At 40.3% G+C, this 144,179-nt stretch overlaps 7 protein-coding genes across 7 annotated transcripts; 3 read left to right on the top strand and 4 right to left on the bottom strand.

Annotated features, from left to right (window-relative positions):
• Positions 1 to 23,028: 23,028 nt before the first annotated feature.
• Positions 23,029 to 29,338, top strand: LOC308140108 (keratin, type I cytoskeletal 18; the record flags this gene model as incomplete). Its single annotated transcript, XM_080509779.1, has 9 exons — positions 23,029 to 23,292; positions 23,414 to 23,539; positions 23,959 to 24,041; positions 24,629 to 24,785; positions 26,269 to 26,433; positions 26,507 to 26,632; positions 27,420 to 27,637; positions 28,621 to 28,649; positions 29,208 to 29,338. The coding sequence occupies 9 exons, from the start codon at positions 23,029 to 23,031 to the stop codon at positions 29,321 to 29,323; spliced, it is 1,284 nt and encodes a 427-aa protein (XP_080365905.1). The 3' UTR covers positions 29,324 to 29,338.
• An 8,264-nt stretch (positions 29,339 to 37,602) lies between these two features.
• rbp4l (retinol binding protein 4, like) lies at positions 37,603 to 38,755 on the bottom strand (the record flags this gene model as incomplete). Its single annotated transcript, XM_080510545.1, has 4 exons — positions 37,603 to 37,826; positions 37,912 to 38,024; positions 38,413 to 38,549; positions 38,639 to 38,755. The coding sequence occupies 4 exons, from the start codon at positions 38,753 to 38,755 to the stop codon at positions 37,603 to 37,605; spliced, it is 591 nt and encodes a 196-aa protein (XP_080366671.1).
• A 5,663-nt stretch (positions 38,756 to 44,418) lies between these two features.
• pde6b (phosphodiesterase 6B, cGMP-specific, rod, beta) lies at positions 44,419 to 54,281 on the top strand (the record flags this gene model as incomplete). Its single annotated transcript, XM_080509914.1, has 23 exons — positions 44,419 to 44,577; positions 44,698 to 45,009; positions 46,105 to 46,257; positions 47,061 to 47,150; positions 47,290 to 47,430; positions 47,523 to 47,597; positions 47,705 to 47,769; positions 47,982 to 48,048; positions 48,141 to 48,188; positions 48,295 to 48,444; positions 48,592 to 48,735; positions 48,989 to 49,054; positions 49,189 to 49,338; positions 49,420 to 49,527; positions 49,655 to 49,764; positions 50,794 to 50,881; positions 51,002 to 51,102; positions 51,238 to 51,345; positions 51,423 to 51,486; positions 51,641 to 51,715; positions 52,608 to 52,691; positions 53,387 to 53,540; positions 54,232 to 54,281. 23 exons carry the CDS (start codon positions 44,419 to 44,421, stop codon positions 54,279 to 54,281), a joined length of 2,562 nt encoding a protein of 853 aa, XP_080366040.1.
• Positions 54,282 to 57,831: 3,550 nt separating this feature from the next.
• atp5mea (ATP synthase membrane subunit ea) lies at positions 57,832 to 59,355 on the bottom strand. The gene is made up of 4 exons (XM_080510672.1): positions 59,299 to 59,355; positions 58,418 to 58,472; positions 58,052 to 58,150; positions 57,832 to 57,924 (listed from the first exon to the last, which is right to left on the bottom strand). The coding sequence occupies exons 1-4, from the start codon at positions 59,332 to 59,334 to the stop codon at positions 57,899 to 57,901; spliced, it is 216 nt and encodes a 71-aa protein (XP_080366798.1). The 5' UTR covers positions 59,335 to 59,355; the 3' UTR covers positions 57,832 to 57,898.
• Positions 59,356 to 60,674: 1,319 nt separating this feature from the next.
• On the bottom strand, positions 60,675 to 69,939 carry fyb1b (FYN binding protein 1 b; the record flags this gene model as incomplete). The annotated part of the gene is made up of 17 exons (XM_080509913.1): positions 60,675 to 61,314; positions 61,412 to 61,443; positions 61,525 to 61,558; positions 61,765 to 61,927; positions 62,035 to 62,134; positions 62,304 to 62,385; positions 62,656 to 62,696; positions 63,615 to 63,687; positions 63,768 to 63,784; positions 64,017 to 64,137; positions 64,336 to 64,495; positions 64,633 to 64,765; positions 65,306 to 65,367; positions 66,137 to 66,159; positions 66,349 to 66,422; positions 66,517 to 66,649; positions 68,949 to 69,939. 17 exons carry the CDS (start codon positions 69,937 to 69,939, stop codon positions 61,292 to 61,294), a joined length of 2,262 nt encoding a protein of 753 aa, XP_080366039.1. The 3' UTR covers positions 60,675 to 61,291.
• Positions 69,940 to 76,004: 6,065 nt separating this feature from the next.
• On the bottom strand, positions 76,005 to 80,972 carry ccdc80l2 (coiled-coil domain containing 80 like 2). The gene is made up of 11 exons (XM_080510703.1): positions 80,897 to 80,972; positions 80,617 to 80,790; positions 80,380 to 80,525; positions 79,880 to 80,194; positions 79,495 to 79,735; positions 79,186 to 79,342; positions 78,428 to 78,564; positions 77,781 to 77,932; positions 77,597 to 77,700; positions 77,146 to 77,226; positions 76,005 to 76,914 (listed from the first exon to the last, which is right to left on the bottom strand). The coding sequence occupies exons 1-11, from the start codon at positions 80,927 to 80,929 to the stop codon at positions 76,586 to 76,588; spliced, it is 1,869 nt and encodes a 622-aa protein (XP_080366829.1). The 5' UTR covers positions 80,930 to 80,972; the 3' UTR covers positions 76,005 to 76,585.
• A 4,337-nt stretch (positions 80,973 to 85,309) lies between these two features.
• Positions 85,310 to 120,173, top strand: nnt (nicotinamide nucleotide transhydrogenase). Its single transcript, XM_080510218.1, has 22 exons — positions 85,310 to 85,383; positions 87,826 to 88,051; positions 91,797 to 92,026; positions 92,882 to 93,099; positions 93,589 to 93,676; positions 93,810 to 93,898; positions 94,351 to 94,538; positions 94,974 to 95,107; positions 95,191 to 95,382; positions 95,824 to 95,977; positions 98,189 to 98,350; positions 102,656 to 102,766; positions 105,818 to 105,963; positions 106,167 to 106,362; positions 107,335 to 107,568; positions 109,080 to 109,240; positions 110,010 to 110,189; positions 111,473 to 111,632; positions 114,054 to 114,135; positions 115,207 to 115,325; positions 116,088 to 116,203; positions 117,727 to 120,173. Exons 2-22 carry the CDS (start codon positions 87,898 to 87,900, stop codon positions 117,874 to 117,876), a joined length of 3,264 nt encoding a protein of 1,087 aa, XP_080366344.1. The 5' UTR covers positions 85,310 to 85,383; positions 87,826 to 87,897; the 3' UTR covers positions 117,877 to 120,173.
• The last annotated feature ends 24,006 nt before the right edge of the window (positions 120,174 to 144,179 follow it).

Below are 144,179 nucleotides of genomic sequence, written 5' to 3'. Positions count from 1 at the left end.
TATAATAGGTTGTTTATAAAATGTAGTGTTGGACAAGTTACTAAAAATGTATGCTTATTTGAAAAAGGGATGGAGTTACTTAAACAGAATTTAAGTTAGCATTCATAACAAGTAACATCTACATTAATAGTAATTTTCCACATATTATTGTTTTTAATTGTAATTTGGAGTTATATTTTGCTGTTTGAGTTCTTTAAAGTTGAGAACTTTGAATTTGCCCTGATGCTGAAATATGCAATACAAATAAAGTTGCCTTGGTTTTTAATTGTTTCTCTTATTTAGGAAGTTTCGATAGTGTAGATGTCATTGGACACAATTGCTGAGCTGTCAGCACCGTGTGGCTGATTTACTCATTAAGTGCCGATGAGGTTAGTCGGAAGTGAGATTTTGACACACATGTTATTTTAATCTGTTCGTGTTAATGATTTTAGCAAATGGCTCCAATATAGTGAAAAATAGGAGTCTGAATGCTTCCTCTACCCACTGTATAGACAGCAGCAGGCAGCTGTTATTAAGGTAAACTGATGTTTATTTAGAGGCTGCAAATGTGAATCCTGCTAATGCCAACAGCTGCGAGACAGCAGCTCTAAACTGTAATCGACTATGACAAAAATATAGACTAGCGAGCGTGTTGATGTTGAAAGTAGTAGTGTTGCAGTATTGTTTGACTTTATAATATATTAAACTCCCAAGATGAAGTTATGTAACTGCGGTTTTATGGGAAAACCCTTGTGGATTTCTATATTATGGTATTTGTGTTAAAACTATATTGAATTAAAGAAACCCTTTGTATGATTTACTCCCATGATGATTTGTGTCAAACAAGTGTGTTATCTTGTTTTTCAAAGACAAAACATAGTTTCTTGTTCATCATCCTTTCAATGAGATGTTTTTGGACAAAAGAAGAGTTTCAAATCTAGATTTTATAGGTTGAAATTAAACATTTTATTGACCTAAATCCAATTAGTGCTATAGTTGTCAGCATTTAGTGGGACAGTATCTACAATATCACTTTAGATTTTTACAATATGCGATTCCCAGTTGACAATGTAGGAGGTATGATTGTTCGGGTCGCGTCTTTCATTGTTCCTCTCTTTCCATCTTATCAGAAAATAACTACTGCATTATGCCAAACCCATACTTTGCCAAAACCCCCCTCTGAGGAATCGTGTCAACCTGATATTGACTGCTGTCTCTCTCACGGTATCGAATTGATTTTTACTGATGGATATTGTTTGCACACGACAGTTGACATGCGTACACACACACACAGTGTAGCACACGCACACACACACACACACACACATGCACGCACACACATGCACGCACGCACGCATGCACGCACACATGCATGCACAGCAGTATATTATCCGGCAAGTAGCCGGAGTTGTCTTATTCTCATGGAATTCCCTTGAAAGTTGACGTGGCCCTAATTCTGTTGTGCTTGTGGTTTCTGCGAGGTATACTGCAGCATTCCTCCGCCGTGTGTTCATCTAAACACAGCTAGTTAAGAAGGACGCGCCGCGGCTCGGGCTACACAGTTATGGCAGGGCTCCTCTGGGTGGTTCCTATCTGACGGAGGGCTCCCAAAGTTTTGGGTTTCCTACGCATGTCAAGGTAAGTTAGCTGTTCCCGGCGTCGGCCTGCTCTGAGGCCCTGGTGGGCCATCAGTCACAGCGTGCCCAGACCCTCTCTCTCTCTCTCTCTCTCTCTCTCTCTCTCTCTCTCTCTCTCTCTCTCTCTTTCTCTCTCTCCTCTTTCCCTCTCTCCTCTTTCCTTCCCTACACACCCTCCTCCCACACACCACCTTGCCTCCACTGACGCAAAGGCCGTCTTCTGGCTGTCGTCCCTGGTTTACATGTCAAATTTCTCCCTTTTACCCATTTTTTGGTGTCTCTCAGTCTCAGCCCCACTGTCTCGTTCTTTCTGTTTTCCACTCAGATCACAGTGTGTCAAAACATAGTCCTCACTTGTCATCTTCCATTTCCATGAGCATCAAGGAAGATTGGCTGCTTTCTCATTGCCTGCCGTACTTAATGAGCTCCAGGGAAAGCTAGGTTTTCATATCCGGAGGTGTTGTTTCGTGTTTTCATTGTTTTTCCTGGATACTTCTTTCTTTCAAGTTTCGAGACATATAGTACTTTTTTTTTTCTTCTTCTTACTTTTAATGCATCTGATTCATCGGATTTAAAAATCTTGAAGCAGACAAAAGCAGCTAAAAGTGAAGAATTGTTTTTTTTTATCAGCGCCTCCTTTCCAGCGCTTGAGCATCTGTGTGGTTCTCCTATCTCCTCACGCCTCAACGCACAAATAATCACCGCACTTCCAGGTTTACCTAGCCCATTAGTATCCCGCGCTACACAATCAGGGCTCCAACACCGTGGCTTAATTGCGAAATGCAGGCAGTTTGTGAGTCAAAACTAAAATAACTTTATGCACTAGAAAAATAAACTGACAGGGATTTTTCCTGAGAGGAAACCTTTAGTTTACTATATGACATGTTTCTTAATAGTGCTAAAGTGTTCAGTGTTCTTTAAATAAACAATGTGGAGTTTTGCATAGTGGGGCATGAAAGAATGCAGGAGTCTCGCTGCCCCTCTCACACATGTCAGCAATTTGGCTGCCTTGTGTATTTTGGATGTTGAAAAAAAAAGAAAAAAAGGAGCATTTCAAAGTAAACGAAAGAAGGAAAGTCTTATCCGCCTGGCAGCTGCGCTCTGGACAAAATTGCTTTCAGCTGATGCGCTGCAGCTCAAACTTGCTTGGGTAATGTCAAGTGATGCATTGCAATACTGAGAAAACAACACAGACAAAAAATAAATAAGTAGGAAAAGAAATGCTGGAAAGTTCCAGTGCTTATTCAGGCAAAGCTCACAAACGCACAACAAGCCGACATGCTCGTGTTGTTTGTCGTTTGTTCAGTTGTTTTAGTCAATTGTTCACTTTTAAAATCGGGTCGCGACAACAATCAAACATTACAAATACTGCTATATATTGCATTTCTAGTTGAGATATAAAACACTTAAGTGGCTTCCAATGCCAACATTGCAAGAGTGAATTGATGAAAATTGTATATATATATATATATATATATATATATAGTAATTTTTAATGTAAACTTGGCTTTGCGCTCCTTAATTTATAATTGACAGTTTTTATCAACATGACTGAAGCCAAGCTTGTGTGACATAAAAATGCTGGAGGCTCATAACTATGGCAGAAAATTTTAATCATCATTATGCAGAACAGCTTATTTTATTTTGAACTGTTATAAATGCATCAGATTAACACACCTAAATCTCGTGCATTTTTAACTGTTCACCTGACTTGTTTCGTTCTTTAACATCCGCACACGCAAAATACAAATGGTAGGAAATGGAAGTGACGCTGAGTGAACAACAAACATGACGTCAGCGGAGCTTCTTGAGTAAAGAGGAGATACATTTTCATGTTGAATGAAAAGTCTCAAACTCTCATAAAAAAACATCATAAATATTTTTGTCCTCTAACACTGTTTCAACGGTTTTTTTTTACCGTATAATTTCAAAGCAAACGCAGGTATTTCCCTTTTATGTCCGAGTCCACCACACTGCACAAGCTTTTTCTTCAGAACTTTGTTGAGTCATGATTCATAATGTCCTCTGAGGGGCAATGTGAAATCCCCAGATTCCAGACATAACATTCTGGGCTGCACCAGCAGGGATTATTCACTATTTAAATAGAAATGATAGAACATGCATGACAATGGTATTCCCTTGATTAGTCTGAGTGTTCCAACTCAGATGGAATGCTTGAGATTATTTTGTTTTCATGACTTATTGTAAATGTTTATGGTGCAAAAAACTCTTTCCTACATATTGAAAAGATATATTGACAGACAGCTTCCATCTTTTTTGTGACTCATCACTTTACTCATACAGTATAGCTAAAATGACTTCACTTGGGAGGATTTCCCTTCTTTTACATGGACATAACGAAAAGGGCAACACAGTATAGTTTTACATGCAACAACTGACTTGAATCAGGGACAGTGAACTTATATGGTAAATATTGTATTCTCCTGAAGGGCCGCCAAAGCGCCCAGACAGGGCATTTATTTAGTTACACGTCTCGGAGGAAAACACAACCTTGCATTCTCACCAATCTTAATTTTAGACATGAAGAAATCACAGGCAAAATGTATGCATGTCTGCTTCATCTCAGAATTCCAGTTCTGACAAAATATTTCCCCATCAGGAGTCGCCACCTGCACACCCTTGACTCTTCTGTGTAAAGACAACATGTTTCCTTTTACAGGGGAGGGTTTTGTTTTTTTTGTTTTTTTTTTTAAAACCTTGGTCGTGGCCAGACAAACCAAACCAGGCTGAGCTGTTCGAGCTCTGGTGTGTGACAAGAACACAACAGGTTCCTCTCTCTCTCTCTCTCTCTCTCTCTCTCTCTCTCTCTCTCTCTCTCTCTCTCTCTTCTCTCTCTCTCTCTCTCTCTCTCTCTCTCTCTCTCTCTCTCTCTCTCTCTCTCTCTCTCTCTCTCCTCCCAGCCTCGGTTCTGTTTACATTGTGCTGGCAGGGGGATCTGGAAGTGTTTGGCTCAGCTCTGCACTCACTGGGAACTATCAGACAATTCTCATTTTAAACTATTTTGATATCAGCTCTGTGGAGAGTTGCCATTTCCCTGAGAACATGACTTGCCTCTGGGCTCTGGGGCCCGCTACACCAGTAGAAGAATAAACAGAAAGAGGGGAAGGCAGAGAGAGGGAGAGAGAGAGAGCATGTAAGTGTGGCACTGTGGAGAGCAACAGCTTCAAAAAAAAAAAAGGTTGAAGCACATTATTATTGACACTTCTCGAATTCAAACAACCGGGAAAATATGAATCCAATTCAAAATCAAGATCAAATCAGGGATGAGGATGAGAAAACCAAAATGCCTCATGCTGATCACTCAATGGAAAAACAGAAAAACACGACGACTTGGAAATCACAGAGATCACAGGCGAGTCGCTGCAGTGAGCTTGAGGTCAAGGTTTGCCGGTGAGTGGCTGCCTCTTATGTGGAGGTTAAAGGTGCTGGAATTAGAGAGGAAACCTTCAGCCTGTGTTAATTAGGTGAGTAGTTATGTTTCACCCAGCCCATTTATAGCCTGAAGCACTGTGTGTGTGCGTGCGTGTGTGTGTGTGTGTGTGTGTGTGTGTGTGTGTGTGTGTGTGTGTGTGTGTGTGTGTGTGTGTGTGTGTGTGTGCGTGTGCGTGTGCGTGTGTGCGTGTGTGCGTGTCTGTGTGTGTGCAAATTTGGTTAGAATATGGATAAACATACAGAATATGGATGTCATATCTTTGTTGTTCATTGGTTGGTGTTGAGTCACTTCAGTACCAGTCTGCACTTCACCTGGCTTCCAGACTTTTGGCTCCTGTTCACTTAACTTCTGTCTCTCTTTCTTTTCTCTTTTTGTTTTTGGTTTGATTGTTGCAGTGCTACGCATTATATCCCATATGTAGTCTGTGTAAATATGCCCAGGACGACCCCGCTTTTTAGCAGCCAAGACCTTCACCAATTGTCAAGTTAACCCTCTATCATGCTGATTCTTTAAGAAACTTCACTACATCATCTTGTGGTGCAAACCTGTACTGCTGTTCTAAACAGGGGCAGGTGTAAGTTAGTTAAATTGCTGGTTTTGGTGAGTGCAGCAGCAATTAAACTGTCTTTAAATTCTTGTTTGGTCTCATTCTGAAGTCTGAAGATACATAATAATTTGGAATTCAACAAACACATTACCTATTGCAAGTCCTAACGTAAAGTAAATTTTTTTTTTACAATAGTTAGTATAGAATAGTATCACATGACGCATTATGGTATAATACAACAGAGTCTAATAATGCGTAATACAGTATAGTATTTATTTCCATTTACTGAGAGAAGTGCTCATTACTATTGAGTAAGACTTTATGATTGAAGGCATCATAATATAAAATTAAATATGGCAGACTATGAGGCTTTTAATTAGGAAGAGGTACTGAACTGAACAAGCTCTAAAGATACTTAGTGACTTATTTTGCATATATCCTAAGCTTGCTTCTGTTGTGTTTTTCAAGGAGTCACTGTTTAATCAGCAGTTACACAAATACAGTAGGTATTGTGCACAAACGTTACCTGTGGGTATATTAAAAAGTAGCTTCTTTATAACACAGTTATAAGCTTTTTTTTTTTTCATGTATAATCGTGTCCTTTTTCAATCGTATGGCCTCATTGTCGTGCATCAATGAAACTAATGGCCATCCCAGTGCAGTTATACTGCCTTTCTCTATTTTCAACATACAAAATTAGATTAACAAAACCATGAACTCAGGCAGAAACTGCTATGGTTTGCCTTGAGAGCTATTGAAGCTGACACACAGGCTGCTAATTGGGAATCAGCTCTGTGAGGCATTTGTGCTGCTTGTTTCCCTTGAAATTGCAATTCACAGTTGCAATAATTCCTCAAGACAGTCTCAACCAAACAGAACTCTTCACAACAAACACAAAGTCTACAATCTTGTGTAGGACAGGGTTTTTTTCTTGTGTGTCTATTTGCGTCTGTTTCCATGAAGGTATTTGAGATCAGAATGAGCAACACGCCGCCATGCTGCTGGTTCGAGTACTTAAAACAACCTTCCGACCAATCAACAGCCCCACCTTCTCTGCTTCAGTTTTGAATGACCTATTAGCCAAATGTGTTTATTCAGTGTTTAGTCACTATTACCCTCGGTATGATCCCCATGCTAAACGGCTAATGGCCGAAAATGTCCCCCCCTAGTTCGACTTCCACATAAAATAATTGATTGCATGTGAGAGGGACTGGCACGCGTTCCTCCAGAGGTGATATCATGTGGTCAGGTCGCTTGTTCCTCACAAAGATAGTGTGATTGTTTCCGGTTCGGAGGAAACGAAAGCAGAGACGTATGAGAGAGGGCAAACTGCAAGCAGTAAATCACGGATCAAATCAATCGCCGTTATCCTACAAAAGGCCCGTGAGTCTGGAACAAAGCCAAAGTCGGAACATGATTTCGTTTTTAAAGCTGCATTTCAAATGCCCCGTCATTACATGGGCAGGAAATGATCCGCTATCAGAAACTAAACTTAGAGCCCTTGTTTAAAAGTTTATCCTCAGAAGATAAACTTTCAGCTGGTGATATAGTTCTATTAAAAAAAATTGTTGAAGAAGGTAGTGAGATTTAAATGGGTGTTTTGATACCTTTTACTGCGTTTTTTTATTTCCGTTGTTCTTGTTTTTCAGACACGTGTATCTTCAAGAGTTGACGGGAAAAAAATGCAGCATTAACTCCCCTTAAAAAAATACAACAATGTAAAGTATCATAGATGAGAACAAAAATCTCCTTTTCATGTATCTCTATGTGGTTAGTCAATGTAAATGCGTTCAGAAAGTTATGCATGTTTTTGTGGCAACCCTCCAGATATCCAGGAGAAGTTCATACATCCTTTTGATGTTGTGTTTATATTTGCAATTATTCATTGTGTGCATCCCGTGTAATACAACTCTAAGCTTGTCGTGGGTGTCCAGTAAGGATGAGAAGGGACTGTGTGTGTGTGTGTGTGTGTGTGTGTGTGTGTGTGTGTGTGTGTGTGTGTGTGTGTGTGTGTGTGTGTGTGTGTGTGTGTGTGTGTGTGTGTGTGTGTGTGTGTCCTATATGTTACATTTGCCTAAACTGCCGCTCTCTCTTTTTCCTGCTTCATTTTGACAAATTTGCGTTTCCAGGAAGTCTCTGAGGTCAGCACAGCATCTGTTGCTACTTATGTCCAAGATGCAGTTATGAGCACACACACACACACACACACACACACACACACACACACACACACACACACACACACACACACACACACACACACACACACACACACACACACACTGGTCGGTATAAGTTACTAAAGAACTGAGAACCAAACATGAAGGTGTATTTCAAATACCCAAAGTGATTTTCCACATTTTAAATGTGTTAGGGGGAAAAAAATATATAGCATTATGTTTTTCGTATTTACAATATCCACTGTGGTTTTAGCCAACTGCATAAGCACTGAAAAAAAATCTACTGTATATTAAAAAAAAATTATTTTCTCTTCCCGCTCAGATCAAACTTTGGACTGTCTAATCTTCCTCTTTGCATGAGTGCATGACCAGTCTGTATGTGTTTTCACTTTATATATTAAATTACTGACATGCAGACAGTAGTGCATTTTCAAGAGTTCACCAAAAGCAAACAGAGTTTCTCTGGCTACATTGGTCTGACCAGAACTGCCCACTGCATCAGCTCTTCACCTTCAAGTGTTTAACTCTGTCAGTTCTTATTCCCTCTCAGACATGTCTCCTTGCCCCAAACCACATTCATGACCAAACAAGGCCTGATCCCATCAAAGTGATGCTTCAGCACTGAAAACAATCCAGTATTTCAGCTGTACCACAGCGGTGGAAGCAGCGAAGAGGTAAAAAGTACATTTTGCTCTGATGATTTTCTGGATCACGACTGAGAAGACACTGAGTAGTGAGATGCGAGGAGTCAGAGAAAAGCCAGACATCTGGGAGAAGGACGAGGGTTTCTGTCCTTGGTTTGGTTTGAAGCCACAGGAACTGCGCTTCACGGCCAAGTCTCTGAGCAGAACCGATGTAAATACAACCCAGAACTGTGGCGCTCTGTCTCCACTTAAACCTCATATTTGTTTTCACATTCAAGCCATGATGAGAAGTAATGGTTGAAATATATCTTCTGAAAATCATTATGTACATTGATAATTCAACCATGGATGGATGGATGGAGGATGGATGGATGGATGGAGGATGGATGGATGGATGGATGTTCACTCTGTGGTGGATTGATAAAAACCTGTATTAGAAAAAAGCGGGATGAATGAATTCAATCAAAAAGTTCAACATGTAATCCATCACCTGTCGATAACCAAGCACTGCAAACCAATACAGTTCAAGTTGAAGATTATATTAAATATACTGCAGCTGAAAACACTTTTAGAATTGCTTTCCTGATTTGTTTGTGGCATATATTAGCCATATGCTAACTCTCTGAAGTTTCATACGGGATTAATAAAGTATTTTCTATTCTGTTTTAAACAACAATTATGTGATAGCGTTGCCACATGCACCTCGGTCAATGATTGAGTTGTATTGGTTTCCACTGCTCGTTGGATCAGTTCTGTTCAGCCATGAGCAGCACAATGGCTAGTGAGAGTTAGAGTGGGCACTGGGTACATCAAGCAAGGGACAATTGATTACGAGTTTACCATTCATATTCACCTGGAGTATGTATACTGTCCTAAATTGTAAATCGATTTCCTTTTTGCTGCCTTTGGAGAGTCAAAGCACTTTAAGTAATCAGTCACATTCAGCTTGCGGTGTGATGTCTCACCGACACAGACTTTTTTTTTTTACACAGCTTTAATATCTTCCTGCTCAAACAGACCCACTTGACCCATTTATTCATCCATTTTCTCTACTGCCTTAATCCACGTAGGGTCCTCGGGTCACTGGAGCTGATCCCAGCTGTGTGTTTGTAGCATGTAGGGTTAAACTGGTGTACCCAGAGGAAACCTCACGCAGAGTGAACATGAAAACTCCACATAGAATGCGACGTAATCCAAGCATATTGTCTGTGAAGCCAGAGTCTCACCACTATGTCTCCTTGTGGCCGACCTGATTCAAAAGAATCGCTTCATTGTTCTGCAGCGCTTGACAATGACTTTTTAATTGCACCAACTTGAGAAACACTGGTATCTTAAAAAAAAAAAAAAAAGAGTTTGCATTTTCTTTTCTTTCTTTTTTTTGCACTGTGCAGCTCAAACATTAGTCTTTCTCTTTTTTTTTTGAAAAACTTTAAGAAACTGCACGTCTCTGTCAGCCTCTGTTGTGCAGTTCAAATTTAAAAAAAAATTTTTTTTTTTTTTTTAGCTGTTTTGTATTGCAATGACTACTGCAGAAATGCTCAGGGATGAGATGTTGAGATGTTAAGATGTTAAGGCGCTGCCCTGCGGGGTGATGGACTCACTGTGGCCTGCCGTGTTAACAGGGCAGACGTGTTAGAGAAGCGAGGACCACCCAACTTCAGCTTCCCTGCACACAAAATTCAACCAGATGTGTAATGAAGGCCGGTGAGGATGCAGTGTGTGTGTGGGTGTATGTGTGTGTATGTGTGTGTGTGTGTAATCATTCTCACCTGCATTGCGTGTGCTGAACCCCCCCCCCCCCCCCCCCCCGTGGAGGCTAATGGATGCAACCCTGGGATACCGTGTTATAACTGAACAAGCTGTTTCAGCCTGTCTCCCTTCATTCACCCCCACCGTTCACCCTCAGCGTACCTTTTTACTCGTCACATTTCTGCAGAACTTACATCACGTCATTTTACATTCTCCTTTCTACCGTGTCCAAAATTTTCTTTTTCTATTTGCTATGTGTTTCAGGTTCCTCCGGGCTTACATACGGAATTAATTTTCATATTCCACTTCCCTTTTACGCCCCCCCCCCCCCCCCCCCCCACTCACTTCTAAATTTTACACAACCTCCCTGCTTCGCCTGCCCTCCACCCCTCCACCTCCTCCCTCATCCCTACCTTACAGCTGTTGTTTTGGATTAGTCAAATAGCTCCTGTCAGATCCAGTGATCCCTCTCCTTTGCCACCCACAGAGCTACACTGCACACTGTTGCTCACTCCCTTCGACTGGCCCTCGTGCACGGGCACACAAACCCGTACTGATGTTTCTGACAGGTGCGTGTCAAGGTGCATCTGTGGGCAGGGCCGGGAGGTTGTGGCGGTTTCAAGGGGGCTCGGCAGACTTCACTTCTTTTCAGTTCCACGGAGGCGAGACGGTGTTGGCATACCACTCACACCTCTCAACAACCATGAAAAAAAGGAGGGGGGGGGTTTGTTGTTCTAAACCGGACAAGGAGTCTCCCCTGGTAAATTCCCAGCTTTTGACTTCTCTGAAATCCACCTTATTTTTTCTTCTTTTTCTCCTTGTCTGCTTGTTCACAACCAACTTTATTATTTTTCCACTTTTTTTTTCTTTTTTTTTTTTGGGAGGGATTTTGACAGCTGCAGGTCTGGTTGTCCATGCTGGAGCAGACAGAGCGACACTGGAACGGTTTCTGACATGATGATGGCTGCAGTAATAGTGTTATTTCAGTCATTTGGAGAAAGGGAGTTGCTGTGTGCGCAGAGTCCAGTTGCAAAAGCATGACAAAGATATGCATCCAGGCAGAAATGGGAGAGGTGCTACATAATGATTTGACAGAGACATGTCAAATCAATTATGTTGTTGCAGCGAATACAGAAATAAGTTCGCTTTAGTTTTGGGTTTCAGGGGTGGGGTGCTAAGATAACAAGAAGACGAGTTGTGGCGGTGACAGAAATCTGTATCTTTGTTAAATGTTATAATTATGTATGGGGGATTTTTTTTTTTGTTTTGTCTGGAAACAAATATTAAACACCCTCAGCTGTTTTATTGTTGTCTTTTGTCATCGTAGTTCAGATAAATCTAAACCTATAGGTTCCAAGATTGATTTGGGGTGTGGAATAATAATCAACCGTGAGCTTTCGTAAGAAACACATCCTGTAAATGGGTTGTCAAAGAACATAACAGTCTTGAATGTGAATGACACACTCCTCATTCAGGCCTCATGCGTCACTGTTTAGGTGCATCTTACCAGACATTGTTAGCCAAACGAGAAATCTGCAACATCTGTAATTAAAATTCGAGGGTTTTTTTCCACTCTGTCCACCATATCAAATGTATCCGGAATTACAAACCACACGTAACTTTTAAAATTAATTAAACACAACTTATAAGCATGATATTGTTTTGCAACAGGTGATCACAGTTTGATATTCCAAGAAAAAAATACTCCTGCCACTTCCTTGTGATAGTCGGGATGATGCTTGAAGTTTACATCACATGCAACAAAGTATGCAAAGTGGAAAAAGCAAGTCATTTTAAATATACTGTATACTTTACAGTCCCCTGGGAAAACAATGAAAACAATATATTATTTTTGTTTGTTTTACTTTTTCATATAAATAATAAGACAGTCTTGTTTTGATTGTAAAGTACATAGCTGAATTATGTTCAATTTGATGATTTAACTTTATGATATTGTTTCGTAGTAAATGACAAATTAGTAATCAAACATCAGATGACAATCTGAGAAAGACTGCAGATGCAGTCAAAACATGTCGGTAAGGTAAAACATCTTTCATCACTAACTTGTCAGTTCAAAAGAAATGACAAGCAGATTGTAAAGTATATATTTAATATACGGTATATAAATTGACTGTACCAAATCAAAGTACAGGGCATTGAAAGACAACAATATAGTTACTTTATTTTCTATCTAATATTTTTTCAAAACAATGGTTTATGTTGCATTTTAGAAATCCATGAACTGGCTGTGTGCCTCGTTTAACATGAATTATTTTGTCATTTGCTGATTTATCTCCATACATCCTACATACAAGCACTGTTGCCAATATAAATAGATGAGTCTGTCCATGTTTCATTTAATTAATTTTGCTTTATTTATGTGTGTGTGTGTGTGTGTGTGTGTGTGTGTGTGTGTGTGTGTGTGTGTGTGTGTGTGTGTGTGTGTGTGTGTGTGTGTGTGTGTGTGTGTGTGTGTGTGTGTGTGTGTGTGTGTGTGTGTGTGTGTGTGCGTGCGTGCGTGTGTGTGTGTGTGTGTGTGTTGCACACGCCACAAGAATCTTCAGTGGTTGTCATTCTCTCATTTCTATTTATTTACATCAATAGTCTCCTCAAAAATTGACATTAAAGATTCTGCATTCACATTAATCACACCTCCTGCTGTTCTTCCCCTTCCTCTTCCTTCTTCCCCTTCTCCTGGGCGATGTTGTTTCTCCATATTATGAGGATAAGATCCCACCTCCTCCTTCACTTGCAGGCTTCCTCTGCTGGACAATAGCAGGGCAGAGGATCTGGATGTGCAGAGGCCTCTATATGTTTTCCTTACCTCACAAATGCATCATCTTATTATTTGTTTTTTTCTTTATTAGTTGCACATATATTTGCAGGTGTGTATGCATGTGGGGTGGAGGGTGGGGGGGGCGTTGATGTAAAACAATAGAAAGTTCAATGTGCTACTGTGAAACACACTTCATACATCTCTCGTGTCATAAGTCATCATAAAAATGTCAACGGTTGTACATCTTCTTGTCAACAGCGAGGGTTAATGAATACATGAATAAAGCACAGGACGACTGACCCCGGTGGAGCATTGGGTTAAGTCTTCACCTTGAGTGTGGGGGACCCATGTTTGAATCCCAGTTGCGACAGGAAGGGCGTCCGGTGTCAAAAGCAGCCAAGTGTACGGTGCAAGTTGCTGCGTGACCCCTGTAAACGGGGAGCAGCCGACACTCCCTGACTGATGACAGAGGATACGGGATATAAAAGTGAGAAGTACGTCCACACGCCAGCCGGCGAAATCATTTACGAGGAGATTGAAAGAGAGGAGAAAAGTGTCAGGTGTGTTTTGTGCACGCACATAAAATGACTCCCCCGTTTTACGACACGTCTCATGTGCAGCCATATTGCAATCACTGCATTATTGTTGCAAGGAAAATGATAGATTTGCAGCGCGGCTTGCGTTAGCCTATAGCCCACCAACTGCCTATAATCGCCATGAGACAATGGCCTTGAGTGCCAGTGTTCACTTAAAGAGGCATGATAAGCTTTCTTTCATGTTACCCCCCCCTCCCCCCCCACCTCCATTTGGATGAAAGCGCTGACAGCCCACTTCAGATGGGCAAAGATGCCGTGGACACTGTCCTCTTTTCTGTGTGAATCACCCGTTGATAAAAGGTGATATGAAATCTGAGAGATTACGTTTGCTTCATTGAGCTTTTCCTCGGGTTCTCTTTCACAATGCAATTACAGTCAATCACCTGCATAAAACAACCTAAATATAGGGTTTAAGACTTGTTACACCACTACCCACAGCCTTGGCTTATAATTGAAACTTTTCCATTCTGTTGTTGTTGTTTTTTTTGTTTTTTTGTTGTTTTTTTTCCACCTTCGAATGCTTTGGCTGCCGAGCAGAGATTGGCAGCTCTGAGTGGCCAGCAGATGAAGCGGCTGGCGCGGTAATGAATAGAACGCTGATTGCAAGATCCCCAAGATGCAAATTACCAGGCCTGCCACCCCTGACGACCGGCAATTACCGGGCCGCCATGGCGGACGCCTCGTGCATATTCATCACACCCGCTGGGCATATTGATCAACAACTTACTTCAAGCAAGAAGCACTGAAATATACCATGTCGCTCTGTCAGTGCTAAAGAAATACTCTTTTTCCTTTCCTGTTGTCAAAATTGACACGGTAATATCTGGTCGTACTAGCCCTTTGACGATGTAAGGAGTATTTATTTTAATCAGGCTCAAGTATAGGCTAATTGCTAATATGCTACATCCAAGGAAAAGTGACACAACATTTCAATCATGAGAAAATAGTCTTAATTCACATTTTAATTTCTGCTTGTATTTCAACTAATTAACTGCACTCAAAGGTCACTGCTCCCAGAGATTTCATCAAGGTTCAATTTTACACCTTCGTCCTGCAAAAAAAATAATAAATAAAATAAAAATACTTTTTTTAATAAATCTGAACATTGAGCTCTTTTTCTTATCTGAACTCCAGCAGAGTGAATCAGCAGGAGTTTGAGATGTGGTGTGTTTTTCTGACTTACACCACAACTTCTTGTTAAAAATTAGTCACATTTTATTCTGTCTTTTCAACAATATTGTAATCACTGTGGCATCTGTTTAGAAGGGAGTGTATCTAAGTAAAGTATTTATCCTGGTTTCAATGATCTTGTTATGATTTCAGCTCAATATTTTTATCTGGACGGGAAAGGACTTCCACAAAAAAAAATCAAGCTTGACACACACACACACACAGACACACACACACACACACACACACACACACACACACACACACACACACACACACACACACACACACACACACACACACACACACACACACACACACACACACACACACTCAAACGGAGTGCAGACTTCAGAACATGGCATATGAATATGAAAGGGCTTCTTTCAACAACAACGGAAAAACAAGAGCGCTGCCAGCAGTTAATGGGACCAAATGAAGGAAAGCTGAGCAACATTGGATTTTGAGCTCTCCCCCTCAAAACAAACATCCAATGATCACATTAGCGATGGATCACGGAGCTATATCATTATTGTCTTGTGTGTCTTGTCTGGTTTGTAGCCTTGGTTTTGGTCATTTTTAGTTTAAAAGAAAAAAAAAAAAAGGTTCAAATGTTGAAATGGCCTGTTTCGAGATTTAAATAAAAATTAAAGTGTTGTCCCAGTTTCCTTCAGCTGTTCACAGAGCATAGACATGGCCTTGTACTGTGCACACACATTTTCAGCACATTGCAGCTCACTGGTACTAATACCATAAATATTTGCTTCAAAAATGGCTCAACACTTCATGTATTAAAGATTCGCAATGAGCAAATGGTCAATTCAGAATTCATGATCGAAAAATGTTTGGGAAGAGTGTTTTTCAACTATTTAGTCAAAATGTCAAAATTCCAGTTCTCAGTTGTGTTGTTAGCATATTGTTTGAGTCTTTTGATACTATTGTCAAAAACCTAAACAACCTAATAACTGTTGCTGTTTGATTTCCCCAGTTCATGTCCTGCACATCAGTATTTCCAGTTTGCGCACTCTGTGAGCGTGCAAAAGATCAATGAGGTATGTCAAATCGAGATTTTCACACATCAACAACCAGAATGGGGCTCTATCTGGCTCTATCCAGAGTAGACTGTAGAAACTGTTCACTGCTGGTGTTTGGATTCACGGGAATGTTTTGGTAATCAGAGATCAGGAATGGGAGTCAGCAGGTTTTCCACAAAGCCCATAACCATCGTCGTGACATCACACATCCTCAAGAATAGATTTTGCCTCAAATCACGGGCACAAAATGACCTAATGTTTGTGTTCTCGTTCAGTCCTTTCCTCTATCGGGCCTCTTCCTTTTACCAGGCCATCATTGTAAACAAGATTTTATTTTTATGACTTACTGGGTTTGAGCAAATATTGATTAAGTAAATAATAAAGGAGGAAATACATTTGAGCACATATTAAAAGAGAGAAAACAAGACTAACTTTTTGGATGTACCCACTTTATCTAATAAAACCTACAATATACTACAGTTGATTTTAAACGTACATAACTAGCATTGTTTCAGTTCTCAACAAGGCTGTAGTAGTGATTTCAAGCAGCTCCCGGAGGTTCTGGCCGCTCTCCTTCTGCTGCTACTTCCACAGGTCATGTACAGGATAAGACTGTGTTTTTAGTAGCCAAGTTTCCATCTTGAGTGAGGGTTATCACACACACACACACACACACACACACACACACACACACACACACACACACACACACACACACACACACACACACACACACACACACACACACACACACACAGAAATCTCATTCTCTTTCAAGTTTTCATACAGTCACCAGCTATGCATATAGATCCATATCTAAAATATTACCAACCCCTCTGATGATAATCTGCACACGCACACACACACACACACACACACACACACACACACACACACACACACACACACACACACACACTGAGTAGTTTGACGTGTTTCCACCGCACAAAAGCAGGCAGCACTTAGAGAAAAGGGGGAGGAAAGCCTGAATGAAAGCAGGGGGGGAAAAAAAAAACCTCCTGATATTTAAAGTGAAAGAAAAGAAAGAGCGAGTGCAGGTGCTGACCTACAGAGTGGCTCACATATGTTGTTATCTGTGTGTAATTTCTCTGCGGCAGATCCTTATCTTCTTATCACAGGCTGAAGTCACCCATCAAACAGTGACTTGGGGCCCAGATTACATCAATCAGGTTCTTGGAGGGGGCGCCGCTCTTTGAGCTCTGTAAATTGATGGAATAACGAATCCGCTTCCACCCGTTACCTCAGATTTAAACTGTTGACAAGGAACTGTGAGAAACAAGAAAGAGGCACATTTTGGGGGAGAAGAAAGTGAGGTGTGTTTCCATTATACTTGGGGTAAAGTCACATGTTGTAAAACTTTGTGTGATCAGGTGGTGAACAATGACGCGAGGAGTTCTTAGACGTCAGCCTCATTTAAAAACTAATAACCGCGCTTATGTTGCTTTATGTAGGCTGATTGATCCAAACTGAAGAGTTGAAGAGGTCTACCCTGAAGTTTATTAAATAGCAAGTGGAACCTTTGTGAAACCGTAAAATGCATTTTTTTTGGGACTTTGTAACTTTCAAATGAGTCAATATTTCAACCATATGTCACAATGTTCTGACATTTTCTACACACATTTTCTGCATAACTGTGCCTTTGCTCTATGACCACACAAGAAGCTGAGTTTGGGTGAATGCCTCAATATGTAATTTTCATTCAAAACTGGCAAAGCAAAAAAACACGAATATACTGAAAACAATCTTTTTTTTACACATACCAGACTCCATCTGTTGGTTTGTAGCAGATGATAGTCATAGTGAGAAAGTCCCTTGTTTGGTTTTTGTGCTTTTCCATGTAGATCTTCTTTAGACACATTGGTTTTGATCCCACAGTCCCAAAACAAGTGTTTGAGTTTATATGGTGTCTCTTAAATTGCCTCTAGGTGTGTGTGTGTGTGTGTGTGTGCATCCAAATGTGTATGTGTGTGTGTTTAGGGAGTACCCTGTTCTGAACTGGACAAAGTGATATGGTTGAAGGATGAATATATATTTTTCACTCTGCACAGAAAATGCATGTGGAAAGCAAAGGAAAGCTCACCAATTTTTCATTAATCAGCCATCTGACCAAGTGATCTGGGCTTGGAATCTTGGCTGTGATGTCTCAACGTGTAAGGGAAACCTGTTCACGCTGCTTTGGCTCTTTACTCGAATGTGTCGGAGTGTGTGTTCGTGCTCACGGGCCAGCAGCAGAGTTGTAACAGGAAGCAATCACTTTAGGAGCAAAATGACCATCGAGAGGCATCAGTCATGCTCGGAGCCCAAAGCGCTGAGGCTTGAAGTTGAAATTATTTACTTAGTTTCTCCATGATGTCCTCAGTTTCTGACGTTGCTGAGTCAGTCCTCACTGTCATATTTGTGTATTTGTTAAGACTTATTAGTGTACACCCACATCATGTCATCTCATATGCACAGAATGTCCTCCAAAGCTACCCTCTGAAAAGAAGTATATATTATCTTTCAACTGTTTGTTTTGACTCCAACGTCATGCAGATTCGGTCAAACTGAGACGTATCATTTGAGCCCGCGTAGTTTATTGTATATTATTGCAGCGCTATATGACTGGGATGACCTAACCTGAATGTCGTGCGTATCTCCATGTGAGCGCTCTTTTAATGCTGCCGTGGTCACATGATCGCATGTGACAGGGGTCACCAGGGGTCAAGTGGGGTCACGAGTAGTATCCTGACATCCTGCCAGTCTAATCATTCGTTTATTTATTTAACGGCCAAACTCTGATCGACACGGACTGAGGGAGGGAGAAGGAGAGAGTGAGGAGGAGAAAGTGAAAGTAGGTGTTGGGGTTGATTGAGGTTCAGCTTGACCATGGCTGATTTCATACTGGGATGATTATCTCGTGTTTAATTATACGCTTACTATAAATGTTGTACTTTTCAACATTGTGCAACATTCAGTTTTGTTTTGAAAATGCGACAGGTTCCACCGAGGCCACACATTTTAGGAGCTATATTCATCTACATTTAGCATACATTTGTAAAACTATCTTTTACTGGTTAATTAAGTTCAAACGAAGAAGAAGAATGCTTGAAGAATTCATTTAAATTCACAAGTGACTGTACTTTTCATAAGTTTTCAAACTGCAGGTATATTTTACTATAAGACACTTTTTGTGTGAACAAAATTTGATAATTTGCATTCATTTTTATCTTTTGTTATTTAAAATGGTGTACCTAATATCAACATGTCTGCATTAATTATGGATATTTTCAATAAGAACACTTGTTTTTTTCTTTTCTTTTTAATTTTAGCCAAAGTTTGGCTTAGCTTCTTCGGACCAAATTATAAAAAAAGTGGCTGGACTTTTAGTGGTAACATAAGCAAAGTTCAGCGGGTGCTGAAGTACAGCGAAGTGCAGTTTTCTGCTGTCCTCTTCAGGAAAGTCCGAGTATTACTCCTGGTGGCACCTTAAGCACGTATTTACCATCTTTCACCACATGAGAGCAGTAGATGACAACTCTGAAGACGGATGGAGCAACAAGTTGGCATACAGTATGTATGTATGTATGTATGTATGTATGTATGTATGTATGTATGTATGTATGTGTTTTTTTTGTTTTTAATTAATGGATTTACTTAATTGTTGTTGAAAATGGTATTGAAATAGTCACGAGAAATAGACAATAGACAACGCAGTACATCACAGTACATCTGACTGTATTTGTATCACCCTAGAAAGCAGACCAGACCATCACAGGGCAAACATAAGAGTCACGCACAATTTAATTCACCACTAGCCTCATGGACATGTTTGAGGAAACCAGATCACCTGGAGGAATCTGGTGCACACACAGAGCGGACATGCAAAGTACACATAGAAAGACTTTTGCTATTTTACGGTTTTGCATATTTATAGAACTTTTGAAGGGAAAACTCAAATTGTGTATGTAGCAGTAGATACTATTCTTTTGATGATAGGGTTATTGAATTATTACTGTATAACATCTAATCATTTGCAAAATACAACTCATGGGGATAAAAAGCTAAATGAATGTGATGTAAATACAGACATTTGCAATGCTGACTGGAATTTTAATATGACAATCCGTTGAAAACACTTCCTGGACTGACAGGTTTTTACTATCACTGTGCTGCGATAGGACTCTGGATGATCACGTTTCACAGAAATTATAGTTTGAGTGGGCATGTGAAGAAGTGTCATGCCTCTGTACATTTATATATCGCTGCAGGAAAATCAATGTGATACATTGGAGTGAGCCTGGGACATATTAACATTGAACCCGTCTCCTCGAATGCAACACTTTAGAGACTTGTGTTAGTTTCCCTCTGAAGTGCACCTGTATCATGTTCATTTGAAAGTGCTCCAGCCGGCAGGTTGTTGAATATTTTATCTCCAGCAGGTCGGGTTACTGCAAGATGACTGACTGCAAGACAGTGGGTCTACAGAAAACTACAGGTGGGGCTTCACACACCTGCAGCTCAGCAGCAGTAAAGGGACGGTAAGAATAATGGGATAATAGCAGAGATACATGAGAGGCCATGTATTGTTGTGATCAGAGGGGTTCCTAAAAGCTGAATCCTAATAGGTAATTTTGGAATTACTGGCAGAATGTCAAACTGGATGGTGGAACTGAAGCATTTGGATAGTTAATAACAGAAAGAAATTTGATTCATAACATGAATGTCTTCACTTGAATCGTCACTCATCTCTATCAAGCATTTAAGCATTTTTTTGGCTTTGGGTTTTTCAGCTTTAAATATATCGACCCAAATGCCTATCTATCCATCTGTATCATCAATTCATCAGGTTGATAAGCAGTTTGTGAGGAGCTGCAGCTTCTTGGCTCAATATGAGTGAAGGCAGGGTACAAGGTAGGTTGACAGTCTGTCACAGGGCAAACACAGAGAGGCAGGCAATAAACACACCCTAACATTCATATCGAAGGGTAATTTATAGTTACTAAATAACTTCACGTGTACACTTTTAGACTGTGTGAGGAAACGGGAGCACTCAGAGAAAAGCTCCCATAAGAAATAGGCCCCAACCACTAAATGACCGCGAGGCCCCATCTCGCTTCAGTGACGCACAGAAATGTTTCTCTTGTTGTTACGTCACTTCACTTCACACAACGTGATCTTCAAAAACAAATCAGCCGTAGAATTTTCCTCAAAACGTATATAATAAATCAAGCGTGAAACCTGACAGCATTATTTGACTTTAAAAAAATCTTTACTTTAAGTTTAATTACTTTAAAAAAAAAACTGTAATCCAGATGCTTCAAGTACCACATATACATTTGTGAAAGAATAAAGAGTCTCCACCATTCACACTGCACATCACAGAAAATGAGTGTTTTGTTATGCTACGCACGATACGTTCCAGGTGTAGTGAACACCTCCGGAGAGTTATCTCCGCCCACTTCCCGCACACCTGTATTTAAGCTCACCTGCAGCATCAGCAGCACAGAACCTCAGGTTTTCCTCTGGATCCCAGCTTGACTCCATCTGAAGCCAATCCAGGTAAGAAATTTGTATTTTAAGCAATTTTTAAACCACCGGGCTTCATAAATAGTCAAATCTAACTATTATCGAACTATTCTCATGGAATATCTTTTCAGGTTTAATGAATGAAGTTACCTGCTACTATTATTCCAAAATTTGATTAGAGGAATTTCCAAACAAAGTCCAGTTGTTTTGTTATAGATTGTTTTGCCCTACGCTTGACATTCAGAGTTGTCACCAGAGCCAGTTGACAGCTGGTGACAAGATGATCTCAAAATATGAAATGAGAGTTCATTTCCTGCCAAACAAAGTGTCTCGTTGTGCCGCTGGAATTCACTCTGAAATTTTTCTAGATCATTTTCCCAAGCTCTATCTTTCATCTGAACAAGGACTGTCTGTCTCCTGCTGGTGTCCTTTGTAGTGTTGTGGGAACGGTGTTGCGAGGATCAAGTGACAGAGAGACAGAGAGGTTCCCTTGACCGCTAATCTGCCACTGAAACTCTCCCCGCACACACACACACACATACACACACACACACACACACACACACACACACACACACACACACACACACACACACACACACACACACACACACACACACACAGACCACAAAAAAAAAAAAAAGATCTTGTCTTCAAGTCTTGTTCTATGTTTGGCATCAAAACAACTCGTTTTTGCGGCCAAGTAATGTGAGCAGCTGGTAAATGATATGAAATGTACAACAGTATTTACATAAACAATATTACAGGATGTTGCTACTTGCATGAACACAGATTAAAGTCCATTATGTAATTGATTTTTCATTTCATCTTTCAAAATATGTTTCTTTGTTTCTTTAGTTTGTTTAATAATAGAATGAATACTTTATGATGAGGGACTGTTACACTGAACAATGTAGGATATTTAGGAAGCTTTTCAGATAAAAAGAGTTTAGCATTTTAAATTGTTATCTAACATGATTAACAACCTATACAGGTTAACAGTCACCATTTTACTTTTTATTTTTGATTCTTCATTAAAGGTGTAATTATCAAAAACCTTCATACATTGACATATGTTTTCTAATTCTGTTAACCTTCTCCTCTGATTATGTTTATAAAATTCTCTATTAATATCTTCTTGGGTTTAAAATTCATTTCATCATCATCATAAATGACTTTTCGAGAGCGTATTCTCTTCACATGAGAGCCTCTTCCTCGGCTTGGAGCTGAGCTCTGGTCATTTACATTTAGATTTTATGCTGACTTGAGTTGAAGTTGTGTTTGCACAGAGCTGAGAATGGCAGACTGGAGTGGCTTTGACCATAACGCCGCTGCTCTCGTCGACGCAGACGGTTAGTTTGAAAAGCCACTAGTCCACCGTCGATACGCCCATTGAAAGGCTCCTTTCATCATTTTCAGGCGGCGATCAGTGGTTTTGGATTTAAGACCCTACTTGTATTCCCATTAAAGTCGGACCCAACGCTATTATAAAGCACATTTGCTTAAGGGCCACAGAAGAGCGTTTCCAAAACCAGATCTCATGTAACACTATATCTTTAAATAACTGCCACAAGTCAAGCGGTCTTTTGTTATGACGTCTGTAATTTGAACGTTCATTCGTTTCCTCTTCAGTGAGATGGATCTTTTGAGAGATGTGCCATTTGTGACCGATCTGTTTCTGGGTATATGTTCATTAAAAGCCTGTCCATTACTATTTACCTCCGCAGCCATCCATCATGGCCTCCAGTATCTCAGTGAGAAGTTTCTCTATCAACCGCCAGCCCTCCTTCTCCAGCCGCTCCCTGATGGACACCGGCAGAGCTCGCTCCCGGGCTTCCGTCTCCTTCGCCGCAGCCAGCCCTCTGAGCCGCTCAGCCTCCATCAGCCAGGATCTCAACGGGCCGATCAGCCTCCCGCTCAATGGACTGCATGGCAACAGCGCCAACGAAAAAGAAGCCATGCAGAGCCTCAACTCTCGTCTGGCCAACTACCTGGACAAGGTCTGCTGCAGAGCACAGAACCACCGCTGTTGGGAAAGCAGCCAACGAAACGGTGCGCCGATCAAAGTGCTGAAACATTTGGTAATTGAGCTCCTTCCCTCCTTTTGGGTTTGTCCCCCAGGTGCACTCGCTGGAGCGCTCCAATGCCGACCTGGAGATGAAAATTAAGCAGCTGATGCTGGACCGCATTCCCAAAGGTCATGACCTCGATTCCATGATGGCCCAAGCTCATGCTGTTGAGCAGGAGGTTGGTATGAAGAGGGCACATGCCATGTAGGAATGAAGCAAACATTTGATGAGCAACACTCAAGGCGATGAGAACTTTGAATATAACTATTTTACATGAACAAAAGCGTGCAAATGCTATCATGCCTTTCACACACCTGAAGCTCAAGTTTGCAAGGAGAAGTTTGTCATTATTCTTTCTTCTTCAGACGGGAATAGTTACAGTTTAAAGGAGCTGGAATGTGCTGCTTAATTGTGCATGCAATTCAAATGCATGCATATTTGTCTAATCTTTAACAAGTCCACCGTCCACTATTAATACAACCCATGAGAGAATGTGTAAATAATCAAATGTAGACGAAAGATTTAATATAGAATTGAGTAGAAACATGAATGATTGCTGAATATCTGCTGCAATTCACTCTTGGTAATGTTTGTCAGGTGAGGAAGAAGACCTTGGAAAATGCTCGGCTCATGTTAGAGATTGATAATGCTAAACTGGCGGCCGATGACTTCAGAATCAAGTGAGTGTTTAATGATTACACAGTGGCCATGAGTGCATGTCATGCATGTAACGTAAAACAAAGAACTCATGCTTTCAGCTCATTGTACTTGCTTCCTGCAGTTAAAAAAAATTCTACATAACTGTTAATGTAAAATTCTTCAGTTATCTCTTAAAACACTTTACATCATAAATGTATTAGTTTAACATATCTGTTCACCTGGATGCAAAGACACTTCAAATATTTTGAATAATGAATATTATGTGAACAGAAGTCGTGTGCTGAACTTCGTGTATGTAAACGTTTCTTTGTACGTGTTAATCATCCATTATATCTTCAATCCTGACTGATCCAGTCTGGCATCGCAGGCTGTTGGAGCCGGTCCCAGCTTACTATGGTTAAAGTCAGGTTTTCTCTCTCGTCCGTCACAGCACAAACACAAAGAGACAATCACCCACATTCACACCCAGACATGCAGGTCATTTCAGAGTCACCGCTTAACTGTATGTATCGACTGTGACGAGGCAGACGAAAAACCCCACGTGCACAGCACGAACATACATAAGAATATTGAGATGTTTAATGCTACTTCATCTCCTCTTCCTGAGGTGGGAGACTGAAATGGTGATGTGTCAGTCTGTGGAGCGAGACTGCGTTGCCCTGAAAAAGGCCAAGACGGATCACGAGCAGATCATCTCTTCTCTGAGGGGAGACTTGGACAGTCTGAAAGAGGAGCTGTATTTCCTGAAGAGAAACCACGAAGAGGTACATTTGTTTTCACCACATCTCTCTCTCTCTCTCTCTCTCTCTCTCTCTCTCTCTCTCTCTCTCTCTCTCTCTCTCTCTCTCTCTCTCTCTCTCTCTCTCTCTCTCTCTCTCTTCCCTCTCTCTCTCTCTCTCTCTCAGCCACAAGGCCCTTGTTCCGGCACCTCATTTTTCTACCGGCAGGACTTGACATTTGTGTCGTCTCACTTTCATTTGGGCCCCCCTTGTTCATACTCACCAACTTCCCCCCACTAATAGCAACTTGTTTGAGACCAGCCTGACCCACTTTGGTCAACTCAGTAAGTGTTTATTTAGAGCCCGGGTCGACAGAAAAGGATGTGTGAAGAGAGGGAGGCTATAAAGAGCGGTGGTCATCTGGTTACTGGGGACAAAAGGAGCAGGTGGATCTGGTTGCTAAAACCTGCTCTTTGTGTGAAATCAGCTGATTCAAGGTGTCCTCTAAGGGAAAGATAAAGATACACTTACTGCCTCATACTGAAGTAAACACAGCTCCCTTTTACTCTTGTTGTAGTATAAAAGAGCAATTGTATGATTGGTATAACTGTGTGGGGCCTATAAGTATGAATCCTACATATTTTTATAAAAGATTTGTTACACAATTGATACTAAACATCAAACTGAATCGATACGATCAAGTTTCTTTTCATTGGCTCATTATACGTCTGTTCATGCCTTTATTCTCGTTTTTTTTTTTTAATCCATGTCGTCGACTGTACATTGGCCAGGGAAAACTAAAATCTCTTTATACATTTTGTCTCTATATTATTGCTGGGAAAACCAGAATAAACAGTCTAGTTTGTCTGGTTATATCACAGATACAACTTGACTTCATCAGCTCTGGTGAAGAACTGGTCAAATGTGGCGAAATACAAAACTCCAAGCATGTCCAGTTGTCCAGTTGAATGGATGGATTATAAAACAAGCATGAACATAAAATATATCCTTTTATATTAATGTGTTTAGAAAAGACAACCAATTACTTCTAATTACACCCTATATCCTTGCATCCTATGACACATTTCTTTTTTTATATACCTTTCTATAAATCCACCCCCTAGATCTATATGCTCCTGCTTTTCATTGTGTTTCAAACACTGAGTTTCAGCCTAATATAATTAAAATGTGAGAGGGTAAAGAGTGAAAGAGATCCAGTGAGGCTGCCTGAGTGGCCATGTGTGCCATGTGTGGACGAGAGCTGAAAGGCCAGGGGGTAAGGTGAGCTCCGTCCCTTCAAGTATTTATGAAGAACGTCTAAATAATGAAAATGCCGTCACATCCTCTCTGCCTTGCCGCGGTGTAGGATTCACCGGCTCGTCCGTGGTTCCACATGCTGCCTGTTTACACAGATGTTAAAACACACGACAACTTCCAATCCACTTTGATTAGATGTGACATTCGATACACAATGTAACTGGGACGGTTTCTTGAAGACATGAACTTGGCTTGACTCATATCCCTGCAGGAACTCGAGCAAATGAAGTCCCGCATCGCCAGAGATGAGGTGAACGTGGAAGTGGACTCCGCCACCGGGCCGGAGCTGGGCACCATTCTTTCTGATCTACGCTCCCAGTATGAGGGGATTGTGAAGAAGAACAAGGAGCAGGCTGAGCAGTGGTACCGAAAGAAGGTGAGACGACAAACATCTTCAATGTCTCATTTACGGTTTATGCCATGACTGAGAGTGTTTGCGTGCTGTCCAGCTGGAGACGGTGCAGAATGAGGTGAAAGAGAGCAACGAGGCTCTGAGGGGAGCCCAGGGAGAGCTGACTGAGAGGCAGCGCTTCCTGCAGACCCTGGAGGTGGAGCTGGAGAGTCTGCACAAACAGGTGAGTTGCTACGTCTCCGGGATGGAAGTCATTTGAGAAGACGTTATCAACATAAACTTTCTGGAGCTTGAGTTTCGGTATCAAAATCATCAATTTGGAGTCCAAACAAGGTGCAACGCATGATATGCTGTAGAAACATTGCGAACATGAAAAACATAGGATTAAAAATACATGTTTCATAAAACCACAAGGAATTCTAGATACTGTGACAAATCCCTTTCAAAAACAGTGATTATTTAGCAAACAACAGGGAAGATACTTACAGGGGTTCAGATTGCAACAGGATCACATCATTTGGGGGGGGGCGAATGAAATCTTATTTTTCTTTCATGTAATCTTGTGTTGACAGAAAATATGTCCTCCTGTGTCGACAAGTCAAGCAAGGACATCCAGGATTCAGTTGCTAAATAGCATGGGGATGGGTTTTGGTGGTGAGATGTGTAATCGTGTCTGAGCGGCGAATGTTTGCTTTGTGCTGACGAGGCCTCGTCAGTTGGCAGGTGTTTGTTGATAATGGTTCGGGAAGCAATTTTAGAAGCAGGGGACATTCTTGCGGTTTGATCTCTGCCGGCAAACGTCTTCTGAGGAAATGTGAAGAGGCTGAAAAGTTTTATCACCGGCCAACCTGGGAGATTATCTTACTTGAACAGTTATAGAGCAGTACGTCTGATGAAAGTATGTGTCAGATATCTGGCAGACTGTGATCATATCCATGGTGGATTTATGAGATCATATCATAGCTGTTGGTCATTTTTTTTTTTTTTTTTTTTCTCCCTTTTCTCATCAGATAGCAGCTCTGGAGCTGAACCTGGGTGAGGCTGGTCAGAAGTATTCGTCTGAGATGGAGCGACTGCAGGCCACCCTGAGCCACCTGGAGGACGACCTCTCGCAGCTCAGGCTGGACATGCAGCGCACCAAGACCGACTACGAGCAGCTCCTCCGCATCAAACAGAACCTGGAAATGGAGATCGCCACCTACAGGCGCCTGCTGGAGGGAGAGGAAACGTGAGCATTAATAATAACAATACAGAAGCAAAGTTGAATTCAATTATGTAGCTCAGGTAAAAACCAACATCAGAAAAATGATTAATGTTAATGCCTTTGATCAGCTTTCAACCACAATGTCTTTATCTGAAACAAGTGACAAAGGACAAGAAGCACAAGTTATTACGCAATTTTCTATATATATATTAAAGAAAAAATACCTCTACTTTGTTAGTAATGTTTTCTGTCGAATTTGGCAAAGCATATACTACAGTCTCTTTAATCCTAAAATGTGCATACTACATTGGTGAGGTTTTATGTGTGGACTTTTTGTTTTGCATCAGTCAAAGCTGCAAAACACATTACTGTATTGTTTGAGCAACCAAAGGTTTTTTTTTTTTTTTACGTCCCTACAGATAAGAAAGATAATATAAGACACATAATAAACTATGTACTACAGCTTTTAAACAGTTCATCCTCAGTATTTTAGTCAACCAGGTTCCAATTAGTTTATTAGTTAAACCGAATTGTTGCTTTACAGAGAGCATTTTGCAAAGAACGGAAACGTTCATAATGACTGTTGCCACTATCCGATACTACATGTTACAAGGAAATAGAATTTACAGCCCTAAATTATAGGGACAGGTTCTCAAAATGCGGGGCCAGACCTCCTCTTGGGGGCGCTAGAGAACTTAAGAGGGATAAAATAACAGGTCAAATCTGGGGGTCAGAGGGATGGGTTTTTCCAGCATTGTGCCTTAATTTATTAAAAAAAAACAAAAAAAACAGGCACGTACAACTTACATTTTATAACTGTGTGTATTTTAAGTGTAATGGAGATTAATTTAAATTCCTAAAAAAAATCTGTAGTGAAAAATCAAACGAGGAACATTGTGAGAGCAAAACATGTTCTCTTTAAAATAATTGAAATTGTTCCTGTCAATGTGTTGGTCTTGTTTTCAGATGATTTCAGGAAAACTCTGTTTTTTTTTTCTGTCCATCAGAGTCAAAGAAGTTCTCCCTCCACCAAAAAGTGAGTCTTTGACCAATCGAAGAAAAATCCATACTTCTCCTCCTTTCCCAGCATTACATAACACCATAAATACGTGTTCACTCATTACATTACACAGAGAAACGTCTGAGAGGTAAAGAATCACTAATGATGAATGAGAGGATTTATGATGATTGTTCGCAAATGTTTACCTAACTTCTGCTGCACAATAGCTGGATTCGGGTTTGAATCATTGATTTATCTTGAGTTTACTATACTGGTGAGACAGATAGACACATACATTGTTTGACACACTCAAGACGTCCAGGAATAATGACAGTTTTGCGAAAGAATGCAAACACCATTAACTGCTTGGCTCCTAAAGCGTCTCACGAAGGGGGAGACATTTATCTCTATAATTTAACTTGTTTACACTGTTGCAGCAATAAACTGAAAAGTGTTCTTTCATTGTCTCTTGACAACACGAAAGGAAAGGAGGAAGTTTTGGAATACTTTTAGTTGTTCTAAAAAAAACAAATGATACAGTGAGACTTCACTGGTTTATCATCTTTTACCACTCTCTCTATACTTTCTGTGCAGAGGAGCCTGACGTCCGCACCAGGAAGATCGTGAAGGTGGTGACTCAGACGATGGTCAACGGGAAGGTGGTGGATGAATCCAGCGAAGTGGAGCAGATCGAAGAGACAAAGAAATAAATAGAGGAAAGAGAGGAAGAAGAAAAGGCAAATCATTTAGGACATGAAGGGAAAGACATTTACAGGAGAGGAAGATTGGTGTCATTGCGTATGAGTTGTGGTGTTGCAGCGGAAAATGTTTTGAATGATGGGTTTTTAGTGGCATTACTTGATCCTGTTTCTGTATCATCAATGAAATGCCTCTCAACATCTGTTTATCAGTCACATCTAATTCTTTTTGTTCTTTTACAAGCATAACTCTTAACAAATACCTATTTACTGCAGTAACCATGCGTGAGTTAATGAAAATAGATATGTGTGTGCAAGGAACTGACTAACTTGTTTTTATCGATAAGAAATGTATAGTTAACAACTTATTTATTTCCTAGTGTGGTAAAGTCTTTAACTCAAGTCAAGTTTTTGTCTTTTTCTAAGAATACTCTTGGTATTTTCTTTTTGTTTGTACTCCAAATAAACATCATATATCTACCCATGACAACTTTACTAGTGTAGATTTTCTTTTTACTTAAATGTATACAATAGCTTTCTGCAGTGTCTCTCTGTAGTCCTGAGTTTGTTGGTACAGACGTGCTGTTTGTTGCATGAAGCCTCCCCACAGACATTATGTGGGTGGACACATCTGAGGTTATTGAGGTGTGAAGTAACGTCTCCTTCAGACAGAAAACATCAATTAAAGGCTTTTCTGAGTGAGAATATATATATATATATATATATATATATATATATATATATATATATATATATATATATATATATATATATATATATATATATATATATATATATATATTTTTTTTTTTCATTCAAATATAAACAAAAAAATAAAACATTTAAATAAAAATAAAAAATACAACTTTAAATCCATGGCGTTTTTAAATGCAGGTCCAATCTTTGTGCGACTGCAAAGATTGACAGTAAGCGTCTGACCAATCGGCGTCCAGAGCCGACACCAGGTCTTGGCTCCTGCAGGTGAAGAGATGACGTCACAAACTCGTTTAATCCAAAGAAATCAACATGAGGACAAAAAGATGAAACTCTTCAGTCGCAGGTGTGTTTAATGCTTTTGCTACACGAGTTCGTGCGGATTGTACTTAATGCAGTCGGTTTGTTTTTCTAAATAGTTAGTTACATCCATTAACGCAGCACATTGCTTTCAGAAGTACATGGCATGAGCGCTTCACATGATCTTATTGCGCTCGTGGATTTTGGTTTTTCTCCATAAAAGCACCAAACGTGTTCAATTGGAAGTGCCAACAAAATGCACCAAAACTAAGGGAATTTGTGTTTGTTAGGTTATTTCTTTGTAGTGACAATGTGACAAACGAAACTTTTATTATAGCCTGTGACAGCCACCGTCGGGCTCACCCACAGAGGCACGGAGTCAGGATTCCAGTTAACTCTTCTTTATGCCATTAAATTAAAACACACACCAAGCACTGCTGCCTCTTTCAGACTCGTTTACATGTCTGTTCACTCCAGCTCGTCTATGGGCAGAGAGGCGAGGCAGCACACCTGATTCCCATCAGGGGCTTAATCATCACCTCTCTGCCACACTGCCCTTTTAGATTTTATAGCGAAGAAAATACAAATACAGTTTTACCACACATACAAGGAAATTTAGTCACTAATCAACTTTAAATGCTGGACTCCCCTGATAAAAGTCACAGAAAAGGCTAACCTGGACTCAAATCCTCACCCTTCCTGCTGTGAGGGAACAATGCTACTGATTTCACTCCAATTGCTCTTAAAGAACACTATAATAATACAGCTGTGTAAACCCCAGAAAACCAGGTCCATCTGAGAGAAACTGAAAAATTACTGCAACTACAACTTTATGATTTATATATATAACTTGTTTCCCCCCCAACAGGTAATAAAGTAGGAACTTCATTAACTGTAATTAAATGGTGATTTTCAGGAACACTGGTAGCAGGTGTTGCAGTGTGTGGTCTGCTGGCCAAGAGGAGCTCATCATTTCGTCATGTTTATGGACTCCATTTGCCCAGCAGCAGTTCTGCTTGGCAAATGGCCCAAAAAACACAACAACAACAACAACAAAATCAGACAGTCTGATGATTCAGAGGAGCCCAACAGAGACACAGCTGCTCAATAAAATAAATGTAGACTTACATGTGAGCAAGACGATTGTAAAACAGAAACTCGGAGGACAGCGGTAGTCTTTATTGTTGTATATCCCTTCAATTGTAGTGTTACAACGCATTAAATTTGTAGATTCACAGAATGACAATTTGTGTATTTGTACATGAACACTAACATCCAAACCGGCGAACCCCTGACATAAAATCTGTGATTATTTTGTGTGATGAACAACTTTTTATCCCTTTTTATTTCAAGTAAGGAAAGACTAGATTTTCTTTTATGTGAATTATGTATTTATGATTGAAGCATCTGTTGAAGAAACATCAAACATTTTTATCTTTGTTCATAAAAAAAGAATAAAACTTGAACCCAACTATATACAAACACAATTTATTCGATCTGAATCTATGTTAAAGTTACAAACCTGAATAGATAGGCATACAAATTCACACGTATGTATCCTCTTGCCATATATCTCCCTGTTTTTGTTAATCATACTCCTAAATGTGAAGGGAAGCATATGGAGATGCAGGCAATGTTTTGTTATTTGTCGCCTGCCTCACTGTTCTCTTCTTTTTCTGTAGAAAAAAAAAACAACTTAAATGAAATATTGCTCGAATTTCTACCCTTGTGCAGCCACACACAATGCAAACAGGTTCAACTACAGCTTTTAGTTTAGATCAAGGCATTGTTTTCTTTTATGAGAACAACTGGTGTCTATCAACAACAGATGCTTGGGTCATTTCAGCTGAGCCAGGGAAGGAAATTACATTTAAAAAAAAAAAAAAAAATCTTGGATGAAGGTGGATTCCAATGAAAAAGACTCAAAACAGCAGCTGGCAGTCGAACAAGGCTGATTGTTTATTAGAACTGATTCATACTCAAATATCCACGTTAAGGAAAACTGAGCGCATATCTTATTTTCACTGCAGGTGAAGAAGGAAGCTTGTTCCCAGAAGGTGGCTGGATTGAAGCGCCTCTGTAGGCCCTTGTGGACCTTCACCCACAGTCACACATTTGATAATAGTGTTAAAGATGGAGGGGTGAATGAAGCCACCCTGAACTACACAAAATGCAAACTTACTGCTCTGTGATAGTTGTAGCGTGACTGCCACCTAGTGGATACAGATTGTTGCTATGTACAGTTTGACTACTACAGTTCATTGTGTGGGGCAGAGCTTGTTCTGCCCAATTCATCAGATTAAAGCAGAATTTCCTATAACGTTATTATTATAAGAGCACTTTATGTGCTTGCAAGAACAACATCATTCCAGAGAGACATATACCCAGATTAGGTTTGTTATTACATCGGTTTAAAGCCAATTAATGTGGAAATTACCTCCGAAATAAGAGTCAACGCTGCACAATGTTTATTATTTACAACCTTTCTGACCTTTGGAACTTATTGTAATCTCAGACGTGGTAGAGGTCGTAGGGCTGAAGCTTCTTGTCACATCTTGTCTCCCGTTAACAGCGGCGTACACACTGTCATGGTTTTATCTTTCTTATTTCTGGAGACTTACAAGTGATCTGTGATTTGTCCTCGTAAGGTCAAACGACTGATCCTCTCAGAGTTAAGCTAGTTTACAAACAGACTATCTGGAGTTCACATCTGTCCCGCCAACCAGTGTCATTAGTCACAGATGACGCCCACAGTCCGCTGCTGACCCTTTGCCACACATACTCTGGCTTTTCAGCCGTTTGGCTTCCCCATTGAACACTAAATAGACTTCACAGTACAAATATAGTACGTAAGTAACAGATACATCTTTAGAAATTAACTCAGCCTATTTCAGATTATATAATACCCTGGCAAAAACTCACACTCTGATATCAGTAGCAAAAAGGTTTGGAGGTTTCGCACCAGATTCTTAAAAAGTGCTGGAGAAATTATCAGAGTGCTGTGAAAGCTGAAAAAAACGAAATATTTCTCAGACTTGATTTTGAATAATGTCAGTAAGCCTCGAGTTCTTTTTAAAACTATTGGTTCTGTTTTTAATCCGTGTCCGTCCACTTCATTGGAGATGTCAAAGAAAACTTGTGAAAAATTCCTCTCCTTTTTTAATGAAAAGGTTGCTGCTATTAGGGCCAACATATCTCCCTCTTCATTGTGGTGTTCTGTATCCACTCAGTGCTCAGCTGTTTTTTGTCAGTTTGAGTCTGTGCCACTGTCTGTGCTCACAGGTATAGTTTCCAAACTAAAACCTTCCTCCTGTCTCACAAACCCAGTCCCTCCTCGCTTTTTTAAAGAGGTTTGGGGCACCGTTGGCTCTTCTGTTAGGGAGATCATCAACAGCAGCTTGGCTTCTGGCATAGTGCCCTCCTTTTGTAAGAAAGCTGTTGTAGAGCCTTTGATTAAAAAACCTGGCCTTGACCCTGCAGTTTTAGCAAATTATCGCCCAATCTCTAAATTACCTTTGGTGTCTAAAATTTTAGAGAAATGCGTTTTTGCACAGTTGCAACCTTTTTTAGATGCAAATGGCACCTGAGACCCGTTTCAGTCAGGTTACAAAGCTTTGCACAGTACTGAATCTGCACTTTTAAAGGTTTTTAATGACCTGTTTTTAATGACTGATTCTGGAGGCTCTGCCATTTTAGTGCTTCTAGACCTCACGGCTGCTTTTGACACAGTCGACCACACAACTCTTTTAAACCGCCTAAGAGATTGCGTGGGTGTCAGGGGGACCGCGTTGGAGTGGTTTAAGTCCTACCTGTCGGGGAGGTCCTTCTCCGTCAGGCTGGGGGACTCCACCTCTTCTTCTGCCCCGCTTCACTGTGGAGTCCCCCAGGGATCTATCCTAGGACCCATTCTTTTTGCTTTGTATCTCCTCCCACTTGGAGAGATTTTTAAGAAGCATGGCATGTCCTACCATTTTTATGCAGATGACTGCCAAATTTACATGCCCATTGCCAAGAATGACCACAGGCCCCTGACACCCCTGCTCGACTGTCTAGGTGACATTAAGGCTTGGTTAGCCCAGAATTTTTTTAAACTGAATGAGGGAAAAACCGAAATGATGGTATTTGGATCAGCCCTCACAGACTTGGGATCACTCGAAAATTATTTGCATCCCAAAGTCACCAGCCTTGGCGTCACCATAGACAGTGATTTTAGATTTGATAAACAGATCAATGGCGTTTTAAAATCGGGCTTTTATCATCTTCGACTTTTATCCAAGGTTAAGCCGTTTTTATCTTTTAATCTTTTTGAGCAAGTCATGCATGCTTTTATTTCTTCTCATCTGGACTACTGCAACGCACTTTATTCGGGCATTAGCCACAAAGCACTTTCCCGCTTGCAGTTAGTCCAGAACGCTGCGGCACGACTTTTAACAGGGGCCAAAAAACGAGAACACATTACCCCAATCCTTGCATCTTTGCACTGGCTCCCTGTTAATTTTAGAATTGATTTAAAAATGTTGTTGTTTGTTTTTAAAGCTTTGAATGGACTGGCCCCTCAGTACATCACACATCTCATCAAAATTTACCAACCCCCGCGCGCTCTGAGGTCTGAGAGCCAGCTCCAGCTCGTGGGTCCAAAGACCAAGTGTAAAACCAGAGGGGACAGAGCGTTCTCTGTTGTCGGCCCTAAGCTGTGGAACGCTCTGCCCCTCCACGTCCGAACAGCCCCCACTTTGGACTGTTTTAAATCGCGTCTTAAACCCCACTTTTATTCTCAGGCTTTTCACACCGCGTGAGTCGTGTGGTCCCCTGTGTCTTTTATTTATTTTATTGTTCTTATTTATTTTATTGCTTTTTAAGCGTTTTTATATTTCTATTTATTCTTTTAAATTGTTGTATTCTTATTTGTAGTTTTTTAATGTGTTTGTAGTTTTTAATCTGTTTTTATTTTTATTTTATGGTTTTATACTTATTTAGTGTTGGACTGTTTAGTTTAGTTTTTTATGTGCAGTCACGTGTGCAGCACTTTGGAAACACGTTGTTGTTAAAATGTGCTATACAAATAAAGTGGATTGGATTGGATTGAAAAGAGGTGTGTCAGTGCTATAGTAACCAAGTAATCATGACGTTTTTCAAAAACATCATGGGTGACATAGTGGGTGAGTTGTTAGTGCTGTCACCTCACAGCAAGAAAATTATTTGTTATAGTTGGAATTATTCTCCAAGTCCCCCAAAAAAAACATGCATTTAAGGTCAATTAGTGACTCTAAATATCAAGAAGGCGTCTTTGGGTTTTTCTTCGTATTTGTTCTCTGGTTGGCTGGTAACCGGTGGACATTAATTCCAAATTCGAGAGTAAAGATAATTTGCATTTGGCCCGTCCATCATCGTTTATAAGGGGTTGAATCAGGCCGGAGCCGATCTCAGCCAACACCAAGTGAAAAGTGAGGTACATCCTGGTCAGAACGTCACAGACGTTCATCCGTCTGAACGATTGCGTGCCAACATTTAACCGTATCTGCACGGCTTTCGATCATGAAAGAGAGCTGAAGTACTTGGAGAAAAAAAACCAAACACAGAGTTTGGCCTGCAAGTTTGAATCAGGAACGTTTTTACCTTGAAGTGTTTCCAGGTATTTGTTCCATCTGCTGATAATTTGTCTTGTTGAAAGAACCGACTAAAATTACATATTTAAAAAGTAAATGAAAAAAAAACATGTTGCTCAAGAAAGTGACTTGAGTATTACTTAAGATATATTCCTGTTATTGAGGACGTCCTAATAGAGTAAATTGTATTGCTGTCAGTCACACATTAGCTTAACAGCACTGGATGGTTAGTTATTGATTGAGCCATTAAGTTCAACTAAAGCAGCATCAATAAGCTGGAAAGTCAAAGGTTGGCTCACACATTTTACTGTGGTCTGTTAAAGTTAATCAGTCGTGAATAAAATCAGATATTTTATCCTTCTGGTGCTCCACTGCATGTGCTCCCTTAAAGAGAATACAATTTTTTTCAATTGCAATTATTCACAACTTGGCATAACATCTGTTCTTGAAAGAAACAGATTCATGGTCTACGAACATGTATACAGCAGTAGACGGCTTATCTAGAGGCTGCTGATACATGCATAGGATGAACACTATTGTCTGCTTGCACTAAAGCCAACAGCCAACTAAGCAAGCAAGATAAAGAGAGATGGCAACTCTCCAAATGTTTATTAGTGTGATAAAAATAATGAGTAATAGGTTCAGGATAGTCTCATGGATTGACTCAAGTTAATTTCATGTTATGTCATCATGTGGTGATGATATTCATCCGTTTTCTCCTAACATGGATGAGGAGTGGAAAAAAAGCTAAAGTTGTTGCATCTTTCCCAAAAAAGAAAATAGAAATGTAAAATGATGTATAGAAATGTTGAAAAGGGGGTAGACGTGGAAGTAAATTTGAGTAGAAATGGCTGAAAACTTTACCCTTTAACCCAAGTACATTAACAAAGCCTTCAGTTGTTGCTTTATCCCATTTCCGATTAACATAGCTGCCCATAGATTGCTGCCCAGCTTGTTGTGTAACATCAACAGGATTAGACAACCACAATGTTCCCGTCTGTTCCTCAGCTCGATAGCTGAACTGTGAGAACTGATTTTTATATCTGATGTAACGTCACAAAGACTCACAGAGAAGCTCCTGTGAGCAGTTCTGCCTTCCGATCCTAAACAAGCCGTGGCTTTCGGAAAGCTCCTGACTTGGATCGTTGACCCTCCAGTTCACCGAGTGGACGAACAGTGGAGTTAGACTAATAGGCCTAAGATCTCACTACATCAGACCACCAGTAATCACATTACTGCACCGAGCGTATTGTGTTGGGTTTGGCTGCATTTTCCTGGGCTCAGGAGGGATTAGCCACTTACGTGACCAAAGTGCAGCACGTTAGTGTTTTCAAACATGAGCACATGAGTAAACATCAGCTGTGTTCTCTTCATGTATTATGGCATTGTGTATTTACAAGAGTCAGCACAAAGCACCAATATTTGTTTAGAAAAATATTTTTTGGTTGTTTTATTTTCACATTCAATTAAAACACCATTGCAATCAGCAACATTTTCCTTTTGATTAAAAAAAAAAAATAAGGTGAACCTTTAGTTGCTAGTTGCTTTCATTCTTTTACATACACATGCACGCTCTCACATTCTCCCTCTTGGGGCTGTCAGACCACGCAGACTGCAGCTCACTGATTTCACACTGCTGCTGTCCTCTCTCTGCTTCCTTTCTCCTGCAGTTTAGCAGGCGCCCGACTGCAGGACGGGCTGGAACTGTCCCGCCATGCAGATGTCATCCTGTTTCTGGCGGACGGTGCGCTGGATGGCCGGAGGCAGGCCGCGGGGGTTCCTGGAGAAGATGATGGCGTAGCCGTCCTCGCAGCTGCCGTCCTCCTTGAGGGTGCGGCAGGCATATGTGATGGCGTAGTTGTCGTAGTCGGTGTCGATGACCCAGTAGTTGTCACCTGGTTAAAAAGAAAGCGAGAGTGTTAAGGAGGCATGAAGGTGCAGGATACGATGAGTGAGGCTGGTGGTGTGTTTAGGACTGACCTCCACTGGACAGATAGCTGGCCAGTCCCTGGTAGTTCATGAACATCTTGGCAGGTGTAGTAGGGTCGGGGATAGAGTACTGTGCAGCCATGTCGGCACACACCACCCAGAAACTGCAATGACAAACACAAACATGCTTTCAAATTGCATCACCTGTGATATATATATATATATATATATTTTGTATTGAAGTTCTTATTAGGCTAAAAGGGGCTGCTTTTGTTCATTGGAGCTGGAATCCACTGTAAAAGTGCCATATTTTCAACATGCATTACTTCTAAATCCTTCATAATCCTGGGATTGTACTCAAATCTGTCAAAAAGGTTCCCTGTTACACCATGGCTCAATACTTTTGATTGGATATCTAAGTTGCGCTCCCCTCATCAGGTCAAAGGGTGAAAGTATGACCTTTTGTCAAAAGAGAGGTGGATGAGCTCAGCATGTCTTGCATTAGCTTATCTGTCGTGTGTGCAAAGCATCCTCTCCTGTTCTCTAACTTACCCAAACAGAGTGACGCGTCCCTTGGACGCGGCAGTCATGGAGCCGTCATCATCGATGGTGTACTCAGCAGAGATGTTGTCCTGCAGGAACAAGCCCTCGGGGTCCTTCTTCTGCAGGGCATACCACTTCCCAGCGTACTGCGGAGAAAGGTAAAGAGGACATTAGGAATCGTTTTAGGCTCTTTCATTCAATGTACATTGTACAAGTGCGTTTTGAATAGACTCACCCTCTTGGGGTCAAAGTCCTCTTTCACTGTGAAGCTATCCACAACACAGGAGGCAGACAGGCAGTGCTCTATACAGGACACCAGGACCAGCAGCAGGGCCAGCTTACAAGATCCCATTCTGTAAAAAATCATCACAAGTTTCTTCATTCTTGTGGTATTTTTTACTCTTTACAAAAAGTTATTCTTAAAACACAACTTTGTAAGTTTGGGTCTCACACCACCCAAGTTGTATATTAGTTATTTTCAGGTCCTTGTGTTAAATGATAAGAAACCGGGCACAGTCTACTCATGTTGCTGAGGCAACACAGTTGTTGTCACTCAGTTCAGAAATAATCTCAATTGATTTTCGTTATCCTTAACATTACTTCAAATGACTAATTTCAAAAGTTCACATAGTTTCTGATCAACACCACTCATAAAACCTAAAGTCTTCAAGAAGCAGTTGCCTCATAATAAAAAAATATTTCATTGTCTTACCTGCTTTGTTTCTCAGTCGTGACAGTGCTGAAGCCTGGTGCTGTGTATGTGGTTATCCTCCAGATCGACTCTTGTGTCAAAGGCTGCCCTTATATACATGTACCACAGACAAGCTTATGGCTGATTTTCATTGCTGGGAACTAAATAAGGTGCTTAAATCTAGAGGTAATCCTGTTGGGTAGAAATCCGTACTGTAATCTGGCTTCTACGTTCAAACTTGCCCAAGACTTACCATAAAAACAATTAGACCTTTATGTAACTGACTGGAAGTCTAGCAAAACATGCTGACAATTAAAATGTTTTGGAATTTTCATTAAACTCCCGAAAAATTCTTGTGTTAACCATAAAATGTAAGAACATTACTTTTCTTGGAGATTAGATGCTGTAAAAAAAAAAAAAGGCTGCTCATGAGTTGAAGCTCAGGAAACATAAAAGGAACACAGAGCCAGACAGTTTTTGTTTGGCCACAGGATGCATGTCTCATCTATCGGATATTAGAACACCAAGCGCTTTGTTTTATAAGTGCTGCTTCACAAAAAATACAATCTTATAAAAAAAACTATTTTTTTTCCAGCTTAAAAGAAATTGCTTTTTAAATGCATGCAATCAAAGTATCAATATAGGTATGTGGTTCCAACTTCAAGTTATTACAAGCATTTTTCTTTCATTTTCTTTTTGATCGAGCAATTTGAAGCACCGTCATTTTTCGATGAATCTGAAAACTTATACAACATTTTCATTCATAACACAGCAAGTTCACATGATTTATTGCACAAATGTATCCAAGTACATTTAGGTTGTTGAAATAAATCACTTCGACTAATGTAAACAACTGAAAGCTCCTCTTAAGCATGTGTGCTGGTTCGCAGGTTTAATAGCAGAATCTGAAGTAAATCTGATGGTGGGCTTAGGCAGCCCTGTTCTTCTGACTTTGAATGTTCTCACTGTTCATGCGTGGGTTTTTTCCAGGTACCTCCTCCCAGCCATTCATTTGAGGTTAGTTGGCGACTCTGAATTATCCAGAGGTGTGGTTGAGGAGTGTCTGTGGCTGACAGTTTGTCCTGTGATGGACTGGTGGCCTTCTCACTGTATATCCCTCCTACATCTTGATGGAGCAGGTTAGACGACAGATGGATGATTTACTCTTGAGAAACCACCCCGATTTTCTAATGAGTTTCATTGAAAGCTAAATGCCATCATCAAAATTCTTCAATTTCTAAAAAGTCCTCCAGAAAACATCCTGCAATTTAATCAACAATGGTGCAAAAACTGAATCCAAAATTAGTGTGAGTTTTGTGTGAGGGCATAAGAACGTTGTGTTATCACTGTTATATTGAGATCACAGCAAAACCTAATTGATATAGACATCTGCTATATCAAAGCTAAATAATTTGATGACAATAAGTTGATGACACTGTTGTATATTGTTTAAAATCTGATGCAACAAGCATGAAGTGCAATAAACCTAACCATTTAAGTCATGATAGTATCACACAGCCTGATTAACTACCACCTATTGCATTTAGGAAAACAGTTACAGTGTGCACCCAGTATTTTAAACAGGATGGAATACATTAAAGATCTTTTGATTATGGACAAACCAGTTCTTCACACGCTATTATCAGAGTAATATATGTATGAAATCATCACGTCGCTATGTCGGATATATTCCTACAATCTTTTAAATGGTTAGTTGGGGGAGAACGGTGGAGGCATTGGGACACAACACACATCAGCTGAGTGTGTAAAGAGAGTTGGACTGCCAAATTGTGTTGTCGTCTTTTGGTTGAGCAATCAAGTTGTAATCCTTCCTATCCATAGTCTTTAATCACATCCAGGCAATACAGTTAGATAATTTGATAAACACATTTTAAAGTGGTTACAATTTAAGCCACCCAATAATGATCAAAAACAACAGTTCGGGAATAAAAAGATACATGATATAAATAAATATTTAGAAATGATAGGAAGTATTTTGTGTATTGATTTCTCACTCTTGCCAACATCAACATGCGTCACTTGGTGATAAATACATGGTGATACACTCTCATTTCCTGGATTTACCCTGTTCACTTGAAATTACTGCTGGCATGATATATTGTGTAGCAACATCTAAAGTTGTCCTTTACATTCGACGTGCACTTTTTTCTGTTCTTGTATCTGTTGAACTCGACATAACTTGACAACTCTACATATATATAATACAACATTGTGTTACTGTGAGGTAAAGTGTAATCACTGAGGAAAGACACAAGGTTGCTCCTCTTTTTGTCATGAGCAGTATTGCTTAGTAGTACGATCCTACTTCCACATCTTGGAATAGGTTATATATATGATAAAGATCGTCTTTTAATATCTTTAATTCTAAGTTAAACATTTAAAATAATATTTATTTAAACCCGTTGGTTATTTTGTTAACTATAACAAGACATCATTCTTCTATTTTTTCAGTAATTCTTTAACCATTGTAAATTTAGAGAAGTAGTTAAATGTTACATAAGTATAATCTGTTACTGATCACTCCTAACCATCCTTTCCGTCCTGCCTGTATTCTCTGCTTCACGTCTCTACAAATGTGAAGCGCAACATGTCTTAAATATCTATCAAGCACAATTTGAGCATTTGCTTAACTTTCCTTTGTTCACAGGTATGAGAACAAGAAACAACTGCTGACCAGTGGCGCTTAAACGCCTTTCTTGACTGCATTAACAAGGTATGTAGGTGCTGCCATCCAGTGGTGAGTGTCAGCAATGCAACTTCAAACTCAAACTAGTCGTGAGAGATTAAATACTTGATGATGAAAACACAAAAGCCTGTTATGCGTGCTGTGCTTGGAGAAAGTACATGAGCAGGAAATTAATTGCTTCCATGAAATCACAGATGGTGGGGTCAATATTTGTTATTCTTTGCCAACATAATCTCACAAGCAGGATAGTCTAAGAAGCTCCGTGCATGCCTGTTATCCGTCACCATCAACATGCATCTCAGCCTTAAACATATTATTAGTAGATCTGTATACAGCCCTGGAAAGTGCTATAGAACTAAACTCCATTCACAATGTACATGAACTTATCCTCATTTGGTATCAAAAGCATGACTAGTTTTGGAGCTTTTATGCTGGTTCTGATGCCGGTTGAGGTAGAGAACCAACACTCGTCCTCAGCAGTATGCCACGACCACAACACAGCCTTTTGAAAAGAGGGGAGAGGCTGAAATGAGGAGAGGATGGACTCAAGTCATGACCTTGGCTTAAGAATCACAGATGTCACAGCCTGTGGCAAACCCAGAAGCAGACTCACACAAACGGTCAAAGTTTTAAGGGGTTTATTGCAGTTCAGACCAGGGCAACAGTATTCAGAAGGAGTAATCCAAATGCGAAGTTGGGGACATGAGCAAAAGACCAGGAACACGAGTAATCCAAAACACGAGAAACATAGGGAAAGACATGTTGTCATGATACAAAAATACGATAATGATCTGGCACAGAAAACATGAGGGATGTGGGTTTATATACACCGGGGAAGGGAAGAAACTGGTGAAACACATTGATCACAATGAAAACCGGTAGGAGTTTACGAACACACAGAAGGGGACCTGACCAAAGACTCCTGACTCGTATCAGAAGTTTTAGCAAAGGAGCAGGAGGCACATATTGTGAAGAAGCTACAAGAAGCACTCCCTGTTTACATTTTCTCATATGTGGGTAACTTATTTCCAATATTTTTGTTTAGCTGGCCTTGGCGTATTGTGATGATGTGCCTGCAGTGGTTAGGAGGTGTTTCAATAGTTTGAGAACAAACAAGCCTGTCGGTTCTGATTTCAGAAGTGCAGCTTGAGTGAATCACAATCTAGATTTGACATGAATCTTGCAGATACCATTACCACAAGGGTCCGAATTATGTTTTTTTTTACTAATTCCTACAAACATGTTAAGTCACCTCAACCAAAGTAACTAATTCTTTGAAGCCTTTGAAAGATCTTGGTCCTCACAACAGGAATACGTACACACGCACACACCAGACCTGCTGTAATCTATTATAGTGGAAGCAGATTATCTATCTGACCTTTTGTTTAAGGTGTTTATGAAGCCTTATTATAGACGGGTCCTCCCTGCTCTTAATGAATGGATTAATTTTCTTACTGAACACCTGAACATTTCTTCACATCGCTGCTTTCACATCGACTGCATTAAGAATTCAATGTGAGGAGTGACAGTTGCTGAGATAAGCAACCAGTATTATAAATAAATGAGGCTTACACCAGAGGAGGGGTTGTTTGATATTGGCCTAACAAGTTTGAGCAGCCAGGAATGAGAGGTCCATACCAAATATAATAAGTAAGGAGGAGATATGTCAGCCATGTGCGTATGTAGACTGTCTCAATTGTTACATCCAACCATCCATCATCCAGGATACACCATGGACACGCCACCAGTCATTCACAGGGCAACAGCTTCATTGAATCTCTTCAGGGTTTCTTCAACAAGTCCATTGATTAATACAGTTTCAACTCCTGTTTGTCACTTATCTTACAATGGTAATATTCCGCATAAAACTATATTTCTTATTTTTTGTAAGGCTTTTAAACGTGTATCTCACAAATATAACAAAAGTTGCTTGTAGAGAAATTACACTCCTTTTTTTTTTACTAAAATATCACTAATATCTCAGTTAAAAAGAGACGTTTTTCACATGGAAACATTACAAGCCATACAGTTTTTTTGTTATGAGAGGTTGATCTTTTGTTGAAATTTTAAATTATTTTCTCTGCTCATTTTTACCTTTAATGCAAACGTGTGTGTGACTGAACTGAGTTAGACTTCAGTATGAGATTGAATGTGCTGAAGTGCAGTGGAGGCAGGAGCCTTTGGCCCACATATCCTTTACTACATGATCAGCTGATGAGTTTAGTATATGCAGATCCCTGCTAACCTTCACCTCTATCTGCTGATGACAGAAGGATTGTTTGGATTGAGCTCTCTGCCTTCTCTTGAGGGCTCTCTCCTGCTCAGTTCGCTCATCCCACTAACAGACAGGGATTATCTTTTTTTTTTTTTTTACATTCATTTGAATGTGTTCTCTGTCCGCCCCCTGCCTGTGTAACACCTGGGTAAGATTCCATTGTTTCTACAAGAGTTAATGATAGTTTTGAATCCATTTTGATAGTTTTGTGATTGTTGTTTCTCGCTGGAGTGGTTGGAGGGAGCTCCTTCTGAGCAGTGTTGGACTCAACAGGATCTCTGTCACTGAACTGAGGAGGGGAACGAACGAAACGTTTGGGGAGCAGAAGAGGAAGAGGGAACCATGGGCGTGCAAAAGGAAGACGTGGAGAAGTTCCTCAATGGAAACCCTGATTTTGCTAAAAAGTACTTTGCCAAGAAGATGAACCCTTCTTCCATATCGAAGATTTCAGGACTTCCAGAGAAACAGATTGACTTTGCCCAGCTTCAGGAGCTCAGCCAAGTAAAGTATTGATAATTGTCTCAACATTACTTATCATGTCGTACCAGTAGTGAGGAGCTAAATTCATCTGATCTAACCCTGAGAAATTCTGAAGAAAACGCTTATTTTCACTCTTTCAAGGTTGAAGAAAGCCGAATCATGTATGATCTGATCAAAGACATGCAGGAGAACATCAACGTGGAGAAGGTGGTTTTCAAGATCCTGAAGCGGATCAGTGCGCTCATCCAAGCTGACCGCTGCAGCTTGTTCATGTACCGGCAGAGGAATGGCATCGGTGAGCTGGCCACGAGGCTCTTCAACGTCAACACGGAGTCCGAGCTGGACGACTGTGTGGTCCCACCGGACTCTGAGATCGTCTATCCTCTGGACATGGGAATAGTCGGCCACGTGGCCCAGACCAAGAAGACTGTTAACGTGAAAGATGTCACACAGGTAAGGAGGGCAAGCTCCTGGTCATGATGAAAACATGGCACCAGTAAACATTATTGTCATTCCTGAATAGTTTATTTTTGCCAACTGTCAGTGTAATTCAGTATATGGCCACTGAGGGACACTAGAGACGTCCCCTTTCAAACTCTAAATTAGGTGGCTTCAACAAAGGGTTGAAAATACTTTTATTTCAAGCTGGGTAGCTGAGATACTTTTCCACCTGAACTGTGAGAGAACAGATATAGGTCAAGGTTTAAAATGCCATGTTACAGATAAAAATGTGCATGTAGCTCATCAATGATAACTGAGCCGTTTAATCAATGCAAGATGTGCTTATATAGAGTCATGTCGTATAAGATATTTAAGGTGTAACCCTCAAGTCATACTTTGCTAAGAGTATCTAGAAACAGTTCTGACAGGATATTGACAGTGATTAACCTTTCGGAGATACATTATGCAAAAAAAAAAAAAAACACCAATTATTAGAATACAGTTGATGCAATCTGACATCCTTCTGTTGATAAGATGTAAGAAAGTCTTCAGAGAAAGATTCCTCGTGTTGAATGGCCATAATCAAAGGCCTAAAATTGTTGAAGACTTAGTTACACATATCTATACTTGACCAAGTGAGGATGCAAATCCCTTTGTCAGACATAATCCATTTATTTTCAGATCCCATCAGCCTCTGCTCAAGCTGTGGATTAGACACCCGTGGCATTTAGTTAGCTGTCAGCAAGAATCTAAAACAGATCAAAACCGGGCTCCTTTGATGCTGGGGATCTATAACACACCTGCATCTGAACATTTTAATGGTATTTCACATGTGTATGGTGTCCTTTTTGAAGTCCTTAGCTTCAACTTGAAGTGACCCATCATAGCTGCGCAGCCACACCTATATGTCAATTCTTCTTTATACTGTATGCTGAACACTTTTCTTGAGATTTCCTTGATTCACATTTGAAAGCCCTCTAAAATAGTCGATTCCTTCTATCCTTCTGAAAATATGAAATAAATGTGAATATTGAGGACAAATAATTATTGTATGTATATGGTGTTGGTCATTTATGATGGTTTTTAATGATGTCCTCACCATTACAGAATGAGTACTTCAGTTCATTCGTCGATGACCTCACAGATTACCAGACCAAGAACATTTTGGCTACGCCCATCCTGAACGGCAAAGACATGGTGGCAGTGATCATGGCCCTGAATAAGAAAACAGGACCACATTTCACTCCTGAGGATGAAGACGTGAGTCTCTCTCACACACAATATAAACCCTGGAGGTGCAGAGAGCAGATACAGAGGGAATATGTGTTGATTATAAAGAGGAGAAACAGTGGATTTGGAAATAGAAAGGTCATCTGTGCAACAGGGAGTGAATTCCCCTGAGCAAACATGTTGGTTGTTTAAGCTTTAATAGGTGAGGTATATTATAGCACTTCTGCATTAGCTCATTAAGAGATCAGCTGTGAGCATGTCATCACATATGGTGATAAATGGAAAAGAGCCAGAGCTGGTTGATGACATCCCATGTAGAGTTGAATATCGAAGAGAATAATATTAACAGAACAATGCTTAGCATCATCCTATGTTAAGTATGTGTAGAATATTGTGTGACTACACAATTTACTGGGTTTTTAAAACATGAGATAGTGCCAGGACATCCCTTTCATTGCACATGTGCAGATATTTTTGGTTTATTGCCAGGCTTCTTAATGGTTTTCACATCTCGTGTCCAAAGGGTTGGAGTTTTGTGATTTATTTCTTCTTCATTAGGCCGTCGTGAGGCGGGTTTGTTTTACCCAACTGATGATGTGCTGTTGCAATAGTAACCCTAAAACTCACCTGTCTCATGACGACCTAACTGTACTACACGTTTTTATTTCTTTATAATGAATCTTCCCTATAATTTAAAAGAGACAGTTATTTTGGGAACAGACATCCCCTTAGATTTTTCTTGCTGCTGCCATCCAGATTCTGCATTTGGAAAACCGCCGTCTTTTACTGTGCATTTATAAGATGTCTTTTTTTTCTCCTCTTTGTTCATTCAGCTTTTCTTAAAATATCTAAAAATTGCTTCTTTGAACTTGAAGATCTACCACCTGAGTTACCTCCACAGCTGTGAGACACGTAAAGGACAGGTACAGGCCTTCTCAACGTGCACAACTTTTAATCAACATTTGCATTTTTATTCTGTGTGTCTCATGTTAATACACTAAACACTTGGTTTACATATGTTGTAAGATCTCCCATCCCCTGTGTGTCTCTGGTGTGCATTAGCTGCTTCTGTGGTCCGCCAACAAGGTGTTTGAAGAGCTGACAGATATTGAGCGACAGTTTCACAAAGCCTTGTACACAGTCCGAGCCTACCTCAACTGTGACCGCTACTCTGTTGGGTTACTAGACATGACAAAGGAAAAGGTAATGGTCATTGTTCCAGCTCTTGGCCACATTTAGTTCATTTATTCCTGTGAAGTTTTGCACTTTTTCTCAACATTTCTGTCTCTGTCCAGGAGTTCTTTGACATCTGGCCTGTGTTGATGGGAGAACAGGCTCCATACTCTGGCCCTGTGACTCCAGATGGAAGGGTGTGTTCTAATTTCTTTGTATAGCTGTCAGCAGGTAGCTTGATGGTACATTTTGATGTGTTCGTCTGGTCTTTTCTTGTAATATTAATTTTGCATTCCTCCTGTAGGAGGTAATTTTCTACAAAGTGATTGACTATATTTTACATGGAAAAGAAGACATCAAAGTCATACCGTATGTAAATCTTTTTTTTTTTATATTTAGTTGTTCAAAAGTTGGTGACCTGAGAAAATAATATTGGTTATTTAACCCTTGATGACACGTTTTCAGGAGTGGAAATTCTATTTTTTGTTTTTCCATATGACAATAAATGCATATTGAAACCACCTGATCAAGCAAACGACTTACCAACACATCTGATAACTTCATTATTGTCCTTCACACAGAAATCCAGCCGCTGATCATTGGGCCCTGAGCAGTGGCCTCCCTACGTATGTGGCTGAGAGTGGCTTTGTGAGTTTCATTTATCATTTGTCATTTATTTTATGACCAATGCATGTCAACATCTATCAAACTGATCAGTTTTTTTGCTTTCTGATCTCTAGATTTGTAACATCATGAATGCACCAGCCGATGAGACGTTCCAGTTTCAGGTAGGATGCCCAAAGGATCACCAATTAGACTGGAAAGTAAACTACTGTGCGACATTCCAAATACACAGCTTGAGGGGTATTTTTCTGTCATGATTTATCGATGCAGACCGAGCCACTGGACAGCAGTGGGTGGACCATAAAAAATGTTCTGTCCCTGCCAATCGTCAACAAAAAAGAAGAAATTGTGGGTGTGGCCACATTTTACAACAGAAAAGATGGAAAACCCTTCGACGATCAGGATGAACAGCTCATGGAGGTAATTTTGTCTTTCGGTGTCCGTATGAAAAAGGCGGCATACTCAGGACTCGAACCGTTTGTGATTGGCTTTAGAAATCAAAGTGTTCATTTTGGTGTGATTTGGTTCAAATGTCTCAAAAGGTTTATTGTTTCTGCTTTTTCTCAGGCTTTGACCCAGTTCCTGGGATGGTCGGTTTTGAACACAGACACCTACGACAAAATGAACAAGCTCGAGAATCGAAAAGACATCGCTCAGGACATGGTGCTCTATCACGTCAAATGCCGTGATGATGAGATTCAGAATGTCCTGGTCAGTCCTGTGACATCATTTTGTTTTAACATTAACCTCCGTCGGACTTAGACATGAATAAAACTTAAAGTTAGACTTGTGCTTAATAATACCAGAAACAGTCCTGCAGTCAATAATACCTAATGATAAATGTTCTATTTTCAGTATGACCACTTGACTTTGTGTGAGACTGAGCTTCTTGAAATGGTCTTTGTCTTGTTTGCACAGTTCATGCATGTAGAATTCACACATTTATTCACCACATTTCTTACAGAATACCCGCGAACTCTATGGCTGTGAACCGAGAGAGTGTGAAGAGGATGAGCTCTTAGATATCTTGGTAATTTAAAAAAGCACACTCTGATGTCTCATGATTTTATAAATGAATACCAAAGTGTTGTTGTCAAATTTCCCATCTGCCAGTTCCATAATTGGACAGATGCATTAAAAAAAAAACCTATATTCTCCTTTCAGAAAAAAGAACTACCTCCAATGATCAAGAAGTTTGAGATCTATCAGTTCCACTTTTCGGATTTGAACTGTACCGAGATGGAGCTGGTTAAATGTGGGATTCAGATGTACTATGAAGTTGGAGTAGTTAGGAAATTCCAAGTCCCTCAAGAGGTATTATTAGAAACACACGTAAAAACAGGTCGTTAGTTCTTGCTTGATTTTTGCTCAGGTATGATAAATCCCTCCTTTCAGGTGCTGGTTCGCTTCATGTACTCAGTCAGTAAAGGTTACAGAAAGATCACCTACCACAACTGGCGTCATGGCTTCAACGTTGGACAAACCATGTTTACACTACTAACAGTAAGATCTGCTGGCTCCATCCTTAGTCAAAATGATTTTTTTTTTTCAAACGTAAAGAGTTGTAGAAAAACTGAGAGGACAAAGCGAATGTGCTTTTTAACTGTTCTGTGTGTCTTTGTGTGTTCAGACGGGAATGTTGAAGCGGTATTACACAGATTTGGAGGTGATGGCCATGATCACTGCCGGATTCCTTCATGATATCGATCACAGGGGGACAAACAACTTGTATCAAGTCAAGTAAGTGCTGCTAATATGTTTTCCCTCCTCAGTGATTGATTTTATGGTGAATGCACATATTATCAAACAGAATTAAAATCACTGTTTGCTGTCTGTGCTACCAGAATGTATTTACACTCACGGCTTCACACTCAGTTAATATTTGCTGTGACAAAAAACGTGGCTCCTACTGGAGTAGGAATGAAAAATGGAAGCTGGTGTGTTTGTGTGTTGGTTGAATATGGTTCCATAAATCTATTGAATCTGGTAGGAATTAACAATAACACCATTATATGACAACAACAGTTATAACAACAGGCATTTTAAACAAACCTTAAACGAGGACTGTTGTTCATTTGTTTTGTTTCTTGTATTTAATCTGAGCGATTTTAACATATTGTGATAAGTAATAATGCAGTAAGCTTTTGTTGGTTTGAAGACTGCACACATAATATTTAATTTGATTCACACAATCTAATTGTGTTAAAATACTAATTTATTGATTTTGATGTTTCATCCAATTCTTCCTCTGCTGCTTAGTAGTACGGTGGCTACCACTCTCGCCTCATAGTGAGAAGGTTGTGGGTTTGAATTTGGGCTTCTCTATGTGGAGTTTGTTTTTTTCTCCTCGTTTATTCCCTGCATGTAAGGATACTGTGTGGCCCTAAACTGCTGTAGTTGTCTGTGTGCATGTGATGGACTGGAATAGCCTTTGGGTTCAGTTCGTTGGAATCCTGATCCTGAACTGGATAAAGCGATATTGAACATGGATGATACAAGTCTTCAGGCTGCCATGTGTTAGTCATGTTCTCAGGTTAAATATGCAATATGTAATATTTTGTAGTTGAAAACATTCCACAGTAACTGAAGATATTAAATTACATGATGTTGCTCCCCAGCATTCACTGCCTGCTCATGTGGGTTAATCTCTGTAAAATTACTCTGACATTACTAATAGTGTTTTTGGCCAAACTGAATTAAAAGAATTTGTCAGAAGCACACTGGCGTGATGACTGATGTCAATCTCTTGCTGATATTTTGCTTCACCAGATCTGGTAACCCTCTGGCCAAGTTACACGGCTCCTCCATCTTGGAACGACACCATCTCGAGTTTGGAAAGTTTCTCCTGGGTGATGAGGTGAGGAGAGAAAAAGAGGTTTCTGTCAGAAAGTAACTCCTGTTAGTGACTGAAATGATTGCCTGATGTAGCATTTTGATGACGTGCACCGCTTTTTGCCTCACCTTCTCTCATCTGCAGACACTGAATATCTACCAGAACCTCAACCGGCGGCAGGTAGACCACGTCATTCATCTCATGGACATCGCCATCATTGCCACCGACCTGGCTCTTTATTTTAAGTCAGTACAATCGATCACTCGCTAGCCATACTTAAATTCAATTCATTATGTTACTCTTCCTTTTCTGTCACAAACACAAATACAAATACAATGAAAGGAGGGAAGAAGGAATAACATGGTTGCTCTTCTTGCTAGGAAGCGAACAATGTTCCAGAAGATTGTGGACCTTTCACACACCTACGAAGATGAGAAGAAATGGGTTGATTTCATGTCCCTAGAAACAACCAGAAAAGAGATTGTCATGTGAGTGCAACAAATGCACACTTCCACCTTTGTTCCTCCACCGGAGTTTGACTCTCCACATGTTGTTTCCTTTTCAGGGCCATGATGATGACCGCATGTGACTTGTCTGCTATCACAAAGCCTTGGGAAGTACAGAGCAAGGTGAGGAGTGCAAAAATTAATAAACTGGGGGCCTAACGAGGCAAAATGATAATAATGTTGTAAAGTTAATTAATGAATAAATAAAGACCTGTGATATATACATTTTCTGGCACCATTGTTTAGGGACTGATCCAAAGAGTTGTGTGTCTTTCAGGTCGCCTTGTCTGTGGCGGCAGAATTTTGGGAGCAGGGTGACCTGGAGAGGACAGTACTGGAACAACAACCCATTGTGAGGTTTAGAAATATTGATTTAATATATATGTGTGTGTGTGTGTGTGTGTGTGTGTGTGTGTGTGTGCACTTCTTCCATCATAAATAACCTACAGCCAAACAGAAACTCACTGTCAAACTCTGGTGGTAGTTGTGTTTTGTAGCTTGTGTCTTTTGGATTTACTATCATCTGTTGTTCTGCATTTTTTATTATTGTACCTGTACACAGTTGCTAGGTTTTTTTTTTGCTGCAGAGACTTTTTTTTTTACTGTAAGGAACCCCAGCTCGAGAAGAGAATTGTAAATTTGCTGAAACTGTAATTGCTTCTAAATGTGTGGCATTGACTTATGCTAGAGACTTACTTACTAGAACTAGATTTATTCACATCAGCAGCAGGTGGCTTCCAGGTTTCTATAGCTCATAAAATGATGACGATGCCATATACAGGTGCATCTCAAACATTTTGACAATTTCATTTTATTCCGATGATGAAACTTCAATGCTTTACAGAATTCCACATGAAGTGAAAGTTTTCAAAGCTTTATGTCATTTTCATTAACATTTTTAGTTGTACGTTTGAAATATCAAAAGCATTGTATCTCATTGTATAGTTATCACAAAAAAAATCGAAAAATTGTATGAAACAATTTAGTTGAATGTTGAGATTACTGACTAAATAAATAAATAAATAGACCATGGATGTTCGACTTTCCCGGGCTGCACCTTTACATACAGTAGAAGGTATTTCACACTGTAATTAATGTTGCTACTGAAGTTATTATGCAAAACGTATTGATCAACAAGTTGACTGTTGCAGTGTGAGAAAGCAGAGACATTATTTCTTGATGCTGACCACTACTGACCTCTAATGTTTGTAAGTGCTTCTAACGTCTTGTTCTCCTCCCAACAGCCCATGATGGACAGGAAGAAAGCAGCTGAACTTCCTAAACTGCAGTGTGGTTTCATTGACTTCGTATGCACGTTTGTCTACAAGGTACAATACAGTTCCTTTCAATCACAGCGTAATGTTTGTTTTCAGCTGATAAATTTGAAATCAGTTCATGTGAGTTTCACGCTTCAGATGAGTATTTTTAAGTGTTTTTCTTTCAGATAGCAGCAACAGGAATGAATTGTGTGATTTTGGTTGACTGAACATATAATGCACGAGAAAGTATTTTTAAGTGAAACAGGTCATTCATGGTAACTTCTGGTACTCTCTGCTATATTCAGTAGTGACTGCATCTTGTTGATAGATGTCTTTTTTTTATCTTGGAGCTGCTATTGAAAAAAATAATCATAATAATCCTAGCAATAAACAAAGAGCAATGAATTTTAATCAAGCTGTGACTAAATCATCTGTGTTGAAATGATTATCAGGCAGATATGTGACAAATTATACATTTTAGATCTACAATAATATGAAATCTAATGCTAAATTATCTCAAACACAAGGCTGTCTGAATGAGAATGAATGAGACAGAAAAAGTCAGTGTATAGGTTAGGCTCAGGGAGAAAGTTTAACTTGTTCTGATTCAGAAACTCTGAGATATCTTGAACTCAGGCTTTCACTAAGCCCTCTTCCAGAATCAGGCCTGTTCTCTTTAACGCTCTCTTGTCTTTCCTGGTGCATCATCGAGAGCCATCCCACTGTCATCTCAACTTGTTTTCTGTTCGATTGCCTCTTTTCAGGAGTTCTCCCGCTTCCATCCGCAAATCCAACCGATGCTGGACGGTATCCTGAACAACAGGAAGGAGTGGAATGCTAAAAAAGAAGAGTACGAGGCCACACTCAAAGCCATTGAGGATGAGAAGGCTGCCAAACAGGCAGCAGCAGCCGCTAAAGGTAAAGCAATTCCGAAGAAAGAAGACAAAATGCAACAATAAATGTATCGCTGTTACGTACTACAAAGTTTAGTTTTTTTACCTGGTGTGACTGTGCAGTTTATTAATTGTATAATAAATGAAAATACAAGAACATTTGAATATTTCACTGCAGAATGGGTGTTGTTAACAGGTGTTATTATGGTGATTCAAGACCTTCCAACATTTGTGCTTCTTAAAAATACCAAGCTTTGTAGTAAAACTGCCTTACATATCTTCCAATATATCCCATTGTTCTTCACTGATAGTTTTGAATTATTTCTCGCTCGATTTTTGCAATGTTAGATAATCCTATTGACACCACATGTAGCCTATTGGATACCTGAATTGTGCCTTCAGAGAAACACTGTGTGTTAGGTTTGTATATACAATCATTTGTTCTACTTTTATAGGTATTTATGAGTATGATTCATATGGCAACACTATTTTCTTTTTTAAAATGTTTTCAAGTTTATATGACTCATCTACTGCCAAACAGAAACTGAATAGAAACACTGATGTAAATAACTGGCAAAGCCATAGAATTATGCATTCCTTGATCTTCATTTAATTATCAAAGAAATTAATATGAAGACATTAATAACTTCAATTCAGAAATTACTGCCACATGTTCCCGATCCACCGGTGTATTGAACTCTTTATCTGTTTGACAGCTGATGCCAGCTCCAGTGGCTCGGGCTCCAAGACCTGCTCCATGTGCTAAGAGACTGACGGGGAAACGCTCATGATGGAGGTGCACACAGAACTTCACAATGGACTCCAGAGTTCTCAGAGAAACTGCAGCCTCAACGCCAAAGGAATGAAGTCAGGAACGACGGACACACGAGTGCACGGCCCCGCGGTCCTCCATCAGGAAAACTGCGTCCAATCGGAAAAGAAAAATCTGAACAAGGAAATCTCCTCACCAAGAAGAATAGAGTTTGGTCCTTAGGGAAACTTTCCAGGTGAGCTAATAATTAAGTTGGGAACAAGGCAGGAGCTCATCAATAGGCTGATTGGAAAAACAGCAGTCATGACTTCCACATAATGACATGTCTGACACAATCGCAACCCTGTTTTTAAATTATTCTGAATGAAGCGTGAAGGGGGTTTTTGCATTTCAGGTTTCCCGCATCTTTTTAAACAGCTAATTATTTAAGGATTCACATTTGTAGCAGAGTGATTGAGTACCATATGTGTTTGTCTCATGTCTCAAATGTACAGAATACCATAACCTTTTTTTTATATGCATACTTCCTTAGGGTTTCTTAAGACGAGTTTTAATCCTGCATATATTTTAGGGCTTGTCTTGTATATACTGTACATCTGTGTAGAGAATGATACTCATGTACAGTTTGGATTATGTCAGAGTGAAGACAGCTTCCTGTTAATGTCTTTTTCTATCTAATCCTCTATCATGTCAAATGTTTGATCAGTGTTAATGGCTCGATCAGAAAATCATCTATGTTCTGGTTCACGAGTTAACTCCTTCCAGTCAATTGATCTTTACAAGTGAGAGTTTGTTTACCTTGACTGCAGTGAGCCAAAGGTAGACTAACAGTAACGCTCCAGTTGAGTAGAGTAGCAGTTCATGAGCATTAGTGCCGTTCAGCAGAGATGTACGTTTACGATCAGCAGAAATCTGTAGACGCTTGTTCATGATGCCTTTTACACGGTGTGTGTGAGAAATGAAGAAAGTGATCAGAGACAACAATGTTTAGCGTTACTTACATCTTATTAAATAAGAACAGGCCACATGCAGGAAATCACAAGGGTTTTTATTTTAATACTGGGTATTCTACTTTTTCAATCTGAAATTTGTTGTTTGTCTATATTGGTTATAATTTCAAAGTTTGAACTGGAGCAGAGGTCAGCCAGAGGTCAGCCAGAGCCCAGCCAGAGCCCAGCGGCGGTATTTCTAATAGGAGATCTACCCTGGCTTTGGTGCGAGAGGAAACTCAAAATACAGGAAGCGACACACCAAAGGAATCAGGTCCAAGACCTGAACTAAAGGACTGTTGTGCTGCGAGGTTAGCAGCACTGAACACTGAGCCTTCAGCTACTCTGACACCAACACGAGTACAGGCAACACAGCTGTTTGACACAGCGTGAAATCAGCAACTTTGCTTTGTGTGAGGACTTGTACATACTGCCCTCTCTTGTTGTAAATATATATACATATAAAATATTTTTCTAGGGAATATAGAGATGCTTATTTCTCATTAGCGATATCAACAAATACGGACAAGTGACATATTCATTTCTTATTCGCCTTGTTTATTGAAAGATGAGTTTATTAAGCTTGTGAAATATTTCACATGGGAGAAATGCACGGGTATATCGGGGAACGTAATATTAGGTATGACATGTGTTGTGAGTATACACATAACTTTCTTAAATAGATTTGACTTACCTTGTGGTCAGTATTTTAAAGCTTGCCTCACCACATGCGCCCTGTCTACAATGAGGAACCAAATAAAGCAAATGTATTTTTAACCAAAGTATTCGAGTGAATCAATGGTCAATAATAACAGTATTATTGTTGGGGGGGGGGGGGGTATACTTGGAGGCGCATTGAGTGCTCTCATCATGACCTGTCATGTACAAGACACACTTGCATCGTTGTAGCATGATCAACACAATGTTGTAATGTGAAGTAGAGTTCACAATGAAGGTTGCTATATTATACAACATGAGATTATTGAGGGAACACTTCTGTCCACACTGCACTTTCTACGACTGGTCCCTGACCTCAATCCTGGGATTGCTGCTAAACTAGGCAAGGATTACAACCCTGCTCTTTCTCCAGGCTCATCTCCCACTGAAGGACAGGTAAGTGGACACACACATATGCACTTATGCGCGCGCGCACACACACACACACACACACACACACACACACACACACACACACACACACACACACACACACACACACACACACACACACACACACACACACACACACACACACACACTACAGGTTCAGTTGAAATATGCTTCCGATTGTCAATCAAGTCTGGCTTTTCTTGAAGTCCGTTTTCTCCCTTGTCCTTCGGAGTCACGAAAATGAAAAATCTGAATTCGAAAAGTCAAAAATAGACTAACCTAAAATATTACATGTTGCATGTTTTTTTTTTCTCCAAAATGGAGACCACAATTATAAGAATTAAAAAATAAAAATGTGTGAAATAGATTTTTTTCATTAATTGTCTTGGTGTAAATTGGAGCATGTTGTCCACCATCTTGCCAAAAGTCCATAAAAGAAATGAAGAAGCGGGTCACCACATATGTCAACTCAGAGGGAGGCGAAGCTCATGAGGTAAAGTTTACTGTGAAACTACAGTTGTGAAGATTTGCTAGATTTTTTTTTTGCTGTGATTGTATCCCACCGTTGGTAATAGATCTTATACTGTTAATACTAACACATGTTATCTTATTGATCCACGTTTTTCTTTTTTCTCTTGCGGTGACTGGGGTGGTTTAAATAAATAAATCTCTTCTAAATAAATAATATTGTACTACAACAGTTGAAATTACTTGGCGGAAACAATAAGCATACCTCAACAGTCCCCATAGGTAGAATTAAATGTGAATTCAGCCAGCAACAGTAAAGTACACAAAGTATACAGACTGTTAAGGTTAGAATGTTAAATTGCATATGAAGTATTTCACTTTTATCTTAATGACACTGAGAATCTAAAAACAAATCTAAAGTATACAGGAACATTTGATAAGTTTTGTTTTTTTTCTTCCATACGGTGGGACAGTGTTTGGCTCTCTCACCTCACAGCGAGAAGGTTCAGGTACAAATACTGGCCAGGGTTCTCCCTGTGTGTGCGTGGGTTTCCTCCAGGTGCTCTGGTTTCCTCACACAGTCCAAAACCATGCATGAGGTGAATTGCTGATGCTAAATTTGTCCCTAGGTGTGAATGTGAGGATTTGGTTGTTTGCCTCTCCATTTGTCCTTTGGACAGATGATCCGTCCAGTAAATACTATAGAAAAAATGTCATTAACAATGCATAATTGAGTGACAAATGATGAATATTAAATTATTGTAAAATTTTATTCATACAGAATTTGTATGGTAAAAGCCAGTTTCTGTTAAGATCTTAACATTGTAGGAGTAGTTTTTGTATGTTACAGGAAAAGACTTGTGACTTGGTGGAAAACAACCCTGAGAAATCTGTTTAACCAAAAATCGTGTCACAGTGAACATTCACTGTAAATTTTATTTATTATGCCAAGATGCACAAAAAACAAAAACACGAGATGCATTACATTGAAAATGTTTTATTTTGATTGAGTAAGGAACACAACACAGATCTGAACCAGTCAGTTCATTTGAGGATGGTGTCAGAATTTGCTGCAGAGAGAAAAAGAACAACAAATACTTCATAAACAAATTGTCATAATGAAGGTCGGCACATTAGAATTAAGAGAAAGATCTGTGTGCGAGGTCCAGTTGCACAGGGTGTGTATTTTTGCATTACCTTCAGAAAGCTGTTTGTAGATGCGCTCCTGCTCCTCTCTGGCTTTCTTCTCTTCCTCCTCAATTCTCCTCTCTTCTGCGCCGATGGGCTTCAGGTACTCTGAACAAAAACAAAGCCAGTTAGAACTACTAAGTATCACAATGAATCTCAAAGTTCAGCTCTGTTCCTGGACACTATGTGGATGATGCTTGTGTGACATTATAGAGACATTTAGTGAATACTTCCATGTATGTTCAGCTACATATTTAGGCAGCTACAATTTGAAAATGGAAATATGCTGGCTAATATGTGATGTATTAAAAACAAAAAAGACAACTTCAATATTAACTATTTTAAATGTTATTTCACGTGCATAGATAAACTTACCAAATCGCTGGTGGCCATAGAAAATGCCGAACAGGAGCGCTGACCACCTGGCCGTCTGAAAGACAAGATAAATGTCTGTCATTCAAAGCTGAGATCTGAAGAGGTTTTGTGTTTTCTCATCAACCGTGTCCAAACTTTCCTCTGAATCATTACTTTTTTCCGTCATTCCGTCAGTGTTGTTTTGGATCTACATGACCCTGGCTGAGCTTCCTGCTTTATGTGACTTAATAGCCAGCACAGGTGCTCATCAGTTGCATCAAATTGGTGTTTCGGATTAACCGGTTTCCATGTTAACTAGTGACCAACTCCCTTTCGCGTCCCTTATTGCTCCGGAAAACAGAACGTTAAAAAAAAAAATAAGGGCGTAGCAGATCTGCCGAATGACTTTTAACAAGGCTTTCCATGTGTCGTACCCGTTTATGAGTCTTATTTTAACATCCGCTATTACAAGCAGCAACGTCGGACGCTAAAGGAAGTCGGTCACCAGTTAACCGTGAAACCAGTTAGTCCGAAACACCAATTGCAGCGGGGGCGAAGTCCACACTTTTCTGACCTTCTAGCTAAAACAAACCATAACTCCGCAGATCGAGATCACAAACTGGGTTAATGCAGCTCTAAAGTTATCTAATAGTGAAAGTGAGGGTGTTAGGTGAGAAAAATGTGCAATATGTTGAATGTTTACATCCGCATTAGAGAAGACGTGTGCTCGCCTCTCAATGTCACCGAGAGCAAACACCGGCTGTTCTGCTTCTACAACGACTATTAACCATCACTTCACAACGCTGTGCGTACTGAGAGGTAAGTATATTGTCTCAAAATGTTGTACACGTTTTAATTATGTATACATAATGCTGTCAAGGGGGAAAACATAGCTTTATTACCTTGATGAGCGGCGACACTGCGACTGGAGGAACCATGATGAAGCGAGGGGTAGGAGTTCCGGACAGACAGGAAGTGACGTCAGACAAGACGACAGAAAGCGCTTAAGAGGATTAGGGTCACCTTAAAGAAAAGTCTTAATTTATTCATTTGTTAAAATTCTGACATAATAATAATGAGAATAATAATAATGTAATTATTTACACCATTTGACCCACCTGACCACAAGTATGCAACATTTTTACCTTTAATGCAAGATGCATTGACTTCTTAATGGTTGTATTTAATAGCTTTAACAATCACTTTGTTTTCTCCTGTTTTTCCTTGGTCAATCAACCGAGTCTATGTTTTGACATTTTTTGCTGTTTTTGAAACCTACACTCACACCGGGAGAACTTGCAAACACCACACAGAAAGGCCCGGCCAGTATTTGAACCCATGACCTGTCAATGTGAGGCGAAAGTGAAAGCCTAAATATGGCAGCCGGGTAAAAAATGTTTCCTGTATTCATCTGTCATTTAAAAAACAATGCATACATATGTAGTTAGTTACAAAATGAACATAATTCAACTTGCATAGTAAAGGTTAATTCGTGACCCCAAATTGCCCCGAGGTGTGAATGTGATTGCACTGTGACAGAATGGCAACCTGTGCAAGTTGTATCCTGCTCCCACCCACAGTTAGCTGGGATCGGCTCCAGCACCACATAACCCAGGATGAATGGATGGATGGATGTATAGATGGATAGATGGATGGGTGGGTGGAATTTCCATACAATCTTTTCTAGTTCCAAGATGTATTGTCATTAGCTCAGCTAATATATTGTGCTTCAGTACAAAAGGAAAATCAATGTCCGATTCTTTCTTGCCCGAGTCAATATTTTGAAGACACAAATCTGTCAAATTGGCCATGTTTAACCCAGCTCAGTACTGATCTGAGCACTATTATTCACCATGTTATCACATTTCCTCTCTCTCCTGTGTCTCACATATTTAGCCGTTACTTTTACTGTTTCACTGTTCCAGCACACAACTCAATAAAAACCAAAGTTTGGGCTTTCCACAAACTGAAATTATATATCAAAGTACATCCCCAAGATATAAATAAATAAATAGATAAATAAATAAATAAAAGGTCCAAAAAAAAATTCTAATAGCTGCCAGTAGAAGCTCCCCATTTAGTTCTTACCAAAAAAGTAATCATTGACCAATAGGTTAAACACAATATAAGCCTTTAAAAGCCTGCAAACACATCAAATCTAAGTTTTCAGGTATCAAACAAGAGTTCAGATAAATGTGACACGTACATATGGTCTCACTCTGTTAAGAATTCCGTTTATTTTCGTAATATTAGGTGAGATTTCATTACAATGACAGGATAAAGCAAGATGTGGAGAAGATAATTAAAAACAGCCGAAGAAAAATATACATTATGTGATCATTTCTCAGGAACGGTTTCATCAAAATCTGCACTAAACTTTACTCATAGCAAAGACATGCAAGTACAAAGTCAGATTATCACTTTCAATAAAAAGACCAATGGTAATTGAAATAAGCTTGTATACTTCAGCTACGGACCTGAAATCTTAAATTCGCAAAATATATGTACATTGACAGTGTTGTTGGATACTTGAATGCAATCCAAAACAGGAAAAATGAAGACAAAAACTACAAAGTGAGACATTTAAATACGGTTGTTCTCGCAATTATTTCCTTGTTTTGTGAGAAGCTGTAAGACCCAAAACTGGATTAAATAGTCTTGTTTTGTTAGATTGTTTTGTTTGAATCCTCTCTGTTTTCAGACTTTTCATACAAACACATCACATGTACAGTTTTTCAGCCATTCAGTTAATAATAAATATTGAGAATTTTTCTAGTTTCAATATAATGTTTACGTACAGCTTTTCACAGTCAACATCGTTGAAGAAATTCAATAAATAGCAAATCATGAAAACATCAGCATAAATCAATGTGGACAATGCAGGTTTTCTTTCTCTCAGTCGTTGTCATAGATGCAGTCTGAAAAGAAAATCAAATTACATTACAAAATTAACAAGTAAAAAGTGGTTTTCTCCCATGTGACATCCATACAATAATAACACGGAGATTAACATACCATCCCCGATATCATCGTAGATATCTCCATCACTGTAAACAAAAACAAAACTATCAGCACAAACGGCACGTTGTTTAATCTGCGTTCGACAGTGTGAAGTTATTGATACTTACTCCGTAACAATGTGGGAGGTTGAAACATAGCCAACTGCAAAGTACAGATTTCGGAGTTAAAATGAGAAGATAGAGTTCTGTGTTGAGCTATCGTGTTTGGTCACGTTCACACTGACGCTGATGGCTGCCACGCAACAGCCAGTAATTTGGAATTTAATCTTGCTTCACCAACTGAACCACAAGCCCCCATCATCACTTCATCATGTTTGATCAGAATAAACAGAATAAACCGAGACTCACACTTCCCATCCTCATTGCGGCATATCAGTTTGTTATCCACGGCTTTAACGATGACGTCCAGCTTCTCTCCGGCTTTTACTGACAGCTCTTTATAGCTCCACTTCTTATTAGTAAGCGTGTGGACGATGGTTACCTCGTACAAGGCCTGTATCTCCCCCTCATACTGAAAAAAAGGAATGAAGGTGACACTCTCAGCTCATGTAAAAAAAAAAAAACACTATTTACAGAAGCAAAAGGTGGGAACAGTTAAAAGGCATTTGAAGAACTCACTTTAAACTTCTTTCTAAACTCCTTTTCCTCCTTCTCAAACTTTTTCTGCTTCTTTGGATCCATTTCTTCAGTTCTGCCTTTACTTTTCAAGCCTGGAAGGCTTCATGAGAGACACAAACACAAGTCAGAAGAAGATTACATTAGATCAAGATGTGTCACATGATGAGGAAAGCTTGGTATTGACATTTGTCTAATTATATATATATATATATATATATATATATATTTATATATTTCTTTTTTTTTCTTAAATATTGATGTTGCCGTACCTGCTGATGGGAGGGGGAGGGGGTGCACTTTGAGAGTCCCCATCATCATAAATCTCCTCATCAATCGCTCCTCCCAGCTGATCTGCGCATTTATAAATGGCTATTTTATTGAGACTGCGTGCAATCAAACTGTCATTGCATTGTGTGCAGATGAACTGTTTATTGATGTGTTATTACAAATGATCTTCAACATTGCTTCTCTTAAGTCATAAATAACGGTATCGGGGGCTCACACTTAAAGCCTGAGGTAAGGTGGGTGGAGTTTTGACTGGAAGCAATAATCTCACAAGCAGACACCATCGGTGAGAGTAGATTAATGAGGAAGGTCTATATGAAATAGAATGAGGAATACCTGAGCGCCTCTCTACAGTGAACTGGCTGGGTGGAGGTACTCTGGCAAAACAGACGAAAAACATCATTAAAATGGGACCGAGGTTCATGCGGTTGTGAAATTATATCACTTCTTATACGTTAGAACTATGAGTTTTCAAAGTGTAAGGCAGGCTTCCCCCAAGAGGCGCAAAGACCTTTTCCCAGCATAATTTAGTTAAATTCAATATGTATGTAATATTTATGAAATCCATGTGGTTGAGGCTCTCTGGAGGGGAAGAGTGAGTCCCCTGCACTTTGAAAACCCAGGTGGAAAAATTAAAGCCTTAATTTATTGCTTTGGTTTTCTGATTGAGTCACAAATCAAACACACGTGCAGATTTTTCTGTATTTTATAGTTAGTAAAGTAACCAATAATAATCAGACATGCACAAATGATCTTCTTAGACTGCAATAATCACAACAAAACTGGAGATGTTTCAGTGTTATTCGGACAGAGTGATTTATCTTGTGTTAATCCGGGGGGAAAAAAATTAGTATTTGAAGGAAACATTATCTCGTGAGCTGCTGAAAAAGAGGAGTGATGACTAAAAGCAGTTAAAATTGGTAACAGGGGACAGAAGATCTGTGATCAGTCTTACAACTGAGTGTATTTTACTCTTTAGCAGTTGAAAGACGTCTGCTTCGGTCAAGAATTCGCAGGAAGACATTGGGCTTCGCAGGAGAAAACGTAGCCTCGGTGGGACTGGAAAACCAATGAGTGAAAAACTTCTATTTCATTAAAGGTTTTTTTTTAATACCTTTATCTTACCAGACAGTACAATGATCAAATGATCTGTTTTACAATTAAAGCCTGGCGAAAAGGGTTTCTTCCTTGAGTGTCCTTCTCCGTTCATAGCATCCAGAGTGAGGCAGTTCATCAAACACTTCAAACTTGTTTTACTTGTAACAATCCTTTTTAAAACTTGAACCACATCCCACCTGACTTCCAGGTTTGGATCAAGACAATCATCATATATTTCTCCCCCATCTCCTGGCAGCGGCGGAAGGACAACTGCAATAAGAGGAAGTGTAGTATTTATAGACATTAATGATGAAAACATGTTGCAATATATTGTGAATTTGTAAGCGTACCTCCTGGTCCATTACCACTGAGGAGGAGAGAGAAAAAAAGCCATTGGAAAAAATTTAGATTTTTTTTTTTTTTAATTATAACAACAAATTCAAGACATTGTCCTTACAGTAGCCAGTGTAAACTGAGCTTTAGATCTGGCTGGTAAAATGAGCTCATTGAGCCTATTCAGAAATTTTAATCATAGTGTGCACTTAGTTGTTTACTAGTGAAAGTGAAGTGGAAGCTGATTATTTGACATGTGATGGTACCTGTTCCCAGAAGAGACCACGTCAACGTCATCGTAGATTTCAGGTTCATAGGACTGCTGAGCCGGACGATTTTTCAGTGTGTTAAAATCGATTTCCACTGCGGTGGTCTTCACATAACCAACTGTCAAAGCAAAATAAACTACTGGGTCAGTTCTCTAATTGAGTTACAGTATTTTTATTTTTAGCCAAAATGAGTAAGTTATAGTAAAATATTCAGTTTAGAATTAATAGATGAGACTGAAAAATATTGTGGAAAATTAGAGTTAAAGTTAAAAGTCACAAGGCAAAAGGTAGTGAGAAAGAGAGAAGTGAAACGCACTCGATCCATCCGTCGTCCGCCCCAACCACTTTCCCTCTGGGTTTCCTTGGACACGAATAATGTCCAGACTCTCCCCTTGTTTCAGAGCCACGTCCGTTTTATTGCCTTTACAGTCGGTACGAGCCTTTCCCTGGTGAATGACCTCCAGAGGTCCAACCAACTGACACACACACACGCACACACACGCACACACACGCACACACACGCACACACAGAGCCATGCACGAACGTCAGCACACAGGCATGGAACAGCTTTTGGTTTATTGCACAGAAACAGAAAAGCTTCAGTTCACTCACTTTGAATTTCTTTCTTGCGTCTTGTTCCTTCTTCTCTCGTTCTTTCTGCTCCTTTTTCTCAGCCTCCAGTCGCTTTTTCTCCTCCCTCTCTGCTTTCTCCTTCTCTACTTTCTCCTGCTTTTCAGCTGCTTCCCTTTTGAGCCCAGAAAACACAAAGGAGTTGATGATTGATGGCGAAGTTGTTGTTGTAATGTGATTCAAAGCTTTGGTGAATAGAATAGAATTAATTGTCATATACGTATTCAGAAATGATAAAACAATAATACAAATCACATTTGACAACTTGGGGTTTTTTTGCCCATAAAGGTTACATCTGGAGGGGGTTGATTATAAAAGTTGTTTTATTTGTCTCATTGCAGAGGTTTTCAGGAGTCTGTGTCTTATTCTAGAGGCTATTAGCTTTTACTAAAATAAAATTGCGTCTGGTTCTTTACTTCCACCTGATACAGTATTTTGTGTGATTCTTGTAGTACTGCATAATAACCACGAGAGTGTAGTATTGGTACAATAAGACTTAAACAACTGAACAGCACAATAAACACGAGCTTAATAAGTTAATTACAAACAAGTGTGAACAATTTAAATGAGTGAAGAATACATTTTGGACACAATATTTTAAAACCTAAACTAAAACTAAAAGAAAGGGCAAACAAATGATGTGACATTGTCTCACCATCGTTCATCAAGATCCTCATACATCTCTCCATCATTGTCATCATCATTGTCATTTTCGACCTGGACAAAGGAGGTTCACAGCAATAAAAACACAAAATGCTTTGTTTTGTGCTTTCCACATTTATATCATGTACAAATATACACATGTGCTGTCTTTCCAAATGATTTATTTATAGAATTTTCACGACACTGATATATATATTTCTACCTACATCAATTTATTCTTCTTCATATTTAGTTGTCTGGTGCAGAACTTTTGATGGTTGTAATTGTACACTGAATGCTGCTGCTACTTCCACTCATAGTTTTTCCGTGCTTTGATTTGAATATTTCTTCAACCTCATTCTGGCTTTAGTCCATGATATGGACATTTTTAAAATATACTTAAATGGGTTTGAAATTATGCACACAATGTAATAATTTGTATTATTATTTCATTTCACTCATGTATTTAGAAACTACTTTGTTTATATTGTCCTTTTACTATAAACCCACAACCACACTAGTACAACTAGTACTGCTACCACAACTCAAAAATGCCACAACTACCACAACAATCGCAATAACAAGCAGGTTTTGATACTGCTACAACTACTCAAATAATCACAACTACTATAACAACTCCTACAACCAATACAACAACATAGTGCATCTACGTCACAACTGCAACAGCTTCAACAACTAAAGAACAATTGCAACAAGAACACCGAGCTTCAACTCCCTCCAAGTTCTGCAACGACAACCACGGCTACAATAATGACATCTACTGCAACACAATCACTACAACTAGCCACAATTCTTACGACAACTACTTTGCAAAATAACTCACCTTTGCCCTCTGACTCGGGTGGTCTGCAATAGACAGACAAGTCAGCAAGATTAGGACACAGATTGCTATTTGATTGATATATTTGTTATGATCAAATTCTTTCTCAAGTAAAATTGATAATTTTACAATAGTTCCTTATTCGTGTGGTACTAAGACCATGGCAACATGGTGGCTGTAACACATATTTTACGAAGCAGCGATGATCACTGAACCTGCAGATGGTGGTAAAGGAGGAGGAGAGCTGGTCAGTTCTTCCACATCGTCATAAAAGTCCTCCTGCGGGTTCCTAAACATCAGGACACAGTCCCACGTTAGGACACAGCTGCTGAGTAGACCAGGTCATTTACAAGCAAGTTTGTCTCTGTTTGTGCATGACTGACATGGTTCCTGGGTGTCGTGGGGGCAGACTCGGTACAGCAGGGGATGCAGGTTGACTCGGGGTCACATGGTTGCCGTGGTTACTGGGGTTAGAGGTCACAGGAGTCAGGATAATGGGTTTCTTCAATCCGGGACCTGTAATACAGAAGTAACATTCAATAATAAGACAATGTGCACCTCAAAATGCCATCAAAACAAAATAAACTCATCAGCAAAATCCTTTTTTTTGGAGGGGGGGGGGGGGTATACTTTGTGTAATTCGTTTATATTTTATGTTAAATTCGAGGCAGAATTTTTGGTTCCGCTTTGCCTACAAATACATGCAGATGAAGAGCGTGAACCTCTTTTTCAGAGAGATTGCTTGTTGAGCTTACTTCCCCATGTGGTGAAACAAGTTCAGCGAGGGAGAGGGGGTGCGGGGGGGAGAGGGGGGAGGTGAGGGAGAGAGAAAGGAGAAACTAGACAGGGAACTTAGCCGGGTCAGATAGAGGAACTAAGTGTGTTCGTGGGACATTGCTCTAAAACAACTGCAGTTTTTGTGCAACTTGCACTTATTCTGGACAGATGGTTAAAACAAACACATTTCGATACACCCAAAATGGACTGAATAATGATCACACGTCTGAAGAAGACTTTTGCTCTCCGTCTGAGAATCTACTCGACAACTACAAGCTAACAACCAAAAACAATTGCGTCAGTCTGTGAGGAACGACACATTTCACACTTCTGAAATGTGTCATCGGCGTCCGTTGAAAGGCAACAAAAGCCTCGGGCAACAGGAACACGCTCTTTGTTAAACACTCACGAGACCTGCAAACTGTTTTCCTACCTCCACACACACATATATACATATTTATTTCATCCTCCAACCAGGAAGGGCCTCGGAACTGAGAGCACATCCGTAAAATCCTTCCATAACATCCTGTGGTCCGTTCAAAGAAATCACGCTGACAGCTTTTTTTTTTTGCCTTGTTTGACTTGTTGTGTTTGCTGTGCACTGATTGGGAGCAGAAGAGCAAAGACATATCACACTAATGGGAAACAACTGGTGTGAATGCAGCCAACTGGGTGAGGTACTATTGCCTGTGGGACTGCATGTGTGTTCCTGCTGTCCGTCAGAAGTTTCCCCTCCTGAAGCACCAATCCTCACTTTCTGTTGTCCAGCTTTCTGTATCAATATGATGCATTTGTTCACCACATGTCCTTCTTTTATTCGAAGGAAAACATTAAAAAAAAGAGACATGCTGTACCATTTAGAAATGGCGGAGTTTTGAAATTAAGTAAATTGGTTGTTGTGTAATAAGAGCTGCATCACAGAGAACTCTTGACTGATTGACTGTATCACTATTAATCAGAAGTTGGAATTCAGCCATCAAGTAAACAATGAGATGTATGTGGTCTGTGTAGTGTGTGTCTACTTTGTGCAGCTTCCCTTGCAGTTTATGTCAACATATAAATATATTTCTATTGCAAAGTAAACCAGGAAAAGTCATTATATCTCTAACCACATGATATTTAAAGTAAATAGTTGAATATAAAAGGAAGTTTGTTTTGACAGGAATATTTTGTAATATTTAGCTTTTTTTTATTTTCATGACGGGTGAAATCATGAAGAATAAACCAAAAATGTCTTGAAATATATCACTTTATGTGCAATAAATAAAGTTTCAATGAATGGTTTGTAATAATTGAACTGAACATTCCTCTTATTTGCTATTTCTTTTAGATTTCACAACCATTGCAGATTTAGCCTCTCAAACTACAAACCTGTGGATTATTTACGATACACTTGAGTTATGCGTGCAGATGAGCAAATACAACTCACACGAATATTAACCCCCCCCCCATAAATCTACATAGCAATCGTGTGACAACCGCCACAGTGTGTTTGATACCGTTAGTATGGGAAAAAGTATCCTCTGCAAGTGAAGTTTACTGACAATTATTCGAGCAAAAGTAATTTTCCACATAATCTAGTATTGAGTGTTGTTTGTCTCCACTGGTATGAAGTATGGTGGTGATGTTGGGTAAAACATACTGTTGACCATTCAGTCCTGATATCGTTAGAAGTTGTTAACCAGAGTAATTCCAGTAACTCTAATGACGGAACGGTCAAATGATGATCTTTTTGACTTTTGGAGGAATGGGTGGAATGAAGTCATTTAGTGAGTCAGGGCCATGGCATGCATGCTGTATGAAAGTAAGAAGTTTGTTCCAAATCTTGAAAGGGGAAGCTTGCTTGAATCTAATTTTGTCTCTCAAAAAGCAATGACACCATGATGTGGCTGAGATGAACGATAACGTCTTTCCGTATGTCTGCGACTTCATTCGAATGTAAAAAAAAACAAAACAAAACAAAACTTTTTTCATAATGGAATATTTTGGTCTTTTGTGATTACAACACAGCACAAGATTTTAGGAAAGACCTACTTACCATCATTGGAGGGGTCAGCCCCTCTCTTAAATCTTTCCAAGTTGACTTTGGGGGGTCGGTTTGGCTTAGCAGGAGCAGAACCCAAATTGAGCGTGTTGCAGAGGGGGTTACGTTTTGGCCCTGAAGCAGCATGACCGTTAACGCTGCTGATGTGAGGTAACACCGCTGGTGGCTTCTTTAAGCTGGGTTTTTTACTGGCAAGAGGTTTGGGGGGAGGAATCAATTTTGTAGCGACTGGCGTCTGTGTGTTCGACCCGCCGCTGTCTGTCTGCTCAGCTTTGTCCTTGTTGAACATATTCTGAGCCGTCCTGAAGTTGGAAGAGGGTTTGAAAGTGGAGTTTGTCGGAGGTGGTGGCTTGTTCACAGTGTCTATGCTGGATCCTGGTGCGTCCTCACTCTGTAGCTTTAATTTCCCAATGCCGCTGGTTGGCTTGTGCTGTGGACTTGGTAATTTAGGAGGAATGATGCTGGTATTTGGTGCTGCACCCCCACCACTGTCTTCTTTCACCCAGCTGGGTTTGGATCCAGTTGCCAGAGAAGGTTTAGGAAAGACTGGTTTGGATTCGGACACATTGGAGCTAAGTGATGGTTTGTTTAAAGGAGGCTTCTGTCCCAGTGGTTTTAGTTCAGGCTTTCGAGGTTTATTTCCAATGAAGGGTTGGTTGTTTGTATCATCTTGAGTGTTGCCAAACCTGCTTGCTATGGATTTGGTTTTGTTTAACTCTTGTGTGTCTGTGTCACTTTTAGAGGACACTGTGTTTTTTAGGAAATTTGGTTTCGGAGTAACACTCGTGGCACTGCTGGAGAGGCTCTCCAAGACGGGTTTCTTCTGTGCAGCTGAGCCAGAGGACAGGGTGGAGTGAAGTGGCTGTCTGGGACGTCCGCCTGGCGTAGACGAAGTCTCATCTGTGCTTCCCCCACTCGCTTGGAAGCGAGCCATGATGGCCTTTATATCAGCCTTGTTTTCAGCCTGAAAAGAGCAACGAGACATTAGTAGATCACGGGTTCACAAAACTTAGTAGATTAAAAACAAAAAGATATTGAGTGGAGGTTGATATACAGGATGAAATAAAGAATGTTTGAATTCGAAGATGACAATACACGCGCCGCCAGAGAAGGTTTATCGGAGTCCCTGATTTTAGAATAGAGAAGATAGAAAGGCTTGAGAGTCGTCCTGACCTGAAAGAAAAGCTGTTTAGTATTGGCACATTACTGATAGGCCCAATCCCCATTGTCATCACTGCTACTCAGCCTACAAACACATATTTCTTAAAACTGCAGCACCTTTGAAAATGAAATAAACCAGTAGTCCTACAAACCCAAATGTCCTTACTTTTTGCACATAGTTTATATACAGACGGACTTCAATGCATGGATACCGAAAGCAAAACTGACCACATTAGTAAAAGAAAAAAAAACACACTAGATGGACTCAGGCTGACTTTAAATTTAAAAACGTAACGGAAAGTTACTAAGCTCTCTTAAAAAAAAAAAAAAAAAAAACCCACATAATTTCCTCTTGAGACATTGTCTTCTCTTATTCTGAAGGGTTTGCTCAGTCATTTTAGTGTTTGCATTCTCTGTGGTTATTCATTGAACCAGGTAGTTGGTCTTGTTACCTTCGTTCATTTACACAACACTTTACTACACACTGGCGGCGCTTCTAAAACGCAGATAAAACCATTTCCCGCATGACTGTGGCTCAGCAGGTCCACATGGTCTCTTTATGGCAGGCTTTGTGAGGCGGTCATGCTCAGGCCAGATCTGCACCTTGTACGATCACTATCTAATCACTTGCAACGCTTTTCAACCACAAAGAGCTGATGTATGTATGCCCAGATACTCTTGATAGATAACATTACACAATGCAACTTTTATAGCAATTGTATAGACTCACACAAGATAATTGGTATCTTAACATGCAGAAGTAAAGGGAAATACTAAGAACACTTCAAAATGATCTATAAATGGTCTAAAAACACATTTGAGACTGAAAACACACAGCATGTAGTTAATAAAAGTTTTGGATTTATTTCACTTGTTAATTGTTGCAGTTATGTGAAGTCAAAGGCAGTTGATGGTTGTTCAGAGTCGTAAAATCTCACAGAACGTAGCTCTTGGACCTCCTTCGTGAGCGCAGCAGATTGAGCAGTGCGTTTGCAGGGACATTGGTGCTTTTATTCATAAAAACACAACTATTAGTTAAGTATATCCTCATGTTATTTTTTTTAATTTAATTTTAACAGAATGTTATCGCCATTTACTAAATGAGATCACGCCGTAGCTTCCTAACCGCCTGTAAAATTTTTAAGTAGTGTTTATAGCTCAATGAACTCACTTTCCTTCATGTTTCTAGTGTTATCATGCAAACACTCACTCACAAGTTGTTGATGCCATGTGTCCTTGTATCCTGGTGATAACTATTTATGAAAAAAAAAATTACACATCTGAAACCACAGCATGAACCAGTTTCCTGGCTTGTGTTTGTCATAAACATATCATCAGTTTGACATGTTGAGTGTATGTATCTCAGCAAAATATATATTCACTAGAGGGAAAGTGGATATTTACTAAATGATATAAACACGAACAAGATTGTATTCCACTTTTGTTAATTATATGAAAAGGTCTCCAGTGTTTGGGGTAAATATAAAGTATATATATGTTTCTTACGTTAATTTAAAGTATCTGACTTGTATATAGTGGTAGCTTAGCTTATACCTGTGTGGGTTTTAAAGCCTATTTTATCATTTCATTTGCTCTCTATTACATTTATGATTTCAGTCTTTAAAATATACATTATTTTTGATGGATAACTTATCTTATTACTTTTAATTAGAATTTCTCCTCAAAAGTTAAAAGAGGAAAACATTTGTTAGGAAAAAACACACAGTACATGTTGTATAAATCAAGATTAATAAATGTAATGATAGCTAATCCCAGTGGCAGTAACTCCTATTCTAATATGACCTGTTGGGAGTCACAAACACTGAACCAGGAAGTGGAGATAAGAGGGCATACAGCTGCTGCTGCTGCAGAGGAGTGAAAGTGAATGACGTAATAGACAGAAACTTAAAATGTCCTGTCAAGCCCAAGTTCTAACTTAAAACACATTAAAAGTCTCACGATATAACAATTGCAATGACAGATATGATATTACCGCTATGCATTATATGATAACATGGTGTTGTTTTAAATAATGGAAATCAGTAATAATAGACAATAATTCGATCTTACTGTCACTATTATTATCTTTTTAAATTAAAATAGGATAAAGGCAGGTTAAACTAATTTATATTATCTATTTCTCATGTTTCGGAATCCGTAATTAATGGATCGATATGAAGTGATTTGAGTTAAGGTTTGTTTTTTTTCTTTGAAGAAAAATGTTTTTGTTCTTAAAATTGATAAAAGTAAAAATGTAGCTAAAAAAATTTTTAAAAACCCAAAACAATAAAAAAAACTAATTCATACAACTATAAAAAAAAATGTGAGCAGATTTGAATTATTTCCATGATATCCAAGTGTTAACCTGGATGCTTTTCAAGTCCTTCTGTCCTTTTAGTCTAGTTTTGAATAATAGCGAGAAGCACTGATTCAGTAGAGCTCATGAGGCCCAAAAGAGGCTTATTATACTCATAGTGTATCTTAATATGATCACATACTTGCTGTGTGAATTAGCACAGATTGGAAGACTTATTAAAAGATGTTTAGTTAAATGTTAAATTTGCCACTATGTATGGTCATGAATTCACTGTACATCAACTGTTTTCTTTTTGTGAGGAGAAAAAACTGTGTTCTACTGTCGACCTCTAATATTTCAGTTCAATGTTCAAAATATAGTTTAGAGGCGGAGTGTCACTTCAGAGGTGCCAGGAAATCTTTCACCGTTTGCTTCTTAAAACAAAGTGCTGACTTTGGGCCCGAAATGTGACTGAATATGAAATGATAGGAAAAGAAAAAGAGGAAAGTTCCTCCATATCACTTCTGTTTCTCAGCCACAGTTAACTAAAAATTACCCAATCTGTGCTGTTACCGCTTCTCGAAATGCGTTTGCACCAAAATTGCATTTTAATGGAAAAACACCTACAGATGTTGTCACACACTCGAACCACTTCTCAAAATATCCGTGCAAAAATAGAAAGGAAGAGGAGGAAGGGGAGGACAGGCAGTAGGCTCAGTCAGGTGACCTCGAGAGTGCACAGGTTAGTTCGGTTCTCTCACAACAATGACAGTTGTGGTTCATACCAGCTCATTTCTCTGACGGACATGCAAAGTTTGGAGTTTGCATGTTCCTCCGATAGTCTAAGGAACTAGTCTAAACTGGTAGATGGATGGAACATCTGGATTAGATTGTGATACTTAGTGTCAGTATTAGAAAAACCCTGACAAACTATCAAGATCTACCACATAACAAATTTTAACATGAAGTCTATCTATCCAGCACAAAGCTATGCATTCAGCTGGGTTTGCTTTGTTGCTTGTTGACTATACAAATATACAGTAAAAAGCCCCTCGTACTGCTTTGAAATAATGAAGAACCGAAAGAAATCCATACAATACAACAAGGCACCCTGCTTTATGTTTCCAGTTTGATGAAAGAGGCAGCTCAGTGTTGAATACACGACACCGAGAAGCTCCAACCACCTGAGTTCACCTGACACAGTGTGCTTAGAAATGGGACTGAAGTGCTTCTAATACCAAACATATATTTCAAAACAGTGCTTCCATAGGACTAAAATTTGGCAAAATGGTCAAAGGACTTTGGTTGCACAAATAATGAAACTTGTGCAAGTCTCATAAAAAAATTGCTGTAAATGCAGAACAAGCAAGAAACTCTTCGCATTTGACGGGAAACTTGAAAGTAATCTGAATAGCAAGAAAGTGCATATCTAGAGAAATTTAAGTTGATCATTAAATGACTACTCACCATCTTGAGGACAACAACCCTGAATGCCGCTACAAGGTCTGGCTGGTTGCAGGTTGAAGTGTTTTTCTCAGTGTGAGTTTCAAATGGTTTCACTGCGAAATAGTGGATGACAAAGTGTGACCAAACACTCAGTGTGTGAGTCTGCCTGTTTGTCGGTGGGGGAAGTGTTCTCCAGTTCTGTCGGACGCATTATAACCATTTGTCAGTGACTACTTCCTCTCCCAGTCAGTGAGTGTGTGTCCTGAGTGAATGTGAGTGTTACAGCCTCTGTTATCAGTACTATTTGATCTTCATGGATTTGCGTGTCCCTGGCAAACTCCCAGTTATTTCCTCGTGTGCTGCTGTGTACACACACACACACACACACACACACACACACACACACACACACACACACACACACACACACACACACACACACACACACACACACACACACACACACACACACAGGAGGGAGGGAGTGAAAAATGCCAACCCTATGGAACTGTTTACATTTTTTTTAATAATGAAACACTATGAGGCAGTGAAAAGCTGTAACGGCTTTAATACACAATAGAGCGATCCCTGCTGTATCAGGAACCACATCAGCGTATTACAGGACATGTTAATAGCCATTTCAATGCTATTACGGAATGCAAACACCTAAGTGTGGGTTACTATGTCACAAACAACAACACCATCATCTTAATGTGTGCTAAGATAGAATAAGAAACCCCACTCATAAGTTGCAGTTATTGAGCAAATACTTATATTAGTTATAAACTGAAGTTCCTGAGAGCTAAATGTGTGGTTGTTTGTGATTATTTCTGACGTGCTACAATGGCTACACACTCGTGCATGTGTCGTTGACCTTTGCAAACCTTTGCAAACAACTGACTGAATGGAGGGAAAACTAGTTTGTCCAGTTGTGTTGGTGAAAACGTTTAAGTTGTGGGTAATTACATCCTTAAATTGACGCCACACACAAAAGCTCCCAGTTGCTGCTTGCAAATGCAGCGCATGCAAACTCCACGAGTGTCAGACTGTGAAATGTGTTTATTATCGTTCTACTCAGATGATGATGTTGTTAAAATATTTCAGCAGACACATTTCTTAAGTTATAGTTATAGTTATAGTGTTTAAAGACAAACATATAAACTAATGAGAAAGTTAAAGCGTGACATTGCGGTTCGGTAGTTAGCACTGTTTGCAGACGGATGAAGAATTATAATGAATGACTTTTCGGTGTGAAATGTACACGCTATACCTGTGCTTGTATGTTTGGATGAACATTACATGACGTGGTTCGACACTACTGTGTCAAATACGGGTTGGCGCAAAAAGCCAAGTAGCCATCTGGTGGATGTCTGTTGTGCAGTTCAGTACAACTTAAAGCTCATTCTGATGAGTCAGTGTAACACATCTTTTTTACCATTTCTTTTTTTCCCCCTGTTTGTTTGTTTTTCTCTTAGGGCCATATGCAGATGTGACTGTATTAAACCTTCTGCACTCACTTACTATCCTGCTTTGCCTTTATTCTGCCATTATTGATCAGCGGCAGCAACATTTTTGATTATCTTTGTTTGCTTAAGAAATTAACTCCTTGGTAGCAAGCACAGTATGTGGTACTGTCACACAGAGCGCTTGCTATTGCCATCAGGGCATGAACTGAAATAATGTTGCTCATTTAAAAACCCATGTTATTTAGGAAGTAGCCCATGAGACAATTCATTTCACCCTCTCAGCTGTCGTGTTCAAGTACTTCCTAGGGTTCAGGCTTAAAAATACAATACTTTTTTTTTTTTTTTACAGAAAATTAGTTTACAAGTATATCCTTGTATTATTTGTTGTCTGTTGTGTGTTTTTTTTTCTCTTTCATTCTGTCTTCTTTGCAACTTTGTTTTAAAACATCATCTTAATTTTGTGTTTTTACACCGCCGTACTTAAGTTTTTCTTTCTCACTAAACGTTGCTTTAAGATACTCTTTTGTGTGAGTTGCGTGCCATTTTACTCCTCCCTGGTTTGTGTGAGACGGATGAGTTCACTGAAACAAAGTCATTGTGGAACACTTGGTACGGCTGTCGTGTAGTAAGATTTTGTTTTCAGCAAACGAAAGACTTTTTTTTTTGAAGAAGTCAGTCATTGTTTTATGGAGAACTGCTGTTAAAGGTTTCCCACAGGAAGAGTCAAAAGAGTTCAACAACTCTTTGTTTCAGTGACCCGGAGGCCTCTGCAGGCCGCAGTTCTTTAAAGAAACAGATGTTCAAGTGACGTTAAAGAAAAAACGAACTTGTTTCAGCTAAATGAAGTTTCTCCTCCTGCGTCACAAGCAGGGGAATTCGCTTTTTGTATATTTCACACACTAAATGTGTTGGTGAAACCGTGGACAGATGTGCGGCCAAAAAGCTTGATTTGCTTTCATTTGAAGGCTACACATATGCTTTCATTAAGACTTGAATGAAACCATGCCAATATTCGGTCTTCGTATGTATTTTTATTGGTTTAAAAAGCATCCAGCCTTTTTGGTCTGGTAACCAACAAATAGCATCATGATTTTTTTATTAACACTTTACAAACTGAGTCCTAAAAATATGTTGTTGTTTTTTGTTTTTTGTTTAAAGGTCATTGTTTATTTGTTTGCTTGTTGTGTCAAATCCACATGTTGCTGCATTCCTGTCTCTTCTCAAGAATTTAGATACATCTTCCTCCGTTCTCCTTTCCTTCATTACTCCTCTGATCGGTGATACAAGTACGAATCCTCCGCTCTTTCATATCCACCATAGTGTTCCTCTTCGCTGCCTCCTCTTCCTCTCTCCTCGGGGCAGTGGATCCCCAGCCTCTTCTGCAGCTTCTCCTCCTGCAGACGGAGCTCCATTGAGTCCACCAGGTCGTAGACGTTATCCAGGGACCACATGGGCGACGGGAACCATGCCTTGACGTCACCGTCCTTCCCCACCACCAGCATGCTGAAGTAGTCTTTGCTGATCTTCAGCTGGTCGCGAAGATTGTTGACGATCTCACGCGAGAGTGTCTCAACCTCACTCTGACTACGACCTGGACAAATGACAAAAACTTAGTTGTACACTTTCTGCAGCATAGTGTGACCAAGTGAATGAAATAGAACATGCTAGTTGGGATGATTATACATTTTCACCCATTTTCTTCATCATGACGATAGATGGTGACATTTAGTCCTAAAGGCTGATAACATTACAGCAGCATGTTTTCAAGTGAATGTCCACAGCATTGCCAATGAGTCCCCTCGTATCTCCACCAAACACTTACCATTTAAGGGAAAAAGCTCAACAGTTCCTGTTGCTTTTTGTCCACTTCCTGTCAACTTTAACATGGCGAAGTGACGAATACCTACGGAAAGGTCCAAGAAACTGTCATTTAGCAGGAAGAACTAAATACAGTATTATTGTCAGAAAAGCTCATACAATCATAGGACAATATCATTACAATACATAGAATGCAATATTTGGGGTCGTGCATATGTTAAAGTCACCTAATAGGATCCATATGGGCGGGTTCAACAGCCACCTCTTTTTGCAGGAATAGAGAAAACATCTGCTTTTTCTTTCTGAATGTGATTGTATTTGCTATGTAATTCCTTCCAGTAATGCCAAATATAGTTGGTCCTACTGCACGTGTTTCCCTGTGTTTTGAGCAGGGAGAAACAACGGCAATACTCCTATGTCACACAAAAGCAGCATTCGTGTGTCGTGTTACTCACCCAGGTGACACCCCTGACCACTGAGAGCGGAGAGCTGTTGTTGGAGAGAGTAATCATCTTCAGAGGGAGCAGAGATGAGCAACAGTCTCCTCTTAGACATGAACCTGGACACAGATACAGACGAATGAGGAATGTTTAAAATTAGTTGCCTAATAAAGCTGCAGTCGTTCAGACATGACTCTACCTGAGCAGTGAGTTTTCAACCACCGGCTCTTGTGCATTTTTAGAGCAGACTGAAGGAATCCTCCTCTCTTTCTCTTTCTCTGAGTGCCTCGAGGGAAAGTTGTCAATGTACTCAAACAAAGCTGAGCTTGATGGAGGAGCCTCAAAAACTCTCTGGGGGTCAAAGACAAAACCTGATTAATCATAAAGAGAAATGCATGCTTTAAAATGTCTTTGCGAGCGACACCAATTGCAACAGTTCCTACAAAAACAAGAACAAAACGCAACGACAAAGCATAGGGATATGGCTCATGACCTTTATGTTGCCACTGTGATAACCCAGATAAAGACTTATCTTGACATGCTACCGGGCTGGCTGATGATTCCGGAACTCGCCTGAAAAATCCTGAACGAAAGTGATATTTGATGTTCTCACTCCAAGCAGGTAAACAAGACAACTCCACATGTGAAAAAGAGAACTAACTGGGTTTCACTGTGGAAAGGACGTTTTCTTTCCCAACTGCTGCAGTTGTGCTGAGTTAACTTAAGCAATGGTAAACTGAACTGAACAGAAATGGACTCAAGAGTAGCAGTGTTTAAAAAAAAAAAAAGTATTTCTACTTATCAAACTACACATCATGGGATTAGAATGAAATTAGAATAGCTTACATTTGATTTGATGTCATAATCAGTGACGGTCATTGAAAAGAGGTCAGAGGACGACAGGCTGAGCTCCGTCCTCAGCAGAGAGATCAGGTCTGGATTGGAGAACTGGTCGGATCGGTCACTGAGACGAGGCTCCGACTCTGAAACAAAGCATTGGGTATATGTCTCACTTAAGAAAATAAGAGGAATGCCAGGAACACTCTGCAGGGTGAAGCAATGCATTAATTACACCCCAAACACCCACAATCTCACAAATGTTAAATGTTGCAAATACTTATATTGACTTTCAGATGTTTGAATTTGTTATATTGGCCTCAGGTTTCTATTATTTGTACTTAGGTGTTAACATCATAGTTTCAGTCACTTCACAAACAAAAGAGATCAACAAGATAATTTTAAAATGGTGCTAATTGAGGCACTCTTGGTAAGTGTTGAAATTTGGTGAAATACACGCGTCTGAGGTACGTTCAGTTCAGACCTTCAGAGAATTATGAAGTGACTGCACTGCAAAAAAATTGTAGCCCATATATAAGATATCAACAATCAATTGAGGAAAATTATTTAAAAATAGTGAAATTATCTATCCACGCATTTCAGATCAATTTTTTTGTGGTGATTCTGTCTCCTCATTTACAATGTTTTACTTATCTGCAGCACCTGTCATATTGCGGATGCACTTTGGAGAAGTGCTAACTAAACGTTCCAGACAAAAATATTTAAATGCACATGACACATGACACAACTCTATGCGTGCCTCTTACCCAGCTGTTGGTGCTCCAGCGTGAGTGTGGCTTGGCTGCCTTCACCAACAAGAGTTACCAAAGTGATCTTTCTGATGGCGAGTTGACAGTGTTGCTTCTTGTTCTCCTCGTTCTGCTGGATGTATAGCGTTGCATCGCGGCTGGGTGTTGATATCACCTTATTGGAAGAGGGCACAGAAGGTATAGTGAGTGGGTCTCCTCACATCTTTTCATGTGTTTATAATGTAGATTTCAGGAAAGAAAAAAAAAAAGATTGGCACTAAAACAACTGAAAGAAAACAGTGCTAAAAGGTCTTGAAAATGCCTCACCATCAGCCTTCTTGTCCCTTTTATACCATCCAAAAACTCCTTTAGGGCGGTTTTATCTTTCTCACTTGCCTCTTTATTGGACTTTTTCCCTCTTCCTTTACCTTTCTTCCCCTTTTTCCCTTTGCCTTTTTTCTTAGAGCTCTGTTTCTCCTGTGTGTCCATCTTTTCATTTGGTTTGGTTTTATCTTCATTGTTTTGCCCGGCATGTTTGTTCTTTCCTTCTTCGACTGGTGAGTCGGGCCTAAAATAAAAACAAAAATGACAAAGGAGTTTTAATAAAACCTCAATCTGGTGTAAAGACACCGAAATAATCATGACACAGCAAATAGGCTACTGTAATCAAAACATAACTGGTGACATTTTCACATAATCACAACAATAGCACCTGGCTTTCTTTAGATGCTCATTTCTTGAAACAGATGGAGAACTGGACACTTTTTCCCTTGCATTAGATGTCACCCGATCCACAGTGCCATGGTCCTTCACCGTCTGAGATCCTGCAGAGGGCGTCTTACGGATGACAAACCTCGAACGCCCATTAAGTATATCCTGGATTTTACTCTTCAGAGCAGCTTTTTTATCCAAAGGAGGTTTCCGTTGCATTGCCATCACAGAAGTCACATTTCCTCGCCTCTGGGGGCTCAGCACCATCTTTTTCTTCATCTTTTTAACCACAAGCTTCTTTTTTGTGCTTTTACACCTAAAACCAGAAACACAATGAATACGCTCAGTGGAACATGGTCGTCAACACAACACACGCTAATGTCTCTTATGATGACCTGCATCATGATGATAAAATAAGTGAAATCCATAAGTAATGTTTATATAATCGAACAAACATTTTTAATAGAAATCTAATGGAAAGAAAACGTGATATAATGAAACCTCATATTGGGTCCTTTTCTGGTCATCTTCTCCAGCTTTCTCACTGGAAACTGATCAATAAGCTCCAAAATCGCTTCAGTGCGGACCGGATAAGGGAAGCGTTCACTGACCCGCAGGTTCTTCTTCATTACCAACATGTTGAACTCCTGAAATTGTGAGTACAAGCCCAAAACATGGCAATTGGTAAGTCACAGTAGTAGTCAATGAGCTAAGACAAATTGAAGTGTTGATGGTTACTTGGCTGTTGATCTCCAGGTGGTGCAGCAGTTTGGTGACAGTGTCAGGATCCAGACTTTCCACTATGGCTTCCCCTTGAAGAGTTGTCTTCTGGATCCGACCTTCCATCATGGCATTCTGCACGATGGTTATAATGAAGGTGTCTCTTTCCGCCAAGCGGCAGTTCAGACCTTTCTATGAGAAACAGTGAAAGCGACAAAGACATGTAAGTTATCAATCAATCAATCCCAACAAAACCTGGAAAAAGAAAAAAGACTAGCTGGTTTGAAACATGTAGTACCTGCTCTGTATCTTCGAGTTGTTTCTCCATCATGCGAAGATAGTGGTCATTGTGTGAAGGAGCTGTGATTACCCATAGCCGCTTTTTCCCTAGATGGTGAATGGAGAGGTTGTGGAAACAGTAAGTTTGTGAAAGTCAATCACACATGCTTTAATTGATCAGATGATTTATCCTTGCCTGCAAAGTCAGCCAAGAAGTCTTGCTCTGGAGCGAGGCTAGAAGATAACTCTTCAACTCTCCTGTTGTCTCCATGCTTGCTATTTTCTTCTTCCAGTCCTAATCCATGCTGGACACCTGGGGGGAGGTCTGAATAATCCCCCCAATCCCTTACATTGGGATCCAACTGGTCCTTGGACTTGCTTCCATGAATTCCCGACCAGGCGTTAAGCAAGCCTGGGTAGCTGAAGCTCCAAAAAGTAGAAAAGAAGAACAAATAGTGCGAGGTGTAAAAATGAAACATCTTTACTGCAACACAGCTGCAAAACTGGCGTGGTGGTCAGCTGGAACTGCTGAGCAGCTCATAAGTCCTCATCTGGAAAAATCCGACATTCGTGTAGTTTTGTTGTCACCCCTGGGAAACAAGGAGAGTATGATTTGAGAGTTTAAAAAGCTCAGAAAATATCCATTAAAGCAGTTTCCATGCTTTCAAACCAAAATCCAATGCTCACTGTGAGCTGCTGCACTGTGTATCCAGAGAAAAAGCAGGTGGATCAAATCTGGAATCTGAAAGGTGAATGGAAAACAAAGACTCTGGTGATGTTAACCCCTCGTAGCCTCAGAGAGACTGACTGCGAGAGACATTCGCTCTGCTTGGAGAGTCCTGGTTCACATTAAAGCCGGCGATCGTTAACAGGAAACCCCTGGAATTTTCTGCGACTTCAAAGGATTTTCTTGCAGCAAAAGGAAAATCTCCTTTTCTCACTCCCCCTCTCTTTCACACATATCATCCCTTTGTCTTTGCTTTGTCTCACAGTGATGTCCATTATCAATAAAACCCCTGATCTCACTGAAACAAGAAAGTTAAGTAAACAAAAACAAAAAAAATGCAGGGTTTTTTTTGTTTTTTTTGGGGGGGGGGGACTTTTTTCCCCTCCGAAGTTATGTGAATCTGTATATAAATACACGATCATACGGGCAATATTGTTCTTGCATTGGTATTCCAGTGCACTCACGTGTACATTCATACTTTATGGCACAAGCTGCATAAGTCAGTGCTGCTCCAGGCTCTATGTTCAGTCAGGAGGTGAAAGCAGCTGCTGTGGCCTTAGGAGCATTGCTGAGAAGATGCATCTGACCCCTTGACCTCACTTAGAGTGGGGTCAAAAACAGATAATATGCCTGCAAGGTGGAGACAAGGAGATTCCCCACATTAACACACTAGGTGAAAATTAACTCTCAATTTTGATTTAAATGCATGTCACTGTGCATTTGCAGCTTCAAATGAAGGACAACAGCAGTAACCAATTCCTGCAGCAGCCATAAATATCCCAGACTGCCTACAGATGCCGGGAATAGTCTGAACTAGACTCTTGAGGTGAAGCGTGGCCACAGGCAGTAAAAACCGAAAGAATTTGACCAGGAAAGTGTTCATCTTTTCCAAAAACCACTCCTAAAACATCTCTGCCAGCACATACAAGTATCTCACCTCCTTCAATGTAATAACAAAAGGATTTCCAGGTGTGCAGGACAAGTCTCTATTATAGAGTTTGACCCACATTGTCCGCCTCCAATGCTCATAGTGCACATGCTTTATCTCATATCATGAAGTAATTTGTTTTTTTGTATGATTTTTGTGTGATGTTTTTCACAATATAAGATAATATCATCAATGTCTGTATGGCGCAAGAATAATTAAAAAGCAAAAACACTTTTAATTCAAAGTCCCTGTTGGGTTTTTAATACATGCAACTGTTACACTGAAAGTTTTACACTAAAACGTATTCTATTATATATAACTAATTTAACCCCATGCTTCCTTTTTCTATATGCATTCCCTCTAACCCTCAGCAGAAATATATTTTTTCCCCTTGACTCACTCAAAAAGAAAAACTTTCTTATATTTCAGATTTATTAGTCATAGACTGAAATATTTGTAGTGATTTTGTCTAATTGTAAACCATAAAATATAGTTCTAAGTTCTAAGTAAAATTAAATGTCTCATTTTCCATGCAACATGTTGTATTTTCAATCAAATGTAGGACTTAAGTGGACTCCACATTCTTAAGATGGTATTTATTTGCATTGTACCAACCTTACTGGAATCCGCGTTTCCCTTAATTTAAAAAAAAAAAAAAAAAAAAAAGCATTTGAACCTAACAGGCCTCCAAGAGAATGCGAGGAAGTGTTTTTAATATGAAAATACACCCTGAAAATGACACATGCTGCACACTTCAAGGTTCAACAAAAGTTCACTCACTTCAGTGAGACATCATCCTCAAAGGTATCCTTGAACTTTCTTCTTGATCTGCAAGTCACCAGGTCAGTTGGTTGAATTAGCATTTTAAATGTTTGCGAAAGAGAAAACATCATCGAATAGGTCAAAAAGAAAGCTAAAGAATGTGAGTAAAGCTGTCCGTAGGGTAACGCCGTACAATGAAAACCAGGCATAACAACAATGCATTCCACTGCCTGAGCCTGATAAAGAGAACCAGATGATCAGTGTGAGGAGAAAATATAGTATTCATAATGTATGGAGCACATATACAAGCCTGGAGGTGGATGCATTTGATATTTTACATTGAATGAAGGCACAAATGAGGCAAATCGTCACATGAAGAAGCAACATTCTTGTAAAAGGGTCAATAGAGTTTATGTCCCTGATTTTGTACATTTTTGTTTTTCAGTAACAATCTCCACTCAAAAGTTAAATAGGAATGTTCCACATGTGTTTCGGGGCCGCATAACAAATAAAGTTTTTCCTAAACGAAATATACGTCACAATGCAACTCACATTTCACTGCATGTTTTAAAAACTGCTCCTATCATTGTGTCCATCCACAGTGGGAGGGAAAGGATCAGCCACCATGCAGCTGTGAGTGAAATAACATATATAATGACAATTTTTATATATTTATGATTTCTGATTTGAGACAAAATACAGATTGTTATTTAGATTTCAAATATGAAAGACTATAGCCAGAGCCAGAACGTACCTGCTTTCTGACATCTCACTTTAATCAGTGGCTTTTCAGCAGAGGGAAATCAATTTACTTCATGTGTGTTTGGAGCAGGACAATGTAACTCCATGATCAGGATTGGAAACCACTGGCACAAACTGAAACATGTCCAAATTCACTTGACTCTGGTATAGATAAAAAGGTGTGTGATTGGATAAAAAAAAAAAAAAAAAGTACTACAGCACTCGATCTACCTCTTTCCAAACCTATATTATCCACAACAGGGTCATAGCTGAACTTAACATCTGGATTGGAGGGCAACTATTATCCATGTTTTAGATGCCCCCCTGCTACAACAAAATTAATTGTATTGAGTGACTTGTAGTGAGTTTTATTTTTTAAGATGAACTAGGACAGTGTATCACTGGTTTATGCAAGGAGTGTATGGTGGATAGCATTCCTGCATCACAGTGAGATTATTCTTGGCTCTGTTCTGGGTTTGGGGGTCTTTCTGAGTAACATTTTAGGGCAGCTGGAGCCTATCTGTGGGGAGTTTGAATGTTCTCCCCTTGTGCGCGTGGATGTCCTCCAGGTATACCCAGATTTCACCCCCATGGTCCAAAAACGTGCTTCTGAAGTTATTTGGTTACATTCAATTAACTCCATCAGTGTGTAAATATGGGTGTATCTGGCTGTATGGTTGTCTGTCTCTGTGTGTTTGCCCTGTGATGATGACCTGGTGACCTCTCCAGGCGGTATCTTTCCCTCACCCAGCTGGGATTGACTCCAGTTACCCTGAACAGGATATCAGAAGTGTAGAAGATGAATGGATGTGCATTCAGTATGTTGAATGCATCCAGGACTGTTTGAGATTTAAATTGTACTGTTGCACCTCTTAGTGGAGATATAAAGAGTTGCATCTCTCTCACTCTATTTATGAATTTGGACGCCATTTCCATTTGAGTGAAGCCTATGAAAAGATACGTCCTATTAAATAATACGCCATTATTTAATCCCATAGTTTTGGGGGGCTTTTTTCTTTTTGCATCTTTACGTATATGCATGCTTGCAAACAGACACAATCGTGCACATAAGCTGAGCACCTATTAATAATCTGATCATATATAAATTGCAGATATCTTCTTGCCAGCAAATATAAACGTGTTTCTGTTTTTTTTTTTTTTTTTTAAGGGGATAACTGCGCACAGTTCGCTGTGTTGCCGATGTTTAATTCCTCTTCACGTGTGTCGGATGTCCTCTGATATGATCCCATGATAAATATATCCCTCCGCCGGACATCTTCCGGGTCGACGACGGAAAGTTCGCGTCGGCTCCCGCTGCACACAGACTGAGCCCGGACTGTCTGCAAAGGTCAGTGGCGTTATCCGTCCTAAAACCCCTCTCTGCTCTCACTTTCCACCGTGCACTTGTCTCGTCTACGCCTCGCCCTGCCGTGTGCAGTTCGGCTTTTCCACTCTCACGGCGGCCGCGTCCATTCAAACCAGCGGCACTTTTTTTTTGTTTTGTTTTGTTGTTTTTTTTGGTCGGCTGCTAGCTGCTAGCTGGTGTTAGCTTCTCCCCCCCAGCTCATCACCGCTGTGTGCAAACAAAAAGAGAAGCACAATGGATGGAAATCACACTGTTTCTGAATCACAGGGAAACATTGTGCAGAAATAAAAGCCCTGCGGGAAATGCATGTTATTTTCAGAAAATGATCTGGGCGACATGGCGCGTCGTTCGCGTAGATTCAGAAGATGATGTTTTATGGTGTTGTAAAGGTTAATGGAGCTTTATGAGAGCCCTGACCCGGTGGGAAGTGGCACATTCAGCAATAACCATTAAACCTTTGCAGGATTAAGGCTGTGTTATTGTCATTGTACTGAAACTTTCAAATTAATTCATATCAATGAAGGGCAGCACTTTGTGGTGACGTGGTAGTTTCTTCATATCAAACTGCCCTCCATTGTTTTATGTATCATCCAGTAATTCGCATTTGTTTCCTTTTATTAGTCACACTCATTTGTAGCAGATTGTTCAATCTATGCCCACTTTATATATACATAGTTTTGTAATCCTTTTTTTTTTAAATGTATTTTATTTTCACAATACAATAACACGATCAGAATCAACTGCAAGTGCCAGTCATTGTAATGTCCAATGTAATGGGTCATACTTTCATGGTTAATGGTATATTCATATTTAAATGGTGGGCTGACAGAAATAAAACAGCTTGCAACCATTTACATGTAACAGCCTTTTCCCTGGGTCCTAGGTGTAGGCCTTAAACAGGCATTCTAGTACTTTCATTCAAATTACTTCCCGAGGTGGTCTGGGACACATCTGACCTCATAGGGTTTGTAGTGTGAACGCCATGTGTCACAAATGTGCTCCAGGGACAATGGCATAGAAGGAAAATAGGTCATATGTAAACGTCATCAGTGTGCGCCGTGTTTTCATTGAAAACATCTGAAGCAGCTCTAAAAAAAATCATCTCTGTTGTTCTTGGTTAAAGTATAGATAAGACCAAACTTAGCCTTGTTCTTGGGACAGAATCACTGCCCGCTGGGCCCACTGACCTTGAAGTTGAAGTGTCATTGAGGTGGCGATACAATCCAAACTGAAATGGTTAGTATGAAACGTGATGAGTGTAAATAGTTTGAATCAGGGCTCGCCACATGTCATTATATCAATCGACATGCATGTTAATGCAGGTGTAAACAACCCCATTGTGAGATAGTGCGAACATGAGAAAGGATTATGGTATAAAAATAAGAAAGTGTCCTTTTATTATTGGATACATGTATGACTTTAATGCATTTGTGCGGAAAAGCCAGTGAAATAGATTGTATAATTACATAAACGGACAGAAATTCTGAGTTCTGATGATTTTAACAGCGGACTGCTGGGTAATCAGGCAAAACTCTTTGCCTTCTGAGTGAAATTGTAAATGTTGCTTAATATAGCGATAGGTCCCCCCAATACATCCACAAATGCTGTAACAAAGCTAATTCAGTGTATGACAGTTTGAATTGTTATATATGAGAATAACCCAATCTTAACTTGAAAGTTAAAAGAATAGAAACATGGTTTTTAACAAATCATACATACTGCACTTTTCAACCATATTTTTTAAACTGTCTTTAATTGACTCATTTCAGATGCAGTTTCAGCACTAAAGAGTGATGGTGTTCATTTATTGATTAATGTTTGATAATAATTTTGGTTAATGAACTTTGGCTCATGTTTTTGACCTGGAGCTATTTCATTGAGGACACTATCCTGTGTCATAGGGGAAGCTGTCGCCAGTCATTTCTAGTTCAAACCCTACTACACCAGCCCCGCAGGCCCAGTTTATCCCGGTTTGATTATCTCCTTTTAAAGTAAATACACTGCCACACATGCTGTTAACTGCCTCAATGTCACTCAGTGGGACTGTGGTTTTAAAGACGCGGCTGTTTTGGCATTTTGATATTGCACAGGTATGTAAAGTCAACATTAAGATGTAAACCTTTTTCCATGTGACCGTCTGTTAGCACAGTTGAAGGACAGTTGTGATATGTGGCTCTCGCAGATGGATCTGTATTGGATTTCAGCGCAAAACATGTCCAATCGTGTGAAAGGTCACACACTTCTGGACGCTTGTTCAACACGAGAGCGTAGTTGGGCATTTGAGACTGCTTTTGTGTGATTACTTTGTATTCTTCGGAAAGTAGTTTAGCATGCGTTCATCTTTTTGTTCTTCTCGCCCTCTAACTCTCCCCTCTCTCCCTCCCCTCTCTGTCTGTGGCTCCTGCCGTCACGTCTCCTCCCCAGGAGGGCTGCTGTCCGACTCGTTGAGCTCCTCCTGCAGTGCGATTGTCAGGTGTGTGTGTGTGTGTGTGCACCATGGCGAGCCTCCTACGCGTTGTGGCGGCCAGCTGCTCGGCCCCCATCTTCAGCGGGGTGTCCTGCGTGAAGCTGCAGAGCAGCAGCGCCGTCAAAACCTCATACGTGCGTTTTTTTAGGACCCATCAAGCTCTTGGCCGATGTGCTAGTCCAGGTAAGAGACAACACATATACATATTGGTGATTAATTTACAATGCACTCAGTTGTGGAACAATTCTATTTTCAGTCCATATCATCATTTCAGCACTGCTGCAATGAAGACAAGTCATGCGGTGGAATACCCTCACAACATGGGCTTTGCATAGACAACAAACATCAAAACCATACAGGCTGTGATGTGGACACACTGCTTAGTCTTTCCCAGTCATTTTGATATTCACCACATATTGAGGTCATTGGTTGCTGCGACTTCTTTCGTGAATGTTCGGCTATTTTTAAAATGTCTTTCCTGAAGGCAGTTCAAGTTGTGCAACGTGTTCAGGTCATTCATACTTCCTCTGTACTTGGCCTCTGCTAAATAACCAAATGATTTGCTGGTCAGTCAGAATGTTTTAATCATAAGTTAATTATCTATTAAGCAAATGCCGGCCTTTTTTTAACTTAAGAATTCAATAACAATTTCAACCACTTGCATTGCGATCTCCATTCATATAGTGTATGAATATTGTGAGTTTGCACCATATGTGCAGTTGCATGACCAGCTCTCCTGTTTCGGCGACCACAGCCAGTCCGTTCACTGCCAAGTAACAATATGATTATGCTATGGGAATACAACTCTGAACTGTACAGTTATGCGGGAAATACAACCTATTATTAAAGCAGAGCATACAGACGCTTGGGCTCCATAATATCAGGTTGGTGCACTTCAGTTGGAAACTGTACCAGGAACATGTGTGTTGAGGGGTTATGGCCAAATGGTTCACTGCTGATAATCACATGAGCGCCACCTGTAGCTCCTTCTTGCATTCTCATGATCTTGTGCATCAGGTGCATGGCAGGTGTCGGCCACACAGTGCCGGGAGCTAAGAAACAATCTTTGTTTCTGAGCTTGTCCCTCGTTGGTGCTGGCAGCAGGTTAAACCGAACTGTCATTGAGACCTGACTATGTCACGCTCCCCGTCCATTCCTTCAGGTCACGTGCTTATTTAGAAGGTCATGTCGTTAATATAAGTACATCATGAGAAGTTAGTCAAGTGTTTGGTGTTGTTCACGTGAAACGTAAACCAATCAGGTGACACTTTACCCTCGTACAGTAGCTCGTCGTCGAGCGCAGGTTTATTTTTATAGCTTTACAGTCAGTGTTGCTTTCAGTGTGAAGGTCACAGCAAGGGTAGCTCAACCCTCAGGCATTGTTTTAAGTGTTGTTTTTTTTTGTTCGCTCCCAACATCTAGTGTTGGGTATGTTCACAGGTATGTGTATGTGTGCACTGTGAATCCGGTACCAGCTGGCTGCAGGAGCTTCATGCACGAGTGTGCTGGCTTCACTCTCTCTTCACTCTCTCTCTCTCTCTCTCTGGGTCTGTCTGGTTCACGTTGACATGACTGAGGGGAATGCTCCTGCAGTTCAGCCCGTTCCAGTAACAGCTGGCTGCATCTATTCTGGACACACAAGTGTCAGTTTACAATCTGTCCTTCGAGGCACACACACTTTGCGCTGTGACCTTTAGGGAGCCCTTAGACGTACAGAATGAGACTATGTGACGATAAATCGGATATTATGGGCTTTTGAAGCTTTTTGTTCCTGGTGTTATGAGAGTGTTACAGCAATAGATTTCAAGTAGCTTACACATGATACCGTATTGTGCAATGTTTGAGTTAATGATTACATTTCGATAGGATTAGTGAGGTTTGTGTCATTATTGACAAATGAGTAGAGAGAGTAACATTTGTACTAACAAGACACATTTGTATTACTAAATGTAATAAGTGTAACATATTTCGCTCTACACTGGGACAATGGTAGAGCTAGATGGCTTCATTTGTACCTGTAAGTGAATTAGATTCACCTTGAGTCACAAAACTCAGGACAAGAACAAACTAGATGACGTGAAAACAGTGCTCAAGGCTAAAAGGCTGGGAGGACAATTCTCGGCAAGGACTAGAGAAAATATAGCGATTACTAAATAATCACATAAAGCCACGATTAAAACGGAAATGACCAGTCCATGTCAGGATCTTAGAAAAACCATGTCATCAGTAAAAGGAAAAAAAAGTACAAACTATGTAAAGATCCTGTTATAAACCAAACTGAAGGATTTTTTATTTTTTTTGCCTGTCAGTATCTCTTGATGTCCTCTGCACTCAACCAGAAACTACTATTTTGCAAACGCCAGGGTGTTTAAGTGGGCGTTTAATGATGTTTATGGAAGTTTTATGTTTATTGGCTTCAATTGGCAACACTGATTTTTTTTTTCCAGATTTAAAATGAGTTAGTTTTTCCTGTGTGCAATCCGTTCTGTGGGTGAAGTAGCATTTATCACTATGACACGATGGATATTATCAACGAAAACGTTTCAATAATATTTAGTGTGAGAAGCAAGTTGCAGCAAAAAGTTTGAGGAAGGCTGCGCAGCAGGAGCAGGACAGAGGAAGGACGGACGGCAGGCTCTTGTGTTTATGTATAGATGAGAGGAGGCAGCGGGGAAGAGCGGCAGTGGAATTTTCCATAGGAGCCGACTCAGCGTGTGACCTGCCCCCATCACCGGTGCTTCAGCACAACCTAAAAAAGACACTATGTCTTTGGCCACTATTATGCTACTTTCTTTAATCTATTTAATTTTTTTCCTGAACTTTTTTATGTCACAGTTTAATAATTAAAATAAAACGACACTATCTGTTTCCTTCCTAAATATGTTACCTGGCCTTTCTGTTTTGCCATCATATTCATCCAAGGAGTGATTCTATTACAGATTTGCAAAGGTTAGCCTGTTGATACATTACTTCATTGTTAGAGGACACAGAGCTTGTCATTCTGCCCACAAAGGTCACACAGGGCAATATTTATGGTGAACACAATTTTAAGCTTTCCAGCCATCATGCTCTAGTTACAGTGAGTATTGGAGTAAATGAAACTGTGGGAGGTTTTTTTACTCGCTGTGTTCTGTGTCGGGCTTGTCTATCTTTTGCAGCATAATCCAGAAATTTGAACAAACCCTCACAGTCACACCTCATGTCGTTCACCATAATCTGTGCTACTCTCCCATGTCAGTTCAAGCTGTTTGTGCAGGAGAGACGCAAAAAGCTGGATGTGGATTTCTACTCAATCCAGAACCTGTGAAAAGCCTTTAGAGTGCTGGATGAGCCATTGGATATTGAAACAACATAACAACGATGAAAGGAGGGAATTTGATGTCAAATTAAAAATGTTTTCTTTGACATTTGTTTTGCGGGGAATACAAAACAATATCTCGCCTACATACAAACTAGGAAAGTGTATTATTCAATTCATGCTGCATTTTTCCCCCTTTTATATATATTTTTTTTAAATAATGGGAATTATAAAGAAAAGGTGGAGGCTAAAACTATAAAAATTGTATTAATGGAGGCAAACAGAAATCCAATCCACTTTTATTTATATAGCACATTTTAACAACGTATTCCCAAAGTGCTGCACATGTGACTGCACATAAAAAAAAAAAAAAACTAAACAGTCCAACACTAAAAAACCATAAAATAAAAATAAAAACAGATTAAAAACTACAAACACATTAAAAAAACTACAAATAAGAATACAACAAATAGAAATGATAAACTGAGCTTTTTTTTTACATAATAAGTGTTGCATTAACAGTTACAGGCTATAAATGCAGACTTGCACAGCATCTAACGAGCACATAATAAGCAACAAAATCTTTGAACCAGCGACCTCGATAAATCCTGTCCCTCGTTTCTCCTCCAGGTATTCCATACAAGCAACTCACAGTCGGCATTGCCAAAGAAATCTTCCAGAATGAACGTCGTGTGGCGCTGTCTCCCGCCGGCGTCCAGGCTCTCATCAAACAGGGCTTCAATGTGGTCGTGGAGTCGGGGGCCGGAGAGTCTTCCAAGTTTCCCGATGAGCAGTACACTCAGGCCGGGGCCACGATTAAAGACGTAAAAGACGTCTTGGCATCTGACGTGTTGGTAAAGGTAAGTTCGAGGGAGGAGGAGGGACTTCAGACGTTTGGATGAAAACCTTGCAGCTGTTAAAATGTCAGAAATGTGTCATTATTGGAGGGACTGGTTAAGAAGAAATAATGAGGGATAATTGAAGGAAAGAATTAGTGCTTTCAAAGCTATGTCTGCTTTTAATTGGTATAGGAAGAAATCCTGAGCATGGGAAAACTGTTCCAAAAGCAAAATTATTGTCATGTACTCTTATTTTCTTTTGTATATACATTTTTGAACAGGTGTTGATTGATCAGAAACTTCATTGTGGGATGTCGTAACTGAAAAGCATTCATAGTGAAAGGTTTGCTTGTCATTTTAGATGTCAGGGATACCGGTAAGAAAAGTGAGATTAAAAACAACCACAGGATTTTAAACAACCACTAAAAGCATTAGGCATTAGCAAATGTTTCTGAAGCTTTGATACACTTTAACGTCAGACTTATTGACTTAAAAGAAATAAGCGCGCTGACCGTTTGACATTACATAGTTATAAAATATAGAAAGAAGTGGAATGATTACCAAAGCTTCAGGCGACGACATGTTGTCACGTCCAAAGTTTATAGTTTCTTTAGTCTGATCAGGAAATACTTATTGAAACATTTAGAGTTTGGTCTTCAAACAAATATTCAAATTTTTTTATTCCTGGATAGGTAAGAGATGAACAGACATTATTTAGAACTGTTAAGAAAGTGATGTTCATATCTTTTGATCACATTTGAACATGACTTTCGGAAAAGAAAAGAGTTTTCCAGATGTTTGAACAACATTTTAAAACCCAATTTCCGAGTCGAGCTGAACCTTTACATCACTGAAATGGATGGTCTCTTCTTCCAGGTCCGTGCGCCCACTTTCAACCCCGCGTTGGGCGTCCACGAGGCAGACATGATGAAGGACGCAGCAACTTTAATCAGCTTCATCTATCCAGCTCAGAACCCCGAGCTCATGGACATGCTGTCCCAGAAGAAAGCCACCGTCGTGGCTATGGACCAGGTGCCTCGAGTCACTATCGCTCAGGGCTATGATGCACTCAGCTCCATGGCAAACATTGCGGGGTACGTCCACGATGCGCTGAAGCCTTCATCATAACTTGCATTTAGAATTGCAGGTCAGGTTCATGTTTTTGGGCACCTTGCTTGGTGGCCCCATAGCCACTGCTGTGTGTGTGTGTGTGTATGTGTGTGTGCATATGTGCTTTTCAGGTGTTGAAAGGCACCATTCAAATAAATATAGTTTCTTTCCGTCACACGTGAAACACCTCTATCTGTTTTTAACTTTCCCTTAAATAGTTGAAGTTGATTAACACTTTCTTTAAACCTCTCCCTTCATGCTGGTTTTCAGCATTTTCAATCCAATCCAATCCACTTTATTTATATAGCACATTTAAACATGTCGTCTGTCCTTTCAAGACAAGATTTCTTTTTTTTTTCTCTAACAGAAAATGGTGAGGCCACAATATCTGAGACTTCAAAATGGAAGTCGGCATCAACCATCAATGGAGTTCCTTCACACAGTTGTATTTATATTTATTATTATCGTTGCAGGTATAAGGCAGTCGTGCTGGCCGCTAACAGTTTCGGACGGTTTTTCACTGGACAAATCACAGCAGCTGGAAAAGTGCCACCTGCAAAGGTGTGTATTTGTGGGTGTTCATGGTGTTGGCTTTTTTTAATTTTAGTTAGTCCTAGAGAGGGTAAATTTTTGTATATATCGTTGTTCATTTCAATTTGTATTGTTACCCATCTCTGAACTATTCTGTGAATAGGTGTTGATCATTGGAGGAGGAGTAGCTGGGTTGGCAGCAGCCGGCAGTGCTCGTTCCATGGGAGCCATCGTCAGAGGATTTGACACCAGGTTCGTCTCCAGTGTCATTTTAAAGAGTCGGCAATAACATTGTAACCTAATATTGGGTCGGTCCACCCTTGTCTGTCCACGAGACCCCCTGGAGATAGAGTAGCGGGAGGTCATTTGACTTGTGAAAGATGTGACATGGGGCCACATGCATTAATAGGTTTTGGCCTCCAGAAACGCATTACCCCATAGGTTCACTACAGACTGGGAAATCCCCATTTAAAAAAAAAAAAAAAAAGCTGCTGTTTTGGAAATGCTCGATTAAAAGTTCACTTGCTTTTAATATATTCGACATTTAAAAATAAAATGGAGAGAAATGTTGAAGAAGTGAATCTTTCCTTGCTTAGACAAACAGCTTGACTTTAGTGGAGGAGTTGATGTTAATTCTGCGATATCTTGAACCCGGAACCTGAAAGTCTGCTCTGACCTTTTTATTTATTTATCTCTTCCCCAAGAGCTGCAGCTCTGGAGCAGTTCAAGTCTCTGGGTGCGGAGCCGCTGGAGGTGAACATTAAAGAATCTGGTGAGGGCCAGGGAGGCTACGCCAAGGAAATGTCGAAGGAGTTCATCGAGGCAGAGATGAAGCTGTTTGCCAAACAGTGTCTGGATGTGGACATCATCGTCACCACTGCACTCATCCCCGGTATGCACGGTGACACTGTCGCATGCACTGCAGATACAGACTGGACAATGAGAACGTGACAATAGAGAATAGTGCCAACAAAAGTCAAAGTTTTGCAGAAAGTATGTAGTGTAGTGTGAGACTTGTCCTCTGGGAAGAAGGTCAGACAAGTGGTTATAAAAAAAAAAAAAACTTGATCAAAGTATATTTTTACATTATTTGCAGCAGCCTCACATCAATTATATTAAAGTTGGACTCCAGGAATGTGTGGATAGTTTTGTGAACATGAGCCTCCTATAACTCATGAAGACTCTCACCGCAAACATTTCTGCAATATTTCATTCTATTTAATTTGTTTTGTAGCCAGACTTAATTGCACATAAAAGAGATTTAGCTTTGTTTTTTCTAGTGTCTTAATAAGGCCTCTATGTGCGTCTTTCCATTTGAACCCTGCAGGTAGACGGGCACCGATCCTAATCACGAAGCCCATGGTGGAAAGCATGAAGGATGGGTCAGTGGTGGTGGACTTGGCTGCTGAGGCTGGAGGAAATATTGAAACCACAGTTCCCGGAGAGCTGTCGGTACACACGGTCGGTGTACACGCTATTCAAAACATACTCTCTGCCTCAAACTGCCGCTGGTTGATTTTGACGGATTTTCTTTACTTTTGTAGGGAGTGACCCATATTGGCTACACAGACCTGCCCAGTCGTTTACCAACACAGTCCAGCACTCTGTACTCCAACAACATCACTAAGCTGATGCGGGCAATCAGCCCAGACAAGGAGAACTTCTACCTGGACGTCAAGGATGTGTTCGACTATGGGACCATGGATCACGTCGTCAGAGGATCAGTTGTCATGCAGGTACGAGGACTTTGTCGCCAGGGGTTGATCAAACATGCTTGCACAGCTGGCGCAGAGGCGAGTTTTCGCACGGCTTCCATGGCTCATATAGTATCCACAGCAGGAGAGCTCCTTCTCAAAGTTGTAGATCCCTGCTCCAGTCACCAGATGTCACCCTAAAGACACCGTCTGCTCAAGTCGGGCTCTCGTGTATTGCTTGCCAAGATTTCGGAATACTAATCACACACACCTGCACCTTATATTTTGTATCCCCGGGGTGGTTTCTTCAGCTCTCTTTCCTGGAGGCAGTCAAGAGGGGAAAAAAAATAAAAAATGCAGCACACAAATGCAAGTTGCTTTCTTACTTAAGTGACTCCAACTTGTCATACATATGAAAAGACACTCATCTAAATTTGTCTTCATTTTTTTTTTTCTTTCTTTCTTGCCACTCGTCACTTTCAGGATGGAAAGAACCTGTTTCCCGCTCCTCAGCCCAACAACGTGCCCGTAGCCGCTCCACCCAAACCCAAGTCTGTCAAGGACGTGGAGGCAGAGAAGGCTGCACAAGTCTCCCCTTTCAGGGCCACGCTCACCACTGCTGGCGCGTACACTGGAGGTCAGTCGTCGGGCATTCAGTAAAAGAAAAGAGGCATTATGAATATGATTTATCCCGGAGACGCTAAATCGGTTGTCAAAACGGTAGCTGTCGTCGTTCGGTGTTAAAGGTGGCTGAAGTCTGCCATCGGGTGAAGGATGGCTCTCCAGGTCGTGACAGGAATGTGCACAAGAGGCAAGAAGTGACAGAGGGCATATTACAAGCACACACATACACAGGCACCCTGTTAGTGTCAGGAAGTGTGCATTGTAAAAACGGCGTCCTGCTGAGTGTTTGTTTGAAGTCGCACCAGAGTGAGGGGTTCTCATGGTGCCCTGTGTAAGTGCACCACATGTAGTTAATGCGGTTCACACATTGTTCGGGTGCTTTGGTAGTTTCCTACTTAACGCCACCACACTAAAGCTTCAAAAAGTGAGAACACACTGAGGGCTGGTTATTACCTTATTAGCCCAACAAAGTAACCCTATTTTTTATTTTTTATTTTATTTTTTAATAATTTCAGATTAGCTGTTATGCATGGACAGTTGATTTCACAACCAGTCACTTCAAAATCTTGGTGTGTTTCTCCCAAATGTAACGAGACAATTAGCTCTTCAGCTAATAAGTAGACCCGTTTGTTGAAGAAACAGGAAATTAGGACAACTTGGGTGGTCAAATGCCCACCATACCAGTGAAATTTGCTTCAAGTTGGAGAAACATGCAGAATTCGGAAGTCGTTTGTAGTACTCAAACTGCCTCTGGCAAAATATAAGAGTTCAGGAAGTCTCTCATTTGACCTTTTGATAGCTTTTTATACTTATGTGGTACACTCTATCATCTTTATGTGTCTGTTTTCTTACTAAAGATGTTTCGTACCTCGAGGGTTTCGGAACATCTTCAGTGGAGGTCTTTTCTTTTTTCTGCTGAGTTGCCTCTGAAAAGTGGTTTTAGCAGCATGTGACATATGACTCGTGCGGCTGATTTCATTATAATTTTGACACTACAAATTGTTAAAAATAATCTGTATTGAGTGAGTGCGTCAGCCCAGTTGAACTTTTCTAATTATTGAGGAGTTATGGTTATGAGAAGCATGTCTGTATGACGGGGAAGTAAGAAAACTCTTAACTTGTTTTCAACTAAAATACAATATTGTAGTCACTTCAAATATTCTTTTTAGATTATTATATCCTTGACCATTACCCTGAATACTGAGAAAATGCTGCTTGGATAGCAGTTGATCAGTCAAACTTAAGGAGAAAATATCATTTGCAGCTCTATTTCTTATTGGTGGAAAAAAATATTTTGAGGCTAAAATGTTACACTGTGCTTTTATTGGCAGTGATTTTTACCAGAAGGATACAAAGTCTGATTTAATGGTTCACAGCTGTTCTTGCAGGTATGAAAAGCAAAAAGAAAGTGTGAGGTTTTAGTAACTTGGCTCCTGTGCTGTGTGCAGGTTAGTCGTAGTGCTGGAATTAGTGCAGTATCCTGCAAAGGACAGAAAATGACAGTCCCAAGCGAAAGATGCTGGAAATGAAATGCTGCAGTGACTGAAGTCATGAAATCCATCCCTGTATGTTGCTTTCCAAGTGCTTCGAAGCAGAATTGGATTTAGCTCTGAAGCGAGCATAGGCTTCAGACCTGGCAGGGAGGATAAAGTGTCCCCTGTGTCTCCTGGCCTCGGTCCGGAGCTTTTCGAGAAGGGGGTCGTCTTCCTCTCTTGCCTCGAAGCTGATGCTACTTCGAAATACAGGACTTGGACATTCATAGAGGAACTGCAGCATTTATTTTTCCACTAGTTGTAGCTGAAACTGTACATATACTGACATTTCTGCATCCCTTTAGTCTGCGTTGATCCCTGGCGAGTCTGAACAGTATAGCAGCCAATTGCTCACTCTCTCAGACACACACTTAAGCAATGATGTCTGTGTAACTGTGTAGATCTCCGCCACGTAATGTTCAGCTGGAGAGCCGCTGCCTCACGTCATCGACTCCCAAATGTGCTCTAACGATGCTCTCCGGTGTTAAAAGTGAACTAAGCGCTAAGGATTTATTAAAAATGGAAATATTTTAGGTGTTTTTTTAGAATGTGTTTTAGTAGGTGAGAACATTTATCGCATATAAAAGCCACCATGTCAGTAAAAACTTGAGTTTCCTTGCAAAAGCCTTTCTTGCAGTCGTGGAAGCGCTTACAAAATATTTCAAATGTGTCTGTGTGTGTGTGTATATCAGGAGCGGCCACTCTGCTGGGCCTGGGCCTGTGTGCTCCAAATGCGGCCTTCACTCAGATTGTCACCACCTTCGGTCTGGCCGGCATCGTGGGATACCACACCGTGTGGGGAGTCACCCCCGCCCTGCACTCTCCTCTCATGTCTGTCACCAACGCCATCTCAGGTTAGTGTTTCTCACCCTCTTTTATTCGAACGCGTTTCTTTGTTTTGACAGTTTACGTTACACTTGTATGAAGAGACAGTCACTCTTAATTGTTCTGGTGAATGTGAGCGTCTGTGTGTGATTTTCTTATTAACATTAAAAGCGGGATTTTTTTCTTCCTGCAAAATACCTGCAGAAAACCCAATGCACTCACAGGGAGAACATGCAAGCTCCACCTAGAAAGCCCCTCAGCCTGGACTCAAACATGGATTGTTCTTGCTGGCTCTATTCTGTAAAGAATAGAGCCAATATTTCACAAAACACGCATTTAAATCCACAATTTTTTATTTGACCATCACTTCATCAATGTATTTTTTGTTGTCTGGATCTCTAATGGCTGATAAAGTAATTTAATTCTTAATGTAATAAAGCTGATAATGTAATAATAATAATAAAATGGTAAAATATAATTTTTTAACCTTTATTCAGTAAATTGATAAATTGACTGTCCCATCTACTATGCATATTTTCCTTAAACAATCTGCAGAAAACGTGCATTAAAAACCATTTATTTTTTATGTATTTTTACATTATTGGATGCTGTTATTACACTTTGTCATGATTTTTCTCTCATTTTATTACATCTTACATTAATCAAAACTATTATGATATGAGTTACAACTCCCAAAATGATTACATCATTGTCTATTATTACATTATTAGTTGATACGAGGTCAAACATTCATGTAAGGTGGTCTGAAGCTGTCAGACATTATCATTTGTACAAACTTCGACCACCTTTAATTTAATTTTCCCCCAGAATAGAAAACACAGCAGGCTTGAACCTTACACCACAAAAACAAAGCATCAAATACAGATGTAGTCCTGCAGCGGATCTATTCAAAGAAAACCACAAGGACCTGAGTGTGTCACGTGTCAGTCCAGCGGGCGGCTGCAGTCTCACTGCTGCTTTGTTGCCATCGAGTCCAAATAAAAGTTTTAAAGATAGTGTCCTTATTGTTGGCTGCTTGCTTAACGCAGAGGGGTTAAGAGGTTAGAGGTGTAAATGCATGTGTGTGTTCTCGCGGCTTTGATCAGTCAGGAGCCCCCACACTGGGGTAGGAAGTAACACACCGTCAGTGATCTTTGAGGGTCGGGGGGGATTGCTTTGCTCATTTCGCCGAGCACACAGCCAGGCATCAGGGCTCAGCTGCAGAGTCCAGCAGTGAAACAACTAAGAGACAGTTTACACTTTGTTTTAAGACTTTTAATAGAGGCACAAACGTCCCGCTTCCATCTTTAAAATCACCCTTTTCACTTTAAAAGATAGAATTCTCATGATTAAAAAAATAGTACGTTTCCTTCTTTATTTTCTGTTGTTGACTCTTCTCTGTCTGCCATCTGAATGTCTTCATCTCCTCTTCGCTCCCTCTTCCCTCCCAGTCCAGGTATTTTCCCCTTCACATTTGGCATGGCCTCATTCCCTTTTTTTTTTTTTTTCTTTCTTTTTTCATTCCTGTCACTGACTGACTGCGGTTCTGGAAACGGGCGAGACCAGCAGAATTCAGTTGTTGTTGTGCCAGGCATCATAAAGACACATGCACACACAGACATTAGGGAATGATGTTGGAATTCAGAATTTCGATGAGGGATGCTTATATTCTTCACGGGGCGATTATAGAGTTACATCCAACAGCGGCTCTATGAATGGAGGAGTCATCCTAAGTACCTCAGACACAGGTTTCACATCCAGTAGCTCATATCTGGTGTCTGGGAAGAAGGCTTTTATCTACTTGAGAGCCCCCCTGTAAGCCTGGTACCTAATGTTTGGGACAGAGACACCCCCCCCCCGGGACGGTCGCCCACCCACAATATACTACATCTGTGGATGCGTCACATTTGGGGTTCAAGTTTGCCCTATTAGCTTTCTTTCTGGCTAACTTGTTCGCGATGCTGGGCACACTTGCCTTTGATCTCGACATTTATGGTGTAATGATGCCTGTTTTCTTTTCTGTACTCTTTTGTCTAATGTCTGGCTTTATTATGCTCCCTTGTCAATGACCAGTGTGAGATTTAGGTTGTGAACAAGACAGACTTTGTTCAAGTATTTCTAGTAAAACCAATTACTTTGTTGTTGTTTTTTTTTAATTCAGGTATATTTTCTCAAATGAACTTGCTCATTGGAAGCTGAACTTGATTCCTGATATTCATTCCTGATATGTGTATTTTTCATTCAGTTAAAATACTTCAAATTCAAACTGTGAACAAAATTATTTTGCTTTGGAGAAACCTCAGATTAGAAGAAGAATAATTTCAATGAAAAAATTTGCATTAAATCACCAGTAAAGGTTGATCACGGGTAGATTGACAGCAAATAAAGGCCAAATACAAAAACACAACGAAAAGACATAAAATTAGAAGTCATTGCCATTGTTAACACCTTGACAAATTTTTTTTAAATTTTTAATTAGAATTTGGGAGGGCATCTGGTAACGATGTCTAACCATGAACATATATGTTGTTTTTGTTTGGCTGAGAGGTTTTGAGGCCCAAAAATCAAATATACAGCATCTCTAAATAAATAAAAAACATTTAAGATTTTTAAATTCACTCAAGTTTATTGAAAATAGGCCTGTTCTGTAAAAAATAACTGAAGAAACAAATTATTTTTAATGAGATTGACATCATTTGTCAAACGAATAATGATGATGGGTAACATTTTCAAGAATGTAAGTTGCTCATATTAAAATTCATTAAAAAGATAAGATTTTGTCATTTTAAAACTAAATTGCAAAGGGCTTCATGTCAAAGCGCAACAGATGCAACAGATACAATGTAAATCAATAGAATTAAATTCTGAATATTTTTAATCCTAAAAGTCACATTTTAAAAAGAAGTCTTTTCAAAGCGGATTTAAAACAAGACTGGGTTCGCCAGATATTCTCTGGCATGTCATCCGGGAGCAACGGGGTTCTGACAGAAAAGGATGAGTAGTTCTTGATTTTAATCTTCTGGGGATCATTTCCAGAGCCAGAGGACCTCAGGCTACGTTAGAGGTCATACGGAGTGAATCACTCGGGTACATCACTGAGTGTTTCACACTGTATGTCCTTGAACCCGGGACTGTCCCATTCTTTACTTAAAAGTAATAACAATAACGATATATCTGTAAAATCAGTAGCAGTCGACAGTTCAGTAAAGCTGAATTTAGTCAAATGTGCTGTTTGAGTACTATTAATGTTGAATGAACTGGATTTTTGCTTGCGTTTCATTAGGATAAACCAGATTGTTGCAGGTTACAGCATGTTAATCACGTGGTCATTAATGACAATCTTGAGGTTTTTCAGTTGAAGACTTGCACAGACCCTGGAAATTCTATGCAGATAAAGAAAACAGGGTTCATGTTTGATATATTGGCTTAAATTAGGATGATTGTCAAGAATAATACCTACACTTGTGGTGAAGTAATTGATGGAGATGGTTGTTTGTGGGAACTGTTGCCATGTTGAATGTGGACTAATTGAAGTGACTTCTGATTAAACTGTACTGAATTGTTGAAAGTTAGTTATTTAAAGCCAGATCTGAATGTCATTGAGGCAAGCACATTAAGAAGTTAGGTATGCGTGTGTTCTTTGTTCCAGCAGGATGTCAACTGCATATAAAAATGAGTCACAGTTGTAGGGTTTCCCAATGTAACCAAGCTACAGATGTTTATAAGAGTGCACACTTGAATTTGACCTATATTTTTGTAACAGGAGTTGTGAAATGATGTTTGGTAGCAGTGGAACTTTGTATCAAAGCAGATCCAACACATCATTTTGGTTAGGGGAAAAAGGGAGGACATCAACCTAGCGTTTTCCTCATTTGAAAGTCTAATCTAGCACTGTTGACTTGAAGCACAAACATGCGTGCGTGCACACTCTCTACCTGTTAGTCCACCGAAATTGCATACAGTTGCAAGTCTTTGTGCGGGCCGGCTCCCACAGCGCTGTGTATTGCATCGCGCCGCCTGTAAATCATTACAGTACTGATGTTATCAAGGTTTCCTGAGCCCCTTTTGGTTTCAAATAAAGCACTCCCTCTCTTCCTCTCTTGGTTTCATTCTTTGATTCATTGCCGTGTTTTCCTCGTTTCTTTTGGGGGGGGGGGTTGTTGCGAGAATCACAAAGTGAAATGTCGGTGGATGTGTGGATGAAACAAATGCGATTTGTTCAATGAGTGAATTTATGTCTACTGGTTTGTTTTTGTAACGTTTTCCCCCACGATCGTTTCCTATTTATTCATATGCAGATCAGTCGTGAATTTGTAAATATTCGTTTTCCGCAGGTCTCACAGCCGTGGGTGGTCTGTCCCTGATGGGAGGCGCCTACACTCCGACGACTACTGCCCAGACACTGGCTGTACTCGCTGCCTTCATCTCTTCGGTCAACATTGCCGGTGAGTCATCCCAACACAGACACCTCACAGAGATCCCTGCCAGTCACAGCAACCACAAGCCAATAAAATATCAACCGAGGCTGAAGATTGAAGTGTTTTATATTGATTGTACAATAACATCATCTCAAACCAAGTTTCACAGCTGCCGTCTCCGACTACCTTGTCAGACCAGAGGCGGTGGCTCTGGTTGTCGGACCACACACATCAATTCCTGCCACGACTCCTAATAATTCCCATTATAATGACCAAGTGTTCCCGGAGTCATTAAAATACTCATCACTCCCTAATAGTCCGGGGGAAACGGAGTGTTCCTCCAGAGCTGGGCCATGAATTAGTTTTAATTTCTCGTATTAGCTCACAGCGAGACAGCGGCTGAGACTTTGATGCGAGCTAATAAATCATTGGCTGGTGTAACGGATCTGTTCAGTGTGTCCGGTAAATTGTGCTGAAGCCTCTTTGAGTTTTTGCGTTTGAGGGACGCACCATGAGGTTTTAGGTTCAAGGCAAGGCTGTGAATACTGCCACAAATAACGAACTCTTTAGGTTGGATGGAATCGGTCTTCAAACCACTTTTCAATGTTTTAGATTTCCCTCGACGAAAGCATCCCCAATTCCCACAGTCTGCAGACATACCTACCCTTTTTTTTTAAGTTCTGTTTGGGTTCTGACAGACATGCACGTTTCTAAGTATTTGACCACATTACCCAACAACCCATGGGAACAGAGAAAAACGTTCCCCGAAAAGGGCTGAAGCACAATGAAGGAAATTTAGCTGCAATAAAGCAGACACAGATTCCCCCCATTTTTTCCCCCACAGTTCCAGTCATAAGATATCAAACTCCATAGAAATCACCTGGGAGTTTGGGATATTTACAGCAGTATACTTTTCATGTGTGACTGGGAAACAGGACAGTGAAACATGGAGGATGCAGAGAGTGGAGGTATATAAGAGACAAGAGTTAAGTACTTGGGGTCAACCGTCCAAAGCGGAAACAGAGAAACAACGTTGTCATGGTTTGGTTATTTATGTGGGAGAGTAGATAGCTTTGTAGAAAAGGATGCTAAGGAATAAGATGATCTCCTGTTAGAACAGGAAAGTGCAGAAGTAGACAAACTTGCAAGTTCTCATGACCTGTCGATTTTTACCACCCGGCATTTAATAGAAGACAAAGACACTTTTCCAGTCACAAACAGATAAACCATTAAAACAAACCGAAATTCAAATAAACCCTTCCTTCATCTGGATGAACACTGCATGTGGGGAAAAAGTCTACTCTTCATGTCGTTGCATCTCTTTGCCTGGTAAATAAACTTTTAAGTCCATCCAGTGAATCTTAGTTACCTGGAGATGCTTCAGAGGTAATTCAGGAATTATTCAAATGAAGTAATGATGATGATAAAGGCTAATAATAAAGCAAGCCTTTTACTGCGTCCAGTGTCCTCAGCCTTTTCCTCGCACAGACATCTAGCCTTGCTAGTTTTTCTTTGGCTATATTGTTCTCGGGCTCCTCCCACAGCACTGCTCTCCAAAGCATTTGAGATGCAGCATTTTGTAGATTTTGAGTTGCTTATTAAAAACCAATGCGGAGCACCAGTTGCTGACCCCTCACCCAGCCCGAGTGACCACTAACTCCGCTTTTATGTAAAACACTGGGAGATGAATGTTCAACCCAGAATGACCCCACTGTTTCCAAGAAAAATATACGGCAAGTCGTATGCCAGATGATTACATAATATGTATAAACATTGTAAACGTAAAGCTTAATTAACAATATGAATTGTTAAGTTATTTGCTCGGCTATTGCAATGTGAACCTGTCATTCTTTTTGCCACATTGATTCACACGGAAATAGAATCTCAGAGCTGATTTTCTAAGCTGTAAGTGGGGCACCATGACAGCCCCACTTCGCCTACAACATATCAAAAATATATATGAATAGAATAGATTAAAATGCAGGGAAGTAGTTTCCTCAACAGGATCAATAAAGTGTCCTTTCTTTCCTATAATGCCGGGAGGACCAGGCAGGGTTATACCCTAGTCAGTCCATCAGAGGACACACATGAATCCGGAGGCAATTTAGAGTCACCAATTAACCTCGGACACATGTCTTTGGGTTGTAGGTAGAAGCCAGAGTAAAGTGTTGTGGTTGGAAGTGAATGAATTGATCCAACTTTTCTGACTTTTTCCAGCACCATTAAAACATATAAAAAAATATTTATAGAAGTCTGCTTTATGCCCAAATAACTAATGGAATTCCCATCACTCTAAATCAAAGGAAATCAAAATTGTCAACAGTTTAAACATTGTGGTGAATAACAAAAAAATAAAAAAATGGGTCAGCACTGTTGGCATGTTTCTGTAAAGCTCCACTGTGACTGCAGGTATGACTATTAAAAAAAAAAATTCTTTCAGGGTTCCAAACCCCCCCCCCCCCCCCCCCTCCACCCCCAAACAAAAAGAAATAACCAGAATATTTGTTTTTAATATTAAGATTCATGAACATTCCTCCCAATTTGTTTATTCAGACCGGTTTGCAATAATAGAAGTGGGATTATAGTGACATGTTTTAACAAGCGGTTGTATGAAGTTCCATGGACTGGACAGAAAAGTTAACCTCCGATTCACCTCGGACATACGGGTGCATGTGTGTGTACATGTGGCTACAATCATGCCTGGGGGGAATAAAGAGAGACACACATTCACTCACTGTAACTTGATCTCCTGTAAAAGGGTAAGACACTGTCTGGTCTCAGTTCGAGACATTTGAGGATTTCTACTTGAAATATTTACACTGACATAAAGTAGACTCATTAAATTTCTGACACTGGTTATTGGGCTTGGCAGCAGTTGGAACTATTGGCTATAAAACACCTGTTGTCTAAGAATAGATATTTTTCAGGTGCAAAAGGTTCTTGCTAGTTTATTTCTATTTTTTTTTTTTCCTATTACTTTATAAATCATGTTTTTGTCTTTGGCTTGAATCAGTATTTGAAACAGTTTTTATGCCACTGTAAGTACAAGTGTTTTGTTTATGCTATATTCTCCTTCAGGTGGTTTCCTGGTGACGAAGAAGATGTTGGATATGTTCAAGCGTTCCACTGATCCTCCAGAGCATAACTACCTCTACCTGCTTCCCGGCGGCGTCTTTGTGGGAGGCTACGCCGCTGCACTGCAGTCTGGATACAACATTGAACAGGTGCGAGGGGTCGTTTGTACCACATCCACTGTGTTTTAGTTTTTTTTCCCCTACTGAACTAGTTTTTCTTGTACCAATAAAATAAGTACAAACCAGCAAGTGACTGCTTTCCAAACTTCCAGATTTATTATTATTTTCCTTGCAGTTGTGCAGAGCCATCCAAGTAAAATCGTTTGGTTTTCTCTCGCTGTCTCTCTCGCCAGATGATGTACTTGGGCTCAGGTCTGTGCTGCGTCGGTGCCCTTGCCGGCCTTTCCAACCAGTCCACGGCTCGCCTGGGTAACGCTCTGGGTATGATGGGAGTGGCAGGAGGCGTCGTTGCCACTTTAGGTGCCCTCAAACCAAGCCCGGAGCTCCTGGCACAGATGAGTGCGGCCATGGCTGTCGGCGGCTCTGCTGGTGAGTGAGTGAGTGAGTGAGTGAGGTAGACCTGCAGAACAAACCAGCACTTACAGAGGTGCGTTGTCGCATAGCTCTTAAATAAGTGATGAGGTTTGCCAGACGTATGAGACATGATCAGTTTTGACACCACGAACCTGATCCACTCGGGATTTTTCTCGCACCAAAAAAAAGGCGATGACCTTGATATTGCGCACACAGGTGTTGAAGCTGATCTGACGCTCGATTGCACTGAGGCACTGAGGATTGTGTTTGACATATGCACCAACTAACACACTATAAATGTGGTGCTCTTGGCTACATGACATCATGTGGTGTCAGGCATTTCCCCCAGATTGCAAAATCTACTGACAGGAGCTTATGCGTAAGGGACGAGTGGGGAATTGACCCACCAACCTTGTGTTTAACAGAGCCATAGCTGCTCTTAGTAGTATTATATCCACGTTTAAGTTTCTGGCATTGTGATGGACCTGGTAGGTATGGAGTATGGAGTTTGGCTTTGTTTGTGTGTACACATTTATTCCAGGCGCGATCAGATTATGTGGCAGGTGTGTGAACGGCGGCCTATGAAGTTTACTTCAAACACAACATGACTAATTTCCTGTCAGGCACAGGAGGCCGATTGGAATGGTCAGCATAAAGTATTACTCACCTTTCTCCCTGTCTTTCAGGGTAGTTTGACCATTTAAATGCTAATTATTCCAGTAAGAAAGCTGAAACCAGACTAAACTATCCCCACAGACAGCTACGACTCTCTTCCAGATACCCCACACACACACGCACACTGTAGACCAACTCGCAAACAAACAATTTCCCTCAGTGAGCCTCAGCAGCAACACCTGGCTTCTCAGATGGACCCATTTCCCAGCAGTGTGTGTGTGTGTGTGCATCTACTTGCGTGTGTGGGTCTTTCAGGGTCGTTCCACTTTATTTATTTGTTATCTCTCTCTCTCTGTCTGTCTCTCCCTCCAGGCTTGGCCATTGCTAAGAAGATCCAGATCACTGACTTGCCCCAGCTTGTGGCTGCTTTCCACAGCTTGGTCGGCTTGGCTGCGGTGCTCACCTGCGTGGCAGAGTACATGATCGAGTACCCCCACTTTGCCACCGACCCCGCGGCGAACCTCACGAAGATCATCGCCTACCTTGGCACCTACATTGGCGGAATCACATTCAGCGGCTCTCTGGTGGCCTACGGCAAACTCCAGGGTGAGAAATGAATCACGGGTTTCCACTAATCCCATTTTGTTGATATGAAATGTGTTCATTGTACAGTTGATGATCCTTGTTACCAAAGAACAAGGTCAAATATGAGCAGCGTGCGGACAATGCATGCAGAAGAATCAGTGGATCAGTAAGATTGGCAGTGATCTGTTTTGGAAAAAAAATTGCTATAAATACAGGATGCATATATTAGGGAGATTTTAACAGAAATGGCAACAAAAGACACATTCAAACCTCTGATTATCACATTGCATAATCATGTTAAACTCATTATAGTTATTACTATGGAATGTACACTTCACAAGCAACCTTTCTCCCAGCAAAGAAGACATGTTGCACCCAGCTGCCGCTGTGTGTTGTCTCGTGATCGTCAAGGAGGATTTGATTAATGCCTACTGGTGTTTCCATTCTTAGAGCCTACAAAGTCCTGCACTGTTAAGAAGTTATTCATTTTTTTACCCAAAATGTTTACTTTTATTGACTTGTTACTTTCTGGAGCTGTATTGATCTAAAGCTGAGATTTCATTAGCATGGCCTTTGAGAATGATGAGATGGGAAATGGCGAGCTTGGCCTTGTGATTTTATTTTGCATGCATGTTATGTCCATTTGATAAGGCAAGAAAAATGTATTGAGACAGAAGGCAATGAACGGTGCACAAAGCATACAAAAAATGCTATGAAATATATAGATTTCTTTAAAACAATCACTTCAACAAAGCAGATAAGAAATGCTTAAAAAACTAGTAAAATGAGGTGAAGTTAGATCTATTATTTTTAGAAAACCCATGATAATGATACATATCAGGAATCTTCAGGTGTTCAGGAAGTTTGTTCTACATGTTAGAAGCAACTAAAAGCTCTGGAATGCTGAATAAACTACTTCCTGAGGGTATGAGAGGGTAAAATGTTTCATATCGCACCAGTAAATCTGAGCTGTATTTTGACCGATGATTGTTGGCTGCTCGTCTTTTTGAATATATATATACATATATATACTTTTTAAACCTTTTACCAACCTTTTACCTTACCCTTCAACCTTGGATACAATATTCTGATTCCTAGGCTGAAAATATCAGCTGAAATTGCACTAAATCTTCTTCAATTACAATTGTGTTGACATCGAGTGTGAAACATGAGCTGTAATATTGGCAAGGAAGATTTACTGTATTGTGTTTTTAATTGCTCAGTCATACTGTGTTTGCCTACATGGCGTCATATAACTTACTGGCTAATGCAAAAGGGGAAAATAAATCTCTTCAGGTTCATTTTGCTCACGCCAGTCCCGGTGGCTGCGCTATAATTCTTTGACTCCCAAATGTTGCATAACAACAACTTATGCATGAACATTATTAACACGTCTTGAATGGAGCTGCTAAAAGATAAGAATAAACATGAACTTCACTGTAAATTTTTCAGACATCAAATGTCAGCAGTGTGTGATAGCAGTATTTTTTTTTTTTTTTAGAAATAATTCCTTTACTTTCCTCCACTTGCAGGCGTTTTGAGCAGCGCTCCCCTGATGATTCCTGCTCGCCATGCCCTCAACGCCGGTCTCATGGCAGCTTGTGTCGGCGGGATGATTCCCTACATGATGGATCCAAGTTACATCACTGGCATCACCTGCCTCGGATCAGTGTCTGCCCTCTCCGCTGTCATGGTACATTGTTTGTGTCTGTGTGCGCTTCTTCAGTGTCTCGCCCAGGGACACTTCGAGACAACGGCATAGTGACATAAACCACACACCTTGAGATTGGAATAAAATATCTGCAGTGATGTATTGTCCCATGCTGGAAGACTGAACATATAAAAATGCTTCTAATAACTTAAGTCGTTGCCAGAGAGAAGAAGTAGGTTGAAAAAGTTAAGAGGGGAAAGAAGCTCAGCACTGACAGAAATGGAGTAAGTGTGAAAAGACACAGCGCAAAGGATTTTCCAATAAATGTCAATTCGTGAGGTTTTTGCAGAGGAAACAGTTGCTGCCCAGAAATTCAAAGCAGAGCAAATACGGCACTGCTCCCTTCGCGTATTAAACCTGTTTCAGTCGCTACTGTTGAGTCACATAAAGCTTTTCTTTTTTAGCACACATTTGTTTGTGGTATTCTCAATGTTTGCACTTCTATTTCTCTAGGAGTATATAGCAACTATTATCAATCACTTCATCTATGATTTTATATCAAACTTCAGATGTATATTGTTTCGACAGTATCTAATCGTGGTTGCGATCGCCAGAAAATCTCTTCAGTAAAACAAATGTCAATCAAGGTTCCATCAAACTAATCAATGGCTGGACTCATTTGTATTGATTTTCATTGCATTTTTTTTTTTTTTTAACTAAAAGCTCTCTTGTTAGTTTGTGCAATCAATAAATGTATATAATTTCACCAGAAAATGAACAATTCCTCTCGTTTCCTCCTGCTCGTCCTCAGGGTGTGACCTTGACTGCAGCTATTGGCGGCGCCGACATGCCGGTGGTCATCACGGTGCTCAACAGTTACTCAGGCTGGGCGCTGTGTGCCGAGGGCTTCCTGCTCAACAACAACCTGCTGACCATCGTTGGAGCTCTCATCGGCTCGTCTGGAGCTATTCTGTCATACATCATGTGTGTGGTGAGTGGACAAACACCGATACGTCGCCCCTTTGTGTCTCTGACGCATTGCGAAATTTCAAAGTGACGTTTACGGCCTTTAATTGGTTTTGTAGGTCAGTGCACACTCTTTAGGTTCGCTGTTCCTCTCGTCTCCACCAGGAGGGACTCTAACTTTATTATTGTTACAGGGTTATAGTGTCTGAAATCACAAGTGCTTGGAATTGCCAAATCATTCCTATTTTCAATTATTTTCCATTTACAGTCAATAAAATATGATCAGTGGTTCATATTTGAATTTTTATTTGTAGGAGGAACAAAATGAGAGGGTGAAGACACTGGGGTACTTGGGGAATTTAAGCCTGCAAATTCTGAAACACAATTAGTAGGAGGCCTCATATGGTGCCTTTCTGAGTACATTGAGATACAAAATACTAAGGAAAACATAAAAGGGGATAAGCCATAACACGCTGCATGCCAGATTGAAGAACAGAACTGTGTTTAAACTACATATAAGCAAAACACTTTTTTTATGTAATGTTTCTAGAGAAACAATGAAATTTCAGATTCTCTTCAGTCAGTGATTCTTATTATTATTTTAATGTATTCAGAAATGTCATTGCTAATAGGAAAAAAAAAAATTGTTGAGTTCAGCAAGACAAGTTTCTCGAAACTATCTTAATGGGGTGACACAATGTATTTCACGTGCATAGTAAGCCCCAGTCAAATGTTTGGGTTCTTCATCATAAAAATATAGTTCCCCATAATCCGGACTGTATGTCTGAAAACCCAGCTGGCGTGTCCATCTGTTCTGTGATGGCCAGTAGTCGAGTAGTAGCTGCTGCAGCACTGTACAGTAATTATATAACTTTTGCTTGGCTACGTAGCAGAAAAGAGCTGTACTGTATCCTCCAGGAAGTTGCAGTGATCAACATTGACTTAATCCGGTTTGTCGAATTCAACCAGCCCCTCTTGTTATACAAACAGTCTCTCAAACACTCAACAGTCATGAACTCATGTCTAAGCATCAAAATGTGCAATTAATTGTCACTGCAGTTTGCCGATCTGCAATTTTGAAAGGAAAATATTTAATTGAAAGGAAACAGGAAGTTGTAGCGTTCAGCTTGTTAACATTTACTTCATCAGTCATGTTGAATTTAACCAACCACTTATGTTACTCTGTTATGGTTGGTCTGCCAAAGATCTTTATTTAGGCTTTTATTTAGAAACAAGATTCCTCCAGACCCTCTCCTGTTGATGTCCGAATAAAAAAGTAACAACGACGCATGTTTGCCTTGTTCGCAGGCGATGAACCGCTCGCTGGTTAACGTCATCCTGGGAGGCTACGGCACGTCTTCCACGGGCACAGGAAAGCCCATGGAGATCACCGGGACACACACAGAGGTCAACGTGGATCAGACTGTCGACATGATTAAAGAGGCCCAAAACATAATCATCACTCCAGGTTAACACACACGCACACACACACACTGAAACCTTGTACATGAGTGGAAAAAAACATGGCACTTTGACTTTGCCAGTGACTTTTTTTTTTTTCTTTCTTTCCATCATTGCCAAAGTGCAAGCTTTGTTTATTTAACCCTTTCCTGACCCCTGTTACATCACCATATTGCCAGGCTAATTGACAAGCCATGGCTGAACACACACACACACACACACACGCACACACACGCACACAAACTCTCGGGTCTCTGTGTGGTCGTCAGGCCCTCGTAAATGGACGCACACTCCACAGTGCCGTGTGCGTGTGCTTCTGGGTTTGTGTTGACAACCCAACATAAGACCCTCCAGATTTGGTGTTTCGGGGTTAAAGCGTGGTGTCCAACCTTCGTTCCACCTCTGTGATTCTTCCTCACTTCACGTGTTTTCAATATTTGACTAGATAAATGTCTGAACCTCTCTTTTGGACTCGCGACTGCTGTTCTTGGCTCGGATGCTCTGAAATCATTATTGTGTGGCCCAGTGACATTTTAGCCCTCTCTTCAGATTGTTGTAAACCCGTCATGCTTCCAAAGACTTGTTTTACTCAGGTGGGTACATGTAAACACAGACTAAAAGGCATCCAGCCTGCAAATTGGCGATTATAGTAGCAATGCTGACTGCCTGTACACAAAAACTGACTCTTCAGAGGAAACCACCGCAATTTACAAGAATTGCAAAATTAAAGTGGTCACATGGTCAAGTGAAAAAGAGGCGATGCACAAAGAGGCATCCAATCTCTGAAAATAATAGCGGACAAAGAGAACATGTCTTGACAGCTCAAACCAAAAACAGGCACCAAAAAAATGGATTTGAAAGAAGTTGGCAAAATGAAGCTATGGAAAAGAAAAATTCACCGTTTTTGTTTTTGAACTCTTTTCTCCAAAAAAGGTTTGTGACCAAACGAAGCAAGCAGCTCATAAAATATCAGGCATTTCTTTGAAATATTACAAAACCCTGTAAATCCCGTTTTTGAGCTCTTTGCAATGGAACAGAAGATTTATTTTGATCTCGGTGTACAGTAGTTCCACTAAATCATTCATCAAAATGCAATCTGATGGCTCATATTTGTTACATTGGTCTATAACACACAACAGCTAAATTCTGAACTCTTTCCACTGCTTTCATACTCTATAGTAAACTGCTGCTGTTGCTCTGCACTGGCTCTGTCATTTCCCTTGTTTCCATTTTGACTATTCAACCTAATTGGAGCCGTCACACTCACTTTGCCTGATTGACATCTGTGGAAACGGCAAAGCCCCCGCCTGGTAAACAGAACTGTTTTCCAGACTTGATCTGGCCCATCTCTGCGTGGTCTGGGTCCGTTTGTTTTCCCTATAGGAGCAACTCCAGAGAGACGCATGAGGAATAAAAAAAATTGTTACCGAGGGGAGGAGGTAAACAAAAAAAGCAAAAACCATTAAATTGTTATGTCGCAGTTTTCATGGTAGGCTTCTCTCGTGCCAATTTTGAAATCTCGTCGTCCTGATTGGTGTTTTGTAACTTGACAGTTTTTGACTGGTTGTTGTGACAAGGCTAGTAAACACCACTGGACCGTTTGACATGTGTTTGTGTGTGTGAGAGAGATGATCTGATAAAAATCAAGTGCTGCAAACCACCGTTATTAAGCAGGAGCAAAGTTCAAGGCGCACACACCCACACACACACACACACACACACACACACACACACAAAATACTGTATTGTCCAGCGTGTGCCATTTATTAAAATATAAAACCTCTGGTGACTTTGGAAGGACGTTCAAGATTTGTTGTTTGAAAGTTTCAAACTGACTACAGACATAGTTTGTAGAAATGAGGACGTGCGTAGTAATATGGTCATTTATGTGATAAAGCATTAAGTTGTCAGATATTCGAGCAGTGAAACCTTTTGGTGCATTTGTTCTCCAGGTTGTGGAGACGAGAGTTTAGATTAGTTTTTTTCTCCTCGTATTGATTGATTTCACTTTTTTTGAAAGGTTGCAAAACTTTTCAAAATATCTGTCTGCTGGAATGATGCGTATTTTTCTAGTTTTTCTTAAACGGTCTGTGCAGATGGTGCAGCTGATCTCAAGAGACAAACGAAAGGGTTATTCCAGACACAGACACCATTAAGTATGATGAACGACGGCGACATTTGACCGCCAAACATTTACTCAATATGTGTATTTATTCACTGCCTCACTTCTTCCACTCATTAAGTGCTTAAACCTTAACCACGCTTTTGGTTTAGACTTCATTGAAGCTAAAAGATGAGGGTATTTTTCAGTTCTCATGGTTCAGGATGCGCCTCTGTGCTCTCAGCTCCCAACAGCAAGTTGATTTACACAGTCTGTTTTCTCTGAATTGGGTTTGGATATAATTTTCTTCTTCTTCCTTAACTTTAGGTTATGGCCTCTGTGCTGCAAAGGCCCAGTACCCCATTGCTGAGCTGGTGAAGACTCTGGCTGAAGCCGGCAAGAAAGTCAGGTGAAACTAACATAAATTAAGTTTGTGGGCTTTTTTTTTTTTTTTTTCTCCCTTTTACCCAAGAGATGAACCAGTTTGGCGAAGAGCTGCAAAAACCCACAAGTAGCATGTTAACAAACCTGTGCATCGTGTGAGAAGGAAGAATGAGAGAAAGGAAATGCGAAAGCAGGGAGGGGAAGGACAAGGTAGAGCGGAAGCCTGCGTAATTGTCCTGCCTCTGTCGTTTGATCCTGGCCGTTGCAGCTGCTGCTGCTTAGCGCATTTGTACTTGATTAGAGGAAAGTGGGTGGTCAGAGGAGAAGAAGGGGGGGGGAGAACCTCCTTAGTCCTGATCTTTCTCCTTCTCCGAATTCTGTATTTTAATCCGGTCACTCGACTTGTCATTTGTTGCTGCTCTGACCAGTCTGTGTTAAATAGCTTGTTTCTTATTGAACAAACTGGACCGTCCTGGGAGTCCATCAAACTTTAGACAAGCTATTAAAAGTGCTGAGCAATGGCAATAATTACCACTTCTATACTATTGGAGTTTGTAGCATTCTATTCTTTTAACCTCTGGAGGACTGAAGCCTCTGTAGTCTTGACTGTGTGGAGCAGCATGAGGGCAGAAACTGACTTTGCTAATATATGCAAGAACCAACCTTTCATCTGCCTAACCTCTCCAAACAAACGACAAAACAAAATCCCTAAATATAGCTGGCATCATAGCAAAGTGGTTTGAAGCACAGAGAAGAAAGAAGAAGGGGGAAAAAAAAAGCAGCCCACTGAATTCAGTGGCTGGTGTTAATTTTCTATCTGATGACATGACATGGTTAATTGAGTTTGAGAGCTATTTATACACACACATGCACACACTCTCAACAAATAATCCATGTCGAAGGAGTGCAGTGGGCCCGTGTAACTATAATCAAAAGTCTCTCAACTTCAATTTGTGTGTCTGGTCCTCCGCCTGGCTCCATTTATGTATCAATGCCACTTTTCTGCTCTCCCTCATTGATGTCTTTCTCCAATTTAGAAAAGGCTAAAGTTATTTTAAAGTATTCATTAGAAACTTTTTTTTTTTTTTTGACACAGGTTTGGTATTCACCCGGTGGCGGGCCGCATGCCCGGTCAGCTCAACGTGCTGTTGGCTGAAGCTGGTGTCCCGTATGATATTGTGCTGGAGATGGAGGAGATTAATGAGGACTTCCCAGGTAAGAGTTCCCGCCTCCGGCCTGAACCAACCAGAAAGGTAGTGCAGTTTTGCAGTTTGTTTTGCACAAAGCATTTCAATTCCAGTGCAATGGCAGCGGGTTTTAGACCAACGGAGTTGTGCTTTTCCGCTTCAGCTCCCACGCTGTTTAAATAGCAAATCTTCCTGCACCCACCTGTGAGCCCACGGACATGTTGGTGATCAGCTACACTGGCAGATCTGGGAGGGAGCATAACGTGTTTGCTCTCTTGACTAATTCTAGCAAAGTATTAAGTCAACAGCGCTGTGTGTTCTTGTCATTTCAAGGACGCATGCCGTGCACCTACTTGGACGAGTGGCTCACGATGTGCATCAACTGTGCTTGTTAAACTCGAAGGTTTTGTCAAAACATTATCAGGAGCAGAAATGTTTGTGGCTTCCAGCGAGGACACATTCCTCCGAGTTCACCTTTAAATATCTGCGGTGAACCATTCGAAACGTATTTAAATTTTAACTACAAACTTGCATTAATTCAAATCTGATCATGTTTCAAGAGTAAGTTCCTAAAGAGACATCATTATTGGAAAAGGGACCTCAAGTAGGAAGTAGGGGACAAGTAATGCTGGAAAAAAATCCACTTGAGGTTAGATGGACACTTTACTTGTCATAAAACAGCAGTTACAGTCTGTTAGCATCAGCAGAAATGTGCACTAACAGCGACTCCGTATTCTATACAGTGATCTGAGACGCATCTTATGTTGGAATCCATTTTGTGTCCGATCAGAGACCGATCTTGTCCTGGTGATTGGCGCCAACGACACCGTGAACTCAGCCGCCCAAGAAGACCCCAACTCCATCATCGCCGGCATGCCCGTGCTGGAGGTCTGGAAGTCAAAGCAGGTGAGACATCTGGCGTGTGCATGTGTGATAATAAGATTTGTCCCGAAGCTCAAAAGAACGGGAAGGAATGCGCGGTTTTACAACAAGTGGACCGTCCGCACCTGCGGAGGGGCCTCCATTAAGAGATGCACTCAAATCGACAGACACGCTCACACGCGTACTCTTCACTCACTCAGGCAAGGAGTTGTTGCAGTTCCAGGTGCGGTCCCATCCTGAACGCATTAGTGGTGACTGTGTCCGTGTGGAATGACAACACTGAGCGCGTCCCACTGGCACTGCCCAGCGTTTCATACGGTGCTTCCACTAGTTTCTGCACACACTTTCCCCAGGGGAAATCAAAGAGGACGCTCTCCCAAACCACACACGCTCATTACTCGGGGACCCACAAAGGGGCCCCGAGCACACGTGCATTTGCTATTCATTTGAGTTATTTTTAAACATGTATCCAATGTATGTATGAGACCAATTGTTTAGGATATGTATGCTATGCGTCTCAGATAATGTATAATATGTTCTAATGGCGTATGAGGGCAGGAACAGACCTTGTTGAGAATACGTTACTCCTCTTCAGAGCCTGACTCACATTCTGCAGGCCCACCCAACTCTCACCACACACGCTTTGTCTCGTGCCAAGTAACAATTTTTGGTTGAGTGCCAGACTTTCTAAAGTTTTGTACATATTATTGTTACCAGCAGTTTGGGTCCTTAGGCGATAGAACCCAGAACTCATCTCTTGCTCTTTAGATGCTTTTAATTAGACATTGGTAGGGCTTAAGATAAATAGCGTACAAAAGTTGTAACTGTTGGACTTTGACATTAAAGGTGATTTTCTAAGGCAGTTTGATGCTACGGTATTACATTTGAGCTTTAAATAATTTATTCTAATTAATGATTTTACCCTCCTTTTTTTTTTCTTTTCATCATGAATTCAATAGAAGAAAGACCTCCCTGATGTCCTCCCAGGGAAGCCCACCCCATACCTTGAAAACCACTGATCTAAACCAGATAGTCATTAATAAGTAGAAACGTCAATCTTATACAATGTATAGGAATCTGGTTTTTCTCAATGGAAGAGTAATGGACAAAGCATTTATAAAACATGCACGTAAACATAATTGAATAGTACTGGTTACTACTGTACCATAATATTTAGAATGGATGTTGATCCTTTTTAGGTTGTATTGAAAATTCAAAATCCAGCAGTTTAGCTAAGTTTATATCTTATCAGGTTTTCAGGTTATTATTTGATGTTTAGCTTTTCTTTAAAAAAAAACGTATTCTATAAACTTAGTCCCGCTTGTTATTACCTTGGATATCATTCCTCTGCCAACCGGGATTCGAACCCAATCAAAGGTCAGGACTTTATTACCGCCACAGGGGACACAAAGCAGATTCAAACCATTGGTTTTATTCCTAAATCAGTTAAACTGTGCTTGTCGGGGAAGGTCGAGGAAAAAGAATTTCTTCGCTACGACTCGGTTCCGTGGTGTTTTCCATCTCTCACCGGATCTCTTCTCTTCCAGGTGGTTGTGATGAAGCGTTCACTGGGCGTGGGATACGCTGCTGTCGACAACCCCATCTTCTACAAGCCGAACACGGCCATGTTGCTGGGCGACGCCAAGAAGACCTGCGACGCCCTGCAGGGCAAAGTCCGCGAGGCCCAGAACCTGTAACGTGGCCCCGGCCTCAGACGAGCGCCTCCACCGAGAGCGCACGAGAGAAGGAGCAGGCGGCAAGACTGAATTTCCGAAAGTACCCCATCTGTCAGGTCATCTTTGTCCAGTTGTACGAGGGCCAACTGAGCAATGATGAAGCTAAAAGTTGTTTTTGGTGAACCCTTTTTTTGTCCATCTATAAATAAAGGTTTGTAACAAAAAGAGCAGAACAGTGCAGATTACTTTTTTTTTGCCCACTGATGTAAGCACAGGATGTTTTTTTCTTTCATTTTTTTTTTCTCCACACAGGTTTGTTTCGAAATACAAAAGAAAGGGTACGCCAAATATACAATGATGTAATCTGGGGAGCAATGGACCGAGTGTCGCCTTCATTTTAGACACAATGATGTAAAATAACAATCAGCGGTGTTGATAAATTGACGTGTTAGAGATTTCACTGTTAAGATGTTTTAGCAAATAGGAAATAGCTCGAAGAAATCATCACAATCAGTCTTTACTGTCTTTGTACTAAAAGAACAACGGAAGTGTATTCATAGATGAATTGGAGTAGAAAGTGATGTTGGTGAAACGAACCTCTGAACACGTTCAGCACTAATATTTTCCACGCTGTAAAGACTTTCCCGCCTCTTTTTCCTCCAGAGATTTGAGTTTAGTTGTTGGAACTTTTTTTTTTTTCTTCTCGCTGGTAAATAAAAAGAAAAAAAAAGCAAACTAGTGCAAAGTTTTTTTTTGTTAAGTTCTTTCAGTTCCAGTTTTCTACTGTATTGAGAGATTTTTGTATTCGGTCAAATACTAATGAGATGTGTGATTAGTCACAGAGTTTGCTTTTTTTTTTTTTTCTTTTTACTTGCATCTGTCTCGTCACACCCGCCGATGCCTCAAGTGCAGAAATCACACTTTGGTTCCAAAACACCTTTTAAATAAGTTTCTTCTGTCAAGCTCGCAGTGCAATAACAGAGCCGACCTTAGTGTGTGAGTCTGCAGCTGGCCCACCGGTAAACTGTCGCAGCTCTGATGGCTGAACAGATTTTATGGGTGTTTTTGGAACCAGGTGTGCTCCTTCGCCCTGTGTGGTTCTGATGTTGCAGTACATGTGATGCTGTTGGCCTTAATGGTGAAGAAGGGTTCGGGTTTTTGAAGGAATGTGGCTCATCCACTCCGACGTGCGTCCTCATTATTGCTCTACGGGGAATGAAGGATCATGTAAAGTAGGGCCAGATGTTAACCTCGCTGGTGTGTAAAGCTGGATCAGTGATGCTGTTGTTTGATTTAAGTTGTTGCCACATTTCAGAACCGACGTCATTATCAAGTTTGTGAACTTAAATTGTCTTTTTTTTTGTTCTTTTCTTTTGGTTTTGGTTGACTTTAATAATTGCCATCTGCACTACCTTTTGCCAACCCCCCCCCCCCCCCCCCCCCCCCAACAAACACACACACGATCAGCACAAATAGAAAAGGTTTGGTTCCCCGATAACCACATGAAAAGTCCAAAGAAGATTGTTGGGAAAGTGCATCTCCCTTATCCAGAGCATTTTAATCTTTTTCTTTTACAATGACAATACAGTAGGTGATGTAGTACGAATGTATACTGGCGCATAGTTTGAGGAACAGTATTTCATGAGGTGACATGTCGGCAGTTGCTTTTAGACATTCATCGTTAACTTGGTTATCCAATGACCTGATGAGTTGACCATGACAACTATCCTACCTCTCCATACCATGACTAATAACTTTCCCCAACCAATCTCCTTGTGCTGTGCTGACGATCACATCAAAACACACCTAAACAAATCTTTTTTTTAGCTCCCGTTTTTCCTAAAATCAGGACCTATGGCCTTCTGTTTTTGTGTTCACGTTGCATTTTTCACCACCAGACCTCACATTGCTTCCTAGTATAAACCTTGTGCTTTCCAAGTGTAGAGCTGCAGATGTGCTCCCCAGGATGGTCTTTCCGCTAATATGTCAATTTGCACAAACAAAAGCAGTCGTAGTGAGTCGGGACTATCAAATTCTGCCTAATATTTGTACCTTGTCACCATTTTTGAGGTGTTGATGGAAAAAAAAAAGTCGTGATGATTTCAATTATTTGCCCTAAGCTTTGTATCGTCTTCTGAAGGAGAGTATTTTTGTAAACCGGCACCGTGTTTGTGCAGAGCAGCAGCGGGGTTTTGAAGTTGTACTATGTTTCGATGCGCCATGTGAGGGAGATGAAATGTACTGTGAATCTGTTTTTTTCCCCTCGTTTGTTTATCATGGAACATTTTCATCCCTAATAAACCTGTATTTACACTAGATGTTGCCTGAAGGTGTCTTTTCTTTTCTCCCCAGTTTCTACCACTGGAAACACCATAATCTACAGGGTTATATTTGTATCAACTGCTTTTCTACTTGAGAGAAACAACATTCAACCAAACTCATGCTGCAAATCCAGTCAGTAAATGCACCCGGGGGGGGGGGGGGCTAAGCATTTGATATTTAAAGGTATGACATAAAACAGAATTTGAAGAATCCAAATTTGTGAATCCTAATAAATTCGCTGTGTTTCTGTTTGGGTCTGTAATCATCTTGAATAGTTGTCGACCAATATCCCGTCTGAAGGTTTTCCCAGTTTTGGTTTATTTTTCTTGACAACAGTCAAAGTAATATATTCAGCTTATTCTAGCTCAACATACTTCATATTCTTGTGTTACATTTGTGATGATTTGCATCATATTTGCAGACCGGGTGGGATCAGAGTGTCTCCGGGTTAATGCTTTCCAATTAGCCTATTAGCAGGAGCAGCAAAAAAAAGCTTTAATGTGGTGGTGCCTTGCTCCAGTGATTATACCCCATTTTCTATCCAACACGGCCTACATGCTGCCTTGTTTTCATTCTGGAGATGACAGTGCAACCAAACTGTTGCTGCGGGGCGACATCTATTCAACTTCCTACCAAGCTGTTTCAAACTGCCATTGAATCCAGTACTGCTGGGAGGGGAACTGTTTTCTGACAAGCAGCCTGGTTCAGCTGGAATATAACACTAATTGCTTAAAACAGAGGAATATATCTTCCACTCACTCATGGGGAGGCAGACATTTAATTGTTCAACCAAGTAGTTATTTTGTGTCTCTCCGGGGCTCCTTGAAGCTTTGGCCTTGATGTGCTCACTTAGTAATCCCCGTCTGAGTAGGAAAACCACCTCAAAGTGTCCGCCCCGTTACAGAAATGGGATCGCATGAGTCTGTGATGAGGGTCACGACAATGACTGAAATGTAAATATGAGTTTGTGTGACATTTTCACCTACAAGCGGCACTTGATTGCTATTCATCAGCAGAGAGTAAGCTGGAGGTACTTAGAAGGGGAGTGGTGCCCACAGAGATGGAGCAGATTAGACCTCCGCTAGATTTATGAACCTGGGGATTGCATGTGTGCGTGATGAGGGTGGCTTCATCTCGTAACAAGTAGCATGCAGACAGGCTGTTATCTGCCTTTTAGGCTCGAAGAGATCTGAGGAAAACTGTCACTCCCACAGGGGAGGTGAGATGCTGCGATAGTGTCTAAAAAAAAAAGAAAGAGAAAAAACAGGTTGTGAAATTATTGCCCCGGACTTTGTTTGTACTGCTTTGTCATCCTTGTTTTTGAAGCAACATCTTTCTGAAATCCTTATCTTAATGACTTTGGGTCTTGATTAATGTCACGTGCATATGTGTGCGAGTGAGTGAGAGAAGAAGCATGATGATACAAGAGCTGATAAGTGCTGAGGTGACAGCCTCCTCAACTCCAGCTCATCCATTGTCACACTGCCAGTATTTACTCAGCGCGCTGAAGAAGAGCCAGCATGTTCCAGACACAATAAGCCTTCATCCTTGTTCCCTGCAGGGATAGTCTGTCTTCCCCCAAAAAAGAAAGAGCAACACAGTTTGTTTTCTCTGGCCTCGCATGCAATTTGATGTGGAGGCTATTTAATTATTTATGACAAGACTGTGTTTTGATGAGTGAAAATCTTTGAACCTCAATGATGAGTGTGTGGAGTCTATGTGTCTATCTATCTATCTATCTATCTATCTATCTATCTATCTATCTATCTATCTATCTATCCATCTATCCATCTTTTCCACCAGAATCTGTTATTTTCAAGTCCATCCACCCTGCCCAGCTCCAGATTTTTTTCATCTCCCCCCCCCCCCCCCCACCCTCTCCTTGTGGGCCTCACTCATGGTGTTTATAGATTGGAGGAGGCATGATTTTTCCTGTTGCCACTGCTTTCTTTCATTATGAAGGTCCTCCTGCGCCTGGACGACTTCCACCATCGTGACTGATGTGGTCTGTTTCTCGGACCTGTCCTCCCCCGCTGTCATCCTTCGTCTTCTGGCTATCATTGTGCTCAGGCCACTGCGGCCTTAGCTTTCCAGGCTTCCTCCACCACTTGGTCAAAGTTCCCCTATTTTTTTTATTTTTTTTGTAGAGCTTACAGGAATGAATCAGTTTTGCTCGTGTTTTTAGGTTCCTCTCTGCACTTTTAACAGCTCAAATGTTTTATTCATGCAAAAGTGAATACATGTGAGGATGTCTTACATTCAACACCTTATTTATTGACTTTATTCTGTTACTAATTGAATACAGGTTGATGCGATTATTGAATAATTTCTTTCTTTAAAACATTGTCATCTCCGGGAAATTGTATATTCTGGTCAGTTCTTTTTTCTATCGATATTTCCTGAACATTTTAAGGAAAGTCAAATGATGAGGTGCACTTCTAGCATGAAGAAAGTTCACTCCTCTTTCACCTGTTGTTAATTGTTAATCAAGATGTTGAGGACTCTGCTCCACCTCACCAAGCCAAGTACTTATGTTTGCTGCAAACACTACTTAGAAGGTAAAATGTTTCACATATATTTTGTGATAATTTGATTATCTTTTGTCTTGTGGGCTCACTGGGCTTGATTTGGGCCTTTCGCTGAGTGTCTATCACTAGACACTCAGCTCAGTAAGAATGCAACTCATTTTATCTCATTGACTTTTTGCACATTTGTATCTGCTGCCATCTGTTGTATTGTCATCGCAGAAGCCATTTAAAAAAAAATGTTTGGGTTTCTTTGCTTGCCATTAATATTATTGCATTGTTGTTGATCGTCTGTGTTGTTACTGTTTAAGCCTCGTTCCACATGAATTATCTCCCGTAAATCTTGTGAAACCATTGGCAAACAACGTTTTAGTGGTATGGAAATGATCCATGTCATTGTTGTGAGCTTGAGGAGTTGGACTTTAAATCAATCTTATTGAAACAGGCCTCAGGCTTGGTGGTGTATTTGATTGTGTGATGAGCAGCAACTCCAGACTGTGTGTGTGTGTGTGTGTGTGTGTGTGTGTGTGTGTGTGTGTGTGTGTGTGTGTGTGTGTGTGTGTGTGTGTGAGAGAGAGAGAGAGATTCCCTTGTGTACATGAAGTAATGGGTGTTGAAAGGCATGCAGATGAAACTATGTGATTGAAGAGATTTGTAGCTGGGTCCTCCACCACAGATGAAGCTGATATGTGTGTCAAAAGCCAACCAGAAGATGTTGCCGTACTGTGACAAAACTACTCCGACGAGTCTCCTTACAAAATACCCTTCCTTCAAATCCTTGAATTATTGTTTTTCTGCATTGTGAACTCCTGAACCTGTGAGGGGGCTGTGTCTTATTAGCCCCGCTCTCATAACAAAAGAACACCAAATTGATAATCCTAATAACTGCAGTTACAATTTTGCATCAAATCATATTTATTGCAAAAAAAAAAAAAAAAGGCCTCAGTCCACATGGGTTTAGTGAATCATAATCAGGTAAAAACCTGGAAATCCTTCCAACTCTTTTAATAGTACACCATCATCCCTCATAACACACTTTGTTGTTTGTGCAGTGTCCACTAGTAGGTGGGATGAAACCGCCAACTTGTGAGAGACAGGATTCCTCTGTTTCCATTCCTCATATGAATGCAGACTTTGTAGTCAACAGGACAAAATATTGTACAGGAAGTGCTCTGGTTTCTGTTTGTTGTGGTGTGGCATGGTGATAAACAGTCAATGTACTCAATTCATTTGGAACCATCAATTAATGACGGATGATGATTAGGAGCTTCCTTCATTTTTTTATTTTTTTTTATTTAAGTCAAAGGATAGTCACAATGAAAGCCAATAAGCTTCAAGATGGAGCTGTAAACGGCAACACATGTCCATAATAAGCTACAGAGCTTCCAGAAGGTTAGGTTTCCATTTGGCTCATGGGCGCCGAGTCTGATGCAAGAAGATTCAACAACAGTAAAATAAAACTGATGGAATAAAAATACAAAAAAGACAGGAAATAAGTGCATCAGAATGAATTGAGGTGAGCAAACCCACTTGACAATAGCGCTGTCATATTTACCGTCTGCAAATTGTGAAGCAAATATACACAAAGCACTGAATGATGTGATGAATAACCTCACGCTCTTGACCATCTTGATCTTCCCCCACAAAGGAGCAGTCTGTACTCTCTAGAAATAAACACAAAGAACAAAATGCGACCCGGAGCATTTGCTAATATGAGCTCCTCTGAAAGTAATACCTCATGACCGAGGAGTTTCATTGGAACAGCCTCACTAAACTGCGGTACTGGTGTTGTTGTATCTGCAGGTAGTGTGATAGTGTCTCGTCCGTCACTCGCACCATGAACTCAAAACTCTTTAATCCTTGATCTCGAGTATGTTCCCCTCTCCTAATGTCTAATCTGATCATAACAACAGCTTGTTTGGAAAAACTGTGCTATATAGCAGCATTTTAAAAGCCCCCTGGATACACCCGCCCGTGGATACACACGCAAGTATATACAGTGTCTGCCCCAGACTGTCCTGAAGTCGTTTTGACTGCGACAGCCAGAGATAGATGTGGACACACAAACCTGGCCAGCGACCAAAACAACTGGCCTCTTTACTCTTTGATTGCTGCTCAGGGCCAGCGAACATAAACACTCTAGGAGTGTGTCCTTTTAAGCTGCTTTTATTGTCCAGCTGCTTCTCAACCTCTGGATGTAAATTGTTGAGAGCATGTGATGGAAGGATGAGGGGAAAGTAGGGTAAGGTGGTGGGGAGAAAAGAGGTGAGGGCGGTTAATGCAGTGGAAAGAGGCGAGGAGTCGGTGTCCTCTCTAGAGTAAGGTGGAATCATTTAGAGTGGTTGTGTGTGTGTGTGTGTGTGTGTGTGTGTGTGTGTGTGTGTGTGTGTGTGTGTGTGTGTGTGTGTGTGTGTGTGTGTGTGTGTGTGTGTGTGTGTGTGTGTGTGTGTGTGTGCGCGTGCGCGCGCGCCTATATGTTGTGTGCCGTCACAGCAGAGCATCAGATCACAAACTTCAGAGTAATAAAATGTTTATTGAAACATCTTCCCAGACCGCTTAGCCTAGGTTTGTTATTGTCTTGTGGTGAGTCGAGAGTTGTAGGGGGCAAAAGAGAAATTCAAAAAGAAACAAATTGTATTTACACTGTTTAGAAAACCCTGACTTCTGAAAATGAAGACAGGGAGATCACGAAAAGCTTTGAAGTCGCTGCAGCCTTGCTGTGTCTGTCCGACACAAACACCGGCATGAAAACCTGTGAAGAATATGACATGGATTATTTTTTTCTGCTGTTGGGTTAGTAGAAGAGATCTTGAGAAAATACGCATTTCATCTTGTTTACTTGGATCATCTGAAATAATTGACAGCTTTTCATGCCAGCTTCTCTGTTAATGGTTTTGGCCATCATTTGCAAAGAATTAAAATGATCGTTGTTTGACAGTAATATTTTCTGTGTAGAGTTGACATGTTCTCCCTGAGTGCCTTGGTTTTCGATGTACTCCAGTCTTCTCCCACAGTGGAAAAAAAAAAAAAAAAGCATGTGAGTTTAACTGGTGACTCTAAATTGCTCATAGGTATGAATATAAGTGTGTGACCATCTACCTCTGTGTTTGACCTGTGCTTGGTCTGTCCTGGTCTTGCTGGTAGTCAATGGGGAATACATTATATCTTTTCCTCTACGACCATGCTCTATAAATCAGACTGCCCCATTCTTGGTCACCAATGAAATACCACCCAGTTTCAGTGGTGTGCAGTAAGGGGCAGCAGGGTGGGCACTGCCAGCCCTATCAAAAATTATTTTTCTTTTATTCCTTTTTTTTTAAATAATTAAAAAGTGATTCTGAATTCTGTGCCCGGAATCAATTAGTGACTCTAGTAAGTTTATCCAGAAGACGACTGGTTACATTTTGTTGAGTTCAAATCTCCTATTTCCTCTAAACGCATCACAACTCCTTTCCTCTGCCGGGGGCCAGCAGTAACTTCATTGCTAGATATGTCTCTTTCTCTTTTGATTTAGTTTCAATGTAAACGCCCAGATTAATTTGTTTGATTGTTAACTTGTATTAGTTTGTTTACGCACATTTGACTGCCCCCCCCTTGTATTTATGTTTTGTTTGTTTGTTTGTTCTCTTTGTGATTGACGTTTGCATGCTTAGCCACCGTTAGAGTTTTGTAAATGTTTTTGTTCAATAAAAAACAAAAACAAAAAACAACTTCATTGCTCCCCTCTGATCAAAACAGGACGCGGGTTAAAATGTTGAGTGACAGTATCATCAGCCAATCAGATTTTGATGTGTTGGCGTCGTCATTGAAATGAGCTTGATTGATTGGCCCATGGGCAGGCGCGTGATGACGCACTGTTATAATCTGCTACTCTGGAGTGATGATGGCGGGTAATTTATCAGCAAGACCGGATGGCACGATAGCGGACCTGCTTCGGGGACCTTTTTCAATTGTGAGTAGAAGAAGATCGACACCAGAAATGAATGAACTAACTCAGACCAACAAAGGCTTTGTGTGGCATTTTACAGCAGGATGGATTTAATCTCCAAGTGACGGGTGATTGCTCGTTTATTATTATTATTATTATACATTTTTTTTTTTTTTACTTTCTCTGGATTAGATTTTCGCTGCTGTTGGCATTTGGTGCTGGGTTTAATTTTATTTATTTTTTTATTGTATAGTGGTGTTTCCCATACAATCGTGCACACAGACAGATAGGCGCACATGCACGACAGTGCGCGAGACTGGCACCGCCCCTTCCCTCCGTGCAAACCTTGGAAACACTGGAAAATGAGCTGATGGCGAAGCTGCACAGTGGCGCCGTGACGTGTTGTGGCTGTTGATCAGTTGTCATGTTGGTGTGGATTAAGTATTGATGCATAATAGTGGCCTTACATTAGATTCGGATTGTGTATTTACAGTAGGACATTATGTGCGGACACGGGGGGCATTGTGTTTTCTACTTTACCTTTCATTTTGCTATATCCTGTCTGGAATTCTCCCCTGCTTTAGAAGTACAGATGCATGTTGGTGGCCTGCCTCACAGAAAAAAAAAGACCCGGATTCTCTTCTTTGCTTGGCCCTTTCTGTGTGGAATTCGAAATGTGTCCCCGAGCATATCTTATTGGTCATCAGATTTCTTCCCACGGCCCAAAAGCATCACTCTAAAGTGGTGGCCATAAATGTGAATTTGTTGGTGTTTATCTCTCTGAGTCAGCCAGCTGATGGACTGCTGATCTGTCCAGACTGCAACCAACACCAAGCTCGAGGACTTCAGCCACTGTGACCCTCACTTGTATAAAAGATGGAGGTTGAACTCTCACAAAGTGCTGCAACTCTTCAACACTCCTTAAATTTCTTTCTAGATTTCTTCTTAGACATTTCAAATAGATGTAGATTTCCTGCCTCTAAAAGTGGGTAATTCTTACAAGAAATAAACACTTTTACAGTCCGTTTATGGCTTTTCAAAGTGGTATAACTAAAACTTGTCAAACAGTATAAAGGTTTTATGACTGAAACCAGCATTGAGCCAACACACAACTCAATTTCAGTTGGTGGAAGTTATTATCCAAGCACCGCTACTTTAAGTCTGGTGCTAATATAAATAATTTGTATGGTGGTACTTTGAACAGCTCTGTCTCTGTCCTGTGACATAAACTGCTTTTGCCCGCCGTCAGCTGGGTTCGACCTCAGCCCTGTCCAGTGAAGCTGGATGAAGTACAATAGAAGATGAATGGATTGATGTCTCGGCAGAGAAATGTGTGTTTTTGTGTATGTCGGGGGGGGGGGGGGGGGGGAAGAGAGAGAATTTTGTTACAAGCTACTGTGGTTAATCCAGTCTATTCTGGTTCTTGTTTAATGGTCCACCATATTGCACTGTTTTAATGTTTGTTGGTCCTGGACGATCCAACAGCGAGGCAAAGAATAACGGTGTAGTATATACCATAGTGTCGTTAGATTTATAGCTGCTTGCACAGTTGTACAGTGGCGATGTGCCTCTGTTCTTCCAACAACAGTCTATATTATACATGGAGCTTTTCCTCCTTGCTGTAAAGATGCGGTTGTCTCTTTTGACACGAGAAAGGTTAACTTTCTGTTTACTTTCAAACCTTTTATGGCTTCTTCTCTGGCTGTGGATAGAATCTAATCTTTCAGGTTTATTATATGGACTTGGAAATAGCATGCTTTTGCTGCAGGGCATTCCAGGACAAGCTTAAATAGCTTAAAATAAAAGTGCTCTCAAAGATATCTTATACTGATAATGGGCCTTTTTGTCTCCTCTGGAAACCAGCAGTAGAATCTAATAATAAGACGGTGGTTTATTACAACTCAACTCTCAAAACGTCAAGTACTCCAACTGAGTTATTTTAGATCCTTGACACATTTACTGTGAATACCAGTGTGCAACATGTTTGGTTCCTCAGATAAATTGTCCTTTGTGGCATTTAGCAATAAAAAAAAAAAGTATCCTGATTTTTTTTTTTTTTAATTGAAATTGGTTATTTCTTCTATACTTTCATTTTAGATGTAAAACTGATTTATTTTCAACAAAATACTGGAAAATTAGACTGCTAAAACTTTGGACCAGGAGTGTATTTATGCACGAATTTATTATTCAAATAATTCAAGCCTCACACAAAGGTTCCTCCCATCTATCCCTTTTGTTTGCTTCACTTTATGAATATTATCACCTTGTTAGTGAAATGTTGCAAATTTCTGTTTCAACTTTCACAAAACTATTTAGTTCTTTTTCTCTCGGCAAACTTGGTTCCCATGAAATCCCTTTTCAAGGTGTTAAAACAAAGTGGTGAAAATGAGAGACAATAACAAGAGAAAAGAACACACAAGTGATGTTGGGTAGGAGAGGACAGGTATGCGAGGCAAATTTATTTCCATAGCACCGTTCAGACACAAAGAAATTCACAGTGCTTTGCAAAGAATCCAATAAAACAACACAATATCATAAAAAGAGCAAAAAGTAAATGAAAATATAGAGGAAAGCTTGAGTGTATACTGTTTCAACGCCTGATTTAAAAGGAATTGTGTGTCAGCAGGACGTTTGTCTCACAGGTGAGGAGTAACTAAAAGCTGCTTCATCTTGTTTGCTTCAGACTGGGGTCATTGAGTCAGCCTCTACCTGACGACCTCAGGGCTCTGGATGCTTCATCGCAAAAGATACTTCACACCACGCCATTACTCTCTCAGCCTTCTTGACGGTGATGTAAGTGTTTTCTAACACTTCTACTGTGTCTCTTTGTGTTGTGCCTGTGTTGGCGTGGCAGAGAGGTGACTAAAAGGCTCTGAACAAAAAAAAAAAAAAAGAGGAAGAAGTTGAAGGACAGAGGCTTGTGTGTCAGAAAACTAAAGAAAAGAGCATGGTGGATGTGTGCGTGTGAGTTTGTGTGTGTGTTCGCTTTAGAGTAAAGGCTCTTCAATGGGAGTCAAGTATCAGCTGGGTAACCTCCTCAGTGTCGAGATGGCCTCATCAGCGGCGTGCACAAAAGAGAGATCGGCACAAAGAGAGAAAGAATGAAAGAGGGATAGGGTTTCACAGCCGAGCCAGAAAAAGGGAAAACATATCTTTCTCCTCCCTTTCTCTCTCTGTCTCGCTCACTTTCTGTCTTCTTCTGGGTGTTTGTAAGACTACAAAGGCAGAAACACCTGAGCCCCCTATACGGCCACTACTGTGTCACAAAAGGAATGCGCCACTTTGTGTGTGTGTGTGTGTGTGTGTGTGTGTGTGTGTGTGCGCGTGTGTGTGGGTAGCTGGACAAATGAAAAACAGCAGAAGCCAGCATACCTGACTTGTCTACCTACCTGAGCGTCTTTGAACGCTCCCCAGCTGTATGGTGGCCCATTCAGTGATCGGTGTCTCACCTCAAGTGTTTGATCACACCGTCTGAAGCAGGATCTGATGAAATGAACAGCAGGAACCCCCCCCCAGAAAGCATGTTTTTCTGACGACACACTTTATACACAAAAAACAAACAAAAAAAAAAAGGCAAATTTCATGCTATTGCTCTTTGAAACTTTGCACCTGCGTAGTTTCACACTCGGGTATTCTCCTGATCTTATGTTTTTACTGTACAGATGTAGAAGAAAGCAATTGAATAGAAATGATACCCACATTTTCAGATTACTCTCATTTGTGAAAATGTGAAGTTTTGCGGTTTTTCAAGTCTCTCAAGTCTTTTTCAAGTTCTCCCACAGTCCTGATGACCAACCCGAGAAATCCTGAAAGATACTATTGGTGAGAGAACATGGCGTTTCAGACAAAAGGATGGATAATACCTAGTTGTTTCTCACTTCCACTGTACTCCTCAGTTTCCATTCATTCATTCATTCATTCATTCATTGAAGTCTCTTCTCATCAAAATTAACAACACGCCCCTGGAGAGGCCTCTGTAGTTGCTGCTCCTTCTGCTACTATTCCAATATCTATGGTGCTTCTTGAAGTTGTGAAGTCAGGATTGACTATAACTTCTACTGGGAAGCTTGTGGACAGGGGGTATTCCATGCAGAAGCTGTGAGAGCACTTATTACAACTAAAGGATTGTGAATAATGCACTAAAATGCAGCGTTGCATTTAGACATAAAGAGAGAAATTCTCCAAGCTTTCGGTTATAAATGATCAGAAATTACTATGGCAAAATGCAAATTTGTTATGTCTGAAATCTACCAGCTCCCCTGTGATTTTCCGGCATTATTTTGGTGCTTTCTGGAGCCAATGTTCCAACCTGAGCAGAGTATCAGCGAGGGATCAACAGCTGGAAGAGGATGAATAGGAATGTGAGTGATGCCTGTGGTTTTAAAGTGTGGGTGACTGTTATTGATGTTGATGGTGGTTGAAGTGGAGCTTTTGAAAGTTTTAAGATACCCCCATCGTCACTGTAGCCATATCAGTCAGGTGTTTTTACGGCTCAGAAAAGAACCTGTGGTTGTGACTATTTCCTTTCCACGTGTGAGAGATGGACATCAGATATTTCATGTAACATTAGAGGAAAGATGAAAGGTCATCCTGTTATCTTTCTTCAATCTCTGAACACAACAGCCATCTTTCACTTCCACTTTAAGTGGGGAGGGCGACGCCGTAATGCAGCGGTTTTTATCTCACAGTGCGTATCGGGGCCTTTTTTGTTTGTTTGCATGTTTGTCCTTGTGCATGTTTTGACTCTTGCTACTAAACTGACTCACCCTGTTAGCCTGGGTAGCTGTGGGACTGATGAGAGCATTTTACACACCATTAATGTTGATCAAATACACTTAATATACACACATAAATGTATGTTTTATGTGTATGTGATCCACTTAATATATTAAGCCAGATGAGAATATTGCTATATCACTATATATTACTATATATATTTTATTTTGGTGACCTAGCTGCTATTCTTCACCACTTCTCCTTGGACCGTATTATTTACCACCAAGCAAAATGGACAGAATGCAAACTGAGGTTATATTTGAAATTCTTCTCCTTTCCTTCCTCAATATAGCTCTTCAACAAGGTTTTTGTCGATCTCCTTTAATGTGCAATTTATCACGCCACACAAGTTTTCTCTGACCGCAGACAGACTGAAACAACAATCAATGCCCTGCCAACCATCCAGATCTGAAAGATCTGTGTCATACAACAAACTCTTTACAAGCGGGGCAAAATACCACTGGTGTTTGTATAGAGAAAGAAATTAATCAATTACCCTGATCGGAGAGATTCTGCACCTTGCAGATGTTATCAAAGTTGTTTCTGGTGTCTGTTTCACTGTATTTGAATTGGTCCCAAAACATTTCGATCCATAATCATAGTCATTGTTTTTTGTTGTTTCAGTTGTTTTTTTCCTGAATTAAAACGTCTGCGACTTTCAAAGATTGTTTTATTTTCAGGACTGACTTAATTTTGAAGAGGCAATCAGCTCGGTCGTCGAGGAAAATGTGGTGTAAATCCTGACGGAAGGTAGGATAAAACGGTGTACAGAAATCAATATAGACTGTGTCATGTGACATAGCAGAAGGGGAACCCCTCATTAGTGCGTCAGTTCAATGAGTCACTTCTTGGAAAGACAATAAAACTTAATTTAGAGTGCTTTTTGTGAACTGCTGATGTGTTTGTGCAGCCAGGCCACACACTGCAGCAGCACTGCTGCGTCTGCCAAAAGAACACTCCAGAATAGGAAATATTAGTAAGAGGCCACGAACTGCCTGTGTGACTATGTTTGAAAGTGTGTGTGTGTGTGTGTGTGTGTGGCGGCTTGAGCATGAGATGTTCCTCAGCTGTTGCAGCGCACATGGAGAAAGCACAGATGAGTTTTTGACTTTATTCGTTTGGATGTCCAAACGAATAAAGAAAAGAGTTTAAATATTATCGTGCTCACACTAATCCTGTATTTATCTCCTGCTTATGCTCCCTGCTTTTCACTTTCTGTTTCTCGCCTTTATGCTTCATTGCAAATTTTATTGAATCCAGCAGGTTCAAATAAAGTGTGACCGCTAATGTTTATTGTCATTGGCATATCTGTAACATCCACAATAATGCTGTGTGCTGGAAGAAATCAAAGTTAAGCAGTGCATGTGATATTATTGTCTCTGTATATTTTTCAGCTAAGGGTTCGTGTACAAGAAGTCAAAACAGCGGCAGGAATAGTTTGTGACCAATTCCAAATAAATACACATCAAAACACAATTAATGATCACAAAATATTGTCAAGTAAATAGATATTAGACTCTAGGAATGTCAAGGTGCAGAGAACTGAATGTTAATGTTAAGCTCTTCTTCTGGGTTCATCCTGTATGGATTCATTCATGGCCTGTGCCTGACCAATAAACTTCTTTTAAATGTGGATATAATGACGTAAGTGTCCAGTCCTCACCATGCAGGGGGATTGTTTCCTGTCTCACTTCACCTGAATGATTTTGTTGGACAAACCTTTAAATATATATATATATAAAAAAAAATATTTAGCTCTACTTTATCAAATCCTTTCTGTTCAGGATGAGCTGCTGGTGTAGTAATGAATCATGTGTCATGAAAGGAGGAGACCTCTGATTGTGGTCATCACTCACCTGATTGAGTTCTGCTCGGACCTTCGAGTGGCTCAGATGGTCCAAGTTTAAAAGACAAAAAAGTGAACTAAATTGAGATTTTACTGTGCCGAGCGAACCTAAATCTGCACCTTGCAACACACAGGCGGCTGAAAAGCCTTTTTTGATATTTTCCAGGCTGGAGTCATTTCCAAGGGGAGAAATATGTTCTAGCACAATGGGTGTGCATTTGACTTTGATTCCTTATGCGGTTTGTCTTGGTGCCTGATAAAATATGCACCAAATCAAGGAATTTTCCCCAACATTTTTCCTGATAGACTGAACCCAGTGACCACAATCCATTCTCGTCAAGCCTAAGGTAATTCTTGAGACCAAAGCTACGGTCTATAGGAATACTCAAATGTGACTTTTTAGATTCACAAAATGTGACCTTCAATTAAAGGCCAACTAATCAGAGTGCATACATCAAGTTCTACATAAGCATGGGAAGTGCCTGTGTATAACTTCTTGGTCAATTTAGAACCAAAAATCAATCTACAGCAGTTTAAATGTATCCAGTATCCAATCACATAAGTCCCAAAACTTGACAACGAGGGCAGACATAGGCAGTGAAACGTGAAACATAATACAAACATGTTTCAACTGTGCTTTTCTGCTAAAGGAAGCACAAACAAGATAGACATGACAGTATCGAGTGTATTTCATTGACAACAGCTGAGCAAACTCAGAACTTGTGTAACGAGCAGGAATATGATATTACGCAGTATGTGATCACAGAACTGATGTACAATATGAAGAATGACAGAGCCAAAGGTTGAACAAATCCAAACCTTTGAAAACAGTCACTAAAATGCAACTTGAAGTGAAATATAAGCTCAGGTTTGTGTTGTTTGTCCTCATGTTGGCTCACTCCTTTCTGTTGATATTTCCAAATCTCTGTTCTGGTTTACAAAACGTGGTCAGCTCTTTGTAACTGTGAGGACTATCAATAAATACTAATAGCTAATAAGAAAGACTGATTTACCGCTTGTAGCCAGATTATTTCTCTATCATCTATTCACATTAATTTTGGATTTTCAACTCCTACACCCCTAGAATTGAGTGTATCCTTTTAGATGTGCGTGTGGGTGTTCCTTGATTACGCTTTGGTCTACAGAGGTATAGGGTTTACAAGCAGCGCAACATACGATGAAAGACGACCCAAGGACTTGCATCATCACCGTCATCATTTGACTTACATTTTTCTTCATCTGTTTCTCTTACTATTTAGGTGAAAGTACTCCTTGTTTGTAGAGTAGTTGATCTGTCTTTCCACCAGCTCATCATCGGGATTTAATCCTTTCCACCCAAACTGCAGGCACCTTTATTGTTAACTATTAGCAGCTGGACATAAAACTGTATTTTTGTGGAACCTTTATTTTCAGGTATGTAATTTCAGTCATACATAATTCAGAATTTCACGATAGTTAAATGATAGTTAAAGCATTTAACAGACGAGTTACGTCCATTTTTCATTGTATTTTCAATTGTAGGGACAATTTGGAAAATAATCTTTGAAAAAGACACGTCTTAGAACTGACCAAATCATGGTTTCTGATGTGATATAAGATGATGTGGCTGTGGGGGCGGGCATCTTAGGTACATGAATAATGAATTATGATTGAATGAACTGGAAAACGGTATTTCTTGTTTTTGTTTTTAGGTTTTCATCCTCAGCCTGACTTTTTAAAAAGCCTGTGTTTTGTTATTTCAATGACCTCTTTAGTTATGTCTGACTTAACCTGTTTTACAGAATGCAAACAGTATATTGTATAAACCAATAATTTGATTTCCACAATGATGAAGATAACTTGACAAAGGATAATTGTTTCTCAAAGCTAATTTCAGATTCAGTTTCAGGCCTTCATTTTAAGAACCAGCTGACCTCAGATCTTACGATAGGAACAAATGTGCACGCTTTTGTTTGTGTATATATATACTCTGTGTGTGTGAATGCATACAGTTCCTCCATCTGTGTGTGTGTGTCTTTGAACAGTTTCACACAGTCCTACCTATAAAACAAATACAGCAGGGGGTTATGGTTAAAGATGGGCCAAGAAAGACACCACAAAGTGAAAGAGAAGGGCAGACATGTCAAATAAACTCCCTGCCTCCAACATCTTGTTTATCTATCTGGTGACTCACACACAATCTTTTCCTTATTGGCCATACAAGAGTGTGTGTGTGTTTGCATCGGTTTGTATATGCGCATATGCTCAGGCTCACATTTGCTTGTGCCACGTGCCGTTGTATGTAGATTCACAGCATTTGGTTATTCTTGGGACCTTTGTGTATGTTGTTAGTGGGTGTCCCAGAATGCAAGTGTTCTGCCGTGGACACGTGCAACATGTCTGCGGTTAACTCGGGGTGGCCTATCTGCCCCTGCTGGTATGTTTGGTTTTGTTTTCTTGCCGCAGCTACTGTTCGTGTCTGGAAAAGAAATGTGTCAATGTTTCAGTGTTGGCCAGTGTACTAACCTCTCCTGGTTTGAGGTGAAGACATTAGGCTTAGGGTTAGTGAATGCTGCTTTATTCTTTATGTGTGCTTGGTTAAATATTGATTATGTTTAAATTTCGACTTACTGCGGATCTACAGTACTGACATATTGATGTTATTCGGGTTTGGCAATTTCAATTTAATTTAATTTGTATAGTACCAAGTACAACACAGTCATTTAAAGGTGATTTTATGGTGAAAAACTCAACAATTCCAAATGAGCAAACCCAAGTGAGAGGAAAACAGGACAGACAAACCAATGTGGTCTGATGGTATCAAAGAGTACTGGATGAATAGAACTGAAGGGGAACATCGGGTATATCCATTAATTTGGAATCTCAAAGGCCAATTTAAACCATGGGGAGGCCACAGGGACGTCAACTGCAACCAAATCCTTCTAAAGAGTGAGGCAAGTCCTCAGAAGTCAGTTGAATGAAGAGCAAGGTCTGGGCCATCAACAATGTATGCACTGCCAGTCATCAGATACTGAGCTGGGATCACAAGACGGCCAAAAGATGAGCGAGAACCCACAGGCATGAATAGAAGAAAGCTACTCACTATGCAAGGAGGGTTTCAGTGAGCGTTAGAACCACTATCTGAAACATCCAAAATCCGAGAATCCATCAGAAAGACAGCCGCAAAGGATGAGCAACTAAGTGAAAGCCTCAGACGGCATAAACCAGATGAGAATGAATAGGACAAGTGACATGTACAATGACACCCCCAGATAGAGGAAGTGGCTGATATCCAGATGACCGAACGAATGACGGAAAGTTTTGAGGCCCCAATCCTGGCACAAGGGCCATAGAGTTGAGGGTCTACCATGACGGATCCGACCCAAGGTGCAGGCTGTACAAAAATGCTGCAGAGATGGTCGAGCACGTAGTAGCAGAGTGTAAGAGGCGAGTAGGATAAGTGTATATGGACAGACACAAACAAGTGGCTGGGGTATTGTACAGAAACAGCCGTACCCAGTATGGACTCGAAGTACCAAAATCCCAGTGGGACATCTCCGAGAAGGTGGATTGAGAACAACAGGACTAAGATCCTGTGGGATTTTAGCTTCCACACTGACAACCAGCTGTTGGTTCACCTTCCAGACATTGTGGTGGTTGACAAACAGCAGAAGAGGGCAGCAGTGATAGTTATGTCAGTACGAGCTGACAGCAACCTCAGAAATAAAGAACATGAAAAGGTTGAGAAGTGCCAAGGGTTGAAGGAACAGCTGGAACAGATGTGGAGGGTTAAAGCTGACGTGGTTCATGTGGTGGTAGGAGCACTCAGGGTGGTGACCCCCAAACTAGGAGGGTGGCTGCAGCAGATCCCAGGAACAACATCTGAAGACTCACTCCAGAAGAGAGCAGCTAAGATACTGTGCAGAACCTTCAAACTTCCAGGCCTCAATTATTGTAACAGAATTTTTAATTTCATAACAACAATCCGGTATGATTATGCAAAAATATATTGTGGTGTCAGTATATAATGTGGTATTTCTAACGCTGGTCACGTCCTCTCTTGCACCCTTTCTGTATAGTTTTCAATAAAAGAGTGATGGATTTCTATGTTTATTCTTCAGTCTAGCTCGTCTAACTCTGGATAAACAGGTTTAGAAAGATTGGATTGTTTTCCAAAATGATTTGTTCGTCATCTTAAGTGTCTTGCGACAGCGTTACGACTTCTTGGATTGTTTTTGCATACCACCACTTACCCTGAGGCTGACTTTAACACAGCTCAGCACATATTGTGGTGAGTGCAGGACATTGTTGTTTTTAATATTTCTCATCAGACTTTGATCATCGGTGATCTGTTACTTCCTGAGACAAGAACAAAGATTTCTATCTGTATTGCTCAATGATATCCTTCAGTATTGTAACTTGTGATGAAGCCACAAGCCATTAAGTGTTCTTATTAGCCAGATCCTATTCTCTCTGTCGCAATCCACATTTTCTTGATTTTTCTTCTTCATTCGAGCTGATTTTGGGCTTCCTGCTAAGTTGTTGCCAATTAGGGTGGATTGCAGCGATCTGAAGTCAGTTATAGTAAGAAAAACAAAAGGATATTTCCTGGTGGATCAGTTCATTCAGTCTTTCGCAGAGTCTTCATTAGGCATGTTCTTCTTGCCATATTTGGGATTTGGTTTATTACGCTAATCAACAGTATCAGGATTTCAGAAAGTGGTTGCTGTGTCTGTGTGTAGTATATGTGTATATGTGTATAAATGGTGTGGTGGCTGAAGAGGTCAGCTCTTAACTTTAAGGATGAGAAAGTAGCTCGTGGTTATTATTTACAAGTTTAACTTTAGCCGTTGACATTTCCACACAGGTGTTCATTACGTACTTTTACACACGTTTTACAAGAGCTTGAAAAAAAAAACTGTTGCTTCAAACTAAGTGCTTCAATACACCATACGTGTTTTGGGATGTTTTTGGCCCGCCGCTGCATCGGTTTCCGAGGGGTACAGAGTTAGTTTTGGGATGATTGTGTTAACAAAGGGTGAATCATCCAACCTCTGACTGGATGTCTTCCCACCAGGGACTATTGTAAATATTTGAGAGGAACTGTTGACATAAAGATAACACTGACTAATGGATATACAAGCAGAGACTCAGAAAAGCACTGATGGGTCTGTGGGAGTGGTGGTGACGGAGAAAAAGGATGGGTGGGAGAGATACTAGATGGGATATGGAGGGGCAGAAGGGAAAGATGGAAATGTGGTAAATGAGGACAAAGAAGATAAATAAAAAGGGGAGTGGGAAATGTGGTGGGAGGAGAGGAGGAGTGATGTAACCGGAAAGAAAGTGGGGTGAAGGGATTTGATGAGGCAAAATGCAGGTGCTTGAAACAAAACATAAACTGAAGGGTGACATTTCACACTCACCGTACATTAAAAACTGAAAATTATAAATACATTCTAAGAGTTCTTCAAACATACAAACTTTACAAATACATATACATAAATGAACTGGGTTTTTGGTGAATTGAGTGTTTCTCTTTCACAGGGAAACTTTCCATTACAACACTGTTTAGTTAGAGATTATATCAATATTGATAAAACGTCCGATGACGCCGACTTCAATCAGATTGAATTGACACGTGAATCCTGACACGTGAATAACAACAAAAGTGAGGTGGCTGATCTCATCTAATATACATCTTCATATCAAGCCTAAATAAAGTAAATGTGGCCCGTCTTGTAAAATACTATTTGTCTAAATGAAAGTGTTAGATATTTAGACGTCTGTACAATTTCCAACATGCAATGATGTCTGTGAAGAAGACGTGGTTGGAGTGGGATTAACCTCGATTAAGTCAAACACAAAGGATCTCTGTCATATTTTCCAGGTAATCTGTTAAATCTTCATTTCACATTGCTGGTGTAAGTATTATCTAAAACCAGTTGATGAGAAACGTTTACATATTCAGGTTGAACTTGTGTGCGCGGGTGGTTTTGGACTCTATTTGTCTTGTGTCTTGTCATAGCTGTGGACATACTCTGTTGATGTGTTTCAGCATCAATTAAATATTTTGTTTTCAGTTTGGACATGTTCAGGAAGTTCACTGCAGCAGCAAACTCTGGCTGGGAGGTCAAATGGAACCTTTGTGCTGTTTCACAGCTAGAGTTAGGGGGGGGGGGGGGGGAAAGCCTTCATATTCTTGCACAGATTCTTGGTAGCGTGTTAATGCTCATTCTTGCCCTAATTGGTGTGCACAAACATGGTCAGAATGAAAGTTCTTTCTGAATGAGACATGTGGTTTATGCTGATCCTTTGTCTGAACAAAATCTTTGGACATGTTCCGATTGGGCCTCCCGTTGTTGGAGTGAAAATGATCCTGACCTGTCTGTTATGGAGTCTCACATAACATTTCACCACATGACAAATGGAGGTGACTGGTCAGTCCAGATGACTATGCTGCTCTCAAACACATAGGCTAATTGTCTATTCCGGATGACACTGTGAACACAAACAAAAATGCTTTGGTGGTATTCTTTTTTGTAATGATGCAATAAGCTGGTCAATCTAACAAATCTGTCATTTAATATTGTGGGAATCAAAGTTTATTTCATCTTTGACAATTTCTGTGGCATTACACGTTCTACAATTATTCTGTTTTTTTCAAGAGTCAACATAAAGCCGGTACTTTGCTCCACTTCAGTAACATATGTCACCACGGCAAAAGTGATAAATCACCAATCGATTGTGAAACCGAGATTATATCTAAAATATGCCTATTTTAAGTAGGTCTAATGACTTTTTTGGCTGGTTCAAAATACTGTAGTAACACCATCAATAAAACCATCGTTCCAAGTTTACTCTACGCGAATACGAAACAGAGGTCCAGATTGATATCTCAAAACAAAAACCTTGTTGTTGACATTCAAGACGGTTTGCTCAAGACAAAACAGCAAAGAAGATCCATCAAGTAGTCACATGCAGCGGGCAAAGAAGAACCAAACTTTTTACCTTAAATGGAAGAAAACAAGCGGTAAATGCAAAGTGGTAGGCGTTTTCATCTAAAGCTAATATGCGTGACATTTGAAGGACGGTGGCTCTGTGTTCTGCATTTATGCATTCTTTACGGAGCTGTTTCTGTTCTGGCCCGTTTGTGCTCGTCAGTGTCACTGTATTGGACTTAACAAAATCCAGGCCTGCATAAAGAGTTTGGCTGCCAAGTCTATTTCATACGGTTATACAAATGCCTTTTTTTAAAGTCATATCTTTACACTTGAACATTCTTGTCATGCACATTGTACTTAAGCCCTCCCTTTTTTACATGTGTTTTCTCTTTAATTTGTTTATTTTGTCATTTTCCTTCCGATCAGGCTTGATACACGTCATCCTCTCAGATAGTTGGTTAGATGCACGAAGCAAGATTGTCTTCTGAAAAGGTAAATCTGGAGTCCTTGCTTTTAACTAATAGAATTACGCTTCAGATATTGCATACTACGCTACTTATTAAAGGTAATATAGATGTACTCGTACTCCCTATACTCAAAAAAGGGTATACAGTTAGCATATGTGATTAAATGAAGACCCAGACTGTGTTCAAGATAAGTGTTTATTGGCTCTCTAATGACAATGGAAATTGCAATCATTTTCAAAAGTTCCATTCGTGGAAAGGGCACGTTAAGAATTCAGAGGATGAGCCATGCCAAGGTACAGTCAACTCTTCATGGCAACAGGACACCACAATCCAAGAATCTCAACAAGTCATGAAAAATTTAGAAAAGTGAAAAAAAACAACGAGGTAGGACAAAAAAACGGCCAGGAAGGCAGTCTGTTCAACGTTGCACACAAAATATCCAATGTTTGGCAAGACGGCTACAAAAGTTTGCATTGCATTCACTCGGAATACAATGTCACTTATAAACACCAAGAAGCCCCCATATGGACTCCTTTGGGCTGCACTCCTCCTGGCCTTAACGACAATACTAAAAGTCAAACATAAGCATACATTTTTTGAGGAGTTAGTCACATACTAAGATTATTTTTACATTTGTATTTTGTTTTTTTTGTTTTTTTTTAAACCAGGTAAAGGGGGAAAATATTCCTTACGCTTAATGCATTGATTGATTTATACTCACTGGCATCATTTTTTTTAGCCACTTGCCTTTATGCATCCCTGTTGACATGTGAATCATGTGACTTATGTAACACTGTTTGCATTGATACATTTTAAGATCCTCAACAATATTCCTTCATCACGAAACACTGCATTAGTGCTCATACCACAGAGTAAATTTCCACTCAGAACCCAAAGGAAACGTACCAGGATCTGCCTCAAACGGATCCGAAATGGAGTGTGAATTCTTCTTTCACTCAGACTCAGTTCAGCCAGTAACGCACTGTGGTTCCACTGACTTTAACCAATCGTTCAAGGTGACTGACAAATTGTTGTGCAGATGGAGTGGTGGATGAAGAGAAGTTAGATCTTGAGTTTCAAGGGCTTAACTGGGCAATGTGACTTCTTCTGTATGTCTTACAGAAGTTTGGAAGAAAACTACTCAAGATCTCAATATTGTACATCAATACAGAGGGTAAATATTTATTGAGCTGTATTAAATCCATATGACTTGTCGGTAGCAGATTCAATCAAAAAGATTGCATGGAAGAAAAATGGCAATACATTTCAATGACATGCATATTGGAATAACGGTAACATGACTACAGAATCATGATGATTCCCACCCTGTAGTGACAGACACTCTCCTGCAGTCTGATCTTTTCCTTATGTGTTGTTTTGCAATGCTCTTATTGTATATTGACTTCTCTCATAAGAAGTAAAGCAATACCGCAAGGCCTCTACATCTGCCAGTAACAAGTTTTTTAATGACTATCAGAAATGCCATACAATACTTCTGGAACTTGGTTGGTTCCTTGTTAGTCTTGTCATATGGGGAACAAAATAAAGAGCTCACTGAGCCAACTCTGTTTAGCATTAGCATTATCCACAGCTGTTGATTCCAAGACGAAAAGCGTCCCCAGTCTTCCTGATGGCTATAGGAATGATGTACCATTCTAAGAAATATTACCATCACTCTGCCGAATTTTCAAAATGACTGTACTCTAATGCTGTACTGTAATGTTAATTTTCACAAACTTTGTTTTCTTTTTTCGCACCTTAGTTTTCCATATCATAAATTAAGTGTTGACATCAAATTAATCTTGAAGCTCCTGTATGCATCAATCTTATCCCAAACATCTTCACTGCAACCACTTATTTCACCATCAATTTTTATTTTATTTTTATGACTCCTTGACTTGCTCATGTCGAGATCTGATTAAAGTCACATAGTGTGTGACTCAGAGGGGACGGAGGGTACGGTCGCTTACTGGTTTAATTGAATGCAGCATTTGAGCTGTTGCTCGAGTTGTTGTCACTAAAGTGTGTGCGTGCGTGTGTGTGCATGCGTGTGCGTGTGTGTGTCCGCATGTTTGTCCATGCATGTGCGCAATGTTAAGTGTTCCAGGAATCAAAGTGAAATGAGAGGGAAAAAAAGCTTGAGATCCAAAGGACCTTAACTACGCCCTGAAGGACAAGCACCCCCATGTCCCCTCCACATGTACACACACACACACACACACACACACACACACACACACACACACACACACACACACACACACACACACACACACACACACACACACACACACACACACACACACACACACACACACACACACACACACACACACACAGCGCTAAATAAGCTTTGGCCTAGAAGTGAACTTCAGACAGAGAAAAGAACAGAGCCTGTGAAGGTTTTTTTTTTTTTTTTTTAAATCATCCATTTCCACCTTTGAAGTGGTGAAAATTCAAGATTACAAACAAAATGTAGAAGTAAAATAAAGTGATATAAACCCAAGCATTTTTTTTTTACATAAATGGTCTTGGATGAAACAGTCATGTCATGTCGAGTAAATTAAATCAAAAGTTATTTTGGTACAAAAGAAATAGGTTTTTTTTGTTTTTTTTTTCAAATTGATGCCTGGATTCAAACAAGTCTGAAAGAAATTAATGTATCAACATGTAGTCCACAGTTCGAAAGTCTGTGTCAGTGGATGACATGGAAGTCACTGTGGTCAGATTCAGGATGTCCCAAAGTTTTAATTTAATTTTTCTTTTTTCTTTTTTTTTGTGCTGTACAGTCACCATTATCTCTTTGAACATCCACATACGCTTTTGTGTATCCATGCATGCCTTTGTGTGAGTGTGTAGCTTTTGGTCAAGGTGGGAGTGTGTGAGTCATGCCGCATACAGCTGTGGTCCAGATGAAGGAGGCCACCTGCTCCCTCTTTTTCTTTCATTTTCCTCTTTACCTCCATCATTTATGCGCTCTCCCAGACATACAAACAACCTCCAATTAGACCAACCTTGACTCGCTCCACGCCTTCACGCACTCACACACGCTGCCACCTTGTATTTTCTGCGTGTGTCTGAGCAGAAGACAAAAACAAAATAAAGGGCAAAGAAAAGCAGGTAGCTAAAGACACTTTATTCTCACTTAAATTTTTTGTAATGCTTCTTTGTTATCTGGTTGGTTCCAGGCCTTCGTAAGAGACACAGCCAACACTGAAATCCCAGACATTGTTCTTCAGAAATCCTCCACACCACTCCATGACTCCGTTGTGGGTTTTGGCAGGAACATTACTTAAAGCTGTGATCCAAGTCATATTAGTGCAGATGGGCCAAATAGTGGATATCCAACTCGGCAGACAGTTGTTTTACTAAAGATACTAGCGTAAATTGTCTTGAACATCAAAAAAAAAAAGAAAGAATCGGCATCACTGAAAGATTGACCTACATAACGTAACATAATACATTTATTTCATTTCAGTGTTTCTTTCACCCAGTTTTCTGGAGAAACAAAAAGAATAACAAAACAAACAAGAGAGACTT

This window comes from Blennius ocellaris, assembly GCF_963422515.1.
Source record: "Blennius ocellaris genome assembly, chromosome: 15".
Lineage (NCBI taxonomy): Eukaryota > Metazoa > Chordata > Actinopteri > Blenniiformes > Blenniidae > Blennius > Blennius ocellaris.
This window is presented reverse-complemented; position numbering and strand designations above follow the sequence as displayed.

What these genes read in the sequence shown, in the direction of transcription:
- atp5mea (XM_080510672.1), bottom strand. Translation starts at nt 59,334, where the DNA reads ATGGTTCCTCCAGTCGCAGTGTCGCCGCTCATCAAG. An exon ending in CTATGGCCACCAGCGATTTG is followed by an intron (nt 58,151 to 58,417) that starts GTAAGTTTATCT and finishes GTTTTTGTTCAG; the next exon opens with AGTACCTGAAGCCCATCGGC. An exon ending in CTACAAACAGCTTTCTGAAG is followed by an intron (nt 57,925 to 58,051) that starts GTAATGCAAAAA and finishes TTCTCTCTGCAG; the next exon opens with CAAATTCTGACACCATCCTC.
- ccdc80l2 (XM_080510703.1), bottom strand. Translation starts at nt 80,929, where the DNA reads ATGATGGAGAAACAACTCGAAGATACAGAGCAG. An exon ending in AACTCGAAGATACAGAGCAG is followed by an intron (nt 80,791 to 80,896) that starts GTACTACATGTT and finishes TGTTTCTCATAG; the next exon opens with AAAGGTCTGAACTGCCGCTT. An exon ending in AAGGGACAAGAAGGCTGATG is followed by an intron (nt 79,343 to 79,494) that starts GTGAGGCATTTT and finishes TCTTCCAATAAG; the next exon opens with GTGATATCAACACCCAGCCG.
- nnt (XM_080510218.1), top strand. Translation starts at nt 87,898, where the DNA reads ATGGCGAGCCTCCTACGCGTTGTGGCGGCCAGCTGCTCGGCCCCCATC. An exon ending in CTGCCCTCTCCGCTGTCATG is followed by an intron (nt 109,241 to 110,009) that starts GTACATTGTTTG and finishes GCTCGTCCTCAG; the next exon opens with GGTGTGACCTTGACTGCAGC. An exon ending in TGTCATACATCATGTGTGTG is followed by an intron (nt 110,190 to 111,472) that starts GTGAGTGGACAA and finishes CCTTGTTCGCAG; the next exon opens with GCGATGAACCGCTCGCTGGT.